Below are 144,179 nucleotides of genomic sequence, written 5' to 3' on the forward strand. Positions count from 1 at the left end.
CTCGTCTGATTTGCACCAAGAAGACTATGAAGAATTGGGAGCAAATCTATGTTCCCAAGCTCAGTATCCTCTTGATATGATTAATTAATGATCCCTTTCAAATGGTTTCATGTTCTCAGCAATGTTTTTACCCTAGATCAAATGTTCAGAGTATGTTAACCTGGGTCATAATATTGAAATCACGCACCTACAGCTTTCCTGATGTTCCTCAAATTGTGGGCAAGACAGTGTTTTTTTTTACTTCAGACATTGATATCTCCCTAAGGATCGGATTTTTTACCATTCAAACTGCAATTGAAAAGTCCATATCCCTTTGTTCTTTAAACTGCAAAGCTAGCCCTTACCCATCGCTAACAATTGTGGACAAAGGAATAACTCCTGAAGAATCAGGAGGGCTGCCTGTCAAGCAGTAATTCTGCAAGTAGTAGTCCTCTCTGGATCGCTCTTGGTGCAAAGCTTAATGATAAATAACTTCCCTTGCAAATGGGAGGATGAGGGATAGCCAGAACTCAGTGCCCTGAGATTTGCAACCCTACTGGATGGCCCGCACTATCATCCAGGCAGAGAGCCTTTGCTTAATAGGACATAGCTGTGGACAGCTGCAAAAGGGAGAACTGAGCCTCCCTTACAACCAAGCGTACAACTTGAAAACAGATTTGCATCTCCGTCAGATGACCTAGATAACCTCTCATCTGCACACAGCAAGGTAAGGGCTGAAAGTATTTCTGAAAGCAAAGGTCTACAGGGAAAGCTAGTGACTGTGCCTCAAACTCTTGTGCTTGATTTTGTTGTAAACAATGTAAAAAAACAGAAGCATAAAGAACACAAATATACTGCTTTCCCACGGATATGGTCTCATAAGACATGACGGACAGAATCCAACATATTCTGGCAACTGTGAAAAACATCGTAGTGCACACAGGGACCAAAGACATTGTGCAGCAACAATCAGAAGCACTGAAATAAGACATTACTGGTCTATTGAACACACCCATCTCCTTAAATACAGCTGTGTTTATCAGCTGCCTTCCACCACCAGTTACAATAGGAGTTGAAAGATTGAGCAGATTGTTGGCTTTGAGCACCTGTCTTTAAACTGGATGTGCCTTCCATTCAGTGAAATTCACTGACAATTTCAACCGCAGACATCTTTTTAAGGCCAGTGGACTTTGCCTTAACAAGTCGGGTCTAAAACTTTTCATATCTAATCCATTTTACATCCTGTGACACCCATTTGTTCCCACCGCAAAGTACAAGAGGCAAGGGTATTCTAAACAATTACAAGACATAACACAACATGCCAGAAACCTTAGAAACAGAGAGCGCCACCTCAGCAGACACACTGATATAATGGTAGCACCAGGTAACTATGGTCTGATGCAAGCACTGAGTAGGTGCATTAAATCAATCGGTGATTGGATGTGCCGACATTTTCTTCAATTAAACAAAGATAAAACTGAACTAACTGTTTTTGGGGCCCAGGAAAAGAGTTAAGTCAGAACTCAGCTTCAGTTACTAATGTTAAATGAGGCCAGAAATCTTGGTTATGGACAGAGACATAGGTTTCAACAGCCATATTAAGACAAGTTCTGTCATCTCATATCATGAATTAGAGGACTTATGACTCAGCAGAATTTAGAGCTCTCAAAAAAAGTCTATTAAAGAGGTACAGCTGATTGCAAACTAAGACCAGGGGAGTCTCTGACTGGTTCTAATATTGAGAGGTGTCACAGAAAGCAACTATCTTACTATCTGGCTTGATGGGAAACTCACATTGAAATATCACATTTTAATGCATGTCAGTAAATTACAACAGAAGCCTGGCTTTTTGTGCAGTTTCCCCCTGACATATAGAAATCGGATTCTTGAAGTAGATCTCATATCTCATGTCAGCATGCTGCTGCCTTGGCCACTAGATTACATCTATCATTCTGCCCTCAGGTTTAATACTGGAGATAATTACAACACTCATTGCTGCATGATATACACTAAAGATGGTTGACCTCCCCTGTCTGAGGGACATAACAACCATTAGTGCTGTTTTTTTTTATCTACAAAGTCCTCATTGGAAAATTGCCATCCTGAATCTCATATATGCTGCACTGGCACTGCAGCCCATACTTAAGACTCTCCAGTGGAAGCCCCATGCTAAAATGCTTGTATCTCTCTATAACTCCAGGAACATCTCATGAACCTTTCACTACTTGTTTGTGACTGCTTCCAATGAGCCTTAACATTGCATGTCGTCTGATTTCTGTTTTTAGATCTGTGTCTGCTTAACTTATAATAGGGTGTTGTAAAAGGCATGTAGCCAGTGTACACTGTATAAGTAAAGGTTAAATAAAGAACACATATGTATATAGCATATTTGTATAATTTCAACAGTAAAATGGGACATGACTTTGCTGTTGTCAGTGTTATTAAATGAGGCACCTGGGTTGTCAAATTGAGAAGAGAATGTACTGCTCTTTGGACTCTGATGCAAGAACACAATCATTGAAAACACACTGAGGATAGGTGCAGTTAGCAGGAATGATATGTTGAAGAATACCAAATGTTCCAGAGGAGAATTTCCTGCTCGTTATTAACTCCAGGTTTGTAGCTGGCATACTGCTTCTGTCTGTACACAAGAGTTTTAAGCACAATGAGTGCGATGCAGCCATGGTGAAGAAATAACATTTGTCGACATCCCCACAATAGCCAGCGCGTTCAGTGCTGGCAAACTAGATTTTGAGACAAAAAATCTTGCTGCTGAGTTGGAGTTCATTCGAGGGTATGAAAACCTGGCACAATATGAAACAGAGTAATGCCACAACCTGTTACAAGTTATTCCTCAAATTTAAGTTAGTCAGACAGGTGATAGCCATGGTTGGTTGGCAACCACACAACCTGAAAACTAAGTTTGAGCACAGAAAGACAGATGATATATTTGGGCTTTTATATTGCTCACTTTGACGCATTTCAAACTCTGCCAACATTTTAAACCTGAGGAAAAACTTTGATCACATTATTCTCTTCAACGCTTCTTTTGTTAGTCAATTTTACTGCAGAAGTGAAAGATTAAGGACCAAAGCTAAGTTTTACGTAACAACAGTAATATCACAAATTGATAGCAGAAAGATTAACACGCTACACACACAGAGACATGTGTACCAAACACATCCATACACTGAAGTGAAGCTCAAACCACATGTGCTGTTAATTCTCCAGTTTGGTTAAACACGATTAGAGAAGAAAACATAAAATTGCCTCTTTGAGGAAATAAATTCAGTCATAAAAACAAAGGAATTTGCTAATGGTAGAGGTTGATGTCGAAATGCTATCTTTGTGTCAGTGAGAGGTTGGAGTTTAGGTTGATGTGGCCTGAGAAATGTGCAGAGACTTGATGGTTTACATTCAGATGCCAAACTATCATCTCATCTAACCCTTGCACCTTGGCTTAATGGAGCTGACGACTTATCTTAACCCTTACGAAGACTCTGACGGAACAGTGTGCACTTAGCAAAGAGGTTCTGACTCACATGCAGCAAAAATGTCATCAAGCAGCATTTGTTTGGATTCAAATATGGCTTATCTGCTGACGAAGACTAAAAGAGAGTCAGGAATTAATGGAGCAAACTGAATTCTCTAAAGATCAGGATTGTTATTCAAAGAGTTAATATTTATGGTGATTTCAAAAGCTCCACGGGGTTCCTGGCCCCCAGTCTCTTTCAGCAATCTGGCACCTCGTCTTACGTGCTCCTGTTTTCCCCATTTTTCCCGCTAACTCCACGAGGGTCTTGTGTTGATTTATCTGAGTGTTAAGCACTCGAATGTTTATGCCTTGCACCCTGGATGACACCATCTGCTACTAATCTGTATTTCCGTCGTCGTCTGCACACAGCAGCCCAGAACAGCTCGGGACAGAGTCAAGTACAGAGACACTGATTTCCCTGTCTGGCTCTTCCTGTGTGGCTCCATCTGGATATTTCACTAATATTTACTAGTTGCTCTCACAGCCTACTATCCAAGTTCATCCTTTACAGTTACCTTGCATACTGTAGTCAGAAAGAGTCCCTGTAAGAGTTACTGGGACATGTGGTGCACCATTCAAGCCAAAAATATGACTCTGTGTAATTTGTTCACCACATAAGGAGAAACACAGGCCAGCTAACACTTGAGTCATGTCTTCAAGACATGAAAGCATTTACAAAGAAATGTATAGTAACATGAACATGTGTATGGTAAGAAAATGTTCCACATGCAGACCAGTGAGAAAGTGTTTTCATATTCAGTGGTTCTTTAATGTCACTGTTACTGATGTCGGCATACACTGATGTATATCACTGGTGTTTTGCACAGCTCTTTTTCATATTTTTCAAATATAGCACAGAAGGTGAGGGCGGGGACAAAAGTATAACATTTTTGTTAATATTTCCCTCTTTGCACGAGGATGCATTTATTTAGAGTAACCATATTTTAGCAGCATTTTGGATAAATGAGTCATACGCAATCAGGTTGATGATATGTGTAGCTACTTTTGCCCCTCTCTGCCAAGATGGAAGAAACACAGGCGCGAAACAGAAACTAAATCAATAAATCGAACACAAAACAAGTGAGCACTTTATATCTCTGGCATAAAAAGCTCATCAATGTTTTAGTTAGTCCACAAAGCAAATGGCCATGTTCCTCACAAATCAATTTATCATGTTTAATGTCATAATTGTATGATGGGTGGCAAGGAATTGCAGTGGTTAGGATTGTCGACTCACAGCAAGAGGGTTCCTGGTTAGAACCAGGGGTGGGGGAGCCCTCTGTGTGGAGAAGCATGATAAACATACATGTTCTCCCCGTGTCAGTGTGGCTTTACTCTGGGTACTCCGGTTAATTGGTGACTCTGAATTGGGAGTAGGTGTGAATGTGAGTGTGAATGGTTGTCTGTCTCTATGTGTCAGCCCTACGATAATCTGGCGACCTGTCTGGGTGTATCTCGCCTCTCGCCCAGTGTCAGCTGGGATAGGCTCTAGCCCCCCCGCGACCCCCAACAGGATGAGCGATTACAGAAAATTAATGAATGAATGGTCTATTCTGTCAAACTCATCTTAGTGTATAATCACTTGTGATTAGCACAAAAGATGAACAGATGAAATACATTCACAATCTTCAACAAATACACATTACCTTAAAAACGGAAAACACTTCTTTTGTTTTCTGTCTTTTTTTTTCTACTGTAACTGGCAAAACTGATGGGATCGAGCTGATATTCAGCTGCAGGCTCAATAGAGGGCTGTGCCTCCTGCAGACTTCCTGGCAAGTTCCTGACTTTTGTATCACAAGAGAAAAGGGCTGTGTTGCAAACATCCCCAATACTTCCATCCTGGTTCTCCCCTACAGCTCTCTCTTTATAGTTTCTGTTTCTAAAGTTTCTGCAGGTGGCATTGCCTTCTTTGTTTAGCTTTAGTGGCTATTACTGCCCAAACTACAGGTTTCCAGGCAAACTACTGGTGCTGCTGTTGAAACTACAAAATGTAAATGTATTTAAGTAATAGAAGGCTACAGACAGTATTAAATCAGCATGTCAGAGTTGTCAAAAGAAGAGGCAAAAAACAGTCCCTAGATTGTCTCTGGGACAGTTGGGATGCTGTGACGTGTCCTAGATGCTGTCTCTGTTGACTTCCACTATAACACATCACATATGGTAAAATGAGCAACTGTTGCACCCGTTGCTCATTTTAGTTGCAGATGCTCCACAACTTTAATGGCAAGGCTGATGTCATGTAGTCTGGTTCTGGCATTAGTTCACACCAGGTGTTAAAGGCAGCATGTGAAAGCTTTCATCAAGTAGGCCGCCTGTAAGCTGATTCACTGTTATGTCCTATCAGTCAGCAATAAAACCTCGTAAAACAAACACACTCATGTCAGTGATTATCTTTTTAATATCCATCAGTCTGGTTACTTCTTTCTTTTTCTCACAGAACATATGCTTTGTGTGACACGTGCACAAGCTTTTTGACGGCAGGTTTTGACATGTGCACAAATATTCCTCTCCCTTGACTATAAGTTGCACTGAGTTCATGAAAACAAAAGAGCAGAGATCCTCAGAAGTCTTCGGGGGATCATTAAAATGCATGTGCCTCGTGATGTACGTATATCTTGGTTTTCTTTATGTAAAGTGCTCATGAGGGAGATTGAAGCATTCAGTGCTCAGGCCACAGGCCAGAGAGCCAGTGAACCAACACTTTACAGGCCATGTTGCAGGCATGAACAGACTGTATTTGAGTTTTAGATGATGCTGAGATTCAGAATGAATGTCTGAGTTGTGCACTGTATCTTCTCCTAATGTGACACTCTGCTCTGTTCTGTGCTGTCCTCGTACTCTGCAAAGCTGGATGCAGACTAAGTTCTTCTCTTTGATAAAATGAATGATAAAGTATTGTGAGAGATCAAACTTTGGACCATTTTGTGTTAGGATGTACGGGTGTGGCTATACTTGAAATCCTTTTATTTGCAAGTATAAACACTTCATTCTTTACTGGTGAGATCAATGCAGGGAGTGCGCCTGAATCGACCTCACACAGACAAGGAATGCGCGCGAACACCGATATATCAATTTGGTTTGTGAACGTGTGCTCACTGAATCTCAGAGTAGCAGGTTAATTCATTCAAGAGGAGACACACACACACACATTCCAGCACATTAAAATGGAGAAAGAACATGGCTACATAAATTTACTCAAGACAATTTATTACGTTTTGTTCCAGTAAAAAGTCTCTTCTGCTTGCAGGAACACTAAAGCTCACCATGACAGGGCAGAATCAGCCCTGCCAGTACATACCTATCTTTTTAGCATAAAAAACATGCACTCACACATATATATGCATAATGTGGCGTAAGACCAAAGAATAGGTACCACCCCATAAATCTTATGCAGCCTCAGCTCTGTTTTCTTTAATGTTTAACATCAGTTTTTGTGATAGGAAACCTGGCAGCTGATATTGTGAAACTTCAAGGCTATATTTCATCTGACTGAGCTGAGGCTGGTGGTGCACAGAGAACAATCTTTACAGGCAGTCTGCCTCGGTATCAATTAAAGCACACAGTCCAAGAAGACCGAGTAAATTAAACGCAGAATATTGGACGGGGGACAAGGCTGGGATGCGTCTTCTGAAAACTCACCTCCGTCTGAGAGAGTTAAGACAAGGCAGCCTATCAGTGGATTTATCATTCTATCATCAGCGTCAGCGTCAGATAATGCGTCAAATACAATATCTTTTCCTAATGGATGGGGGGATGAGTGACGCTTGAAATTTCATTCCATTCTAGATAGGTAGAGTTTTCCGCCTGCCTTTCTTAAGACAGCTGTGGGGTGAAACTTGTCGGCAGTGATAATGGAAGCATAGAAGGAAATAGTAGAAGGTTTTTTCTGGGCATGAAAAAGTAGAAATGGTGTCTGGATCTCTAAACATTTAAGAAAATAAAGTGGTTGCCAGTGAAATGTCCTCAGGATATATACATTTGTTTTTAACTGGAGAATTATACTTTTGAGAAGGAAAAGCCTGAAAGCACACATGATGTACTCCAATAGTAACTATTGCATATAAACAGTCTGGTTGTTGACGTGATCCCAAAACAAACAAGTGTCAATTTATTGTATTCAATTATTCAAATGTATTATATTTAGGATAAACACCTCGAAATTTATTACCTTGTTTTTAAGAAGGGACCAAAACATGCTCTCATAAGAACATACACGTCAATACAAAACAACAGAGAAATGATTAAAGATGACATTGAGAACATTGAGAGGACGTAGACTGGTTAAAAAAAAAAAAAAAAAAAAAAAGGAACAAGCACAGTCCAATATCTCTAATAGTGAAGCAAGCCTGTCTGGAACGATACAGGACACGAACACCAATATTAACTTCTTTTTTTTTTTTTTTTTTTTTTTAAATATAATATGATCAATGTGTGTTTTAAAAGTAAGTCCAAGAGTCAATCCATAAACCCATATATCTAATTATTTAATTTATCAACTTTCTGGAGAGAGGTACCATCGTTACAAACTAAAACCAGAGACCTGGATATGAGGTGAAGTTCTGTCTCATACAAAAGAACACTGTGTAAGACTTACTTAAGAATTTATTTTGTTAGCTGACAACAAAGTTTGCAGAATATTAAAGTAACATTGCAACGTCTCCTAAATATGTGACGAATAAATAATAGTTTCAGTGTATACATCATAGTATATAATGGTATAAGAATAACTAATAACACTCAGGTAAAATGGAAGATCATAAATAAAAACAGAAGTGGTCCTAAAGTAGAACCTTGAGGAACACCTTTTCACTTCCAAAACAAAACAGCAGCACAGCCATATATTGTACAGAAAATAGACAAATATTTTACATTAAATAGTTTCCACAGGCATGTAACCATGACGGAAGTGTCTATCTTATAACTGACCTACATATTACAAATTCTATAGTTTATGTTAGCTGACATGTTGCAACTGTGGGAGAGAAGACTAAACGTACAGCTCAAACAATGTGGATGGGTGTGTCAGTCTGAACAGTAGTAGCATCTGTGTGTCTGGCAGCCAAAGAGGTTGCACCCAGTTGATGTCATAGCTCCATGTGATGATCTGTTAAGTAGCGATCACAGCCAGTGATATAGAAGTACATCTGTTCCACATACTGAACAAACAAAATCTGATGCTTGACCATCCAGAGTGTGGAAGGATGGATGGGAATAACTGCTGATAAAATTGTTTTTGGCAAAATTTAGTCGTAATTATCTGTAATTGAGCACACATTGCATCACAATAATGTGGTTAAATGAACATGTTGAAAGATATTCAATCAAACCCCTGATATCCCTTTGAATCACAGTCAAAAGAAAAGTGGTCTAATGATGTGCATATTGAAAGTTTGACTAATATGAGCTGAAATGTGTGGCTCTGTTTTAAGTTTGAAGCACAGAAGCAGAAGGACACTTTTAACAACGAAACAAAAACTTTAAACTTGTAGCTATTTTTGATCCTCATTTAACCAACAACTAAAAACAAAACCTTTACTTTCTCCTTTCCCAGTAAAATCCTAGCCAGGGGGTTGGAACTGCTTTAATGAAACCTGCATGGCCAACGCTGCAGCCTGCTGTAATTAAGCACTCATGTGGGGGATGCTGTACTCAGCACTGGTGTCATGAGACAGACGGACCCCACTGCTGGACTGAAACAGTCTCAGTTTCCCATCCAGGGTCCCAGTCAGCAGCTAGGAGAGAAAAAAAACATGACATCACGTTCAGCTTTTACACTTGTGGACGATATTACCAAGAACTGTGTCACACATCACTCTCCTTTTACAGCTCTCTGTTTAGAAGACCAAGTTGCATAACAGCACACCTGCTTCCCTAAAGACGACTAGCATCACAGAGGTCAAGATCCATATTGTGTTTGTCATAGAAATTCTTGATTTTCCATACCTGCCATGTTTCACAGAAAACATGAAGCCTCCTGGCCTGAACTTTGTTATATAACTTTGTTTAATCAGAAGTGGGGATTGCCAGAGCTAGTCATGGTGAGTCAACTGTTTACACGTTAATACAGCACCACATATCAATAAACTAACATCAACCCACACCCTGCACACCCATTTAAACAAACACACACACACACACACACACACACACACACACACACACACACAGAACTCTAACCAACATGTGGATGCAGTACACAGACAAGCACACATGTACACAATCACTTCTTCTTTATATTTCTCAGCAAGAAGGGAGGATTATCTCATCTTTTTCTATCAGCCAGTAGAGCAGATGAGGGTGAGGGAGCATTACCTCAACGCTGTGACAGCCAATCAGCAGCACTAGCAATAGGAAACCCTTCATTTGGGATTCCGAATAAGGCTCATGATACATATTCATATCTGCAGCTGCTCAAAGTAGAATGTATGATATGGTGGAACAATCGTAATTCAAGACAGTTGTTCACAAACGGCTCTATTTTCACTTTATTTACAAGGATGTGGTGTGTAGGTTCAGGGCGTGTGACAAACCATTTCAAATCTATTTCATATTACTTCAAGCCAAGGTTATTTGTGCTGCACTTAACCCCACTTTAAGGGCTTCACAAATCCTACATGATGAATAAATAAGGGAAAACAACCCAACAAGTTGCAAACTAAATGGGAATGCTTGGGTGGATGTCGAGACCTGCTGTGGAGCATCGATGTCATTTTATGGTGATTTCAGAGATTTTTAGGTGGTTGTAAAGACAGAGTATCTTTTCAAAGTATACGAACAGCGGGAATCTCAGAAAACAACCATTTGCCAAGTGGTGATAAAAACCACATTTGGTACAACAATAGTCCAACATTTTTTTCCCATGTACTAAAAGCTGTTTTATGCAGGAGAAATCATCTTTTACCAGCAAGCAGATGCCTGTGCTGGGAAAGGGAGTCACAATAGCTGAGGTCTGAGGATGACTCAAACAGACAATGACTAAACTGGGGTGGATTTAATCTTTTTTTTGACGGGTGATCGTTGCAGCCCTTTAGATACACAGAGGATTTGCAGGTGTGTGTGTGTGGAGCCTAAAGACAAATGGGTTTCTGTGAAAAGGCAGCCAAGTAAGCAAGCACAAACACATAACAGCGACAAAAGCATGTGCTGCACTGGTGTTTTTTTAGCATATAAAAATGTTTGAGATCCTGCCACAAAACCGTTTGACAGCTCATTTCACTAGCTCCTCTATTTTCAAGAAGTCTCCTTTCTCCATGACCTCCTCCTCAATGACCTTAATCAACAATAGCCAAGCTGTCTGGGTCCTGCCCCTGGGCTGCTAAAATAGCTACTTAAAACTTAAGAGGGTCAGAGAGCAGCTCCATTAGTAACCACAGCTCTCTTCATCAACTGCCATCCAAAACCATTAGACTGTGTACTCTCCCAGGCATTACACTCCTCATGTAAGCATGCAGAGTAGAGTTGAAGCTAAATCACACATTTTTCAAAAAGGTGATAACATTTTTGACTTTATACGCTTGCAGCAAACATCTGTAATCCAACACATTCCATCTCTGCAACCTTCAACCTTTGTCAGTGAGGCTCAAGCAAACTAAACTGATGTGGACTGAGGGGTTTGGACTACCCTCAGGGTCAGAAATCAGATGTTCTTGCAAGCTGATTCGCTGTAGACATATAGCACTGGGTCATACCGGGCCTTCACAAGTGAGTTATTTATCTTTCCTCAAAGTCTCTTCAAGGAAACAGTTTTCATAGGTTTCTCTATTTAAAGATTTATTTGCAATGTCAGATGTCCTTATGCAATCCTGTCACCACTGATAAATAGGTACTGAAGTCATTTACAAGCATATGGTTTTCACATTTTATGAAAAGAATAAAAACATTTGACCTTTAATAGTTTCAAAGACAGGTCACGCATGGTAAACAGTGCTGAAAATGTGGGCTGCATCATCTTTTATGGCGTTTTTGTTTATTTGTTGTTCCTCTTTACTATATTAAAATCTCATTCAAAACATTTTAGGAACTCTGGGATCATAAATCAGACTGAGAATTTGCATGGCGTGTCACGCATCTTATGTAATATAAGTTATTGTCAGGCGGGCTGGCTCAATACCACGGAAAAAAAGACCACAAATTAATAGTTCAAAGCAGGAATAAAAGATCGTGATCAAAAAGGCAATGTGGGTTGGATTTTCAGTGGTGAGCACTGTGTGTCAAATATAGGCATTCTGGACGATAGACAGTATCCGTCTACAGAAAGTGGTATGAACAATAGCTGAGGCTTTGAAGATATGAGGAGCGATGTGTTTTCTTTCCCAGAGGATATCATTCATCAGTTGTAGAGTGCAGACTTCACAAATGCCAACACACCAGGATGTTCTGTACTGTACATACTGAGAGGGGAATGAATGTCCACAGGAGACGTGGGAAAAGGAGTACCCAGTCACCAGGGCCGCCTGTTTGTTGAGCTTACAACCACATGAACTCTTGGTGAAAGAAATGTGTCATTTGTTGCTAGTGGTGATGCTATTGCAAGTGAATTATGTATATGATCACATGGAGATCTTATGCATTCATAGTATTAATATAGAAAGTATTCAAGTTTTATTTTTGTTGAAGCTAAGTCTCACTCCCGATTGTTTATTCTAAATATCTCCTATTTCTCTATTAACAACTAGGGAAGTTGGCATCAGTATAACCTTAGCTCTTCCGATCCGTATACTGATGGCAATTAAAATGATCCCAAATAATGGAAGCAACAGTAAATGTATATCTATCAAGCTCAGACTCCCTGCCTGTTCATCCATCTGCCTCTGACAGTGTAGGTAGATCTGATTTATAAGGCCCTGGACGGGCGCATCTGGGTGCATGTTACAGTGGGCAGAGAAACACAGATACAATCAGACTCACAGCGTTCCATGTATGTGCTTCAGAAGCTGCATGTGGAAATTCTGTCTTGAAGGAAAAATGCAGGGAACACCCGAAAATAAAAGGAATAAAGGAATGGGGAATGTTTATTAAGGCTGACACAATCACAGAACACATTATTATTTCAATGTGACACTGTTGGAGCCCTAGTTCTGTAAATATCTCAGCTATTTGAAAAGCAAGTTTAGTGCTGGTTGCATAATAAGTGTGAAATACTGCACATCAAAACTGACTTAGTAATCTCTTGAACACAGGTTTTCCCCTCGAAACTTTCCTCTTGTAGCTTCAAGTGACAAAAAACGGTGTTCTCTGTATTTCTGTATCCTGTATTAGTGTATTTATTTATTTCATCATGAATATGTTGCTTATCTAAAAAAAAAGTTTCACATTTTGGGCAATATGCTTCTTTGCTTTCTTGACATCTTGACTTTTTCTTTAAACTGTTCATTAAATAGTAGTTTTGCTACCACAAGAGTTAAATGAAAAGATTAATAACACTGTTATGATAGCTATGTAGTTACAGCAGGTTAATTAGGTGTATTAGTGTGAAAAAATGGGGTCATTCCCTGTTCCTGCCCACCTCCTTGCCTTCACTTCAGGACCAAAATGGAATTGAAAGGAAAAAGATTGTGATACCCTGATGAATTTTAGTTCTGTATGCCCACTTGTGTACTGTATTTTAATTTATAAAAAAGAATCAATCAATCAATCATTTGTCAAGCAGCCAGTTTCTGGATCAAGGGGGGAACAGCTAGCCTGGTACTGTCCAAAGGTAACAAAAGGTTATGAACATGTTACATCCCAGCTGTTTAATCCTAAATCATACCTTTTTTCACCAAGACAAGCGCTCTAGCATTTTGGGAAATACTATCTGCAAGAATCTGTAGGCAACGGTACGGTAGTTCGGTATTAGTAGCGTGCTGGTTTCCGTTTGTAGTTCAAGTAGTATAAACCGGTCACATTTAAGCTGTAGGTAAACAGTCTGTGTGGAGAGGAAAAGAGGACGAATGCACTGCCTAAAATGCCATCTCGGAACCTGAGGCTATTGTCTGATGACGATGTAGCTTTATATTTTAAGTTTTTGCATTCATATGCAGATAGCTTTTTATAGAGTTTAGCTGAAACGACCAGCACACGAAAGAGGAAATCTTTGGCCTAACTACTGCTGGCTGCACCAGACCTCCCAAAATATTGTTGCCCCAAGAGGCTTTTTGTCATCAAACCGATGGCCGAATGGGGAAACACAGTATGCTTGTTTACTGTCTTACACAAAGTTTGATGAGAAACCAGACTCAGATGAGGAGTCTGTAGTGCACCAAAACTGTCGTCAAAACTTAGTCATGTTGTTTATTAGCATGTTGGCTAACTGGCAATGGCTGAAACAGGGTTAATGGTTGAGAAACATACTATAATATCTGCTACGATGGGCTTTTTGGTTGATAGCGAATGGAAAATCCAGTGTCCGGTTTACATTTAAAACTGCACGTTTGCTGTGAAAACTTTAACAATGCTAATGCTAACTCTGCTCTGCTGTACTGCTAAGTTTGCTCTGCGCTGGAGGTTTCAGATATCTTTGCCTGTGTTGTGTAAAAGTCTGTTCCTCTGTCAATATGTGTTTCCAAAATAAGACAGCAATTGGCTTTCATATTCGTGACGTACCTATCTAGCTTGCTCGGTGCATGTTTGACTCTCAGATTTTAGGGAGGTGAACGGACATAACATCCTTCAGTAGAGAAATTTAAAAACACTTCTCTAATGACAAACTTTGCACAGATACAAGTTAGTACAGTCAAGGTCAGACATTTTAAGGACCTAAACATAAGAAAATACAAATGTGAGTGGTGGGGGACTTTGAAAAAGCCTCTTCCAACTTTGAAACTGGACCCAAACTATTTATTTCCTCACTTCCTATTTAGACACTCCATTTCACTCCACTCCACTCCACTCCATTATGACTTTTATTCTCAAGAGTTTTTGTCTGGTTACAGAAAGGTTAAATAAAAAAACTTCTTGTGAATGAACTTCCTGCTCATTGCCTTCCAGCTGTGTTGAACACAGGCCAGTTGGTTTCAGAAAGGCTGTCTCAGCTCAGTCTGTGTCTCACTATAATGTGACATTCTGGAGCAGACAGCAGAGTCCACTTCTGTATTTGCTGTCTGGCCACTACAGTAAGAGGAGATTTTTTTGCTCTCTTTGGTCAGACGAAGAGGAAACGAAGAGATAAAATATTGAAACAAAGACTACAGAGCGTGGATAGCTTTTTTATATGCCAAATGGCCACAAATGAAAAGATACAGTAAAAAAGGTCTAGTGGGACGCCAGCTGCATTTTTTGCCCGCCTGTAAAAAGCAAAGATGATACATGCTGACATATGGAGACAAGAGTAGCACTGAGCTTGAAAGCCAGTGAGATGATTCACTCATTGTTCATCTTCCTAGTTGGGACGATAGAACATGTTAACTTTTGGAGACAGCTGCTTGTGTCAGTAAGCGGTCACAATCCTCTGCTAACTCCAAGACATGAAGTGCAAATGAGGTCTAAAGTATTCGAGGGAACGAGTTCAGAAACTTTTCAGTTAATCAAAAGACTGAAACTGAAAACATTGTTTAATAGATCTTATTTCATTCTGATCCTATTGTTGAAATAAAAATACTGGAGCGTACTGGATGTTGTTTCTTTTCATGTCTCCATCCAACAAACGCACATGTATTCATTTAAAAATTGACCAGATATGTTAGGGTGCAGCGTTGTCTCTGGGACGGGGGGAGGGGTTTACAGTCTCGCTCAAGGATACTTTCACAGAAACAAACACACTTGTTAAACAACAGGAAACCTTGCTCACTATAATTTAAGTTTGGATGTTTTCAACCACAAACACACTGTTTAATTGGATATTTTTTATGTCCAAAACTTCTTCTTGTTTAATAGTTCTTGAACCTCTCTTAAGTCTCTTTAAAACAAACAAAAAAGAACATTCTTTGTTGTTGAATTTGATCTTTTTGTCATTTTAGCCAGCATCTGGTCAGCAGGAATTACAATAAAGATAATGACACATGGCAAAGTCTTGACCATTAGCTGGTTCAGCAAACACTGGAGCTCAAGTATGTTTAAAACTCTGCCTGAAACAAGCACACCTGGTTTAGGATTACCCAGAGTGAAACCCCCATTTTTATTTCATGGCTCTGGCTTGTAAATGTCTCTTATTGCACCATTCTGTTCACATCGAGCCAGTCCCCCATTGCTGAAAGTAAAAAATTTGTATAGTGTGAGTCACATCTGATAAAGGCTGATGCAACATACAGACTTTTACACCAATGTAAGGATCTTTCTCTTGATTTTTTTCCCTAATTTTTCATTACAAAAAGTGTATATTTATCCTCCTGTGTCGTTTTTACTGATATTTGTGTGTTTAAAGTCCAGCTTGTAGATGTCTATTCCTTGTGGCCTCCTAGATTTAAAATCTTAGTCTATGAGTCTTATGCCGTGGTTCACACTACACAACATTTTTGCCTTTTCTGACAGTCACTATGTCAGATTAGGTGAATGTGGAGTCATAAAATTGTGCTGTTGCTTGGGTCCATGTCATTGGTCCGACAGTCCATTGGTCCGACATCCCATTAGTCCGACGGTCCGCGGTGCTGAACAGCTCCTGGCGGGCATATTTCTACCTTGATGGTGTGCCGCGACCGGCTCTGGGTCAGCTGGGAAAGGCTTGAGGCGAAGCAGGCTCACAGCTTATGTGTTTGTCACTTTCTTTTTCATTTTAACCCACACCATAATCTTTTCCTGACCCTAACCAAGTGGTTTTTGTGCCTAAACCTAACCAGACCTTAACCACAGGACATCATAATGATTTCGGAACGGACTTCGGAACAATGGGTTTAATATGGTCGGAACAATGGGATGTCGGAACAATGGGCTGTCGGACCAATGGGCAGTTTGTACGGTGTTACTGTAGTTGCGTAACAATAGTCTCACCACCAGACAATCAGAGATCTCCGTCTTCTGATAGTCTGGGGACACTCCTTTCCAAAGTGTGTTTAACACACCGGCGAAAACGGCCAGCAACAAAGCAAGGCCTCTTGCATTTTTGAAAGGACATGCCCTCCCGGAAATGTGCGCTCCCCCTTTTCTCGTCCGCGAGGCAACAAACACACAGAGAGCTTGAAAATGGATGCCGAGCGATTCAACTCCGTTTTATCAAACGTGTGCTCAGTCCACAAGACTATGGAAATGAAAGACTTACAGCAACTTGAGCCATTTTGTACCGCTGCACGTGTTTCTAGTCGGACTATGTTTACGAGCACAAGAGTTCAGCGAGCCACCGAAGGACCGCCCTGCGGATTTACTATTGGTTCTGCAATGAAGAAAGTTTTTTTTAAACTCTGAAATTGTATCCGCCCATCTAAACATAAAATCAGGGGGAAAGTCATCAGTCTTTAGTTAAGCAAAGCGTCTAAAGACTGACTTGTGAGTCTACGTAACAAGCACTACCAGATGGCAGTAGCTACATTTGAAGTACCACATGCAAACTAAGCAAGTCACTGAATCCTCCACAAGTGCCTGCAAATTCACAATAAAAGCCTATTTAGGAAATGAAGGGATTCTCTCAACCGAAATTATAAGGGGCTTTTAATTCGAAACAGATACAGGAAGTGTTGAGTTTGAAATGACAGCACTACGCAGTAACTTTATCAAGGCAAACGGGAGTGGATAACAAGTAAAAATATAAAAATACAGAGGGAATAATAAATAATGTCCCGTTTATAATGTAGTTTTTAAAATTTTAATACTTTATATCCTCCAATATGAATAAATAACATTCTTTTCTAGCCTTATGCTAATGGCAACACTCACTGGGTTGCTAAAGTGTCTCTGCTGTTTCACACCATAATTTTTACTTTTTTACTGTGTCATGGCAATATCCATTAAGGAAATATCAAAAAGGTTGGGGTGTTCTTGGTGTACAGTTGTCCACCGCAGCAAATCACTCTGTGTTCCTATTGGTCAAAGTGACGGCTGTGACGAGAGCAGTCATGAATGACAAAAGAAAATCAAACCTAAACCAAAAATATGTCAGACTAGTTTTGTCAGCATTCCAAACAGTCCACTGAAAATAAACTAAGGAATAAGAGAGGACACTCACTGCCCCTTAAAAGAAACCCACTTCACTAATAAGCTTACCTATGGGAAATACTATAAAGATGTTTCCACTGCTGATGTGGAACAATGTAATTGGAGCTATCTGCAACCTGGGATGATACAGTACAGACATCTGAGTAACCCAAATAGAGCACAGCCCCATGAAGTCTGTTTCTCTAGTCTGACCCAGTAACCTGTTTCTCTGAAGTTACTGTTGATTCACCTCTGGCTACAGCATTTTTCTTTGCCTTTACTTATGATCCTAAAGCTTTTGAATCACTGGAGGATGTAGCTTCAGATACAGGAGGACCACTGCCTTGTTTTTAGGTGCGACTCAAAGAGGACAAAGCTTAGTTTAGCCCCCACAAGTCTAATGTGAAAATAAATAAAAAAGAGGACACCTTCATGTGTTGAACCAGCAGAGACAAAATCACTCCTGTTACAACAGTGAAAAGACTTGGCAAGTAAAATTTGTAGGTCTGCTTTTATGATAGCACATGTAGGTCCAACACAGGGGAGCTTACAAAACTTTACAGAGGTATGCCATGTGAAATCCCACAAGATTTTACAAGACAACAAAGTGAAGTGACAGTAAAAGTTGGGATCTTTCATAACAGACTAAAGTAGGGGAATAAACCTGAGGGAATGAACCCTGGAGGTAGATCTGCCTGCATGATGGTCTTTTAAGTATTAGGGTGGAAAACATGAGTGAAAAATGAGTGGAAAATATGCATTGCATTATCTGTCTGTGCCTTGCATTGGAGGTTTCTTAAAGCAGTAAATATGGAGAACATCTGGCCCTCAACTGCGGCTAAAAAGAAAGGTGAGCACAGGTTGGGGACACTTTTTCTGGAATTTTTTTTATGTCTTGGTGAGGAGAAAGCGCAGGCTAAGGAAATGCAGCGATGTCACTATTATGATGTCTCTTGGCTGGGGTCTCACTTCACCGTAAGAATAACCAGCCATTTCCCAGGGCTTCTTGAACTTCAGATCATTTTTTATTTACACGTCTCTTTTTGGCCAGAAACTGAACAAAAAAAGATTGATATGCATCCATTCCAGTTAGACATTAGATCAACCGGATCAAGTGTAACTAGAAACAGCCTCACAAAGCCGAGCCAGGCACTCAGTATATCAGCAGATGATCAACTGTCTGAGGAATACGATAGAAACACTTTTCAGCTAATGTGAAGAAGAGCTTTCTGCAACTCTTCATCTATCAATGAGCCATCAGTGTGCTTCATCTGAGAGCTGTATAACGCTGGGTTCACACTAGATGCTGAAGCGTCGCGAAGCACACCAATTCTTCGTGCTGCCCTTTTGCTTTTGGTGCCCATGTTAACCGATTGGGCTGTTTACACTGGGGGTGTGATTAGACAGAGCGCCGAGCGGCCTGGCCGGCTCACGATCTGTAGCAATAGTTTCGGCGTCTGGTATATTTTTTCCGCAACGTACAAGCAAATCTGGCAAGAAAACACACTGCTAATCTATTTTAAACAATATAATATTAGATATGATATAAATGATCTGACTTTGATAAATGATAGAATATGCATATGCTTCCACATATTTGTCATTTGTGTCTAAACACAGAGCAGGGGATGAGCAGCACCACACACTCACTCTCCCTCTCACACACACAAGCAGACAGAGACAGAGCTCTACATGTGATTTAAAAGAGCAGAGAGCAGAATTGCTTGCTGACTGGTGCAGAGAAATGCGTGTCAGGTTTGAACGGCGAGGCGACTGCTGACAGGCAGCTGCGTGACAATTCACCAATCAGGGCGCTTCTGCATCAAAAATGCAAAATCCTCTTTTAAATTTCATGCAGTTTTATCTCAATGTGCTGAGATTTTCAGAGGTCTTCCTCCTTCTAAGAGGTCCTGAGAAAAATAGGCCACAGTGAATGTGAGTGTTTTCAGTCACTGATCGAGAACAGCCTTTTCCCTTCGGGGGGACAGACAAAAAAGTAGCTATGCAGTGGTGGCGGCACATGACTGTGCAGCTGTGTGCTAACTGCATTCAGAAAATTGCCTAACACTGGAGCAGACAGTTAATTCAGTAAATGACAGCATTGCTGGTTACTGATTGGTGTGACTAGGCAAGTTATTTTCATGTGCAACTATTTTTCCTAAGAAGGACAACGAAAGGAACAAATCAAACACGAATCCTGAATAAATACTAAAAGTAAATTGAAAGCATAAGGTCCAAAAGTTTAATCCAATGGCTCTCACTCAGTCATTATATGTCAACACAACATAAATCCTTTCTTAGGAACATGTAACTTTTAGCATGCTTTGATTTTCAGGAAGACTTCTCACAGCTCTTTCTTTAGCTGCAGACCCTCTGGAGCCCTCCAGTTTTTTCATACGTTTGTGAATTTTACGACTTCAATCTGGTCAGATCTCGGCAGGTTCACATAGTATGAGATGCTATTTTAAACAGAACAGAAACAGACAGTCGATGGGGGGATGACCACGTGAAAAAGATCTCACTGACACATGATATTCTGAAGAGAAAAGCTACTGCACTAAAGGGAAAAGGTTTTGAAATCTGAGCATTTTTTTAAATAAATATGAATAGATTTCCATGTGGAAATAATTTGTCATGGTATTATACTGGAACTATAATAGGTGTTCCCATTTGTGTCCTAATTTATCATATAAATCTCAGTTTGATGGAGCACTATCTTCAGCTATCACCTGGTACCTGTGGTGGACAAACAATAAACGGTCAGTCAGTAGTGCCAACCTTTCTGCTTTGACTGCATGTCCTATCAAACAAAACATAATGTGCAAAAGTACTGATGGGGAGCGAGCATGCTCTGACTGATGAAGTGTGTCTTCAAACTCTGCAGATTACTGTGATTCAGCCAGTGAATGGCCGTGGATCAAACTTTCCACTTTCAAACCTGGAAATCTGAATGTATCATTGTGCTGCAAAGTTTAACTGAATGGAGTTACACAGATGGACGCGCAGATTTAAAACATGTGCCTCAAATCCAAAAGACAGTCAGCGAGAAGTCTCATGAGACGTCCAGCAGAGGTTGTGATATTATATTTTAAAAGGCTTAGTTTGCAAATCCACTTGCTTTGAACAGTTCCAAAGGAAAATCATTAAGTGGACAATAAAACATTTCCAATGGGAATGTTGCACTGCAAGAAATGCTCTGGAGATTGTGAGAGGATGCTGGTATAAAGTAGAGCTGTAAACTTTGATTTCTTATTTTCCTGTAATGGCAATTCAAGATAGACGAATGTCTTTCTTTTGAATTAAGCTTTACTTTATGGATTCTTTGGCGAGACTCCTACAGTCCCTGAATTTCTATGAATATCTAACAGTTTACAACTTGGACAAACTTTCACATCCAAAACATACACAAGGACATAAACGTCCGTGGACAGCTGCGGTCACGTGAATGTAGACATGCACGTGCACTTGGTTCCATACATAGTCAGGGTGTGCTTTAGCTGCCAGTAGCACACGGGAGGGCTGGCGGGTAAACTTACCGCCCTCCTACTCACAACATCAGGTGAGTGTACGGTCCAGGCGATTCAAAAAATGGGCTGAACGTGGACATCCATGAAGGGGTCCATGCGGACATAAGTGGACGATGACACTTGTGTCACGTGAACCAAAGCGGACCCCCACAGATATGCAGATGCAGAAACTATGAAATGTCCCTTAGACTGACAGTAGGTAATGCAAAGAAAACAGCTTTAGATACAACTGGATACAACCTGAAATAAAGAGATCAGAAACTGAAGCGTTAAAATATTTCCACATTTGGTGCTCACACAGTACCATCACTAAAATGTTGTCCCTTTCAATAAAGTGCAACAAAAATAGCATACCAATAAACTACAATGGATCCAGTTAGAACCTGTGTAATCAGTCAACAGGACTGGAAAGCAGTTCCTGGAGTGAACCCACACAGCCTTGTATACATCTTTTGTTGACTGTTAAACTGTGCAGCCAATCAGAGGCTGGAACAACCCTGCAGGCTGCCGGTCAAAGACATGGATCAGCACAGTGCACAAAGCGAGTCACTAGATCCCACAGGGTTATGGCACGATAGAGCGGTAGTCATTATCTGATTGGACTATAAACTGGCCACCACTGGTTAAACCCACAGAGCGATTTGGGGGATATTTGTTTAAATGAAAATGGTACTGGTCCAGGAGGCTAACATTTAGAAAAAACGTTTGTTGTCTCAGTGGTGTTTGTAGATGCCAGCAGCATTTTTAGTTCGGGTTTATATACACTGACATCTCAGGGTGTTTTGTGAGCAATTTTAGTATTCTGTGCAGCACTTATAGTCAAAGAAACAAGGGTAACACACCCTGAAAAACGCACACATAATTACATACAAATCACCTTCCCATATCACAGCTACAAAAAGTTAAGCTTCTCATTATTTCAAGCTCAGTCATTATATTGAATTCTTTTCTGGCTACTCGTTACTGACGTACAAATTCACCCTCCCTGAACTTTGGGATGGGCTCAGTAAGCCCTGCTATGTGACCTCAGCCTGAGGATACCATTCCTTCATTACGAACACTTGGAGTGCAGAGCAAATAGAGATGGTGCAGACCTGTGCAACGAACTGACTCTATGAAATATTAGTCAAAATTATCTATGTATGACGTTCAAACCATGCAATGCCATTTTAATCACATCACACATAACAATACATCAGTATTCTACTTGTTATCACAAAGTGCTTTCAGTATTTGCTGTATCCTAAATACCTATATTCATTTTGTAAATGGGTATTTTACAACATTTCCAAATATAGCTTACATAAAATACACATCTTCGCAAAAACTCCTAGAATAAGACTTGAGAAATGGAGCAAGTCTTGGACAGGAGTTGACGTGACCTCTGGCTGACAATGCTTTTCACTCTGACCTCTTATCTTTGCTTTTAGACAGTTGTCTTTCACCCCAGTTCAAGATGCTCAAGATAAAAATTGAACTGATGTGCATACACAGTGAGGAGAGGAGTGTAGGGTAAACACACATTAACACTGTTGCCTGTATGCGTGTTCCCTTGGGTGTTTATGCAGAGTTAACATAGGTCAACATCTCAAAAGTAAAAACAGCCTTTGGTTTTCCTTCAGCTGTCTGATACCTGATGTCACTAAGTGCAAGTGAAAGTGAAAGTAAGAGATTTACTGAATTTGTACAAAATATTTACTCTGGTCAACAGCTTACTGGATTGTAGAGAAATATGACTTTACCTAAGATGATGGGGTCTTTTAGTTTTAGGAGTTGGGGCATTGAATGCATGGTAGACGAGTAACAAGAGAAGGGAAATAATAGAAGTACAATGACAAAATGTTAAAATAGGTTCTTACCTCTGGTGTGGCAGGGTTGAAAGTCACACTCAGTACAGTGTCCGAGTGTTTTTGAAGTTTGTGGAGGTACTTGCTGCTACGGATATCATACACATAGGCCTGAAATGAATGAGATGGACTACATGAACATAAGCCAGCATGAACTGTAACCATGTAGTGATGCACTGATGTAGAACTTACATAAAATTAGTTTGGTTGATCCAACTAGTGATGCTGACAAGTATGATAAATAAAATATGTGTAACAGAAAATTAATAACTGTGAAGTATTGGAAGTTGACATCAAATATTCTTTCTAAACTGATTGATTGAGATATTTTGATAAAAGAATACTTCAACCCCCAAATTACCATTTGTATATGAAGCACTCACCCCATGTTATGTTAAATATGTGAAGAGAACTTTGATTTTCTTGCATCTTGCATGTGTGACTTTGGTGAATCTTAACAAACCCTTTAAAACACCAAAGTCACACAATAACACAAACAAACTAATTGAAGCAGTGGTAAACCAGCAGCTCCCTTGTTCAGTAACGTTAAATTACTGTTTTTGTCAATAGAGTCTGGCCTTAATGAGGGCGTAGAGCACTTTCCGTGCAGTTCCCTGTCCGAAAGGGCTGTCTGTTTGGGAAGTACTGAGCATACGACTAGACAAAAGAGACTTGGATTATATTGCATGAGTTGTGTGAGAGTTTGTAAACAATGCTTTGATATAATTTTGCTGCTGTTTAACATGGTCGCTTATCACTTCATTTCATCAAGAATTTTCTCCATTTTTGGGGCGCTCAGTAGCTCAGTGGAGAGAGCAGGTGCCCCATGTACAAAGGCAGTGTCCTTGCTGCAGGAGCCGTGGGTTTGATTTCAGCCCGTGGCCCTTTGCTGCATGTTGTCTAAAGTCTCAGGTTGTATCCAGCACCTAGAATCACTGATTGGTGCAGTCAGAAGTCTGCTCTGTTGCACCTGTAACCATGCCACAATGCAATGATACACTCTGAAGGACACTTCATCCCTCCATCTGGGCCAGAAGTTAAACTGGACAGCAAAACGTTACAGCTCATATCAAGTTGCTCGTTAAATGGAAAAAAAATGCTAAAAACTATTAAACAGATTGTACAAGTTAAAAACTAAGACATCAAACACACTCAGTAACTCAAATACTAAGCACTACAAGATTAAGTTGCCATTGAGACAGATTAACAATCCAAATGACGACTTGGGGATTTAATAGTTATTTTCTGCTTTGAGGTAATAAAAGCATCACTTATCATGCCTTAACTTGTGGGTGTGGATTTCACACTCGGTCTTGGGTGCACAAAACGACATTTGCATACTGGTAATCGAAAGATCTTTAAATCAACACTTAAAACAAAACTCTTTCACTAGATACTTAATGTGTTAGCTTGTTAGCACAGTCTTTTTTTTTTTAAGTACAATCAGTGAGTTTTAAGGCTCATTCGTTTGCTTCAGTGCCATGAGCACAGATAAAACAGATGTGGAGATGTTTGTTACCAGACGACGACTCATCAGATTCCTGCAGCTGTTCTGAATTATGTTTCCCTGAAAAACGCTTCAAATAAGCTCTGTCAAACGGTCCAGGGGTAGAGTGTCTCCTGTCTAAGGCACATGACGTGTGTGGTGCCTAACAGGGCATTAGATACTTGGAAGAAAGAGGTTTTTTCAGGAATGGTTAAATATCACGCAGATCTGCAGATGTATCAGTTTATATCAACTGTAACTGAAGCGGAGAGCAGGAGCAAAAACGTCTGGGGTTTGAAAACTGACTCTAAATGCTGAGCATACATCTTGATTAACAATTTAAAAACGAGCACTGTTATCCTCTGAATAATCAATCTCATGTCAGATGATAAGAGGGAAAGTCAAAACGTGTAAAAATAACACATATTTCAACTGAACATACAACAGGTTAATATTGACCACACTGAAATCATATTCCACAGATTGTTTTTGGCCTCCTGTTTTTTTGGAAAATGTGTAATATGATCTAGGGAGTCTTTTTAAAGTATTCAGGCTCTTTTTTTCCATGATTGCTTTTTGATATATTAAGACAAGTACAAATGTGTCTGGCTTATGGAAGTCTCAGGGCAGCTACAAATAAATACGCTGCAGCTCACTACCATACACTCTCCCAATTTCCAAGAAGCGTTGGAAATGTCCGATCTCGACAGAGATGCTCTCAAATGTCCGTGCCGTGCTGAGTCCCCATAATTAATAATAACCAGCGGCATGCATATATTATTCCACTGCTTTCAACAAGCACATACACCAGGAGAAAAGAGAGATGGATAAGGAAAAGGGGGGCAGTCTTCTGAAAACGTTTTTGAAAGCAAGTATAAGGCGCAGTCTGGAAAAGCAATTAAACAGTGATGCCTCTACATGAATGTTGAATTTGACTTCTATGGAAAAAGGCCTGAGTCCAAATAAGAATCTCTGAGTCAAGCACAAACACTCCTAACCTTAAATGGAGGTGAAACTGATAAAGATATGCTGCTTATTTCCTGGTGCTCTTCCCCTTTACAACGAAAAGTTAGATATAAATGATATGCAGCATATATAAATAACTTATTGTTGTAAGTCAGAATACTTTAACGTTAATACCTGCATTACTGCTCTGAAATCAACAAAACCAAAGCGTTTTTAGGTGGCTTTGATGGGCAGACCCCTTAACTGCTTTATCACCCCATTAAGTTTTACAGAAATGAAAAAATTACCTATTATTATAGTAATCCTGTCGAATTATGCTCAAAATATTATCAAAGATTAAAGAGATAGTGATAGAGATAGAAAAAAGAGATACAGTATATATAGTACATAGAGAGTATTGTAGCTTACACAGTTATCCTCAGAGCCTGAGGCAATGAAGCGTCCGCAGGGTGAGATGGCTGAAGAGCACGGATGGCAGCGATTTATGTGGTTCTCATAACGCCGTACACACCTGAGGAGGAGATGCACACAGTGGTGAGAAATAAATGAGGTTCAAAGGCTGTGTTGACATTAAAGGGCTTAATGCTCAATTTGGATTATTTCCCCCCAGATCTGATCTTTCTGCCTAGACTGTTTACATTCATGTTTGAAGTGACTTATATCAGACATCAGTGTGATCAAATCTCTGCCCTTAAAGCCTCAGATGCAACCAGTGCTGTCACAAACAGGAACTTTGGAACAACAATTAAAATGTCAAATTTGTGACACAGGAACTTGGAGAAAAAAGGAATTATATAACAGTGCAAGCTTCATCTTCTGAATGACTGCCATAGCAGGAAGGTCCGATGATGTCATTCTGTGTCATAATTAGCCACGGGCTTCTGTCTTTGAGAGTGTGTAGCACATTGTTGGAGAAATGGCCCTTTGGAAAAATGGGCATTTGTTTTTAGAGATAATGGGCTGTCATACAAATGAGCTTTCAGTCCACTAGCTCAATTACAAGCTAGCTCAATTATTAATGGTTCTCACAGTGGTCTCATAGCCAATGATCAGATATGTATTGGTTTTGGGACCACATGAAAGTGGCTGAGGTTTGATTGGAAAATAACTGGATTTCTGTGACCACACTATTCTGACAAAATCAGATCTTTGTCACATGAGCGATTTGAGCCACATTTGCTTGTAATGTGAACAAAGCCATAAACTAACTCAAATTAACCTGATGTAAAGACTGAGTATTTGTCTGGTGATGTTACAATACAATCAAATTTTTTGCGGGATTAAATCAATATGCAGAATTTCTATCTTATCTCATTGCAACAGTCATATTAAAAGCACATAATTTGTTTACTTCGTATAAAATAACATCATTTAATCCACTTTGTCAAGAAAAACTGTGAGATAGAACTGGCATTGTTAATAAAAACAGTATTATAATCTAAAAACAATGCTTGACAAGTGAAATATGGATATGAACAGCATTCCACATGAGTGCAGACATTTCTTTTTTCAATTTGTTGTGATGTTATGTTGCAAATGCAAAGTCTATTAGTTTACTGAACTCTGGCAGGAATAACTAAGGAGCAGAATGCCACCCTACAGACAAACATATCAACTAGCCGAGCACGAGGAATTGAGCATGACTCAAGCAAAACACAGGCAAGAGAAGGTAGCAGATGACGAATGGCCCCCTCGTGCAACTCCTGTGCTGTTTCTTATGGTTTGCAACAGCATGTAATGTCTTTACAATGCCACTAACAGCTAACTGAGCCAGGGTCTCTATATGGGCTGGCATGTTGGCAGGCCTCTGACAGGATATGGTGAGAGCATGTCTTTGACATTCACATGCTAATGTCATTAAGCTGGACTAAAAGTAGGTCATATTCACTGGTGATCATAAAGACACTGGATATACCCAGTACAGTGAGCAAGTTCAATAAAAGCAGGCAATAAAAACAAACTTTATGAAGCGTCTAATGTTGATTTTTGTTAAGACTGTGTCAAAGAGGTGCTGATTCAACTCAGTGGCAAATGTGATGTTGTATTCACTGTATTTTGTAAGGTGTTCCTCTCATTTTTTCCAGTATATTGCCACTGTCAGCTGACTACACTATCTGCCCATACAGCCCACAGAAGACTAAGTCACAAAGTCTTGCTTGGCTGCAACTAAACACCTCATGAGACTGAGTTGTTTCAGCCAAAATCCTAGAGTAACTTGACAATGCTGCAAAAAGGGCCACCCGGGTCTGGATGCATGACAAACCATAGCCTTGGCTGTGGAGATGACTGACTAGTGTTAAAGGGACAGTTCACCACAAAATCAAAACTTGATATTTTTCCTCTTACCTTTAGCGCCATTAAGCAATCTAGATTGTTTTGGTGTGCGTTGCAGAGTGTTGGAGATATCGGTTGAAGAATACCTGCTGAGTGCCGTCTAATCACATCATTTTGGAGAGAAGGCAGACATCTTCTACGGCCGATATTTTCAACACTCGGCCACTCACATCAAAACAGTCAAGATTTATAAATAGCACTACAGGTAAGAGGAAAACTATATATTTTCAATTTTAGAGTGAACTGTCCCTTTAAGCCCTTTGCAAAAAGATACTAAAAACTGAAAAGAAAAAGGGTTTTAATGTTTGAAACAATTCAAACTTGTAAATACTTTTAAATCTGTCCAGCTTAGTTTGAACTGAAGAATAAAAATATACCTAATAGTGTTACGTTACCTCCTGTGTGAGAGCTACTCAGGATAAAAACAGTAAAAATCTCTGGTTATTTCATTGTAGAGTAAAATGGATGAGAAGTATCTAGTTTCTAGATCCCCATCAGTACATGTGGACTTCCAGGTCCTCAGCAGAGCTGACAAAATCACACTGATAAGAAGCAGATTAACAAGTTAAAAAAAACCTCATCTGGTTTTCTAGGTCAGAATGTGGATTTAATGTTTTGACTGAAGGAGCGGAGATGCTTGGCTGAACCCCCCCCCCCCCCCCCAAACACACACACACACATTTTCTGTGTTGTGTGAGTGATGACTATCCGGCATTTGCCTGATGACTAACACAGACTGCACTGGAGGGTCCGATCTTCTTAAGTGGGAGCCTATACGGTTACTGAATCCACCTGGGTATTCAGTGTCAGTCATCAAGGTAATCAGCAGGATAATCATAGCACTGTATTTGCAGCCAACATATTTTACCCAGTTTCAGTGTGTCAGTGCAAATCAGGCGAAAGCTTTTTCTTGTACTATTTGATATTTTTAATATAAATGGATTATTGATCCATTTAGTCACAGCATTAATTCATCAGATGATTCCAGCAGATTTAAGGAGAATACATCACTGGACTAAAAAGACACATCTGTTCTTTCTATCTTTAGAATCGCTATCTGAGTGGGGCTGATTTTAAACTATGTTAAATACTGCAGTGTAGACCCCTCAAATGGAGTTTTGCACCCTTAAACACATCATTTGGAAACACAAGGGGTGAGTGCAGGCTTTAAAAAAAACTAATCAATCCAGTGGCTTATATTGATTTTAAAACTCTTAAAGTCTTGCAAACTTTCAGAAATCATTACCCTTATTCAGTCTTTAATGGATACACATGGGTATCGTGCATGTTTGTGCTTCTGTCTGAAAAGGAAGGAAGGAGCAAGAAGTGCTGGGGATTCTCATGTGACAGAGCAAAATAAAATGAAGATTAAGTTTCAGAAGTTTCCACTGAGTGAAACGTACGTTTCCCATTGTGGTTTTTCTGGAAGTTCTCTAGTTTGATTGAAGACGGACAACAGTATTAACCCCAATTTATTCCCTACTTGCAGTTTCTGTCAATAGAGTTGTGTCTAATAGAACGCAGTTCAATAAAACTGGCCATGGCCATACACAGTTTAGTCATCACGAGTAAAAAACAAACAGACCTTAAGCTTTAAACCAGACAGTCATTCATCAACAGTGTTTATAGACAGGTATGATAAAGTCATAAAATAACTTTGTTAATGACTGCAAAACAATTTGTTTCATTTCTCTTGATAAAATGGCAATGACCCGACTAATTTGGGGTCGTCAAATTAAACATGATTGTTTGTTTAATCTTTAAGGTTTTGTGAGGGAATGTCTGGTCTCATTTGATGTTACTCTCTGCCTGCCAGCAACATTGCTATTTACTTTAACTGATGAAAAGGAATTAGGTTACATTTCAATTAACTTTGCTCTTGGTTGGATTACATTCAATACAAAAGCTCACGGATAAACAATGTTATCTTTATATATCTAAGTATTTCCTGGAAGTTCATTAGGGAGATCTAAGGATATCTCGCTATTCAGATAGTTTTGGTCTCACATGCTGACGTTTAGAGATATTATCTCCTGAAACTTCTGCCACCAGTCGCATAAAATCAGGAAAGTGAAATTTTCTTTGTGATATTCAAAGCATCAAAAACTGACATCTAAAAAAATATATAATGGCAACATTTGTTTCTATGGTAACTCCTCTGCTAGTTGAGAGATTTTGCTGTTAACAGATTTCCACGAAGCCCCTCTGAGGTTACATGGTGGACAAAAAACCTTGAGGTGTGAATCTGTGTGAACGGATTTGTGAACTGTGCCCTTGGATTCATAATCCACATGCATGGTTTCTTAAACCGTGCCCTTGAATTCGCAATTTGTGCATCATTGCCGACATTTGTCCATGAAAAACACCACTACACTTAAAATAATAGGCACTGACATCTAAACCAGTTTTAGCTAGTGATTTAGGGATCTCTAGAAATGTCAAATAAGCATGCTTAGGTATAGTCAGAAAGATAAACTTCTTATCTTTCATTTGAATCCATTTCTGTTTGATGAACACCAAAGTCGCTGGATCTCTTGAAATGAAACCTTTCCCCTTCCCTCACCTCATCTCTTCTTTGTTTACTGTTAGCTCTATGAATAATACAGACTAACATTTCCGCCTGGGATGTTCCATTCAAAAGAAAAAGTTATACCAAATAAAATAATCTATTTATCATGAGGAGCAGTCACATGAGCACCTTCTGTTAGCCTTATTCATGAGACAAATTGTTCCAAGAATTTTTATTTGCCTTGATATATCATGAAGAGATTCTGATGAACATAAAACCTTGAAGTGACTTTTCTATTTCCATTAGCTATAAGCCTCACATAAAAGTAATTTAAAGTAACTAATTATTTTTAGGAGAGCTGTAATTTTTCTTGTGGTTAAGGCTAGCTACAGAAACAGACGCATACAGTTTATCAAAGACGGAAATCAAATTAAAAAGGGCCCACAAATTGATAAAATGCCTCTCCGTTATTGTTTTCATACATGTGTATGTTTCACCTCAAATGAACTGCTTCTGCTGAGAGATGCCTGACGACAGCTCCAAGAACCAGAAGTTGACCTGGAAACCAGGCACAAATATTTATCAGATAACAATAAGGATTTGATTGAGCCTGGGATGAGGAGTTAAACATGGGAGCAGTCTCAGACATGAAAGAATGAAATATTCAAAAATGCCTTGCACCGGGCCAGAAAGAACATGTTGATATCCAAGAGCCTATTTGAATTATCCACCTTATATGGATCTGCTACTGAGGGCCAAAGAAAAATATTCTCAGCTACGTACTTTGGATATTGAACAATTGCAGATTCAATCATCTACTGAGGAATCTTAGTGTTAAAAAAAAAATTGATGTAATTGGAATTTAAGGTAATTTTGCACTCCGGGGAAAAGAAGACAGAAGGAAAGCAATATTGGTTTTCTTGAATGTGCTTGAACATTTATTGCTCTGGGGTTATTTCAACAGATTTGATGAAGCAATCCTTCAGCCAGTGTGACTCCAAAATAGAGCTTCAGATTTCAAAGCACAAAAAAGAGAAAGGGGTACTCATTATGTAACCGTTTCATTAAGGCTACAGTTGTTATCTTCAATGAAAACAACTTTTTGTCACACTGGCCGTAACTGTCACTACATCCAACAAAAGCACCTGAGAGAGTGATCTGTCAATCACTGCTCCTGAACTGTGGTCAAACTGTCAAACTAGGCAGTACTGATCAAATATGACTCAAGACTCTGTTAAAGCATTGCGTATTTCTTGTCTGTAAAATGAAACTTTTGTGACCTGGACACTATGTTGAAGACAGAGGGAGCAAACTTTCTCATTTTACAGCTAAACAGTGTACTAAAATATGCTTCTGAAAGTGATAAGTAGGAAAAACAGCTATAGAATCTTAATTCATTTTAATCAGCGCTTTGTTGTTTGACCACAGTTGACAGGAAGTGATTGACATGACTGACAGCAGCATTAGAGACTCCACAGCTCTGATTGGTTGTTTTCGTTCCTGTAGATTCTTGCAAATGCCATTAGAGGCACTAAAGCCCCTTTCCAACTGGAAAAAAACCCACTAACACCCACTAACAGCTGGCTTTTGTATTTAAAAAGGTTACAATCCACATTCACTCCTGGCACAATTGACTCTGCAGTAGTCGCGGGTATTTATCAGATCCAGCTCCAATCGGCTCTGATCAGCAGTGATCAAAACATGACATCTGGATGGACCCGCTAATTTTAGCACCTTTTCTGGTGCCATACAATGACACACCACCACAACATACCATCCATCTCAATCCAAACAGTGCCTGAACATAATTCAAAATTAGTCAGCACAGAGTTTGAATAAGTAACAGATAGTATCTACCATAACCTCCATACTGCTTTCTACTCATTACTAACCTGTTGTCCATCACATCCATGACATCAAATGTGACACACCAGAAAAAAAACAAAAAAAAAACAGAGAGGCATACCTTTCTGTTGCAGAGAACCCTACATGGCTCTGGTCTACTGGCAGCGGAAAAGCAGTCTATGGCCTACTTTTAAGAGGTTTTCCCTTTCAAAAAAAAAAAAAAAAAAAACCCTGTGTACAAGCACTATTGGTTGTCTCGGGTACTGCTCTGTGGATATAGTTACAATTCAGCAGTTCAGAGTTATTTTTATAAAAGTTAAAGTTGAAGCTATGGCTTCAAATTTAGACATCACAGTAAATGTAATAGGTTCGTGTCTCTGTCAGAAACAGAAAAGAATACAGATATTACACAAACACGTTGATGCTAACCCGTTACAGAGGTTGCATTCATGGCAAAACACTATTATGCCAGTCGTTTCGGATAGCACTATTAACCAAGTGTCCCAGTGTCTTGAAAAGAGAAAATATATTAGGTATCAATTTTTATTTTGATTAAGTTGCCATAAACTACTGTAATGAACATAATTTTCCTTCTAAAAAGTCAGAAGAAACTGAAGCAGTAGAGGAGTATTTTGTAAAAATGAAAACACAGACACAGCTATTTAATTGCTCTTTTCTTGCCTGATTTTCACATTAACAGTGAACTCATTACAAATCCAACAAACTAGACTACATCAAAACCAACCTCAGTGTACGAAGATCCCAAATCTTCACACCATCCGTGACTGCACTGGTGAGGAAGAGGTTGTATGAGTCTGGTGTTTGTGTGCTGAACATGGAGCCCTGTGAATTATACACAAAAAACCCCAAAAATGACTAGTCAGCACATGCTTGACTGAAACAGGTTGTAAATCAGCTTCTCTTATTGTCCAGTCCTGGAAAAGTTTGTTGCTGCAAATCCTCTATTGTCAAACAGCCAACTTTTCATATTATTATTCCTGGTAACATTTTCACTGCCTAAAAGTACAAAGTGACATTAAAGACAATCACATTGGGGTTGGAAAGAAAAGTAGTATGGAAGCAAATTATTGTAAATCTGTCTTGGTGTGTCACTTTCCATCTTAAATACACCATGCTGAGATATGATTCAGCTATAAATATATAGTTTCCATTGCTCGTCTATACATACGTTCCATATATGACTTTCACACTAAGTTATAAGATGATACATAGTGGAGCGTGTGTGTGTGTGTGTGTGTGTGTGTGTGTGTGTGAAAGGGAAAGCGAGAGCAGCGGTGGGGGTGTTTTTTGTTTAGATTTCCATTAAGAGTGTGAGAACAGGAGTCTGAGAGGGCATTTCCAGTTCCATTTTCCGAGAACTCCTCTGCTCTGATGAGTTCCAGGTGAATTTTGCAGAAGAGGCGATGGAAATTTGAAGTGGGAAAAGCTGCTTCACATGCTGCAGTTCCTGATGTTTGGTCCGCCTCGGGACGAGAAAGCAAGAGGGGAGAGAAGAGCGATGTTATGTGTGCAGTCTCTAGGCAGGGGCAATCCCTCTGATCCGCAGGTATTAACCCCACAGCATCCAAAGGCCCTCGGGCACCCAGACGGAGGACCCCACATTGACGCAATAGCCAAGCTGAAACAACACACTGTGGGCTTTCCACAGTGTATAGCACACAATAGCTGGCGTGACAAAGACCAGGCACCTCTGGGTCGAAGGAGTATAGTCAGCTGTGTCTAAGAGTGTGTTGCAGTCGAACGGGTTGATGCATTTAATCCATGCCACTAGCTGCAGTGTGTCCAGCTAATCCAGGCTGGCCTGAGTGTCAACTTTGCACAGGTCAACACACAGAAAGTCAATACGCCAGGGTCACTGGGTACGAAGCCCTCTCCCCTACACAAATACAAACTCCTCTGTATTCCAAAAAACTTATATAAGCATCTGTATGATTTCTGTATTTTTTATGATCAAAATTAATGGCTTTGTTGCCATTATGAAGCTGGCAAATATATGACTATATATGGAGTGAAACCAGGACTTTTAGTCAACTGTGAAATGTAATGGGATAGCTGCACAGAAATGTAAATAATATGCAGAAAAACCCAGACGTGAATGCATGAATTTATTACTGATATTTAGAGTTTCATTTGAGTGATGCAGTATTACATTCTTCATAGCACTATAATGGATGTGGATACAGGCCCAAGCTGTCTACTTGTTAGACACCAGCAAATTGGGCCCACATTGGTCCAAGACAGTGATGTGGGAGTAAGGCCACATAAACCCAAACTGCATCATGGAACAGCTTTACTCCAAGGCCGCCATCCAGCATGGAATCTCCTCCTGCCATCTCCTATGGCAGTCTTAATCCTGATGCACCAAGGATTTACATTCAAGCACTCAGCAAGATGAATGATACCGATGATGGCATGTCCTGTCTGCCTGTCATGGAAACTTTTGGGTAACCATGACAATTTTTTTTAACCATGACCTTCTTCTTTCACACCACAAACTAACACTTTTATTCCCTCAAAGAAGATCTGTGCCTTACGTAACTCGCGCAACTCACATAGATGTCTTATGTAAGATGATAACATCGGCCAAATAGTAGACCCTTCAAAAGTAAGATGGAAGATCTACCAAGTGATGCCAAGCCAAGCAAATTCTTTGCTGTGTGGATCGGGTCTGAATGTCACTCAGTCTGCCTGTGGAGTGATGAGACGTCTTTGCCTTCATCCATTCACAAAGGTTAGAGGTTATCATCATTTTAGTCAAGTTGTAAGTAGTAGAAGTCTGTAAAGCAGATTTGACAAAAACTGTCTGTCTTTCAGTCTTTAAAATCATTTTGAAGAAAAGGGCTGTTTTCAGGCTACCAGTGTCACCAGTTTAAGGCAGATTATCTAAGATTAGAACGAGGAACAGGGGAATACATGTTGTAATGAATCACACTCACTGAAATCGCTTATGTAAGGTGCAAACTGTTCAAATAACACTGATATTTTGACTTTTAACAGGTTATTTTTTCACAGTGGTCACAGTAGGAGTAAAACTTCCTCTATGGTTTCCAATTTACAGTGTACGTAACAATTTCTTATTTCTGAAGAATCTACACAGAGACCCCATTTTCGACACGTTCGACACACCTTCATACATCGCTTCTTTATTAATTAAATATTTAACTGGTCTCATAGTCATTTTTCAACCTGTTCGATTAGCTAATGCTTGAAGTCCCGTGTGCAAGCAGTGAATTTGAGAAATCTGCTTTTAGTTTTTGTGCTGCACACACACTTCTAACAATTTACAAAACACAATAAAACCTTACACTATAGATCAATTTAAAACCATAATTACAAACTACTCTGCTCTTGAATGTAAATGTTTCTAACTGTGCTCTATTGTTGTTTGTTTGTTTTTTCTTTACTTACTTTCTATAATTCAATAAAAATTTATTTATTCTGAAGGAAATTATTGTGCCAGGGAATGCTTCAAATTACAGTAACACTAACTACAGTAACCACAATTTTAACGATTCACAACCAGTGCCAACCAGACAACCAGGGGGTTCCCCTGGTCAGGGTCAATCACTGGGCCCAGTTTTAGTACAATAGAGTATCAAATATTTGGCAAAGTAAATATACAAGATGGAAGTGGGTTTTTTTGTTTGTTTGTTTGGTTTTTTTTAAGATTATTTTTTGGGCTTTTTGCCTTTAATGAACAGGACAGAGTGAAGTGGGGTGAGAGAGAGAGAGCGGGGGTTGACATGCAGCAAAGGGTTGCAAGCTGGAGTCGAGCCTGCTACCACTGCAGTAAGGCTTTGCCTCTATACATGGGGCACTGGCACTATCCACTACGCTACCAACGCCCCAAGATAGAAGGGTTTTCAAGGAGCAGAAGCAAAAACCAGTGCCTGACAGAGTAACATTAGGAGTAAGATAAGCACAAGAGTAACTAAAAATGAACTAAAATGGAGGGATAAAACAGACTGCTCTTGATAATCAATAGCAACTCTAGCAGGCTGCTACCCGACACGGCGCCGGAAATGGAAGTTAAACTGTACTCTCATTGTAAATGAGGGCATGCCCTCAATAAATCCTTGAGATTTAAATAAAGGGTGAACAAATTATTGATTTTACATCCTTTTACAAATATAATGAAGATAAAATAATAAATAAAAGTTGGAACTTTTAAATACCCATCTGGACAGTCAGAACATATAAATGGCCTCACCTTGTTCTGTATAATGCAGTGGACGGCTCTGCTGTGGGCATCAGGCAGCACTGAGGCAACTGTACCTTTGTTCATGTCAAATACTTGAATGGACCGATCCGAGCCACACGCCAGAACAATGTCTGAGATCACTTTTAAGAAAAGTTATGACATTTATTTTTCACCTGCTGTGGATGAGCTGTGAGTTATCTAAGTATTTATGATGTTAAGTGTTCAAAATCAGTTTTCTATGACAATTATCAATGGGGTCAGCATTCCAAGGTAAGACATAAACATATACCTGCGTAAAGAATGCCAACTTTCCGTTATTCTTCATGGACCAGCACTAAGAGTTAGTGCTGAGCTTGGTACATAGCAAAATACATCAGACTGCTTTCTTGCAGACAGCTTCTATCACTCATGCTGTGATGCAAAAAGTATGTCGCTTTTAAATGTCAGTGGTTGTCTGGCAAATTTGCAAACTGTTGTATTTAGCCTTCTAAATACTCCTTAATGCTAAGGTTTAACACAGTATCTGACTCCACATGGAGAACAGATATTTCAAATGATAAAGAAATACAGTAATTTCTGTTTATTCAGTTTAATGCAGTAGATTTTATTATATTTATAAACACATGAGAGTGTCTCCTTTGCATGGTGTCCATTTACAATCTTTGCTTACTTCTCTATAAAAAAAAATCGCAGTGGGGTTTTTAACGATACACCCTTAATTTAAACAGAAATCCAGACTCAAAGCATAAAAACTTTTACTGTAATCACTTTATATCTATTTTCCACTGTCAAGTATAGTGGTGTAAAATAACTCCTGACAGGATCTCACTTATCCCGACGCAGCTCACTGCAGTGGATTTATTGGAAAGTAAATGTGTTGTAAACCCTAACAAGGGGCTGGAATGCAGACATTCCTGAAAAATTAAAGACACTAAAATGATTTACAGGTAAAGTCTGCAGTGGAAGCCCTGAGGTAACACGTTGTTCAGTTTGCCTTCCACAGCATCGGTGTAGTCTCACTTCCCTGTTGCAAGAGCAATAATAATAAAAAGGATACGAGAGAAGAAGTCATTAATTGCAGACAAGGCAGTGATGTCTGTTGCTGGTGTTGTCGTAAAGCATCTGGCTAATTTGACAACACTCCGTTGCTGATATCTGAAAAGAAATGGAAGAAACTGCATCATTTTCTAAACCAATAAATGTAAAAATTTAACATAATCACATTGCACACCTGTCACCTCATTTCTGTCAGAGCTACATATACAGCTGTAGGTGAGGATTCACGACCCTTTATGAGCCCAAATCACAGGAATAGCAACATGCACTGCTAAAAGAGGATATGGAGGCCCTTTATTGTCATTTCCCTGGCCTCCAGAAAAAGCCCTGACAGCTTACAGTACACAGTCAAGCAGTTTGGGTGGTAATGAATGTCAGCAGTGTGCAGTGTGTGGTAGCAGCTAAATAAAGCCAGACCCTCATCAAATCAGTAACTGAGCTAGCTGAAACAAAAAAATCCCACTTTCTACATAGATGACACGAGTCTTAAAGGTGCAGTGTGTGGGTTTCAGGGGATTATATTGACAGAGATGGAATATTATATTCATAACTATGTTTTCATTAGTAAATATTCTACTGAAACGAAGAATCATTGTGTTTTTGTTACCTTGGAAGGAGCCGTCATATCTGTACATAGAGCCTCATAGTCCTCTTTTACTGAGTCCACCATGTTCTTTCTACAGTAGCCCAGAATGGACAAAGCAGCCATTGTACTTTTGTGGGGTTTTTTGTTGTTTATTTGTTTGCTTTTTTTGTGTCGGCCCCTGTAGTTCTCCTACCACGGGTGCCCAGGCTTTTTGGAATGGGTGCCAGATTAGATAATGTGAAAATACCTGGGGCCAGCTGCTTTTTTCATCATACAGGTTATTAAAAAAAGAATCGCATACAAATTTAACCATTTCATCTTTCAGTGAAAAAGTATTCAACTTTCCACTGCTCCTGAAAGTGGGGGCCTTGCTGTTAGGGTGACCAGGTCCCAATAAACCAAATGTGGGACAAGGAGTAGGTTTGTGAGGGACAATCTGGGACACCCGCCCCCCAGCGCTAAGTTTAATCATCACAGACTAAATACATTCATCATAAACTACACGTAGTCTACTGTATATCGACACTGGACTGTTTTAATTACTGAAGTATTTAGCAACACAGAGACTTGTGGTCAGTGGGATTTGAGGATTCTTAAAATAACATCTGTAGGCTACAGATGTGAAGCCCTGACTGTATCTGACTGATCTTTAATGAAAGCTGTTGTCTTGTATTTTTTTTCCTCTGAAAATATTAACCTTATAGTCAAACACTGTTTATTTAGCCTGTGTAGTTGAGGGGACAGGTCAAACTGATATGATGCTGATTTACAGGAGAATTCATGTAAAATGGAGGTTAAACCATGAACATAAACTACAGATCACCTGTAAAGCATTTTAATAAATGAATCTATCATAAATAAAATAATTGGAGACTGAGAACAAACTGATATATAGGTCTGATCACTTTTTTAATGAACTGACATCATTCCAGACAGGACGTGAGTGTGTCTGTGACTTCCTGTACGGACTGAATGCTGCTGGAAACTGTCGGGAAAGTGTCTGACATCACCGCAGCTTTTTGTCACCGCCCCCTGCTGCGGCCGCCTGCTCTCGTCTACTTTGCAGGCGAGGCGCAGTTCATCTCCAACGAGCCTATTGACACTCTTGACACTTAGGAGGTTGAAATTGTTGCTATATGGGGCGGGCCCTAGTGCTTAAACTCTACTTCACCCTACTTGCTGTTGAATTTACACTTGTTTGCTGTGGCCTTGTCTGCTGCCTAGCAGAAAATGTCTGCTGTTACTGTGTGTTTGTTTATGTAAAGTTCCTATTTGGTGTAGGGCTACAAACTGTTTAATAGTCCTGCCATCGTATGGTAAATGGTAATAAAGCAAAGTGATCTTGCGTGACTAACCAATATCTGTGTCAGGCCACATAAAGTATATTTTGAACAACAAGCTGCTTATAATCAGTTCGCAGGCCATGATAAGCACCCAGACAGGACTTTGGACATGCCTATCCTACATGTCTGGCACATAGAAATGTTCAGTTGGTTGCAATCTAATCTCTCAAGACAGATTCTGCAATTTACATTGCAGAATCTGTCGGCAGCCCTGTGTAAAAGACGCTTTGAGGCTTTGAGGCTTTGAGTTTGAACGACGCTGCGCTTTAGCCAATCACAATGAACACAGTGTACAGGGAAGCAGTTAGAGCTACAGGCTACAATGAGGCTAAAAACAGAGTTCAAGTGACGTTTTTCAAACAACTTTTTATGTCGGGGCTTCAAGACACTTGGATCACTATGGACGAGCAGTATGGAGATATTTTGTGGTTTCAATTATGTTTTTGGACGTTTGAATCTGGGGCGCCGCAAGATAGATAATGGCTAAATTTTCATTTTTGGGTGCACTCTCACTTTAACTCTCAATGCCTCAGTGTTCCTATTTAGAGGCCATCAAGAGTGTGGTCCTACTGTGCAGCTTTGAGGTTTACATGTATGCCATTGTGATTATGGTGCTTCTCTGTATTAACTCCTGAAGGAAATAACTGTGTTTTCAGCAGCTAAATGCTCCACTATGTTCACAAGCAAGTTGTTCATTTTGTCTGTCTGCTGTTTGGTAATGAGCAAGTAGTGTACAGTGGGATTTTAGAGGTGTTTCACTAAAAATAGCAGCCTGCTATAGCATAATAAGGTTAATGAATAAGTTTGCCAGTAAAGATTATTGATTCCTCATTGCTGCACTGTCTTAAACACTAAATAAACTTGCATTTCTGCTGTAAAGTGCATTAGAGCAGCAATTTCATATAACTACCCAGCTGTGACCAGGGTGTTCAGTTGATATTAAGCTTGGGCACCAAAAGAGAAAGAGAAATCTTTGCCTTTCTTTGCATTAAATAGTGTAGTACATTTTGGAATAATAAATGACATGCATAAGTAAAACCATTTTAAAACCCTTAATTCACACATAACAATCAAGTTCACATGCTGAACTGCTGCGTATAAAAGTCCCTTGTAATTACCTTTTGATGTCATCATGTGTGACGTCCACATTGTACAGGTACAAGTATAGAGATGGCCCCGATGCCAGAAGCAGAAATTTGTCCAGGTAATAAAACTGAGCACTTCTTATGGGTTTGGAGAACATACTGTCACCCTGAAGGAAAAAAAGAGAGACAAAAATAAAGACGATCTCTTGAAATTATTGAGACATTTGTGATGCAAGAAAATATATTAATAATACAGTTAATTCAATAATAAGAATAACTATTTAAAACTTTTTTCTTATTGAAAACATCACTGTACCTCATGTTGCCTGAAGTGATTCAAAGCAAAGTCACAGCTGAATTCTCAAAGCAATAAAAAGCTGTACTGTAATTCTAAGTGCTGTGCATCTCTATAGCTTTTTAATTGCTGAAAATGATACATGCAACACCCTCAATTTTGGAGAGATAATCTGAACATACTGTCTGTCATTAAAATGGCATTAAAAGGTAAACCATTGAAAGGTTGACCATGTATGCCTTGAATGTTTGCTGTAACAACAACCAACATCTCCACATTTTTGTCTCTTTATAGGTCATACTGAAATTCTTCTACACCATGTGGAAAAAGAGACTCAAGAAAATCTGTGCCACAAAAGGAGGGAGTGAACTCACAAAAAAGCATCCTATAGCGCAGTATCATCGTTGCCCTTAACCCTTAAACTGCAAAGTTAGACTGCATCAAGGCAAAAGACACTAAGAGATGGGCTGTCCTGACTTTCTTCTCTGCCGAGGTTCTGGATGTACTTATCTGCCAACAATCTGATCTCTTCAGACTTCCAATGAGAATACATTTTAAGAATACTATGTGGTCATTTTTCTTTCTTTCTTGAGTTTTCAAGTATAGCCATGCAAAGCTATTTGTAATTCTGGCTCACCCCGACAAAACTCTTGTCCCTGAAAAGACTTGCATTTGTTGCCAGGCTGTTTCACAAGAACACCAAGCAGTCAAAGCTGCAGACCCGGCCAAGCCCAAAACAATCTCACTGAGTGGAGCAAAGCAGGGATGGTTAGCATCAAGTATGGGGAGACCCCAGATTTTGTTTGCACTTGGCATGGAAAAGCAGACACACTTTTGACTGTCCCGTTAAATGTGATACCCAGTGAAGTAAGGAGGGTCTGCATATGATCAGAGTTTTGGATGCTCTGAGTCCAGCAGATGCTTTGAATGACAAAGTCCCCATCTTTGAGCCAAGAAACACAACGTTTCATCATCCCAATTAATTTTGCTTTCTCTTTTTTAATTCCATGAGGATATAACTATTAGGAAAGGAAAAAGTGAATTAAGCAAGTTTTATATCAATATGTCAAAGATAAACTTTGAACATTACACATCCCCTGCAGAAGCTCCGTTACAAAGGTACATTAGTTTCTAATGCATTACAAACAAAACAAATCAGAGAATTTTCATCACAGCATATCTTACCTGCATTACACCACTATGTAATATAGGGCCCCCTTTCCATCAGCCTTCATACACCATACATCAATACTGTAACTTAGTCACAGAATCCAAACTTGAGGCATTATACTTTGAAAGCAGGTTCTTAAGAACATATTGCGTATACAGTAGCCACTGTTTCACCTCCATTCAAGTGTGGCATTGTTGCCTCATTTCCAACACTGCTATTAGGTGCAAAATCCTTCCAGAGGTCATAGCTGTCTGTGAAGACAGGAGTGGGAGTGAAAAATGTGTACTGCATGTGTCTGTAGTTATTTTGTTATACCTCTAAACCAATTTGAGTTTTAGACCTTCAGAGTGAAGACATTTTTGCAATATGAGGTCACTCTGGCTGGGCCTCATTTCACCATTTTTTTATGGTGAGGACTTAAAATAATGAGTGAGTAAAGGTTTGGTTGGACTTAGTGGTTCAGATTGGGGTGATAGAGACTGAATGAAATCCACAGAGAAAAAGGAAATAGCTACAAGTGTGTGTTAGTGAATGCATGGGACATTTACCATGATAATGGCAGGCTCTGGGCTGCCATGGGTCCAGATTCGTAGTGACTGGTCCTCTGACGCACTCAGCCACCACTGTCTGTTGAGACTCCAGCTCACACTGCTCACTGGCTTGTCATGCCCTGCTTATAAAAAGAGAGGTTTGAAATGAGCCTGGAATCAGCGTGTGGCTGAAACATTTACTTTTATGGTACTGTTCAGAGAGTCAGACAGAGTTAAGAGAAGAGGCACACGGTGACCCACTGGTCACCTCAATTTCTGTCCTCTTATCTCTGCCGCCCCCTTGTGGAGACTGTGTTTTCGCTGACACAGAAGCTTGACGTGGATGGATATCTTTTCTTTGCCTGTCAGGGGCGCTGGGTTGCGGGCAGAATTGACTGCTCCTAGTAATACTTAAGTTTTCAATACTGTGTAAAATAGTGAGAAATTATATTTGTTCAAACCTACTTGGTCTAAAAACACAATGTGCCCTTTTCATCTTTCTTTTTCTGTCATCACCTAGGTTTTACTGTCTGACAAAAACAAGACAGCATGTACCAAATTCTTCGTTGGAATATAGTCAAACCACCCTTTTTCTGGTAGAAGAGAACTCTTAATCAACAGTTTTGACAGTGATAGCTGAGTAAGTGAATACTTGGATTTCCCTGAAGTCTTTCATCTCAAGCCATGGATCCATTTCAAAGTATGTTAATCAGATAATAATCCCAGATAAGGCTGAACTAAATCCGATATGAGAACGAACTTCTTAGTATTATCATCCCTTTGTCTCTTAAAAACATCGGGGGTAAGAACTTCATCTTGGATGGCTCCAAAATGTGAGGAGTCAATTAATAAAGCCCTATTATTAAAAATATCATGAATAATGCTTACAATGAGTCATTCCTTTCATACAAGAACACAAACATTCAAATGCACTGCAGACAAAAACACTGAGGAGGAAAATACCACAAGGTTTTTAAGTTATGGATATTCATGAATACTTCATGCACCTGTGTAGACAGCTGGATTGCCATTAAGGGAGGACTTGTACAATAACACCGAGCTGTCGCCAAGACCACACAGGATTTTTTTTCCGTCACCTGGGAGAGACAAGGACACACAGAATCGTTTTATCAGGATTTTTCTCATCCACAGCCATTTTATTATTACACAAATAGGGGTGACAGAAGGGGGGTGTTTTGTCTGAAGCAGAAACGTATGCTAATGCATCCTAAAACATAATTCTCTAACAACAACAATTAACTGATATTAATTCATTGCAAACCATACATCCCTAAAAAGTTTTCTCCCCAGGATTGACAAAACTGGATGCAGCCAATACCTAACTCTTTTCTGTTTGCTATGCAATGCTTCAAACTCTGTTATTGCTGATGAAATATTCAAATTCAGGCTCTAACAGGACATTGAAATCCAGATGAATATAAAATGCCTTCATTCAATGCCCTCGAGTTCTATAGTAGTATCATGGAGGACCATCCTATGATCCTGACACATGATATGACCACGGGGCGCTCCGAATTTCAAGTAAGTCTTTATGCAGACGTTAGCAGGGGGTAGGACTTGTTTTGATATGTTAATGTGTTGTGTTTTAAATATTATGGTCAATATTGCAGTGGCAAAATTGTCTCACCTGAATACTGAAGGCAGTGCACTGGTTTGTTGACAATGTTGAGATGAATATGTGGAATCGTAGGTGCTGCACTGTCTGCTGGATAATCTCTGAGGAGTGAACCTCTGAATGACAAAGAAAAATACAGTTTTTATATCAACAATAACATTTTAAAACCTTCTCAGCATTTTATTATAAATGATGGGACTGCTTACGTATTTTTGTTGGACTTCTTGGAGGAAGGATTCTTCTGGATATTTGTTTTAGGCAAAAACATAGTTCTTCTGAAAAGCAAAAACCAAACATTAAACCTCATTTCATCACCTTTTGTTTTTGGATCAGGTTCATTAAACTTTATCTTTCTTGGAAAAAAAAGAAAAATATAAGGAAGATGAAGTCACATTTCTACTCTTACTTTTCCATCGAAGTTGTTGCTCTTTACCCTGATCCAATATTTGGACAATGTAATACACTGTAAATAGATTTTTACTCTGTGAACTTACCTCGGGGCACTGCTATATCCAGATGACTTCACTTTCGAGTGGAAAACCAGCGGCTGCTCCTTTATTCCTCCTTTATAAAACAGATAAGGTCCATTAGACACAGACTGACAAACACAAGTACTTGCAATAAATCATCTACATCTACAAGAAAATAAAATATACCATAAAGAAAGAGTCCTATTTACAAATGATTAGATGTTACGATATGAGTCAAAGGTCGAAACAGGAAAAGACTCCAGTTCATTTTTTTTTTGCATATTTAGGACACAGCTACTCATTATATTGTGGTGGCTTTTCATGGATTATACTGGGAATGGAAGATAAAATATTATTGGGTGACCACTTTGTCCTGTGAGCATTAAGTGCAAAAGCCACAAACTGTGGGATGGTTCACTCTGCTCCCTGTTCGCTGTCAGTGCCTTTACTATATTACAATGAGCTCACTTTTTCCACAACCATTAAAATGTGTGAGGCTTTCCAAAAGCTGTTCTCCTGTCAAATGCAGGCAAAGCAAAAAAAAAATAAAAGAAGTCACATGACATCTGAGCAGCAATTTAGGACTTAAATTGCATCAGAAAAAAAATATACTGATTTGGTTTACAGGAGCTGACTCCAACTCGATCACCTTAGCAGAAATGTCCCTAGGACTTTTCTCCCATTAACTCATCAATAAATCTAATTGACCAAAAAAAACTACAAGTAATGTGGACGAGTCAACTGTGTCTTTGAGCTCTTAAGATACAGCTCCTAAATTTCTTTTCGTTGTTACTGAACATGAACTTGAAAAACACAAATTGATTGGTAATGTAGTGAAATCCGGTCACACAGAGCCAGTAGCTTATGTCAAAACGACAGATGGCATTTAAACTACTCTGCATAGCTTTTTGAAACGAAACCCCTGATGGGAGAATCTCTGATGACAGTCCATAACCACAAGCAAACCTACAGTTAATAACTTTATTTCGAGTTAGACATTTCACATGTCGGTAGTTTAATTTGCTAATACATCATTAAAATTAAAAACCCCGAACAGCTAAACAAGCTCACCTCAGTGTCGACATGTTTTCCCAACACAACAATGAATTTAGTACACGTGAAACCAACCGGTCAAAATAAAATAAAAAAAGCACATCTGGATCTCTTTTCAATCGTCTCTTATCTGGAAATGCTTTTCATCTTTGATCAGCAGTGCCAGTATTCCCTCCAGTTTTGGCCTGAAGGGTATTTTCCTGTTAAGTACATTTGACAACCTCTGAACGATTAATCTTTTCCCTTTTTGTGGAGTTTGAAGCAAAACGTGAGTTTGTCTAGATACATGTTGTTTCCTTATCTGTTCAGAAGGATAATGCTGTTGATACTGTTAATGCTGTGCTGCTGTGACGGCAAGTCTTGTGTCTTTCCTTAGTTCAATTTAAGATTTTTTCCAAGAAGAGGCCTTCATTGATAGATTAAGCCTCTCCTGGTGCTTCCTGATGTGTTTATTATGAATATATCATGTTCTGTTCTTTCTTTTATCTGTATTTATACTTCGTTACTGTTTCTGTTGTTCTTTTTCATCATCATTACTGATGATTCTTTTATGTACTGACTGTCTAATCTGGTTTTGCGAAGTGTTCCTGTCCAGGCAATGGTAAAAGCTTTCATAGATCTGGTTCAACTGGCATTGTATGACATCAATCAGCAAGACAGTATAAAAAAGTACATAATAAATGTACTTTTGCTTTTTCATCTTGAGACTAAAAGGTCTTGTGACACTGGTCACTCACATGTAGCAGTGTGCTGTCACTGTGTTGTGTATGAGGTGGTCTACTGGAGGTAGATTTGATCCACAACAGATTACATGCAGGAAACTAAGCGTTTTAGGCCAGAAATCTAATTACCTGGCAACACAATCACTTGGCATTGCTCAAAAGCCCTATTAGCCCCCTGCTGATATATATTGGTCATTTAGTTTTATGGGGCAGTAAAAATCTCATAATTTAAGCTGACTTTACACTAGATGCTATTTGAAGCAAAGTGAGAGTTTCAGACAAATTTCCAAGTGGAGTCATTTCTGCATAAAATCACAGAGGTTCCTTTTACAGCTCTCATTATGTAAGCCTTAGCCTAAACTGTAACCATTACAGGAAAAACGTTTCATAATATTGAAATTTATCAGTCTAGCTCAAAACATTAGGATGTTTACTTTCTGATGAAATGACTAAAGACGCAATAAATGATTTGTATTCAGGCCTGTACCTGTAGGACTAAAAACTATAAGTGGCTGTTTAGATGTTAGGGATTAACATGCAAAGACAACTTCAAATATCACATCACATTTTTGGTTTCTCTTATTTTTAAGAAGTGACAGTGCTTAGTTAGACAGTTTGAGTTGAATGCATTAAAAGGGACAAGGCTCAAGCCAGGCCCGGTGTTTATTCTAAAATTAACCATCAACTCTTCTTCGCAGTTCTCAGAGAAGAGAAGATGGGAATAGTCAGACCTCCCTCTGAGTTAGCTATTGAATGCGGCCCAAGAAAAAGAAATAATCCAAGCTTCTAAAAATGTGTAAACCATAGCAGGTATATATGTCTTTAAGATATTATTTTGACTGTAACCAGAGTCTCTGGTATGAGTTATTGCCTTACTGACCTGTGAAAAGTGGGTCACACAGTAGGAGAAAGGAGCGAGAGTAGAAATAAAAAGGTATTGGAGGCACGGTAACTGAAGACTGACAGAATTTACGGATATGGAGCCAAACTAAGGGTCTGACAGCAATAGAAATCATGTAGCACCTGAAGAATATGCTGGCCATGTGGAACATGTGCGTAACATACAGGGTGGAAATGTAGCTATGTGAATAAAATACTAACCACAATATAAAGCTTTAATAGGGAGCTAGATCCCCTCAAAAAAAGGTACTCTGTACAGTAGTTGCTGTAAAGCAGTAACTGATAGAATAATTGTTAGAAGCATGAAAAACTTTCCTCTTTCATTCAAATGAAGCTCTAGCCAAAGTTCAGTCAAGACCAAAATTTTCAAATGCTTAGGCCTGTAATTTATTTCCCATACCATCTGGCATTCACTCCTCACACACATGCTCACTCACAATGTCTTGCTGTCAGTGTCTGGGGCTGTCAATTGAGATATCTGCCGTTTTATCAGGTGATCACATTTAACCAATAGCACAGCGACACACAATCATTGTTAGCCTATCATCATATAGCTGTCTTTTTAAATATGACTCTCTATCTGCCTTTAGTGCGTTTATGTTGCAGTTCTTTGCACCCTCCAACTCTCCATCATTGCCTCATCAGCCTATTAGTCTCATCAGCCACCACCACCATCTCCAGTGTCTAGACTTTTGCTGCTGCACAGGGCAAACGCCACTTGATTACAAAAATCTCCCTGTGGAGTCTAAATGCCTGAGTCTGCCTGTCAAATCTTAATCATCAAATACTGTCCATTAATCTGTACACCTATTTTCTCTATTAAACAATTAACTTTACTAAATTTACCTATCAGCCTATCATAACAGGCTGCAGACCAGCGTTCAAGACCAACAAGATATCACTACCTTTTAGGATAGTGCCACGAAAGTGATTGTTCTTTGGAAATCAAATTGGAAAATTGGATTGGTCAAGGCCTCACAGTCCCCAGTGTCTCACAGAAACTAGCAAAGGAGCTCTAAAAAATAAGACTGACATTAATGCTTAATATGCTATGAAATGTCGAAATGGGTTGATGTCTTGCAGCAGTCATGAAGATGATACTGTAGATGAGCAGCAAGTATTTTTACATAAATCAAAACCTGTCTCTCCTTTTGAAATTTTAGACATTAGCGACATCTTCGGACAAATGTAGGTACCCCTTGTCTATGGTTACAGAAAAACTTGCAGAAAATGTTAGTGTGTTAGTTCCATCTGTATTTTTATGCTCCTTATATTACTGATTTATTTAAATAAAGATAAATAAATAAAAATAATAAAACTGACTTGAACTCACATACAAAGCAAGTTTTGAACATGCAATTGAGGCCATTCATTGCCAATTGCTACTTTAGAAGTCCCCTGGTATCCTCACTATAAAACAACTTAATTCGGGCAACAGCACTTCAGACAAGTGACATCATGCATAAAGTAATGGCAGCTGATTATCATCATCTCAAGAAGCCAAGAGTCCAGGTTGACTTCATGATTATGTAACATGGCAATGTGACGTGACAACAGATATCTAATCTACCCTCACAGTTCTTTTTAAAAGAGCTGCATCTGACTCGTGCCAGACTCACAATGGAAGAACATTCACCTTTCCAGAAATCGCAGAGGTTTATGGTGTAATTTGTATATAATTCTACAGATATCCTTAAGAATATAGAGATGCATGGGGGCAGCATAGCGGGTTGCCCTAGTATGTAAATGTTTGTGGTTTTTGGTCTGACACTGCAGTCACGCAGCACCTCTGGACTCCCCTGAAGCCCCCCTACATAGTCTGGCACTGGCAGCTCCCTTCACTCCAGCTGTGAGAGCCTATCTAATGCCAGCTTTCTCAGCAGTAGCTCTCTGCAAGAGCAACATGTAAACCACAGTATACTGTACTGTAGTCTCCAGCAGAATAGTTTCTTGCTGCCAGGTCCTAATGATACACCAAAGAACCACAAATAGGCTCACTTTACCAAGGAATCCACGACTGCAAGAAGAAACCGTGCAACACACTGAGCTAATCAATGACAATTTATCAGTCTAAATGTGTTATACTCTGACTGCTGCATAATTTGAGGTACCTGTCTAAGTTGCAAATGAGATGTGAAGGGAATTTCATTATAAATGTCACATCCATGGATGGATTATAAGACAGTGGGCCCCTGGGCACAGATATACAAAATGCCCTACCACCTCTTCTATAGGAACAAGACGCACAGACTTTGTAGTTATTGTTTTGTGTCTTTGTAGTTATTGTGTGTCTCTTTGTGGTTGTGTTGCCTCTCTTTGTAGTTATTTTGTGTCTCTTCCTGGTTGGTACATGGTAATTTGAGTAACATTTTGCAGATGGAGGCCAAGGCATTCCCTGACACTTTGGAACCCTGGCCTTATGCCCGACAGGCCCGTTCAGTAATCAATCCATGGCCACATCAACAACCCCCGCAATGCAAAGCATGGAATCTTTTCCATCCTCAACATTTACAGATAATGAGCAGGTTCTGCTGTTACTTCTTGTGTTAGCCAAATAGACTTTCTATAAACCTACATTAAGCACAACTTAAGAGAATCATCTTTGTCCAAGCAAAACAGACATCGAGCCAGACATGGAGTGAACTATAAAATGGGTCATACTTTTAAAACCAAACAGCAGTAGCTCCCTTTATATTTTATGTGCATGAGCGTAAGTGAGAGGGGAGTGTGTGTTCAGTTGCTGACCTTTCTTTTTAGGATGCTCGGGCTCCTTCTTCTTTAACTGAGCATTCAGGGGAGATTCAAGCAGCGGCGGAGAACTGAAAAGAAGGGAGGGGTGAAATGGGGGAAAAGAGTTACTGGAAATGAAGGAGCAAAGCATTTTCCAGTGTAGTGGATTGTTAGTTCTTCTAATTCTCAGTACTATGATACAGTTGACTCGTGAAAAGCCAGATGGCAAGAATGGTTATAATAAGTTAATGTGGAAATGTCAGAGTCAGAGGGAGTTACAGGCAGGAGGACAACTGGAGAACAGACCACACTTACTGTATATGTGCTATTGCTGGTGAGGTCAGGTGACCAGTGTCTAAGAGAAAGCAACTTAAGTCTACAGCTGCACTGTTTTTGCACATTTTAACAAGCTGACATGATTGTGCCTCGGCTCATAAATCGCACATTTGTTAAAGTAGAAAAACACATAACGTTGATGAAATTATCAGTATTTATTGGTGCTGCTGGATTTTGCTAAATAATCGTTTATGGAGGTACAGGTAATACCTGAATGAATTTCATTCCTTCCCAGAGGACAATTTTAAAATGCTGGCATTTGTAAAGCGATGTTATTGTGAGTGTAATAAGTATGATTCTCTGGATTAGGGAGTACATCCAGTTCGGACAGCTTTATTAAACTAATGTGGATTTAAAAGCTTAGACGTATAAAAAACGTTCACAGAATTTAGTCATTCACTGAGCAGAGCAGTTCCTGGCTGGAACCAATGATTACGTGAGCTACAGAAAAGCAGTTGTTTTTCTCTTGTGTCTTTTGTGGACTTTTTCCTGATATGGAATGAGCTACTGCCACTGAATAAACAAACAGAATAACTGAATATAATTTACAATACAAGTGGCTGAGAATATACCAATGTTGCATCCCAGAATATTTGCCTTTAACTCCTGGTTTACCTCGGGAACACTGAAAAACCTTCACCGCATGCCCGGGCCCTCTCGAGGTCACACAGACGTAACTCCAACAGGACCACACATGGAGTGAGCAAGGAGCTCACTAAAAACACCATCTGTGTGACAGGGAATTTGACAGTTAATTATTATTTAAACTATTTTGATCCATAACTGTTTCAAAACAGAAATTAAAAATATATGTTCATGAATAATGTTGAGGAAAATAGAGACAGTGGTAAGTCAGGGTGTTTACGCTGTGCTAAACCACATAATTGCTCCTTTGTTGGAACAGAAAAACATAATTTTCCTTCAGGAGGCACACAACATTCAAATCTAGTAAAAACATAAATCCCACAGAGTGGATGGTGAAAAAATAAAATAGTAATTGCAGCACTATAAAAATACCAAAGGTTAAGTAGAGGAGCACCTTCAGACATTCACAATTAGTATAGGAAACAAAATGAAAATTACACAGGTATTGGGTTATGCACTGTAACATGAATTGAGTTCAGTGGTTCTTATTAATGTAAAAATGACTATTTTTTAAATAAATTCAGTAAACTTTTCTTGTAACTGTAAACTGGCAAGTTTTACCACAAATGGCAAAAGCAGCCAGGCCTAGACAATCGTCAGCAAGTGGTCTGACTCAAAGGAACACGCCAACATGAAACAAATCTAATTAGGGATCGATCACAAGCATCCTTAGTCCACACAACAACTATATCACAGGCCAATTCAATGATAGAGGTCAAGCTGAAAGGACAATTCAGTGCATTGTCTTCTTGTGACTTATCAAAATATAATTGGAGTTACTCACAGAGTTATCCCACCCTGGAGAAATTGACCATGACCCAGCCATTGCGATACTCAAGCCGGGGTAATCTAGAAGAATGAACATCAGGCATGAGTTTGGTGTCAGTAAATTCCCATAAGACATCAGTGTTTCTTATAGAATTTCTGCTAAAACGGAGTACTGGTGCACATAAATGCTTAAACATACTACAGCAGTACAGTAGCAACCGGAGAAGTCACACTACCAGCAGCCTACCTTTTAAATATAGTGCTGTTAGGAGCTCTGAGGAAGCCAGATCCACCACATACAGGCCATCTGAGCTTCCAATACATAACCAGCTGTTGTCCCTGCAGAAGCCCGCACAGAAAAGTATGGAAAAACAGTGTTACAGGATTTCCCTTAAAAGCAGATTTTTCAGATCATTTGGGGAAAGACAATGTAATCACATACTAAAGAAAAACATACTGATGTGATGGAGTGGCGAGGCACGCAGTCACCATAGGACTATAGGTTTTTATTCAAGTTTCCTCTGACTTCATGTAGTCTAAACTATGAACACACAGCAAGATGGAAACTACTGCCAGGCAGAGCAGAAAGCTGAGTCTGAAGGATCCTTTTCATCCACTTCCTGCACTGAGCTGCATGCTGGGGCTATAATATTGTTACACAAATTTTACTCTTTAGTGCATCATTATTTTCATGCTGAGCGTGTGTTTCTGTACAGGATGGAGACAATTACAGCCATTGTGTGTGGAAATTTATGTGATTATTGCATTGTTCAAATTGTTGGTTGTGCTTATGCATTCACTGCCGTAAGCCACAATGTCTTTCTTCATTTTACAACTAGGGGGCGCCAAAGTAGGAACATTAACATAAGCAATGAAGGTGTTAGTATTTTGAATAAATGTACTGGAAATTTCAGATGACAAAGACCCACACAAAAGTAGATGGCATGTTGCATACTCAGGTGAAAAAGTAATGTTATTTGATGGTGAAGTGTAGTTTTAGTCTACAAAGAAATTATTGTTTTAAAAACAATTTGAAGTATCAGGAGGACCATTTTTTGTCCTTGGGCATATCATACACTGATAATCTTTTGTACTTTATTTTAATAGTAAACAGACTTTTGTGAGGTGTGTACCCAACTCTTCCAGCTGCATATTTATTACGTTAATGTACCTGAGGAAAATTGTTTAAATTGTTAAAGCCAATAAAATAGAATCTAGGAAAATGTATTTGATAAATTAGACTGGATAACATGTTTGTTTGGGTCAAAGTAAAGATGTAGATGATGTAAAAACTGCTCTGAGATCATATGCTTTCCTTAGAACAAGAAGGAATCAACGTCCATTTCATTCCAGTGGTTCACAAAACACACAGACAGTTATGTCTGTGCTTTTTAAGTGCCTGCTTCCTGTCATAACATCAAATGTTTTAACAGCCTGAAACAGTTTATCCTACAAGCCTGCAAAGTTTCCTGTGATGTGTGAAGTTTCCTCTGACGTTTTCTGTCACTGTGTGGACACGTGCAGCAAGTAGCCCATAAAAGATGTGGCGTTTAGTTCACGAATGATTTCCAGACTTGTGTGACAGTATGACATGTAGTTTTAATGGCAGAAATGTGCAGCTATGTATTGCTTTTTCATGACAACTGTGTTTTGAATTGCTTTTGTAATACTTTCCTGGATCACGTACAATTTTTTACCTTGTGGAAATAGGAACAAAATTGAGCCCCTGAGAATGGCCAGAGTGTTGACAGTATCATGTCTTGCTTCAACATTAAGATTCCTTGTCACAAATGAGGTAAAACAGTTCTTCCTCGTGGTTAAGTCACATGATAGGGTCCATTAATCATATTTGAACACTTGAGAGTGAGGTCTCTATGCTGATACTTTAAAGTCCACCTTGGAGCATGTGACTTTTCCCTATGCATTCATCCATCCATCCATCCATCCATCCGTCCATCCATCGTGTAACTGCTTTTTTTTAGGCTTGCCAATTCAAAGGAAATGTTCCTGGACGTCAGACAACATTAACAAATAGCATCAGGTTATCAGTTCTGTAATTACTACAGCTAAACACAATCTATGTAGTATTGCCCATCGCTGGGTGAGGAGTATCCTGTGGTAACCAGGCCCAGAAAACAAAAACAAGTTTCTCAGTATTTATGAATTCTACAAAGATTATTCACTTACTTTTCACGATCACTCCTGGTGCCAGTGAATGAGCAACAAAGAGCCATTCTGAGGACAGGTTTTGAAGGCTCTACGTTATCTACAGCTGATCGTTCTGCCAACTCTGGAAGAAAATATCAAAACAGAAGTGTAAAAATAATTAATTCTAACTGATATTTTCCTTCAGTCGTGTTGCTGAAAAGAGATAAAGGATTTATGAAATCGAATTTGACCAAAATCATTTACAAAGCCTATAGTAGATATACTCTCTCTGCATTCCCAATGGCATACTTTTTCTTTACAACTTCATCCTAACACTGACCCTCCAAACTTTGACCCTCTTGCTTAACATTATTACTTAACATTACCTTGGAGATACAAAAGTGTTCAAGTTGAGTTTAACTTTTAAGTTATAACGGCAAACCTTGTAAATTCTAGCATGCAGTATTATATTCACACACAAAAAAAACCCCATCATATATAAACAATTCCTATGCCTAATATTACTGTCTATTCAACTGGTCATTAGTCACTTGAATGTGCTGTCATCTGTCATTGTAGCTACTGTCAGCTGTCAATAAGCTGTGATCTATTTTCAGCTCAGTCGATGTTACGTTTCTTCCACGGCACAAAGGATTGTGGGTCAGAATAGCCAAAAGAGCATGCTGGCTTGCACACTGCAAAATGCAACAGGATGCAGTAAGACATTGTGTATTTTTGGCATACTGCATTTGACATACTATGTTTTGGAACATACTGAATTCTTTTCTGTCATATTCAATAGTAGGACAGTGTAGTAAACAGTGTGGCAGTATGGAAAACTGGAACGCACAGAGCCTCACTGTTTGTTTAACAGACCAGTGACGTCACCTGCTTGATGGCTCACAGTCCCTTTGTGCATTTGATGTCTTTTTTCCATCTTCTGGAGGTCCATTTTGGTCACCAGGTCACACTTGTGGTCATCAGGGAGAGAAAAGCACCACAGCTAAACCAAACAGGTAGAGTTGTGTTACACAACGTGTGGAATTTCTTCTCTGATAGTGATTACGAGCTATTGGTCTGTGTGCCTCAGTGACTAACCTGTCCATCAACTGAGCCAGTGATAAGGTGCTTGTTCTGCTCCAAAAACAACACACTGAGCAGTGGAAAGGCTAAAGAATTGACGAGAGAGAGAATAGGATATTTTCAATCATTTTGCAAGGCAGCAGCCACCATATAAAACATGACACTAATTATTTTATTTATTACTCCTACAGTTTGAACAGATTGTAGTCAGACCGCACCATTACTTAAAGATATAAATATGTATGCTTGTAGTTATATCACACACTAACGGATCCCAATTTCATAGAGATCACACTAATTCTGCTATCTCTGCTATACAAAGTCAATGAACTCATGCCTTTATGTGCATGAATGTCAAATGAATGATTAATGTTGTATACAGGGAAATTAATTTCCTCCAGCAAGATTTGTAACAGTGATATCATACCGGAAAGCACAAAAGACTGGTAGCAAACAGCTTCGGTTTTTAAATCCCACACCTGAAAAGAGACATTGACAAATACTTTCTAGTTATTTAAACTCAGTTACAGGGTGTGCAGTATTTGGCATTTGGTATAAATCATAAGTGTGAATATTTTTGAGTGTATCATTTGGGAATTATAATTCAGTACCTTAAAAGTGCGGTCCTCTGATGTGGTAACAAGAATGTCTTTATTCCAGGGACAGAACTCTGCGGATGTTAAAGGTCCAAGATGGCTGGTCAAAGCAGAGATCACATCATGCTCCTATTGTGGAAAACAACAATAAAACTTGGATAAGGTGGAGTGGCCTGTAATCGCTATAAAACCATTATGATCACACAATATCACATATCTTTTAATAAGGATCCATTCTGACACATTTCCAATAACTCATAGGAAAATGCAACAAAGTACGTTATTTAGGTACAGTATTTGCAATCCATGAAAGTAATCGATAGTCACATACTGAGCCAACATATGAGCCCAAATGTATTCTGTGAATGTTTATGTGCACCAAGGAAAACTGTAAAAATGTGCAATATCTTGTACCTTTGAGCTGAGAATATATACAGTTGTTCCTGAGCATGCTGCCACTCGTTGATCAGAGAAGCAGAATGAAAGGTGGACGACTTCACCCAGTAAAGTCCCGATAACTCTTCCCGCTGCAACTTTACCTGCAAACAAATCAATTAGTCTGTTTATATTCAAAGCAGATGAAGTTCATGACCACAGTAAACATAAGTGACCTATCTGGTAATATTTCACTAGGTGGCAGGCTTGTTAAGATTTTCACTCAGGCAAATGATCATGCTTGGTGCAGCATACATGATATGACATGTGCCACAGGGTTGCTCCATAATTAAGCAGAGAAGACAACTGACCACATTTGGACTCTTTATTTCAATGCAATGCAGACATACAGAATTATTTCCTCACCTGCCTGTGTTTTCTTCTGGCACAGTTCAATATCCCAGACAATGATATAGTCAGCAGAGGCAGAGCAGAGGAGAACAGGTCCACTTCGTTTCCCAAAGGTCATGGCAGTGATGTCACCATGGTGGCCAGTTAGCAGCAGAGGCTGGGGAAAAACACTCATTAACAATACATTATGATGAGCTCATTGTATCTGTGGCTCCTAGATGATTGATGTTTGAAGTCATTAAGAAGGTCATTTTCTCCATCTTAAAAAAAAAAAAAAAAAGAAATATAAATTTAATCACCAGACCTACACTGATAAACACTTTATTGTTTTCCCAGATTGTGGCCTAGTTTGTAAATATTAAGTATTACTTTTGTCAGAATTTTAAAATAATGCGTCATATGACATATAACATTCAGCCTATATTTACAAAACAAATAGGCTGTAGCTAATGTTAAAAATAATGTAAAAAGGCATGTTCAGATACACAATACACATGAGGACTAATACTAACCTAGTTATCCCTCACTACAAGTGCAGTGTAGCTAGCATAGCTAGCTAACGTTAGCTAATGACATTCCTAATAAAAAATAAAACTTAGAGAGTGTTTTATGCAAACAAGTAACAAAAACAAACCTGCTGCTCTACGTCCATGATACTGTAAATCAATATTTCCTTGCCATGCATTGGTATAGCACAATAAGAGTGACAACATGCTAGCTGACAGCGTGACAGGAGTCTATCACAAGTTAAACTGAGCTTCTCAATCACCATCTTTTCTCCTGTCAGAAAAAACGTCGGTGTAGTGCGTTGCCGCCAACGAATATAGCGTTAATTAACTTCGAAAACGCGGAATAATCTTTAACCACATGCTGTATTTCATTTACTTCTGTTTTATAAGAGATACGTAGGGCTAAAGTTACAAGGAGAGGTAGTTTCTTCTTCGCCCAAGTTTCAGGTGGACATGGACAGACGCCGGTTGCTAGGACACCGACGTCTACATCAATTTCCGTTACAACAGATCGTCTATAACAAAGCGACATTTCACACACAAGTTAAAAAACTAACCTTGTAAAGGTAAATGTGCGCTACCTCTCAGCTTGTTTCTTTGATAAGATAAGCATCATCAGCACTTCAGTTATTTTGAATGTTTTCAGTATTACACTTTACTAGGCCTGGGAGTACACTTATTTGTTTTGAGTAGCGGTGAATTATTTGACCTCACTGGTAATTGGAAGTACGGTCAGAGTGAGACTCTGTATCAGATTAATGTCTTCTTGCTTCTTGTATCTCTGCATTTGACCACAAGATGGCGCCCACTGCTCACCTGTAGTACCTGTAAAGTGGCATTTTATCTTCTATACCATACAGTAGCCTAATGAGAATGTATTTTCTGTTTATTTTCCATTAGAGTTCCATCATCAGACTGTAATTTGTGCCGTTTGTACTTTGTTATCAGTGTTATTAAGTTCAAAATTCGTTACCGAAAGGTTTATTAAAAGACTACAGTAACTAAATTAAAATCATAATATATATGGAACAAAAAAAGAAAGTACTGCAAAATATGTCTTTCTCTCTGAGGAGTGGGGGAGTGTGTTAATTGTATTATTATCATCTTTATAAGTAATGACAATACAGCAATACTCTGCAATTATTCTTTTTATGATCAATTTTTTATTGGCCATGTTTTCCTTTTCCTTTTTTTTTTTAAACAAAAAACCACAAGAAAACGAACATTAATACAAGACACAAAAACAATAAGGATACACCAATGACAAAAAAACACAAGAACCACAAAAACTTATATAAGCATACACAGACATGCATGCACCATGCATACGGGCCACTGACATCTCCATACTAGCCAAGTGCACTACTGAGGATACCCATTTTTGAAAAGACAAGATGTGAGGAGCTTTCCATTTTGTTTTTTGTCCTTGTCTTGTCTCTGCAATTATTCAACTGTCCTATATTCTTCCCACTCATGACTGTTTAACCACCCCTGAATGTATATGTAACATTTATTGCACACATTGTATAATGTATATATTCTTATTCCTACTAATGGATATATTGAGTTGTATTTTGTAGCGTTGTACAGATAATTTATATTTCTAACTCTACATACTAGTTTTATACAGTGTATTGTAGCATAAGGCACATATTTTTCTTTATATAAATATATTTCACATTCTTTACATAATCAGCACATTGTACATATTTTATATTTTATCTATTTTACATACCAGTGTTGATATTGCAGTACATTGCATATATCTTATTTTATATTTTTTACATACCTCTTGCTTATACTTCTTATTTCTACTTCTCAAATTCTCTAAGCTTTACATGAAAGTTATGCCCCCCAGGGTCAATAAAGTATGTCTGATTCTGATTAAATTACATTACATGCTTGTGTGCATGTATGTGTTTTGTGATTAACTTATTGTTTGCAGTCACAGTTCATAGTAACAGTTAGTCAAGAATAACTAACTCCAGTAAAATGCCCGGTGAAATATTTTTTTCCTAAATAATTAATACTTCCTGAGCAGCTATTCCAGCCGAAACAAACAGCAAATGAACGTTACAGTAGTATAAAGGGCTTCAGAGGACACGGGGTCCTGGGCCTTAAGTGGATTTCAAGTTATCCTGTTTAAAGGATAAACAGTTATAAAAAGCATGAATGGAGAGGGGGATGCTGGGAAATGCAGTTCTCCCTGCAGCTAGCGGATATGACGGCGGTGTTGTGTAGCTTGTAGCTGGGTGTCGTCTGCCGTCTGCTTTGCCGTAGTTGGATGAATCAGTCGACGTTGACAGTCCTTGGGATATGACTGTGCTTTTGTAGTAGAGAGCTAACTTTAGCTAGACCTTTAGCTGGTCGTCAGGTTTGTAGGATTACGTTAGCCGAAAGAGAGGAATTCGAGTGCCAACGCGTTCTCGGGACAAACTCGTGTTTTTCGTTAGCCTTAATATTTTTAAAAGATGGCACCGGTAACGTTAATGTTTTCTGGTAAAGGAAGCTAACTTAACTTAAGCTAGATGGCTAGCTAGCGTGTCATCAACTTGTGAATCCCATAACTTAGTCACTGTGTGGGCCATAACAACCTTAACGATTCATCGGAGCGGGTAGCTAGCTGGGGAATAGCTAGCCGATATATTAGCCAAGTAGCGAAACAGCGTGAAACAGAAAGAAGTTAAACAAAGTAACGTTTAAATTTGCTAGCATAGTGAGGCTAGCCGGTTGGATTTTATAATATGAAAAAGGCGCAGTCTGACAAATTGGGGTTTGTTCCTCAAAAAGACATCGTATACAACAAACTTCTGCCGTACGCAGATAGGCTAGATGATGAGTCCAATGATATTTTGAGCAAAATAAAGGGAAACTTGTGCCGAGCTGTTCAGCTCAGAGAAATATGGCCCGGCGTGCTCTTTTGGACAAGGAAACTTTCCACGTAAGTAACTAGCTTATCTTTGGGACCCTCACGTAAAATTGATGTTAACAGTTGTTGATAACCTCGTGACGTTTTCAGTCCCTAGTCTCTTCAAGTAACCAAACTTTTGCGTAACATATCTTCTTGTGCAACATTTCTCTGTGTACTTTATGTATTTGTCTGAAGGGTATCATTGACGATGTGATGTTTGCAAGTCTAAGTAGTCACAACTGTAATATTTTACACTCTAGTCAATGGCAGACTCGGAAACTCCTCTAAAAGCCTGTATTGTTTTATTACCTAACGTCGGTTTGTTATGTTTTATGGGTGAAGTGTTACCTAAGTGTTCGCTGTTTATTCTTTGAAACTACAAACTACCCAGTGTTTCTGATTAGAGACGGGCTGGGTTTCATAATCGGGGCAATAGAAGTCAAATACACAACCTGACCCAGGCAGTCCAGCACAATAATAGGCCATTACATATGCAATTGAAAATGTCAAAGCTGGCCACAACACCACTTGATGTTTTCTCTTTGAATAAGCCAGTCAGGTGACAACAACAAATATCTCAAAATGGCAATAACAAATTCTGATTTAATGGACTCATGAGTTTCCTGTGAAGCTGATAACACCCAGCTGATATGCAGTGTCATTTCTGTTGAGAGTAGTATCATGGGTCATCTGTTGAATGTTTCCTGCTTATCAAAGAAGTCCAGGCAAACTTGTTTATAATAACTTTACTGGAGACAGTAAATCACACAATCATATGTTACCCCCCTCTTTGCATTTATCTTTTATCTACTTGGTTACGTGTCACATTGTGCCAGGGAAAATATTGTCAACATAACAGCGGCTTACTGAGAGTGCTGTTTCATTTTGTTGTACTTGGTTGCTGGGCTGTCTTTAATCCGTTTCAGTCCCCAATGTTGGCGCACTGCTCTGTCCAAGAGTGAGTCACTGCCGGCTCAGAGAGATGGAAAGTTTAGCCTGCTGTGGGGTTGACCCAGATTCTGTTCACTGGTATTTTGGCATTTTAACAATGATGCAAACATTTTGCAATGGTCAATTTTAAAGGTCTCAACAATGCTTATTCAGCTTTAGTCGTGTTATTTTAAAAAATGAACCTGCGTTTGCTTTAACATTTGGATATCTGAGTTTATAACAATGTTCCCTTTTTTTTCCCCATGAGTGAACATTAGCAGCTTATATTTGTGCTGCTCAATGCGGCGCTGACCACTTGTTATGCAGGTTGAAACTGGAGCAGTTATCCCTAAATCTGTACTTCCTATCTAGGTACATGAGACTGTACGGCCGGAAGTTCAGTAAAGAAGACCATGTGCTGTTCATCAAGTTGCTCTATGAGCTAGTGACGATCCCCAAACTGGAGATCAGCATGATGCAGGGCCTTGCACGGCTTCTTATCAACCTCCTCAAGTAAGAGTGGCCCTATTTGTTCTACTCAACAACTTGTACACATGTTCAGCATGCAGTTATGTGACACTTAAAACTGTACACATTGTTTTTTGTTTTCTCCAGGAGTTAAATTAGAGGCTAAACAAATGCTGCAACTTCACCATTGTTAATAACTTCTGATCTTATAGATTTTTTTCATAGGGTAAAGCTGTGCGATGAGCTAATTTCTGTATGTTTATTCTCATCTATCTGCATGTCTGATTTATCTTACAGGAAAAGAGAACTACTGTCGAGGGAGGACCTTGAGTTGAGGTGGAGACCACTGTATGAGCTGCATGACAGGATTCTTTTCTCCAAGACGGAGCATCTGGGCCTCAACTGGTTTCCCAAGTATGCCTCTGTTCTTTACGGCTTGAGTTGATATTAATAGTTTTTTAGAAGCTTGCTTCATCATAGAATTGTGGAAATGCTATTGACATATCCAGTGAGGAAGGCACGTTCACTCCATTCATATTTTGCACATTCGATGGTTGTGTAGTACATCAGATAATGTTTATAAGCCACACTTGAAAATGAAGTATTTTCATTTTTATTTTCTTCACCTCCATGTGAGTAGTCAGCAGTCATTGAGCTTCAGCAGAACCTCTGCAGTGCTTTTTTTGTCCTGCAAATTAAAATACTCGGATTTTGATGATAGCAAAGTAGTAATAACCGAACAATCCTTTTGGCATGTCTATACCTTCCTATGTGGAAAACAGAACATATCACGGGACTGACTTCCTGTGGACTAGAAAAGCTAATGTTGATATAAGCAAGAAGGAAATCCCTTGAATTGAAATGTCTTAGTTGGTAAGTTTTATTTAAGGGAACAGTGTGTAAGATTTAAGGGGATTTTTTTTTTTTTTTTTTTTTTACCAGAAGCCAAATTATCAACAGAGGTCTCTTCCTCTCAAAAACAAAGCGACCCTGTGATTTAACCCGGTGAACACACGGAATAAAGTAGTTTCATGTTTTTAAAAAAAGGGTCTTTCCGACACTCCTGTGATGGAGGGGCTGACGCAAAAATGTGAATGGTCCTACCTAGAACCAGTGTTTGGTATGTCCGTTCTGGGTTACTGTAGAAACATGGCTGTGTAACATGGCGATCTACATGGACAAGGACCTGTTCCCTATGTAGATATAAATGGCTTATTCTAAGGTAACAAAAACAGAAGGGTTCTTATTTTGAAGGCGATTAGGTGATAATACACCAAAGAAAACATATTCATTATATTCCATTTCTGCCAATATATCCCCCTAAGTCCCACACGCTGGACCTTTAGTATTGGCACAGACCATAAACAGGAAGTTACTTCCTTGTAGGGGTCAGCATTATTAAACAATACATTGCTTACCATTTCCTAATTGTCCAGATTGCTATTAGAGTATTACACAAAGGCACATCAGTTTACTTGGGTTTGCTGCCTTTTTAATTCAAATGATGAAGTTTTCCAATAATGTATCCACCACCAATGATACAATATCGAAATGAATAGCTGCTATAACATTTTGAGACTCTAGGTTATGTAATAACAAGGTAGTACATCGTTTGTTGTGTTAATTCTGTCCTTTGACAACTCAGCTGTAATGAAATGTACACACAGAATTCTCCAGTCACTCTAGATACATACTATAGATATATTTGTAAGTTAAGGGGAAGTAGTACCTTGAGCCAACTTTTGTTACTATTATTCGTCTCAGTAGTTTGAATAACATCGTACAGCGTTTGTGTAAATGGACCAGTTGTTTGAGGAACAAGAGGAGCATTTTTTGTGCCACATAACTTTCATAACTGTACTTTTTTTTTTTTTAAAAGAAGGAGCAATGTCCACTATGACGTTTGTACACAGTTTTGGAGGGAACTTTATTTGGTGGTTTACCCTTGTGCAACACCCTTAGAAATTCCCTATGAAGTAGCAAGCAGTGCGAGGTGCTCTTTTATGGTGCTATGGGAACATTGTGTAGTAATCACTGAAATGCCTTTCAAGCGCATCACTTTGACATGACAGCTGATGACAGCAAGCTGCTTTGGCTGATTGCCTGCTCACCTCTTTCTAAACTACACTAATGCACACAAAACATGATACTCTTACTTGATAAATTGTGTAAGGTAATGCATAGTATTTTCATACTTTTGAGTGATTGGCACTTTGTCTTGTGCTGAATGTGTTCTTTATGCCTTTGTCTCCTTTCACATTCAGTTCTCCACGGCCTCGTTCATCCTCTAAACTCGTAATGCTAAAATTGGTTCAGAGGTGGTAAGGACAATACTTCTCTTTGTGTTTTACTTTGAATTCATCCTTTGAGGCACTTACTTGTTTTTGTTTTATGATTTTTTTTTTTATACATTGCATGTTAAAACAAAAACTGGACACCCCATATACAGCTGGTGACAGAGGGGAAAATAAAGTCTTGAGCAATGTTAACATTTCACTCATATTGGAGACTGTCGCACTGCAGCTAACAAGATCCCCCTATCCCCCATATCACCTATAAGAGAGTGTTAAAGACTGTGTAGTTTCTTTCTATTTATAGAGGATTATGTGGCAGTAATATACAGTAGAGGCAAAATGATGGTTACCATATTAAGAGGTAATACAGTTTATGATTTATATGATATATAACATTTATTACTCCATAAGCTCAGCAGTGGCATTAGTATTAGTATATATGATCTCTCAATAAATATCGTTAGGAGGTTTTTGCTGTTACTCATCACTCCTCTGTGCTGTGAAGTTAGCCATATCTGCGCTACTACACAGCATTTTCAGGAGTCATGGAGGAGTGCGAGCTCTTGTCACGTTTCCACCCTTCCTGGAATGCAATGGTGTGAACGTGAGGGTTCAAATACAAAGGTCATAGTGTAGTTTGGGGTTCCTCCTGCCTGAATGTCTGACCACTTTGCAACCGGACACTCAGTTTGACTAGTTTTTGTCGCTGGTGGATTTGCAGTGCATGAGTTTGACCCTGGTTTGTGGCCTGTGTGTTGTGAGCTTACAGTGCTACACATTGGGCTAGGCCCATACATTTAGATAGTTGCAATTTGGCTTGAAGAGTGCTTGTCAGCCATGATTCAGCTGTTTTTTATGGGTATAAATGTGGAGAATGATGGCTACAAAGAGACTTGAATGATGTGGAGATAAGCGACCAGTTGTTGAGTGGGATTGGCAGGGCATTTCCAACAAGGCATGGCTTGAGCTTGCATGCAAGCAGATTGGTGGGATTGCAGGCGGGGAGCTCCAAAGCTGTGGTTATATCGGTCCCAAGCTTTCAACACCGTTATGTGACCACTCAGTCCTGCCTTTGCAGTCTATATGTGAAGGTAGTCATGCCAGGAATTTGTGATGTTTAAGACATTTTATTATTAGCTGTAAATCCTAAACAAGCTTTAACAACGTGTTAAAGTAGTGATGGAAAGTGACATGTTAAGCATGAATAGTTAGTGAAAAAATTGACATACAAATGTGTATATTAGCATGAGGCCAGCCAGGAAGGTCAACCACTGTCAGCAGCAATTAGTGTATTTATTTTTAGTGAAGTGGTTACAGCCTGTTAATGATGCAGTATTGCAATTATTACACACACCAGATCCTAAGACTTTGTCATTCACTGTACACTGATCAGGCCGGCGTGTAAACAAGTTTCTGTGTGCATGCAATCAAAGTCAAGTTGCATTGGTGTGAAGATTGTTTAACATCAGTCTGTCAGTGGTTGATTTGACATGCCATGACGATCCTCTTTAATTTTGTTTATTACAGCTCCGTGGAAAGTGTGCTGAAAACACTTGTGAAAAGCTGCAGACCGTAAGTACATCTCAATAATTTGTCATGTATGTGTTTATTAGTGTTTCTTCTTTTTAAATTTAGGCTCTGAAGAGTGTTAGTAACATACTGGGAATCACCTTTTATCATCATTCATTCATAGTCATTAGTCTTGAATTTGAATTTGAGAAGTCTTAATTGCCACAGATATTTTATCTGATATAATTTATTCATCTTTAATAACATTTTGTAAAAATGAGTCAAGCTCTTCTGTGTGAAAGTCCAAATTTCTGATGTTACAAATCTTTAAACCTACTACTTAACTTAATACTGTCTTTTTACTTTACACTTGCATTTACCTGTTGGCAAAATGTGAATTAACATAACTTATTCTAATAACCAAATTCCTATATAAAACAGGTCTCTACATGGGACCACATATACTACTTACCTTCACACTTACTTGTAGTGCTTGAATAGAGCAAAACAATAGAATAAAACAATTATTTGTCCTAAAATCAGTCTTAAATTTGGTTAAAAATAATTTAAAAAAGGATCTTAAAAAGCATTTTGTTTAAGTGTCTGATATCTGTAGACACCCTGTATTGATTTTAATAAGTTGACAATATGCTTAATAACAACAACAAGATATACAAAACTACAATTATGTAAAGCTGAGCTGATAGGAGAGAAACCCCCTAAATGTTGGTTATATTTTGGATACTGTTGTGGATAAAGAATCTGAATGTTGTATGTTAGACTTTTCTGAATTGCTTCATCATTCCAAAGCTTTGCTGTCACCAGCAGTTCTTGATTGTTTGCACCCTACTCAAGCATATGTCTTTGGTGAACCCTAGGACTCGTCCCTCAGTTTGCACTTAGGCAGATAATCCTATTATCTCATCTAATTCTGTCTTGTGTGAGGGTTTCCTGCCACTGTGACAAGGGAGAGTGACTTGTGGTTAGCTGCTGAGACGCTGTGGATCAGCGGTCAGGCAGAGGAAGTGGGTGGGTTGGAAGTGACAATTTTTTTTCAAGGTCTTTGGTGGATGTGGAATCGCCAAGGAGGTTATGTGACCTGAAATAACCTGCCGGGTTTACACAAGCACGTTATGAACCGTGAAAATCCCCCTGTGGGTCAATGATCCCAGCGGAACCACTGGATTTACCCTAACAGCTAAAAATGTGCCAGATGTATGACTTGTAATCTCCCATTTGTGGAACAGTAAAATTTCAGTAGCTGCTGGTTCATGTGTATTTCAGTCTTCTGTCTCTTAATGTGAGCGTAAAAGTTGTATGATATTGCTTTGAAGCTACATAAGGTCTTAGTCTTACTACTTTATATGAATGTAGCCCAGGTTTTTCTAATGTGTTGCTACTTGTAACGATGCATCTCGACTGAATGTCATCTAAAGTTCGTATTTGGCCAAAATATATCTTTGCCTTTCATCAGTGTTTGAGTCCCAACTTCCAAGTCCAACATAGCATCAGCAAACCAAGCTCAGTAACACAGCACCACAACTAGAACTTCATCGCTTCATTACAAACGCTAAAAAAACTTGCGACCAGTTCAGCATTTGTCTTGTAGTGCGTCGCGCCAGGCAGCAGCTACAAATGTCAGGCATCAGTTTGTAGCTTCCTGTCACCGGCCTCTATTGAACATGACTTGTAGCCTGTTGCTGTGTCGCTCATAGTGTGAACACAGGATTAAAGTCTGACAGTAAAGTCTGGTTGTCAGTCTCTAGCATCTGATGTGTGTGTTGAGGTGTGTGAGGATGTGATTTGTAAGGAACCTAAGAGTCTTGTGCCACATTGTAGCACTCTAAGCTGCTCTGCTGGTTGGTATACTCCAAGTGTCCATATATACCTGTTCATAAGCTGGTGAATGATATTAGTAACATTCCCATCATCACCCATCCTTTGCGTCATTTTACAAAAAAAGGCTCATTGATATTCTCTTTTTGTTCATAGATACTTTTCAGAGTCTGCTACTCAGGAGATGCTGGATGAGTGGAGGCCACTCCTCTGTCCCTTCGATGTCACCATGCAAAGAGCAATCAGCTACTTTGAGCTCTTCCTACCTACGACTCTGCCTCCTGAGCTGCACCACAAGGGGTTCAAGTAAGAAACTTCTCATCCTCTCCTACGTATGATTGAGAGCCAACATATCCCTCCAGTCTGAACGCAGTTCAGCTAGTTAGCCTTGAGATCCGGTAAAGAATAGCTTGGCTTCTGAGATAAATGAATGACAAGCAACGTGTCAGCCATATATAAAGGCAGAGGGTCACGACTCAGACGTCATGACTGAAAGCTGTTCATGGCTGGCATAATGAAATAAGTGCCTCTGTGAATATGTGAGGGGGAGTAACGCATAGTGAGACATTCAATTCAGTGCTATAAAAGAGAATCAAGATCCAGTTCCAGGTTCCAATGTGAGAGTATAAAACCCACATTGATTCCTATTGCTGAATCTCAGTATTTAAAAATGAATAAAACACATTTTTGCATTCATTACCATATTGTCTGGTTTTCCATTCCTCCCACATCATCACACCACAGCGCAGAGATGTGGTGAGTGATTTCTTAGGTCTCGTAACACAGGCGGAGCATCCTTTAAATGCTGCTGCCTACCTAATGCCTTAACAATGTTGCAGAGTGCTGACCAGATGCATCCTTTCATGGTCACTGACGATCCTAAAACATTCACTCCCACCAGGGGAACAAAGCACTTGAGTCTTCCAGGATCATGACAGTGACTTGGGTGTACTTTTCACATCTCAGCCCAATAGATCATACTTTGGGATGAGCAGCAGTTGTAAGCAGTAATGCTGAGCCAAAACTGTGAGCTGTTGCATGTACATAAATTCCTAAAAATGAAGGTGTTTCTGGAAGCAAAGAGAGTGCTAACTGTGGTTACTTTTTATTTCACAAGTCAATAATTTGTTTATCAGTTTCCTGTAAAGAGCTAAGTGGTTTCATAATAATCAAAAAGGTAATGGGGATTTCCTTGAAAGAACTGCTGGATTTCAAACTTAAGTAAATATTCACTAATCATCATTTATTTGTTTCAGGAAACTTTTCCTGCATTTAATTGTATGCTAGCCCATAGATGCATCTCACAAGTTAGCATTTTCACTTGGCCTGTATAGTGCACTGACTAAAAACTAAAAAAATTATTGGTCCTAATTGATTGTAAGCTTACCAATTGAATACTATAATGTATATTCCTGATAATTAAAATCAACTTATTCAGAATTATGGTGTCATAACATACATATCAAGCATTTTTTATGCAGTCACACCTACAGTATTACCTGGTTTCTTTTTGGCTCACGGTGTGCATCTCATGGCCATAGCTTCTTGCCAGAGGAATAAACTATTAAGTTTCCTTGTTGCTTTTGCTCTTGGTCACTGATGCGAGGTGACGTGTATGATGTGTTTCAGCTTGAGTGAATGTTGTGATCTGTGCTGTTTGACATATTGTTGATAACTTTACTGATAAGTATAGACATACACTCCTGACCTGTTAAACCCAACTCAATGCCATGGGTGTTATATAAAAGATATGGACCCATAAATAAAGTACTACCCCAACTTGTTAGGGTCCGGGCAACTAAGCTGCCAGGACACTATTGTAATCCTAGATCATCTTCTTCTTCTTCTTCTTCTTCTTCTTCTTCTTCTTCTTCTTCTTCCGAGGAAATCATTCTTCCCATGGGTGAAAACTCGCCAAACTTTGCACAAAGGTCCAGTCTTATGCCAGATATCCTCAGCTGTAAACTCAAGCCAGTTGTCCTGATGGTGGCGCTACAGCAAGTGTCTAAAGTTCAAAACTTTGAAAATTCATAACAAATCAACCATATGTGTTACAACTTCACAACTTTCATCAAACTGTAGCCCCAATACTGAAGAAACCTTTTGTACACTTAAACCTATTAAAAATTATGAAGCTCGTCAATCTGTTTTTTCTTTTTTTTTTTTCAAAAACTGTAAAACTTCTTAAACCACTGTTGAGTTGCTACTTGCCAATTAGCTCAGAGCGATAGATGACCGTCTTAGGTTCCAGAGGTTGTGGGTTCGAGCCTGAACTGGTGCAGAATCCACATTGTAATGTAAACATCTTCTTTTGCTCAAGCTTATTGCTTAAAATTGCCTGAGCATCATCACTGTGCAGCATCTTCAAGTCTTTTTTCTGCTAGAAAATCTGCCTTCTCATGCTTTAAAATAAACCAAACTTTGCGCAAAGATCCAGTGTCAATACTTAAGTGTGAAACCATCTGAGGCTTCTCACTTTGCACATAGCTCAACTAGTTAAACATCAGTTTTTCACTTATGAAGCAAATCAGTCATTGTTAAAATAAATAACCAACATCTCCATGCTGTCTAGATGCAATATGTGTATTTTCAGATTTTTGTTTCGATAACTGAATTTTTTTACAGTGGTTTGAAATCTGCTTTTCCATGCATGGATGGCTACTAAACCTGCACATCTGGCTTAGTCAATTTGTGAAGCTACACATGAATTGTCACTGACTAATTAGCTTAGTGAGATAGAAACTGATTTTTAGTCTCAAAGGTTGTGAGTTTAAGCCTCAGCTGATGTAAACGGCAGATTGTGTTGCTAAATTCCTAAATGTCTTCCAATTCTTCTGCTTGTTGCTCAGAATTGCCTAAAAATGCCCGGATCCGACCCATCGCTGCGCAGCAGCTATAATTTTTCCTATTATAGTAGCCAGTTTGGAGCGTAAATAAGAAGGAAGGACTCTTAAAGGAAATGACACTAAGTCTTTGTCAACCCTTACCCTACTTTCAGTGAAGCTTCCCTTTGATGTCTTTCTGTCAAACTGTCACATGTTTGTACTTTGTGATGTCTTCTGTTTTTTAACCCTTTGTTTGTTTGACAGGTTGTGGTTCGACGAGTTGATCACCTTATGGTTGTCTGTGCAGAATCTTCCAAGTTGGGAAGTGGTGAGTAGATTGTTTTGTTTAAAAGATGTCTGAATGTACAGTAATGAGTATAGCTGTCTACCCAGTGTAACATGTTTTCCCACATCTTTGCAGCATCTGGTTAATCTCTTCTCTCGCTTGGCCAATGACAACATCGGCTACATTGACTGGGACCCTTACATCCCCAAGGTTTGTGTCTTTTTCTTCCACCGTCACTACATAGTTTACTATTTGCTTGTTTTGAGTTTTGTGGCAGATGCCCCCATGTGTGTCCTGACCTTTATGATTTGGGCTCATGGTGTGTATTTCATGGCCAATGCTGCTTGTCCGAGAAACAAACTATCAAGTTTCCTTGTTGCTCCTGCTCTTGGGTAACTGAGGGGAAGTGTCTTGCATCATGCTTGTGTATCAGCTGAGTGAATGTTTTGATCCATTCAGTATGTGTTACACATAAACATATACTCCTGATCTATTAATCCCAATTAAATATCATGGAATTTTGCAACGATTAAGTCCACCTTAAGATATTCTAATGTGGAATATTTGACCCTCATGGTGTTGTTTTTCACATTTTAGATTTTCACAAGAATTTTGAGGAGTTTGAATCTACCTGTGGGGACCAGTCAGATGATAGTACCACGATATGTCACCAATGCCTATGACATCAGCCATGTGGTGCTTTGGGTCTCATCCCTCCTGGTTAGTACACTATTCATAAATGATGTGCTAAGTAAATAATTTCAGCCACAGTTAGTGGGAAGATTGATGTCTTAATGATTCCTATTGTGTCCATTTCAGGGAGGACCCAGCAAGCAAGCTCAAGCACAGCTCAGTGGCCTTTTCAACAGTATTACATCCTTCTTCCACCCATCAAACCATGGCCGCTGGTTGGTGAGTGATTTCCTACGTCTTCTGGATGACTGTAGAATAGAAGGAACCACAAAGAATAGGGACGGCTTCATCAGACAGTCCATTAGAAATTCTGTGCTCTGGAGCAGCAGTCCAATATAATTGATTTTTTTTAGTGATTTCGTAAGGTCAGCGGGTAAGACACCCACTTTTATTTAGTGTATAGACTAGAGGTTGATTGATTTATCAGGTGGGCTGATAAAACTATTATTTGTGGTAGACCTTTGTTAGTGTCCAATGGCTGCCCAGCCTCTACCAGTGACACAGGGACGTGACTTAAATCACTGAAAGGAGGTGAGGAGGGGGGTGATGTGTTAAATGGAGCACTAGGTACAGCTCCAGATAAAGCATGTCCCTTCTGCTGAGTGACTGTGTTTCAGTGTATTGTTCTTTGTTTTGTATTTACATGAAGTTTTTGCCTGGACAGCAACAACGGTCCAGTCTGTGGGTCCCTTACTGAGTGAATGCTGTCACTTCCTGTTACAAATTAAAAGCCCTAGATGTCGGCTGATTAATCAGCTACTGGCTTTTTTCTGTTCCAAAATATATATATATATATATATATATATATATATATATATATATATATATATATATATATATATATATATAGCCCCTAAAACTACAACTGTGTAGGTGACAGTGATGGCAACATGAACAAACAACCCCACAACTGTCATCACAGTTTGATTTAAATGTAGCTAAACTCTGATTGGTGCATGGAAATAGATGACATCATCTTTCCAACTGAGGCCCTCCCCCTTGAAACTAATAAGTAGGGCACAAAGAAAAAAAACTACAGAATGAAAATTATCATAAACAACTGAAATCTGTTGGAAACATGAGTCATGACGGTCTGAATGCTCGCAGTTAGTTTAGATACATCACTCATCCTGCTTGTTCCAGCTATAATTCCACCATCGTGTTAACACAGCATGCCATGGCACTCAGCAACAGCACTTCACAATGACAAAGTACAGAGTCGCTCGTCATCATTTTTCTAGGAAGCTTCCTAAATGTTTGTATCAACTTCAGAGGCATCAAGAGGACATGTGAGTGAGATGGCTGCAATGCTATTAAAGGTCACTGGGAGTGCAGCCAAATGCCGTTCTGTTTTGAGGATCCCCCTCGACTAGATTTGAAGCACCACGGGCAGCAACGTGTCCTCACACATAAACCTTTATTTTTGGCAGGGGCATGAGTTTGTGTGTATTCTAGTCTGTTCCTTGGATACATGTCAGAGGGTCAGCCACTTAGCGGTGGCTTTATTACATGTAAACAGTGTTTTGCAATCAACTAAGAGTAAAGTACTACTGAGGTCAGTTCATGATATGTCGGTCATGTTTTCAGAGGCTCAGCTTAACCACCCACAGGAGGAAAGGTGGAAATTAAAACTCATGTCCCAGTGTAACAAAATCAGTATTCTGTGCCTGATGAGATGTTGTTAATTTCATTTAACTTGAGTGATTTAACTTTACTAATAATTTGCACTTGTACAAGACAAATAGAAAAGCTGTGTTTACAGTCTATTGGTTTGTGTTTATATGTCCGTTATGTCTACTTCTCCATTTGTCCAGACTATGCAGAGGCACACTGTCCACCCATGTGTCACCTCTTTGTCATGTATCTGTCTTTCTGTCCCTCTGTCCTCATGTCCAGATGAAACTCATGAAGCTGCTCCAGCGCCTCCCAGCCAGTGTGGTACGGCGGCTGCACCGAGAGCGCTACAGGAAGCCAACGTGGCTAACGCCAATACCGGACAGTCACAAGCTCACCGAGGAGGATATCACAGACTTTGTGGAGAGTATGATGCAGCCGGTTCTGCTGGCCATGTTCAGCAAGACGGGCAGTCTGGATGCAGCCCAGGCCCTGCAAAACCTTGCTCTAATGAGGCCTGAGTTGGTCATTCCCCCCGTGCTGGAGAAGTAAGTCTGTATTGAACGAGAGACTCTCAATTGTGAAACTTTGACCCAAGTTCTGCTTTGAAAAAATCTGGAGCACTGTTGCTAGTTTTCCGCTTTAGATATGAAACAAGGCCACATTTTGAAGCGAACACAAAGGGCTGATTGTTCTCTGTGTCTACCATAGAACATACCCTGCTCTGGAGACTCTAATAGAGCCCCACCAGCTGACAGCCACTCTGAGCTGCATGATTGGTGTGGCACGGAGCCTGGTGTCAGGTGGGCAGCGCTTTCCTGAGGGGCCCACTCACATGCTGCCCCTGCTCATGAGGGCTTTGCCAGGAGTTGACCCAAATGACTTCAGCAAGTGCATGGTGTGCCCCACTGTTTTTCATGTCTACTTCCCACAGTATACTGTATTTTTTTAACCTCTTAAATGTGATATAAACATCATCCCTTTCCCCCACAGATCACGTTCCAGTTCATTGCTACATTTGTGACTCTTGTGCCTTTGGTGGACTGTTCGTCTGCCCTACATGAAAGAACTGACTTGACAGAGGTAAATCACTATTATTCCTTCTCACCTTGTCAATACAAAAATGCTTGGTATTAAATGATCCTTGAGTTTAACTTTTTCATATTTTTGGTATGACTTTCAGGTGGAAAGAGAGATGTGCTCAGCCTCAGCTGAGTTTGAAGACTTTGTGCTTCAGTTCATGGACAGGTACGTGGAGTTTTGATAAGAGAAAACATGTTCTGCATTAAGTAGCAAGTCAGCAGCAGCTTCTTTCAGTCATGCAGTTATGATAGGAGAGATTCTTCAGGTCAACTTCTTTACATCTATCCACAGTAAAATACTGTTCAAAAAGGTATTTGCTCGAACAAGATTTCCAGTTAACTGAACATGACAAACTAGAGGAAGCTTAATGCTTAAAACTCAGCCCGCGACAGCCTCTGAAAGACCGTAATGTCAAGCGAGGACGCTGAACTGGAAAAGGGTTAAAGAATGAAATAACAAAAGCACTTCTCTGTAAAATTTATTTGAACACCATTGAATATAACTTGTTCCTAGCTCAAGGAGAAACCAAATCATAAAGTTATTTTTTTAAGAGGAGTCTCATCTATCACAGGAACAAATCAAATTAGGAATACATTTAAAATTTGAATGGTTGATTGACATAAAGTACAAGATTTTACATATTGATTTCACAGCATTCTTGAAATATACAAGTAGGTCAAGCTGCATAACCAACAGTATTTTCTCTGTTCATAATCTGAACATTTTAATTTATGTTTTTTTGTTATCTGCACAGATGCTTTGCCCTAATAGACAGCAGCACCCTGGAACAAACTCGTGAGGAGACAGAAACAGAGAAAATGACTCATTTAGAGAGTCTGGTAGAACTTGGCCTGTCTTCCACCTTTAGCACTATTCTCACACAGTGCTCCTTGGACATCTTCAAGGTAAAGACGTATTTACACACTTGTCTTATTCCACATTTTTAATATGTATGAACACACACAAACACATTTGTGACATTGTTTTAACAGGTGGCTCTGGAAAAGGTGTTCAACTTTGCAACCACCAACATCTTTGAGACACGTGTCTCTGGGAGAATGGTGGCTGACATGTGCAGGGCTACTTCCAAGGTGAGTGTTGTCCCCTGAGACTCCTCGCACGGGTATCAACTTCTCGTAGCTTATTAGTTTCCTATCTTCATCCTCCATGTGCTTCTGTTTACAGTGTCACCCTGCAGAGTCACTCAAGCTGTTTGTGCCACACTGCTGCAATGCCATAAACCAAATCGCTGTCCGTAAGTGCTCACCACATAGGAATAAGCATTTCTAAAAGAAGAGGTTTTCAAAGGCATGACTTTTCCTCCATGAGTCTTTGTCATATGCCTGATACAATATATTTTTTTTTTTTAAACAGATGAGGAAGTGTTGAATGATGAGGAGCTTGACAAGGAGTTGCTGTGGAATCTTCAGCTACTGTCTGAGGTGATTTAGACTGCTCATGATTGACTAACCCACCCCCTAAGTTCCTGTATTTACCAACACCTTCTATATATAATCTGCACTTCACTATATTTTCCCCTCTGTCGTGTGCACCTCAGGTGACCCGGGTGGACGGTGACAAGGTCCTGCCATACCGTTCTAACCTGGTCCAGATTTTGCAGTTGACGCTCCACCTCAAGTGTAAGCAGGGCTACACTCTAGCCTGCAACCTGCTGCACCACATCCTTCGCTCCTCAGCCCTCATCTACCCCACAGAGTACTGCAGTGTGCCAGGTGGCTTTCACCAACCAATCAGTGACTACTTACCCATCAAGGTAGGAAGATTGATTGTTTACACAAGCTTGATTAAATCAGTATTACATTTTCTTTAACTCGCAACCAACAATGGCCTTGCTTTATTTATTGTGGTTGTCCCACATATCTGCCAGTGAAATCACACATACTCCACTTATCATCCCTCTAGATTAGTGAGAGATTGTGTTTCAGAAACAAAGAAACACTTGCAGTGACAGACGTTTGTACTTTAACCAGATAAGCCGCACAACTCTTTGTAGCACTCGCCATGACCTGGTTTGATTAATTGTCCGATCCTTTCTTTAGATTGTTAGTCAGCGAAGGCCACCCGTACTTTGATCTTATTAAGTCGCTTCCTTGGTGGAGGCATGGATAGTAGATCACTTTTTTGGATTACTGTCTCCGGCACAACAAGAGAGACAGGATGTCTGGAGGGCTTGGCAATATATCGATACTATATCAATATCGTGATATGAGACTAGATATCGCCTTAGATTTTGAATGTTGCAGGTGTTATCTGTTCTTAGGCTGCATCACAGTAAAGTGATGTGACTGTTTAAACTTCACAGACTGTACTCACTTAGTCATTATATTCACATTACTGATGATCATTTATCAAAAATAATTTTTGAAAGCACCAGTAGTTAGTGTGATAGTATAGTCTTAAGTATCAATATTGAGGTATTTGCTCCAAATTATCCTGATATTTTGTTTTCTCAGTATCACCCAGGCGCCCTCACTTGTGGTTACCACAGCAGTGGCAGTAGTGCAGGCCTGAGGGAATGTGTTATGTGTTGCATCTGTCTTTACGTGGTCTTTGATTAGTGCCATTTACATATATGCAGTGATAAATTGTATGCCTAATCACAAGTTAAGACTCATAGCTTTACCTTTAGCCTCTAATCACAAATAATAGTGTCAATACTGATGCATTTTTTTATGTCGTGATTTAATTCAGTAGATAGCCATGTCCATCTCTTAGTGGCGAGTCTGTGTGATTGCACTGGCAGAAATCCAGCTCCAAAATACCAAGTTCCATGTGCTGTATTCCTGATTACGTATCTATTGTTGATATCTGAGGGGTGCCACAAAAATGTTTACTTTTATGTATTAATGTAGCCTGACATTTTTTACCTCACTAGTTATTGTATTAAAAAGTATAAGCTTTGCTCTTTGTCTCTGTTCCATGCAGGACTGGGGTCGGCCTGGAGACCTGTGGAATCTGGATATCCAGTGGCATGTGCCCAGTGTTGAGGAGATGTCCTTTGCGTTTTATTTACTGGATCTGATCCTCCAGCCTGAACTTCAGCGCCTTCAGAGATTTGCACAGGGAGAGCAAGACATGAACAGGTATGAAGGAACAAGTCTTAGTGTCCATGTGTACTTCCTAAAGAGATTACATTCTGATGTCTACTGAAGTCAGTAGCTGTAGACCAGATGCAGTCCATTTTTGTGCATTTGCTTTGACTCTATAATGTACAGTGTGTATATAGATGATAGTTGTTGATTTTGTGTTTTTGTTTTTTGTTTTTTTTTAAGGGATGACGTCCTACAGAGCCTGACCATTGTTCAGCACTGCCTCCTTGGAGCTGGGAGTCTGATGCCTCCACTGAAAGGAGAGCCGATCCCTGAACTGTGAGCAGTTTTATTCACACACAATGTTGATGCTCTTGAGTATCACGATATTTTGTTATGTGATACTGTATTGATTGTCAAAAACACTATTGATATTTAATGAATAGTTTACATGCAAGGATTCAAGGCAGTGGTTCATTTTGTTTGTGTTTAAACCCAACATGACACTAGCGTAAACACAAAGAACAGGGGCCTATGAAACAGGCAACAAGCACTGATTCTTGCTTACAGTATTGCAGTATATCATGATACTTTGAATCGTAACCCTTGTACTGTGATACATATTGTGTCGCCAGATTCTTGCCAATACACAGCCCTAACTGAATGACTGAGTTACTTATATATTTACAGCTGTGTAACTGTAGTATGGTTGCTAAGGGCTTTATGATGGAATTAATATAGGACAGATGTTTTAGGGCACTTTTTTATTTAAAAAACTTATTCCATTTATATTTTAAGTAGCTAACTCGGCTTCCAATCTGCCTTCCCCCCAGGGTCCATAGTATGGTGAATCTAGATGAGACCAGCCTCTACACAGGAGTGGAGTATGGTACGTGAGTCACTTTTTAAGAACTGTTGGATGATAAAGGTTTCACTCACAATACATGTAAATCATCAGGTTTGTTGGAGTATAATCTGAGACTGTCATATTATCTCTACCTGCAGATGAATCCAGAGAGAACTACAGAGATGCTATCTGTAAAGTGATGAGACAGCTGCTACGTAAGTGTTCACTCAGTTATACTCTCTGCAGCCTTATCCCTAATCAAGTCTTAGTCACATTCAGCTGAACAGGCAAGCTCTCAATATAGAGTTTCTGAGTTCCTTTACCTTGTCCTGCAGATTACATCCTGGAGCACTCTGAGGATGACACCAAGTCTCTTTTCTCCATCATCAAGGTAGGCAGCTAGCAACATAATAGTCTTTACTCTTTTATTTCTTTGTGTTGAAGAATATGCCAATATCAGGGTTCAGGCTGTTGTACTCTGTCATCCCCTACCAGCATTTACTACACACTTGCACACACTTTAATGCTACCTTTTGGAAAGCCACAGTGGAGCTGTGTGCGTAACTTATTAAATGCTGCATGGGCGATTGTGTAGGCGTAGGTCATCACTGAATTTATTTGAATCACGTTTGCAGTCTTGAATCGCCCAAAGGCTACATAGGCTATTGGCAGAAGCTGATGCATTGATCCCAGTGCCCAAAACTAATCAATATTTTGTCTGCAATACCTTTCAGATCATCAGCGACCTGTTGAACTTCAAAGGTTCTCACAAACATGAGTTTGACTCCCGCTGGAAGAGCTTCAACCTTGTGAAGAAATCAATGGAAAACAGAGTGAGAAATCGAACAATATATTGTCCTTTTGTACAGTTGTCATCCCCAAAGCTTACATTAAATGCATTAGTGATAATGATATTACATCCTATGCACTCTGAAGTGTATAATGCCTTGCTGTTATATTTGCAGCTTCATGGGAGAAAGCAGCACATCAGAGCTCTGCTAATAGACAGAGTCATGCTCCAGCATGAGGTAAGTCCTTCATAGAGAAGTTACCTTATTGGATATCATTTTATCTTTGCCATTTATAACTTTAAAATTTTGTGTTTAATCAGCTGCGGAAGCTGACAGTGGAAGGATGCCAGTACAGGAGCATTCACCAGGAGCTGATGAGAGATCTGTTGAGGCTTTCCACAAGCACCTACAGTCAAGTGAGTTCCACAGGACACTCCACAGCAATGCATTATTTACATTAGCTTCCGTTTTGTTTTTTACCACAGATTAGCCATTACACATTATGTACCTAAAATGCATTTAAACAGTCTAGTAAATGATATAGTAACTGAGATTTTTCATGACCTTGCAGGTACGCAGCAGAGCTCAAAATGTGTTGTACACTGCACTGGGAACCTACAATTTCTGCTGCAGAGATCTGATCCCTCATGTCCTTGAGTTTCTCGACCCGGACAACAGCAATGTCACACAGCAGCAGTTCAAAGTAAGACAGTCCCCTCTTGCACATCTGTGTCATAAAGGAACTCACAAAGTTTTATATTTTCAAGAATTCAAATGTTATATTTTCTAATTAATGTTTTGTTCATGTCTACAGGGTGCCTTGTACTGTCTTCTTGGGAACCACAGTGGAGTGTGCCTGGCCAATTTGCATGACTGGGAGTGCATTGCACTGACATGGCCCGCCATCGTACGCTCTGGCCTCAGCTCAGCCATGTCTTTGGAGAAGCCCTCCGTTGTGCGGCTCTTCGATGACCTCGCGGACAAGATCCATCGCCAGTATGAGACCATCGGCATTGACTTCTCTGTAAGAAAAACACTTTTGCAAGTGGCTTATAGAATTAAAGGGAACTGTGATATAGTAGAAGCTCAATAACTCAAATACACATACCTTGAAATTACAGATCGGCTTTGAGTGACTGTTGAGTCTATATCTATCTATATCTAAGATCAGTATCAGATGATTTCCATTTTTTAAATTGAAAATACATGATAAAACTGTATTGATTCCAAAATATTAAGCCATGAAAACAGTAAAAATATAATTTAGTGTCAGTACAGAGGCCCAATTTAAATTTAAAAAAAACAATTAAAAACGTCAAATTCTAATGTGTGTTGTCCGATGCAAGGCAACACAGATAGAGTTAACCCGACACAAAATTCAAATTTTATTATCAAATTATCAGTATTTTTCTCTCTGCTGTTGTCTTTGTCCATTAATTCACTCAGGCGAAGCTTACTGAAGCTACCACAATTCTCTTTTTAGTATTGCGGAAAAGTTTTAACCAACATTGACCCTACAAACCACACACGCTGTTCCTGATAAAAGTGGTCCTTAAAAACTTGTAACACCATCTGGCCAGTCTCTATTGTCTCAAATGACTGTATTTATTAAACTGCTGGTGCAAAGAAACACACTCCACACATCAGAGGCTGCATAGAGTCAGTTTATTAATTCCCATCCCTAACAGACTAGTTATAGCAAAGCTGCAGCAAAAACAAAGGTTATGAAGATATATACTTATCTCAGCCATTTTGTCTCCCGCTCTAAACAAATCTTGCCAAAGCCAGTTTCCAACAAGCATATCTAAAGAAAGTGAGACAACTCACAGCCTTATCATCTTTACAACTGGACAGTCGGAATCTTCTCTCATGTCAAAGGTTGCACAGCTCCTTTTGAGTTATTCAACAGATTATTTAGGTGTGATTCAGCAATTTTGTATTTAAATAGGAGTACATTTCTACCACAAAACTAGTCACAAAATAGTTAAATGGAACTTTTTCTTATTACTCTCTGGTCTCCTGTACTCCAACAAAGCTATGCAAGGGAAACACAGTATTTTATCAGTCTCCCCCATATCAACTCTCTGCCTGAGTTTAACAAATCACTCCCTCCTATTGGGGCTAGCTTTATGTTTAACTCCCTCCCACATGTTTGGAAGAATTATGTCACATACTATATGTTTTCCATCTCTTTAGATCCCTGCTGAGTGCTGTGATGTGGCCAGACAACTTATGATCGCAGGAAATCCTGTTCCCAAGGAGCCTGTTCTTCAAGATGAAGAAGTAGGAGAGGGTTTGAAGAGACAGGAGCTCAAGAACGCCGAGTCTGTGGAGTGAGTTCACATCAGGAGCAAGACAAAAAAATCATCACCACACCAGAGATCTTAAGTTAAATTCGGCTCATCGAACACTTAGATATAAAATGGTTTTACTTTGAGTCTCCAGTTCATATCATGGTCTTTTGCTCCCACATAATAAAACACTTAAAAACTTCAAAGTACTGACACATAACCCATCTGTTAGGATGATGCACTTACTGTGTAACCTAAATGTGAACATTTGGTTACATAACAGATGCAAATACTGATACTGTTCTACATTTTTTGTAGGAAATACGAACAACTCATTGGTGATCTGCTGGACTGCATCAGCAACAGGAACATGTAGGTCATTTTAATATTCATCAAATCCTGTTTATATTTATTTATTTATTAGTCTGTAACACCTGCTCTGTTTAACATTTCAGGCCATGGAAGTTCGAACACATTGCAATTGGCTTCCTGTCATTGCTGCTGAGGGATGATCACCAACTCCCACCACCTGCTGTTACATTCTTTGTGAAAAGCCTCAACCATGACTCCCTCTATGTCCGCAAGGTGTGCCTCACACAAATTATGAGACATGTAGTAGCAATGCTGTGATTCTGCAGCGTATGGATGCATCCCAGCCTTTCCTGTGGACATTTTGTTTGAAATGTCCCATTTTCTCCATTAGGTGGCGATATCAGCCGTGGCAGGGATAATGAAACAAATAAAGAGGCAACATAAGAAAGTCCCCGTCAACCCCTCTGAGCTCTGTAAGCATCATATGGTTTTGTTTGTTTGTCTTGTGCATGGACATTGCAGTTTTTGTATCTTATTTTCATTCCAATTTGTAATTATAGCTTCTAAAACTCATCTCACAACAATTCATATTTGGTAGGTGGAGTAAAGCAGGCAAGTGGTATTGTGGCAGGGGACCGTCTAGACAACCAGTGGCTCCAGTATAACAGCAGCAGCCTGCCACGCACACAGCAAGACTGGGATGGCTGCGTGTTTGTGGAGAAGACCCACTGGGGATACTACTGCTGGCCAAGGTTTGTATTTTATGTCTTATATTCTTTACTTGACTGTCTTTTGCTATCTTGATATATTTATCTGTAATGCTCTCAATCAGACAACATCTTTCACCTTGTTTTTATTTACCACCACCTCATTATTCTTCTCCAGAAAACTTATGATGTATGCACCACTGGAGGAGCAACCCAAACAGAACTTGGCCAGAGAGGAAATGACAGAGGTTTGTGCACAATCATACACACATCAATAATATGAATGCATGTTAACGGTTACTTAAAGTAATTGTAATGCCCTTCTTTACAGCGGGAACAGATCATCTTTGACCACTTCTCAGACCCAGTATTCATTAACCAGTTCATCGAGTTCCTCTCTCTTGAGGACCGTAAGGGCAAAGACAAGTTCAGCCCTCGCAGGTTCTGTTTGTTTAAGGTGAGATTTCCTGAGAGTCGTGTTAAATACAGAAAGCAACTTGAGTCAGCCAATAGAGAATTTAATTTGTTTCCTTCTTCTGCTCTCCTTCCAGGGATTGTTCCGCAATTTCAGCGATGCCTTTCTCCCCCTGCTGCAGCCACACATGGAACGCCTAGTGGCTGACACCCACGAGAGCAAGCAGCGTTGTGTTGCGGAGATCATTTCTGGACTGATCAGAGGCTGCAAACACTGGAGCTACTTAAAGGTATGGGATTGAAACTCACCATGAAGAGTCACCTGATTTTTATATTGCAGTTTCATCATGTTCTTGGCTTTATGGTGCTTATTAAAATTTTCTGAGTCTCCTTCCAGCCACTGCACGAACTCACCTGTACATACACTTGTGCTCTTTTTCAGGTTGAGAGCCTTTGGGAGGTTTTGTGTCCACTGCTCCGTACTGCCCTGTCCAACATCACAATAGAAACGTACGCAGACTGGGGCACCTGCATCGCCACAGCCTGTGTAAGCTTTTGCTTGTTCATCTCCAACATGTCTTCATCTTTCCTCTTGTGTCAGACATCCTTCCTTCCATATGACTCTGTTGTTTCTGTCTCGTACAGGAGAGTAGAGACCCACGCAAGCTCTACTGGCTGTTTGAGATGCTTATGGAGTCTCCAGTCAATGGAGAGGGGGGCTCCTTTGTCGATGCCTGGTGAGTAGAAAGGTTGCTGCCTGAAGCAGATGTTCATGTGACTGACAAACTCTGATGATTGCGCTTCTTTTTCCTTTTCCAGTCGTCTCTACGTGCTGCAGGGAGGCTTAGCTCAGCAGGAGTGGCGTGTTCCAGAGCTCCTCCACAGGTTGCTGCAATACCTGGAGCCCAAGCTCACACAGGTCTACAAGAATGTACGGGAACGCATTGGCAGGTGAGGTCCTGTTTACATCCCTAGATAATATGAATGCGCTATTTGTCATTATTCGCTTTTTAAAAACTCTGTTTTATGTGTCTTATCTTATCCTCTCTGGATTGGTGTCTCTCCAGTGTGCTCACATACATCTTCATGATTGATGTCAACTTGCCATACACTCAGCCAACCACCTCCCCACGCATTTCGGACTTCACAGAGCGAATTCTGTTGCAGCTGAAGCCTCTAAACGAGGGTGATGAGGAGATCCAGAACCATGTGACTGAGGAGAATGAGGTGGGAGAGCAGGATGAGAGGACGCAAGCCATCAAGCTACTTAAAACAGGTGGGTCAAGAATCTGTCACCGGTCATCTGAACGCTATCACAATACTGCTTATTGTAGGAATGGTTGAAACAGTAAGGAGTTCAGTTTAGTGGAAAATGAATTCATTTTTGTCAAACATCCACAATTAAAGCAGATGATCATTCTTTAAACATAAAAATTTCTGTCTTCAAATGTCTGCAGTGCTGAAGTGGCTGATTGCGAGTGCTGGTCGCTCCTTCTCCACTGCTGTCCCAGAGCAACTACGGTTGCTTCCACTGCTCTTCAAGGTGACACACTCACTCATTAATTCAAAGCTTTGATCTGATAGCTTTGTCACTCCCGGCTTAAAAATTTTGACGCTTAATGTATGCACCATGCAGGGACTTAAAATGATGCTGGCGTTCCTATTAACCTATCTCTGTCCTCTGCTCCAGATTGCTCCAGTTGAGAACGATGACAGTTACGATGAGCTGAAGAGGGATGCAAAGACATGTCTGTCTCTGATGTCTCAGGGACTCCTTTACACAGAACAGATCCCCATGGTCCTCAGTGCCCTGCAGGAGGTGAGTCATCTGGCAGCTGTGGCTGCTATTCCACTTTTCACCTGCATCACACATGACTGGGCTTTTTTACACACCCTCACATCTTATAACATATAAGGCTACTAAGGAAAAAGATGAAAGCTTCAAAGGGAATGACAACTGAATGAGATTTTGAATCTGTTACATAATATAACGTGTCAGTACGGTAGTCTGCAGCTTCCTGGAGAATAAATGAGAGCTGAAAAAAGGTAACTGTGACAGTATTCTGCAGAATTCATCTGTGATTTTCGGATGCGCAACCAGCAACATGTGCAACATGAAAATAAAGAGAAATAGCAACATAATATGCAAAGCTGATAAATTAATTACTTGACCCTGAACAGTCCCAATCTATGAAATGATGTGAACCACATGCAGAGATCGATTTGTTCAAGCTCACAAATTTTAATTTCACTGTTTGAACCCATTTTATATAATCTGTGTTTTTAAAATGAGAGGCATTCCCCAAAAGAGGAGCTCCATTACAAAATCCAGGGCATGATCTGTTCCTCTTGTGAAACAAAATGCTCAGTGTGTTATTGATGTGGGATGGGTTTATTATTGTGTGTTGCAGATTGCTGGCAGCAGCTCCTGGCACGCTCGCTACACGGTGCTCACATACCTCCAGATTATGGTTTTCTACAACCTGTTCACCTTCATGAGTGATCAGAAGGCAGTGAATGACGTTCGGGCACTGGTGATACGACTGCTGGAGGATGAGCAGCTGGAGGTAAAAACAACCTCTCATTGACAACTGTGAAACATTAAAACCATTAAAAATGTAAAGCTGAAACATGTAGTCAGTCTGGCATGACCGTCACTGGAAGATGTTTGGAAGATGAACAGGCTGATTAAATAATAATCGCCAAGCTATCGGCCAATACATGCTTGTTTATGCTAGCAGGCAGTCTCGCTGTCTTTCAGCTTCACTGTAGTGATTCAGCACTCTCCTCCTGGCTCTCCACTCTCTTCCCCCCTCCAGTCCTCTAGCTGTTGCTATGGAAACCACAGGCTGCAGTAATCTGTTGCTATGGAGATAACGTTCAGATTGAAGGAGGATGAGAGGGAGAGGGATGAAGTAGAGACAAAGGAGAAGTGGGGGATGGATGAAAGTAGCCATTTTTATTTGGCCTCTTAAACTAATCTAAGCCTGATTTTACAGGCCTTAGCTATATGACACTTTCATTGCTCTCAATTCTTCAGGATCACCTTCATGAGAGAAATACATATGTTGACAGAATTTGATTAGCTGACACTGGTGCCAAGACAGATTTTAGGCATGACCCTTGTCTTTCTTTATATTGCCAAGTAACCTTTGTTGCACAAAGCTCAAAGCTTAACCCATGAGGAATCTATCTTCTTTTTTAAGGGAAGTAAGTCAGTTACTTTATAGCAAAACTAAACCAGGAAAACTTTAACCTAAAAAGCCTTTCCTCTGGAGAACGCTACTCAAAGATATGCAAAACACCCATTTAAAAGTTTACCTTGCCTGCTGAGAATTTCCCAGAGAAACGAGACATAAAATGCGCAACAGACCATTTTAGCTCACATTATGGAGAAGCATCTCCACACACATATCCACCCCCAGTCCCCAGCTGGCTGCTATTTCCATCCAGCTGGCCAGTGTACACACTAGTGCAACACCCTGCCTAATAACATTGTTGCTATAGTATGGGCAGGTAAAGCACCAGACAGGAATGCTACGCTAGTTACATTATGCCATGATGGCCAGAATTTATTATTCAGTCAATCAATTTAATGGTCACTTGCAATCATAAAAGGTAGAATTCCAATGAAATCTAATCCCGTCGATCCCTTCAAGCACCGTCTATTGAATGTTCAGCCAAATGAGCCACTCTTTGCAGGGCTTTGCAATCCTGTCCAGTGCTGTGTACATATCAGGCAGTGATGTTTCATGTCAGGACACTCTTGGTGGTGCAGGACTAGAAATTCTTTTGCATTTGAGGGGAAACCTCAAATTTCCTAGAGTGTCTGAGGTGAAACAGTCTTTGCCTTGCCTTTGTCACAACTGAGTCAGTATGCAATGCCCAGGTCAGGCCACTGATGATGTTGACACCAAGGTACTTGAAGATGTCAACCCTCTCCACTGCGGACTTGTTAATATAAAGGGGGGCGTAGTTCCTTTCCTGTCCACTCTCAGCTCCTTAGCCTTCCTGACATTCAGGAGTGGGCTGTTGTCCTGAAACCAACGGGTCAAGTCCTCTACGTCTTTCAGGTAGGCCTTTTCACTGATATCTGTGGTCAGGCCCATCACAGCTATGTCATCAGCAAATTTGATGATGGTGTTTAAGTCTGAAATGGTTACACAGTTGTGTGTGTACGGGGAGTACAGTGAGGGACTCAGAACACAGCCCTGGGGTGCTCCATTGTTAAGAATGAGGTTGGAAGAGGCGTGTCCACACACTCTTACCACCTTAGGTTTGCCTGACAGGAAGTCAAGAATCCACATCCGCAGTGAGGTGTTTAATCCCAGCTCCTTGAGCTTTGTGGGAAATGCTGAACTGTAGTCAATGAACAGCAATCTTGCGTAGCTGCCGTTCTTGCCCAGAAGAGATAGGGTGGTGTCGAAGATGTGTGCTATGGCATCCTCTTTTGATCAGCAAACTGTTGGGTCCAGTGTGAAGAGCAGATGTTATCCTTAACCAGTTGTTCAAAGCACTTCATCACTACAGAGGTGAGTGCCACTGGGCAGAAGTAATTTAGGCAGGCTGGTGTTGAATTCTTGGGCACAGGAATAATGGTGGGGGTTTTTTGATCCCTCATATCCATTATTTTCAGTGTAGACACGTAGAAGGCGTGCTCAATAGCAATTGGGCGCACAAGTGTTCCTAAGTGCCCAATTTTCAGGGTGCAACAGCTGCACCCTGAGAGAAACTAAGTTCAATTTTGGGAATGCAGCAACGCAAACTTGACATCAGGTGACAAGGAACAAGCAATCACAGCTGGCGACTATCTTCCGTAAATATCAGTCTTTGGTAAATATGGAGTAGAAGTTGATGATTTTAGTGCAGGGCTACTCAGAGCTTTATGTCCATTATATATATATATATATATTATATATGATATATTTCAAGCTCAATACACACTTAAAAAAACAATGCCTTGGGGCGTCGGTGGCTTGGTGGTAGAGCGGGCGCCCCATGTGTAGGGCTGTTGCCGCGGCCCTTTCATACTTACCTGTCCTGTGCATTAAAGGCAAAAATGCCCCAAAAAATATCTTAAAAAAACAAAAAAAGCCTCGAAGAATACCAGCTCTGAACTTGGGATTTCTGTTTAGTAGGCCATACTACGCAGCCATATGATCTACACGAATCAACGTAGAGAAAGTAAGGCCACGGTACAGTGCTGGTTATGGTCGTTTAGCAACATAAGGCACAACCTGCCTACGCGCCCTTGAAAGTTGGCACAGAGTAGCACCCAGCACCCGACCTCACATTTTCCAGGCGATAAAAAAATGTGGCATATGGCCTGGCCCTTATAATTGTCCATGTTTTCAAACTGTAGCCCTAATTTGTAGGCTACAGAGCGTGTGTTTATGGCACCTTTGGTGGTTCTGGTAATCCATGGTTTTGGAACGTGTCTGTTGTTTTACAAATTAAATCCACCTCAGCATCAGTGAATCTATTGATGTCTGCTGTGACTTTGACTGTGGTGTGATGGAGCATGCTCCAGACTGGATTAACTTTTAGAACGCCTGTGACCATATGATTCACACTTAGGATCTAAGCCGCAACATCTTCGGTTGACTGGGTCTCTATTAGCGTATGTCAGCTTTAACACTAATTTGTTATGTGTCAGTAAGTGTCACTTTACATTCTAAAGTTTATGTAACAGCCATGTAGAATAAAATTATCTTTCAAGTATCCAATTAACAGATGAAGTAAGCAATGTCAATTACTTCCTTGTTCCTTTCAAGTCATTATAATGTCAATTACTGCCAGCAAGTTCCAGAGTAATCATCTATTAAATATATGTACTCAGTTGCACCATTATGTGTGTTGTAATAATACTGTTCTGTAGTAATGCATTACACTCTGAAATTCAACTTTCCCATCTCCTCTGTCTACCTTTGTTTTCTAGGTAAGAGAAATGGCCGCCACTACACTCAGTGGCTTCCTTCAGTGCAACTTCCTGTCCATGGACACCCCCATGCAGGCACATTTTGAGGCCCTCTGCAAGACTTGCTTGCCTAAGAAGAGGAAGAGGGAGCTCGGCTCTATAAAGGACACTATACCCTCTGCTGGTAAGGAACACGTCTTGAATATGTGACAATGGACTAAACATGCTGTTCTCTCTCATTTTAATGGAATCCCACCTGTCGTGTTTTTGTAGACCTGGTGCGGCGCCATGCAGGTGTTCTCGGGTTGAGCGCTTGTATTCTCTCCAGCCCATATGATGTGCCCACTTGGATGCCCCAGCTGTTGATGGACCTCAGCGCTCACCTCAATGACACACAACCCATTGAAGTATGTATAATCGCCTGTTTATCACTATGCTGTCGCGCTGGGATTATTTTTCAACCTCCTTTCCCCCCCAGTCGCCTAATGCTTGTTCTCAATGTAACCTGTGATATGTTCACTGATAAAGAAAAAAACAATAGCCCTAATTTCTGTTTGTCGCCTTCAGATGACTGTGAAGAAAACTCTGTCGAACTTCCGACGGACTCACCATGACAACTGGCAGCAGCATAAGCAGCAGTTCACAGATGACCAGCTGCTGGTCCTCACTGACTTACTGGTCTCCCCATGTTACTATGCCTAAAACCTGGTAAAGCATTTTAACTTCACACTCTTCTTGAAACATAAATATTACTAAATGTTTTCACAAGCGCATCCCAAATATTTGTAACTTGATTATTATTTTTTTACTGACTACAGTCAAACAAAGCTGATAAAGGGATAATTGTATAGGCATAAAAGAAAACTCCCTGAGCCACCTTTTTACAGTCATGCCTGTTTTTGTTTCAGTTTGGGATGAACCCAGACTGAACAGACACCAGCCTGCATTGGGGAGGAGGCTCCAGTTCCTGACTGCTGAAAGGCACAGCATCACCCTGGAAGAAGAGTGGCACACAAAGCAACTTAAGTTGTGGCACACACAGGATTGAAAAGTTGTTTATTCATGTATTTAGCTCATTACATTTCTACTATACTTAATATTTAAGGATCAATCATAGCAGGGATGAATGACCTGCAGTTTGTAACATTATTGTACAGTTTTATTTCTTCTTCTTTTTTTTTCCTTTTTCGGGGGGGTTTGTTTGTGTGCATGTGCACGAGTGTATGTGTGTGCGCGTTTATGGGATGCTTGAAGACATCCGCCAGTGTCCCACACATTTCTCAGGATTCTATCCCAAGTATCAACTCTGAGCCAACACCATGTCCAGTGTCGGACATACTCTTTACTATCTCCCAGTAGTAAAGTGTTTGTTACAAACCACAGAGCACTGACTATTGAACAATGGTCTCTTTAAGTTAGACTTAAACCTGCAACACACAGTGTTTGTGTGGCTGTTTGATCTATTATGATTATATGCATCATGCATGTATATATCATGGTATAGCAAATATGCACAAACATATTTATTTATTTATTTGACTTTTTGAAGTGCTATGGTTTTTTTTTTTTTCATATTAAGTATTTCTGAGATAAAGTAGACAAGCTTTTAGCAAAGGAGCCTATTGTCATCCACTCTGGCAAAGAAAGGGAGAGGGCAAGCTCCCCACTGCTGTGCTGTGTGATGCGTTTGCTGTGAGGACGTGAGAACAGTTTGATGACCATTTCATGTTTCGGTGCAAGAAAATAACCACACCGCCTGTCAATAATTGTGACCTCTTCCCACTTGTTCCTGTTATCATTTACCTTTTTTTTTTTCTAAAACCCACAGAGATGAAGTGAAATCACTTTTGTTTGCTTTCCTCTGATGACTTGAAATCAGTCCAAGCATTGAAGCATTTAGTACCTCACTTATGTATAGTGTAGTGCCAAAACTGCAGTGATTTTTTTTAGATGTACTGTTTGCTTATTGAAAGAGATGTCAATAAATTGTTTGTAACAAAAACTGCATTTGATGTCTGTTTTTTATGCCTCCATGCTAGCGATTGCTGTGGAACTGAGGCATTATGTTTTAGGGTTGTCTGTCCATCTGTCCCATTCTCAAAGCCAAGATATCTCAAGAAAGCCTTGAGTGAATTTCTTTTAATGTGGCACAAATGTCCACTTGGACACAATGATGAACTGAGCAGTTTTGGCAGTCAAAGGTCAAGGTCACTGTGACCTTGTCTGTCATGAACATGATATCTCAAGATCGTCTTGAGGGAATTTCTTAAAATTTGGCACAAACATCCACTTCAAGCCAATTATGAACCTTTTAGAATACAGTGGTCAAAGGTCAGGGTCACTGTGACTCAATGTTAGAGCCATTTCTGACAAGTCCTGTTTTTTTCTGAGTCACGTTAATGGGCCACCTGACCTGGCATCTTGGGAGCCTTTAATTAAAGGCACCTGTGCTGAAGTGACTGGAGCGTGGAGGACACTATGGGGTTACAGTCATTAACCACTGTTTATTTGGTTAGTCTTAGTTTTTATTGTTCGATGAAGTCGTTTAATACCCCATTGATCTGAACTTTGTTTTTGTAAAGGCCTATTTTTTTTTTTAATGCAACAGTCAAGACAATCAGTTCATAACCTCATCTTGCAAGTCTCCATACATCCTACAAATCAATCAACTCTCAAACCAATACCAAAGCACCCTGGGTCATCAAACAGTGAAAACCAAAGACAGTGAGTTCATCATATCTCCCGTTATGGCGTCTGTGTACAGCTATTTTTCAACTTATTTGGAAGCCACAATATTCATGAATGCAGTATCTCAAGGAACAACTGCAGGGAATTTCTTCAGATTTGACACAAGCATCTACTTGGACTCAAAGATGAACTCATTAGAATTTGGCGGTCAAAGGTCACAGTCACTGCGTCCGTCTTACCTTTGTGAATGTGATATCTCAAAAATGCTGTAAGGGAATTTCCTCAAATTTGGCACAAATGTCCACTTTGACTCATGGGCTGAACCTATTAGAATATGGTGATTGAAGGCCAAGGTCACACTGACCTCATAAAACATGTTTTTGGCCATAAATCAAGAGTTCATATGCTAGTTATGACAAAAATTCACACAAATGTGTCATAGGATGATGAAGTGATGACATTTTATATCCAAAGGTCAAATGTCAACCGTGACATCATGATGTTTACTAAAACACTTTCATGGCTATTAGTCAGTGTCATAACTCAGGTACAGAAGTGGAGACATTTGGTCAGATAGCCTATTGAACTGGTGACACTAATCTTGGGTGTCCATCTTGAAACTGCTCATTGTATAGGCTAGATCATTGCATCATTGCTGCTGAGGGGAAGATGTGTGTGAAACATCCATGTTTCCACAGACATGTAAACTGTAACTGCAACTTGACAGAGGCATACAACCGCAAGGCAGTGATTCTGGTTTACAAATCAAACGTGCTGAGAGTGTCTTGGCCCTCCATGGCACACGATGATTACTGTCCCTGCTTTAAATATTCACAGAGAATCATCACTGTGCGTGTCGCCTAGCAACCACGTTGTTGAGCTGCTGTTCCCAAGGACGGCGGTGAAAAGCGAAAAAAAAAAAAAGAATTAAAATTATTTAGAAAATGGTTTTATTTTTGCGAATTTGTCGTGCCAAACGTCTTCTAGCCGTTATAAAATCAGTGTAAGCTTTCTACGTATTTAACCCAGTCCATTTTAAATATTACGAGACCATTTTTTCGTAAAAGCTACAGTATGTTGCCATGGTGAAGAAAAAAAAAACGATTTGCCGCGGTGGTGATGTGTCGTGCGAGAAAATGGTGTAACGGTCTCTTTCACTAAATGTGAATTTGTATTAAAACTGAGGGAAAACGACAGTTGTCACCGATAAAAAAGTAAAAACAGGGAAAGATGATGTGAGTTGTTACAGAGGGACCACTTGAATGCAGTGGTTATGCTCATGCCCAGATACGTAGGCAGTGACTTCATACTCATTTTTCAGTGCACGTCCAGTGGCCGTCGCTTCTGTATAAGAATGGATATATCGCCAAGAAAACGAACATGCTTTCATCTAATTTCGCTGCATACGCGTTAACGAATAATACAGACATGTGAGGAGACGTGTTTAATGTCAGTGCTTGTCAGTGGGCTGCTCTGTTTTGGATTATTTGCTGTTGAAATACGTTTTTTCCAGAGCCGCGGTGCGTTCGCTGACTATCATACTGCTTAAAAATGAAGATGGGCTGTAACAGATGATGGTGATGGTGATGATGGAGGCACGATCGATTACAGATGGTAGGTAATGTTTTCTCATCGTATAGAGTATTAGATACAATAAAAACAGCAATACACATATTTCCTCTGGATTTAAGCAGACGCTCTGTGTGTGTGTGTGTGTGTGTGTGTGTGTGTGTGTGTCTGTGTCTGTGTGTAAGGTATAATTGGCCAAATGCAGTGGTGCATAGCTATATCCTACTGTACCTTGTGTCCAACATGTCACCGCTCCATATTAAAAATGTACCTATTTACACCTCAGGTTGACTTTGCCTCGCTCCCTTTCATCATCTATGAATTTAGGCCTGTTAAATGTGATCTACTGCACAACATTAAAGCTAATATATGACTTTGTATCCTCTGTAGCACTCTACCAAGGTGGCAGCATTGGCACAAGCAGCAGATGCTGTGATCATCATGTACTCCGTCCATACACGAGGAATAACGCTGAAATTGATGACTGTGGGATCCTTATAAATTGTTAATAATACAATGAACACCACTGTTACACCATCAGACCTGGTGGATGTGCCAAGACAGCAGACCTTCAATGGCACCCTGGGCACGACCCCATCAGGCTGGGCCGTGATTCACACCGCCACCTTGACCTTTTGCTCCCTCCTGCTCATCTTCATCTTCTGCCTGGGCTCCTACGGCAACCTGGTGGTGTTCCTCTCCTTTTTTGACCCCATGTTTCGCAAGTTCCGCACCAACTTTGACTTCATGATCCTCAACCTGTCCTTCTGTGACTTGTTCATCTGCTGTGTGACTGCTCCCATGTTTGCGCTGGTGCTCTTCTTGGATGCAGGTGGAGGGGACGGCGTGTCGAAGAGTTTCTGCTTCGCCTTCCACTTGACCAGCTCGGGCTTTATCATCATGTCCCTGGAGACGGTGGCTGTCATTGCTTTGCACAGGCTGCGCATGGTGTTGGGGCAGCAGCCAAACCGCACCGCCTCCTTCCCCTGCACGCTGGCGCTCACTGCGCTGCTGTGGACATCCAGCTTCACCATGGCGGCTCTCCTTACAATACGAGCATACCCACGCAGAGATGGACCCTGCTTGCCCCACTTTGGCCTGGGAGGTGGACAGGCCAGGGTTGTGTTGTATGTCTACCTAGCAGACTTTGCCTTTTGTGTCGCTGTGGTGTCTGTGTCCTATCTGATGATTGCTCAGACACTGAGGAAGAACGCACAAGTGAGGAAATGTCCCGTCATCACTGTAGATGCCACATGCCCTCCACCCCCACCACCTCTCATTGCAGCAGGCTTTGAGAGCATGCAGTGTGCTGTTCAAGGCCCCTCTCTGTACCGTAACCAGACTTACAACAAACTGCAGAACGTTCAGACACACTCTTACGTTAACAAGACCAGCCAGCCTCTGGTTCCAGGCGCTGCCCAAGGAGCCACCTGCTGTCAGCTGGTGTCTACAGTCAACTTGGCCACCGCCAAGGACTCCAAGGCAGTTGTCACCTGTGTAGTTATAGTGTTCTCTGTGCTGCTTTGCTGCTTGCCCATGGGAGTTTCACTGGCACAGGATGTTCTGTCACCAGAAAGTAGCTTTGCACATTACCAGTTTGAACTGTGTGGCTTTGTGCTCATTTTCCTTAAGTCGGGCATCAATCCCTTTGTGTACTCACGCAACAGCGCAGGCCTCCGACGCCGTGTGCTGTGCTGTGTTCAGTGGGCGGCACTGGGCTTTCTCTGTTGCAAGCAAAAGACTCGTCTGCATGCGATGGGGAAGGGCAGCCTGGAAGTCAATCGCAATAAATCCTCCCATCATGAGACCAACTCGGCCTATGTACTGTCACCCAAGCCACAGAGGAGGCTGGTAGACCAGGCCTGCGGGCCCAGTCACTCCAGGGATTGCGCTGGTAGTCCAAGGGCCACAGGTGCGCGCAAACCTCGCCCCCCAAGTACCTCGACACCTATCAACACCCGCATCGAGCCCTACTACAGTATATACAACAGCAGTCCCTCTGCAGGGCCCAGCTCCCCCACCAGCCTGCAACCTGTCAGCTCTCAGACATTTGCCTTCGCCAAATCTTATGTAGCCATGCACTACCACACTCACCAAGATGCACTACAAGACTTTGAAAGCACCTCAGTGCACCAGATTCCCATTCCCTCAGTCTAATCACAGAGCTGCTAAACAGAAAGGTTTGGACAATGTTGACATGGCTTTAAATCAAATATGAATCAAAAGACGAACATAAAAAAACAGCCCATTTTATGTATTTGGAATCTGTATTAACCTTTTGTTCTCTTCTACAGTGGAAATACATGTTATGTTTTCTTGAGTGGACATATTAAAGAACCAGTATTATGAGCCTTGCCATGAGACTAAAGACAAGCAATAGATTTGTAATGGAAGTGTCTGTTCTTTTACAGATATTGCATTTTCTCATAAATCTGCCCGTGTTGCACAAGCATGTGCCAATATAACCCAAGGCTCCATAGGTTTTCATTGCAGCCAAAGACTGCAGTTGCTAGATCACTGCTGTTTTCTCTCTGGCTGAAGTTGCTGAAGTTGCTGAGCGCTGATATAAGCTGCTGTAGTGTCGGGCTGCTCTGAAACCCTGCACTGGCCCACACATGGCTGTCGATGGCATGTGGTTGCACTTTGATGAACTTTTGCTTCTTGAGAGAAATGTGTTTGTGAACCTCATACACTTTTCAACACAATAAATGTTTGGCAAGTGCAATGGATCTGTGCTTCAATTTTTTTTATTTTTTTTTTTTACTTGAGCTATTGATTAGTTGATCAACAGAAAATTAATGAGAAGCTGAGTCAACGTTTCTTTCATTTTTTTAAGAACAAATGTCAAACTTTTGCTGGTTACAGATTTTCAGATGTTAGCATTTGATGCTTCTCTTAGTCATATGATAGTGAAATTTGTATCTTTGGGTTTTACTGTTCTCAGACAAAAAACATTTGAAGATGTCACCTTATAAAACATAATAACCATTGTCCACTATTTTCTGATATTTTTAAGACAAAACAAAATCAAGAAAAATGGCAGATTAATTGCTTATAAAAATAATCATTAGTTGCAGCCCTAGTTTTATTATTGCTAGCTGTGTCAGTAGCTAATGAAATGATTGTAATGCTGGTTGCTTGACAGTATTTCAGGCCTGCTGGGACTGAACACCTGATGTTAAATGAGAATACCACCTTAAGTAAGAATGCCAGTATGTTATTTACACGGCCTGGGTAAGTTCAGTCATTATATTTGTAATCATGAGCTACTGTCTTTTAAAGTCATAAAACACAGATTTAAGTCTCAAACTTGTGATGTCATTAAACATCAAGTCTGGAGCTGCTCCATAGACAATGAATGGAGCCTGATTTTGTGGATCCACAGAATGTGTTTTATAACTAGCCTAAATGAACTTTAGTCTGTTGTAGTGTTCTCAGCTCTGAAACAGAAAATGTACGCATATACTCACAACATTCCCCTGGGTGCTGTCATTATCGTCTCTAACATCTCTCCAAATTCATTGTCTGTGGAGCAGCTCCAGACTTAATACTTGATGACATCACAAATTTAAGTTTTAGCACTCTAATTTTTGGATTTTGAGGGATCGGTTCATGTTTACTAATATTTTTGGACTGTATTAGACCATAGGAATAACATGTATGAATTCTGAAAATGGGCAGTTCCCCTTTAAGAATGTGAAAACAACATACTTGTGTTATATTAAACCCAAAGTGATGATAACTCAGAGAAACAACACTGTTTGAATTGGCATTTTATGTCTCACAACCAACACTACATTATTTTATTTTTTGATATATTCATGTAAGTGATGGAATCTCAGATTATTTCCAATTATGTCCACATCCACACACAAATGTTGACATGGTATTCTTTACATTATACCCTGAGGTTACAGATGAAGCTTTGCAGTGTCTGATCTATTTTTTTAAAACTAAAAATCACTGTGATTAGAAATAGAAATAACTGCAGTGGTCGCTGTTCAGCACGTCAGTGTAAATTAGAGTGGTGTTAATTATTTTGCAGCTCCAGCTGTTTTCTTTAAGATAAAAATGAAAGGAAATAAAAAGGTTTTCACAATTGGAAAGGGTTATACTATACACACAGCATCAGTACCCTCTGGTGGCCTTCAGTGTAACTACATGTCCATCAATGAAGGCTCAACATACTTTATGCTATTTCCAGGAGGGAAATAACAGACTAATTATTTTATGTGCTTCTCATGGTAATAAATACCAAGGAAAACCTCTTGCTTTGAAAGATATACATACAGTCATTAAGAGGAGACATTTATTGCTGATTCACTGCTTTTCTGTTGCAAAGAGCAGCTTTGGTCCCGGTTTACTTCCTGTCACTACCGCATTAACAAACATTCCATGAGGAAATACACCATTTAAAATGTTTATTTTGGCAAGTTTTAAACAATCTATAGACCAACACAAACACTGTAAATGGGTCCCAGTGTATTTCCTGTTGAAATGTTTACTTATGCTGACAGGAAGTACACAGGTATTAAAGCTGTTGTCCTTGAAACAGAACAGCAATGAAAAGGTCTATATCGCAAATGTCTTTCCTGTGTAGTAATGCAACACCATATGTGAGGTTTCACGTTTCAGTTTTTATTCTTTGCTGCAAATGCATTGGTCTGTATCCCTGTGATACAGCAGTGATCAGGCTCCCAGTGCGCATCTTCATAAAACCACAGAATACCTCTTAAAGGAACCCACAGACATTCTGCACAGCCAACAAACTTAGAGGGAATTTTAATCAACCACTCACCTCTGTTGCTATTCCACAGCACCGTCTAATGCATAAGTTACACTCACTCATCCTGTAAATTAACACAATACTCACTCTCACAGCTGCTAAAACATTTTCACACTTGCTTTTTGCATATCTACAAGTACAAAGTGCCAGGGTCAAGCAGCTAATCATTTCATACCACACTCACACACACACTCAAACACAAAAATAAACTTTAAAGACAATAAAACCACCACGAACGATGTGATTCTCCTGATGATTATGAATCCCCTGATTCATCACTCCTTTGCTTGCAATCAATCAACACAAAGTGAAGCATAGATATGGGGTACAGGCAACAAATCCACTGCCTTGTGGAGCGAGGCATCCGTGTTTTCACAAAGTCTGAGCAAGTCTGCTGGATCAGGCTGTGATGTAGCACTACCCATTGCACAGATAAGGGCATGAGCTGAGGCCATGCTCCCTGGCTACGTCAAGTCCAGCCTCGGGACCAAGTTTCACCTCGATTTTGGCTTTTAGCGCAGTGTCATGGGCATCTCTCTTCCTCCATCAAACAGGCTTCTGTTTTATGATAACTGTCCTCTCTCTTCAAGTGCACCTTCCTCTGTATGTCCTCTCTTTGTCCTTCATGCGCCGTTGCTGTCCTATGATATTTGTCAGTTTAGCTGGAGACTGACAGAAGTCCATATTCATCAGCAGTGTCAAGAATCCTGCATATGACCGGAGACTCAACCTAGGGGGAAAAAACACCGATGTCAATCACCTTAAATGTGGTGACAATCATTATAGGCCTCCTGTCTGCACACAAGAATTGATTTGTTGTCAACTACTAAATTAATTGCCAACTAATTTGATAATTGGTTTGAGTATTTTTTACAACTTCTCTGATTCCAGCTTCCTTAATGAGATTTTTATTATTGTAAAGGGAGTATCTTTGGGTTGTGGACAAAACACAAGACATTTGAGGACAATGCTGGGAACACTTATCAACATTTCCCGCCATTTTCTGACATTGTTTAGACCAAACAACCAATCAACTGACCTTTCGCTAGGCCCCGCCCCTTTGTGATGTGGGCTGTGGGCTCCATGCTTAGTCTGACACTAAGCATGGAGCCCACAGTGTCACTAACTGCAAAAAATATTAGCATAATTTTGGGAAAAATGAAACAGTGATTCCAGAGAGAAGCAGACAGAGGGGTCTACAGTCTGTGTTTAAATGATATATCCAGGATGTCAAACTGACTCAGCACCAACAACAGGTTAAAAAGACAAAGACAGTTAGAAGCTAAAGCCAAACTATAGGCTACAGATCACAGTGTAAAAGTGAACCACCACATCACTGCTGATCGCCACAGAAGACAATGAATATAAAGGGAAACTTTGTTGATATTGAACCAGCTGGGTGGCATCGCAGTATGTGCAGATGAACAGTGTTTGGCTTTGCCAGAGGTCTTTGGCAGAGGCAGAGATCCTGGTGCTGCTGCCAGCACCCAGACCTCTGCCACCGGACGGGCAGGGATCTCCAAGGGAAGCCAAACACCCTCCATCTGCGCACAATGCGATGACACACAGCTGGTTGAATATCAGCAAATCCCTGCTCCCCTTCACTGGTTCCTGTACAACAGGGTCGGCCTTTTTTTTCACTATTATAATCATTAAAAAGCAAAAGCAGCATGTGTATACATTCAGTAGGCTATAGCTTCACTAGCTAGCTGGCTAACCCTACACTTTTCAGGGTTTGATTTTTGTTTTGGAACAGGGAAGAAACGTATATCTTTTTCCAACCTCTCCAGGTAACCAGTATCGTTAATACACGACGTGCCCCAGGCACAACATTTAGCTCCAAATCCACAATACCAGCCTGAAAATGAAGGAAATCTGAAACGACTGCATTAGAGTCACAGTTGTGTTGTGGACAAATAAAAACAAGTTAGCGTTGCCCAAACACCTACATATATTTGGACTTTCCATTTATTTAGCTCTCCAAACTGAAGTAGAGTTTAGCACTCGAGCTAAGGTTCAGTATTAACCTGATACAGCTTGTGTTTTTTTTTTCCAGTAACTGTGACTCATTGGTTACTAGAGAACTTACCCCGAGGATGTACTGACAAGTCTGAGGCTCCAGCATATAGACAGTGACAGCATGGGGAGACTCAGACTCCTTACATCTGACAGAGAGAGGGGGAAAAGAGACGAGTGAATCAACCAGGAAACATCGGGGGTATTGTTATACTCATGTGTTGACTCAGGGCAGTGACACTGAGCTGGCACTGTGGTTCCTCCCCCGCCCATGACTGTTCACTCACTTGAGCTTGACAATGACCTGTCTGGGCTTCCCTGTCAGATCACACACATCCCCGTGGCCATAGAAGTGGGAAACCAACCTGCCAAGGAGCGGAGAGGATGAACAGAGAGAAAAATCAACAACAATCTCAGTTTAATTTGCATCCAGATGAGCATTCAACAATATGAATGGCTTACTTGACTTTCTGCACGCCATCATCTTTGAGCTGGTAGGATCTGGCAACGTTCTTCTTGGCCCACTCCATGTGCTCCAGGGCGTTCCAGTTCCCGACCACCACAATGTTCTTTCCTTGCTCTTTATCCTGCGGCACAGAGGGCCATTTTCATCACTGTACAACTGCAATCTAATGTGCCGGACAATCCTATATATACACAATTAAAATAAACCAATTATGCAATTACACATTTTCTCTTAGCTAACGTTTATGTAGTTAAAGCAGAGCCAAAACACTTATGTGATAAATCAAGTGGCAGAAAATTAATTGCCATCTATTTTGGATACGTTCATTTTTGAGGCAAAGATGGCAAAAGTTCCTCATTTCCAGCTTCTTTATTGTAAGTATTTGCTACGTGTCTTTGCCTTATGTAATAACAAACTGCGTGTCTTTGGGTTTTGGACTGGTAGGGCCCGATATGACAGTGTGTTTTGCAGGATGAAAAATGCAAGGCGCACCACTCTGCCACTCTTTATTGAAGCCGTCCCCGATCAGACAAAGCACGTTTTGCAGCTAGCTGCATCTTTTTTGAATTGTTACTAGGCAACCACTGAGTCACCTGTCTTTAGCTTAACTTGTAATTAGCTATGAAGTAAACTCACACATCTGTATTGTAAAATCTGCATGAAGAAAAGACAGGTGGAAGGCTGTGATTCAGGGTGAGAGGCTGTTACCAAAAAGTACCTTGGTAACAGGGAAATGGAGATCTGTGTGTGTACATGAGACCCTCAGAAAGAGGAGAAATCACAGGGAGTACCATCAGCTGGTCCAGGAGCTTCACCTGGATGATGGTTGGTTCAAGTCTTATTTTTAAGCCAAGTTTAGCCCAATGATTCCAAGCGAGATGAAACTGTTTTAGAACATTGCAAAGAAAAGTTGCAGTGGTGTGGCCTCGGCATCTGAGTTTGACTCAACCTGGCTGATGGTGTCATCTGCAACTCAGCTGGTCAAATCACCAGCGCTGGTTCTAAAACGTAAGACACGTCACCTGTTTCTACAGCAAATCAGGTTGTACTGAAGTCTGCTGCTCAACTCAAAATGACCACAGAGGGCATGTTTGCTTGCTGCAGCAGGTGCTCTGTCCCCGCTGAGCCCTCTCTTTCAGTCGCTGCTGCTGCTCGCTGTATGTGCGTATTATGAATACAGTCCACCCGATGCTTGTTTTGTTTTTCATCACTACTACAAATGCAACTGTAGCCAGTATCTCACAATCACTATCCTCATTCATACTTTAAAAAGCTACAAATTACATTCATCCACAAAATAAGCCTGAAAAGCTGCAAACAGAGCAAAGGTACAGAGAGTTATTGCACAGAGATGATACACCATCTCATCTAGTTGCTTAAGTGTGAACCAGCAGGGTTTTAGAATGTTGCAGAACGGCGAATTGTAAGTAGCTGCTTCTTTAAACTCGCCTCGTCATGAATCTTTGGTCTGAACCAGGCTAAGATAAGCCGGGGATAGTTTGACAATTTGCTGTCGAGTTGACAGTTTGTTCAGATATGTCTTGCAGCTTTCCTAGTGCCACTTTGAAAGTGAGCCGATGTTAGTCTCATGCAAACCATGCATGCTGCTACTATTTGTTATTGCTACCACAGAAGGGCCACATCTCAATTCATGTGATTGGACAATAGGAAAAAAACAGCAATGATGTTAAGCGCTTCTTCCGCTTTGAGTTGAAGCTCTTTTTAGCTCGAAGGGTTCAGGGTGACCCTACAAAAATGCAAGCCGCATAGAGCGGTAGAATGTGAGGTGCTCAGCGTTGCAAAACAACAAGTAAAATGCTTCACTCTCACTGAAAACAATTACAAAAAATCACCCCAGGCTGCTATAAGGAACTGTGTCTGATTGGGGCCAGACAAAACAAGAAATCGGAAGACAGCCCTTTAGGCTTTAGGACACCTATTCTTTTCACGTTTTATAGGCAATACAATCAGTAAATAATTGGCAAATTGATTGATAATGGAAATAACTGTTAGTTACAGCCCTACAGTTGAGTTTACCAGCTTAAACTAATACTAAGAATACATTTTATTTTTTAGATACTCCACATAAATCACCCAGCTTCCACACTGACACACTCACACTAACAAGGAGGGACTCTTACCTCATGGTACTGATGGACATGCTTTCCATAACAGAATTCATATTTCCACCACCCGACCCCCTGAAACACACACATCAAGAGGATTATATGTCCCTGCGTGGTTTATGAAACACTGCTCAGGTGGTTTAGATGGAGTATGCCTCACCCCATGCAGACAGTACGAGCCACTGAGGAACTCCTTGATTAGTTGGTCATCCGTCAAGCGGGAGATGTGAGTGGTGCCGACAGTGACCTGAGACTGCCCTCCCACAGTCATGGGTTTGTGAGTGGAGGTGAAGGCCTCCTCTCTCACTGGTGACGTATCCTCCTGTAACACGTCAAAGATATAAATGAGCCAGGTAGTCCCCATTTGTCCCCTCTGTCATACTTCTGCGCGTGTCTCACCTCTCTGGTCTCGGTGGTGGCGCTGAAAGGCGGTTTAAGCTGCTCCTCTTGCTCCTTATCCAACTGGGCGAGCCGACGAGGCCGCAAAGGGGAGCCAGCCAGAGCCTGGCAGAAGATGGCGTTCACTGGGGAGGACTTGAACCTACAAGGAAACAGTTAGATTAAGAAAATGCACACAAGACGTACAAATACTTCTAGATGTATTTCCACCTACCTGTATTTTGGGTGTGCGCAGAGCAGCGGCGTCAACACCACCACCTCATATTCACAGGTAGTGACCTCAGCGACTGACAGGATCTCATGCTTGGCCTCCGGATGGCAGACGTACAGCACAGATGTGGAGCGAGCCTCGTTCTGTTTCAGCACACAAGGAGTCCCGTTACCCATCTCCAACGAGAAGTAGGGAGTCAGCTGGCCTTCTATATTCTTAGTGGGCACCTGGACACAAGCGGGAAGAGTGAAGGAGACAAAAAAAAAAATGACACGACAAATGTGAGAACTGACAGCTGGCCTGACAAATATGGTTGGTTACTGAAGTTTCATTTTCAAGTTTCATTATACTTACTTCAGTTTCAGCTGTTGATTTAACTTTTTCTGTCTCTTCAAGTTTATCTAAAAAATAAGAGATTATTTAGCTTTAGCACCATAAAGAAAAGATGAATACATTGAATAACATATTTCTAACAATATCATAAAGTTTCGTTCACAAATGAACTCACCTGTCTCTGTTGACTGGCTCTTCTGTGCCATATTACCCAGGAAGTACTCCTGAACGTTAATCTTCTGTGGAAACACACATGATAAGTGCTCACTTCTCACTCATGTCATCTGAAAATGATTTTACCCTCTAATAACACTGACCTGGCCAGTCTCCTTCTCTTCATGATACTGTCTTATATGCTTTCCATGACATACTTCATATGTCCAGTATGACTCAATCTGCAATGTTGGCAAGGCAAGAGTGAGTTTAGAGTCATGCATGACCGAACACCATTGTTCACCACAGCAGAAACTTAACATCAAGTTTTTAGTTATGCTCTGCTAATGTAGCGTGAAGTCCATCTGAACACAGTTTCAGTCTCTCTGAAAGTGGTAGGGAAATAAGAGGGAAATAAAAGTGAAACTCGTGAGGTCTCACCCTGTAGGAGCAGCTGCTTCGTTTGAATAGTGGATCCAGCAGTTCAGCTGGAGTGGGCCCACTGTAATCTTTATCGTCATCCTAAGTCGACAGAATACACCAAAGAAATACATTAAGGGTGACGGAGATAAGACAGCGTATAAGGAACAGGAGCAATAAAAAACAAATGAAACAAACCAAAACAAAAAAATAGCACAACACAGATTAGCATCACAGAATTCAGCTGAACAGAACAGACACTGCTATCCACAGGGACGCTCTCCCTCTGGGGTTTACAGGCCATATTTAGAAAATGTGGAATCTTACGCAGGTCATTCAGATCATTTTTTTGGACAGCTACATCTTTTTTAGTTGCAAAAAAGAAGTGTTCATCTCAGTTTCAGATTTGCTGCCTCTCTGAACTTATCAGAATCTGATTGTATGAGAGCTATTGTTGCGTGCTCCAGTGTTGTTTTTTTTTTATTTAGTTGTCAAACTGTAGCTGGTTCTGCATCCTCTTAAATCGGCAAAGAAATCCCAGATATGATGGCCAAAGATATAATATAAGTCACAAACTGCAGCTAAACTGGTTCGTCTTGTCCCTGTTAGAGGGTTTTTTTGGGGGGAAGTCGTGCGAGTCAAATTGTGATATGTAGTATTGGGCTTTGTCAATAAAACTGAAAATTGAATTATGCAATTGAGGATGCAGCACAGACTGGACATCTCTGCTACTTTAAGAAATTTTCATACGACTAAATGAATATTTATACACATCCTTTTCTTGTGGAAGCCTGAAACCAGACCATGAAAGTAATGAAATAAAGGAATAATAAGACAGCGTAACACTGCTGTTGCCTCTGCCTCCATCTCCACCACATACAACATCACAACTGGTTTGCACTATTTTTGCCCAGGTAATACATATATATAGTATACTCATTCATAATCATTTACATACATATGCACATACCCACATCCTCATTTTATTTTTACTGTGTAACAAGCCTGTGTAATTTCCTCACATGCAATACTGTAACCACTTACTGTGCAATCATATCCAGATATTTCTGTATTTTTTACAGTAATGACAGTTATAACACACCATGTGTGTATCTTCATCTTGTCTTATCAATCCAGTGACAAAATGCTTTATAGAATCTAACAGCTTTGCACTAACCCAGTGGGATCATATGTTAATAACTTGTGTCATAATATCTGTAATGAGTTTGTAACTATTATCTGTGGAAGCAATAGAAATGCTGATGGCTTACCTCATCTCCAGATGTCAGAGAAGGCAGGAGACATTTATACTTCTCCTTCTCTGCTGTTGTCATAATGACAAAGTCATCTTCCTTGTACAGTACACCTGACGTTGGCTGAAATCCACAGACAAAGGCTTGTTACTTACACTGTAACGTAACAGCAATGAAGACAGAGGAAACTATCTGTGAACATAGCTAACTATCTAACACCCCTCTACCTCACCTCTTACAGTAAATTTGCTCCCCTAAAAAACTGTTCCTAAAGAAGGAGACATACCAGCGTGACTTCAGCGCCTGGCCAGTTGATTTTAAAAGGGATTTCATCTGTAAAGGACGGGTACCCTCCTCTGTTTGCTGAGACGCCGCTGCAGACCTCCAGCAGCCCTCCGACCATCACCACCAGCAGCCCAGCCGTCATGTCTCCTGTCCGGCTGCCGAGCTCCTTCAGCCCGCTCCTGGTGTAAGATAACAGTCGGCTCACCTCACCCTAACTGCGGCCTGAATGATGAATTAAAAGCTACTACAAAGTCCGAGCAAATGTGGCTTTGACAGACGAAGGATATGTCTGTATGAGACGGATGTCAATACAACACAAATTACAGGAAGTGAACTGTTTACTTGCCACGTCGTGTTCCGCCTCTGCGATGGGCTGAAATAACAGCAGCGCCCTCTGGCGGCGACTCCAGGTACGGCAAGAGCGTTTGGCACCCTGGAAAGCAAAAACAAACCCATTAAACCAGTGTAACCTTAAAAGTTTGGGGAGCAAAACTAATAGGCTACCAACTTTTTTCTTTAGTAAACCACAGTTGTAAAATATGCCGCCTCAAGTCAATGTGGCAACAACTTTAAATACCTATGACCAAGTTTTGCCCTAGGAATCATATATTATATAAATTTTGCATTCACTCTGTAGCAATTGTGTGAATTACACTGTACAGCCTTATTTTGCATGCTATATTAAAAATGTTTGCAGCATCACTGATAATTTCCAGTCATTACAAACCATTAACCACAAAGTCATCACTCAGATTCACAGAACCTTATTTTCAGTTCTAGTTAAAATCCCAAAATGTCTTAAAATACCAACTATGCTCGGCTAAATGATGTGAGAATAAAGAATCTGATCCAGAATCCAATTATTTTTTTCCATCCATAAAGCTAGAGAGGGAGAACTGGAATTTAAGGTGTTTGTGAATGGTAAAATGTACAACAATATATTCATTCATAATTCATTATCCACCACCCATACTGCAGGATTGTGAGGAGGCTGTAGCCTATCCCAACTAAGCCATTCTAAAAAAATATATGTGAAGTCTGAGCAGCAGGTCATTCCACATTTTATGAGCCATGAAGGCAAAAATAAATACTTTTCTAGTAGTATTTTCCATAACGATGCTGTTAAAAGTGAACAGAGTTATTATCCATCTCAAAATGCATATTAATACACAAGGAAACTGGAAATAGATTGCCAAAATCAAAACAGTTTACTGCATCTGACTGTTTTGCTATAAACAAAGCACCATGTACGTCTCTAGCTGATCAACAGAAGGTCAGTAAAGTGAATATTTCAGTGATCTGAAATGTGAAATTTACTTCCCTCGTTTTCATCAGTGAAACACAATTTCCCCAATGTCTTGCTAAATCCAACCACATCCTCATATGCTGAGAATAGTACTCATAAAGAATCCATTGAACGCAGACCACAGCTCGCCTGAAGCATTTGGCTCCTTTTGAGTTGAGATGCTAGAGAGAGGTTTCCAGATCATGTAGGCACAAAACAAAGGCAGATTGCCTCATCTCTGCCTCGTAGTGGATGGATTTGGAAGTGTGTGTGCTATAATACATAGAGCTGATGTTTTAGGGTGTCTCACAATTAATATTTTTTATCGGGACTCCATGCAGAACCGAAGGTGAAAGGCAGTATGAAGATACGACGTGTGACAGATCCTGCTGAGAAGCCGATTTACTGAGCATTGCCTGGGTATTATGTTGGTTGACTTATATACAGGCCATGACGAGAGCAGCTTTGTGCCAAACGTGCAGTGTCCTTACTCTTTTCTCCTGTGACTGTTGATTCAGCAGTGTTGTGTGTTGAATGAAAATAAATAACCCCCCCCCTTCCATCCAACCTGAGCAGTTCACATAGAAACAGCTCTCAGTTAACAGGAAATTTAAAGCATGGACCTTGAAAATGTGTGGTGTTGCATTTCACTGTCCGGGGGGTGGGGGGGGTGCGGGGGGGGTGGGGGGGTGGTGGTGGTGGGGGGGGGGGGGGGGGTGGAGAGCCTTGGACTGATTGAGTGTAAACCTGAGATGGGCATTTTTTTCCCCACCTGTTGGTGGAGCTGTTGACATGAGAATGTGCAGCGCAGGAAGCAGGAGAGAGGAGAGAGATTTGAGCAGAGATTTTGAGACAAAGAGTGAGAGGATTAGGAGGAGAAAGGGATATGGAGGAACAGGGAAGGATACAAGCGAGAGAACATCCCACTAGATCATCCACCCTCTGCAACCACTCCCCGTGTACATACATACAGCTTCCACTGACACATCTGCTATGTAAACACAACATATGGATGTAAATATTTATGTGCACACCACCACCCTGTATATGTGCACAGAGTAGCTACATACTGTATATGATTATAACAGATAGATAGATAGATAGATAGATAGATATATAGATAAATAGATAGTCTTGTTTCTGGTTTATCTGATAAAAAAACGTAGATAGGTATGATCATATATCACTCAACTCATCTGTAGAAATGTTTCAGAAGAAGACTGATGAACTTTCATGTCTGTACAAAAAATATAAAGCTATACCCTGCAGCTGGTTAGCTTAGCTTAGTACAAAGAGTAGAAAAAGGGGGCAGCAGCTGGGGGAAATACTCCCCTCTACCCAGAATGTTTCTTAAGAGCCACAACAGGGCTCTTTTTCTTTTGCCGAGTAGTTTCCACACTTACTTTGGGCGTTTCAACAACCACCATTTCTGCTACTGGAGATAGTAACTGCAAAGGACTTACACGATTCTCTTTTGTGAGAACGAATAGATACTGATAGCTACTGGAAAAAAAAATAAGAGCGCTATCCTCTTCCTGTTTTGGTTGTGCAATGGTTAATGCACTTCCTTTGTGCTGTAAATAGAGCGCGGCAGGGATGATGGGGTTTTTTTGGAAGCCGACGTAATAAGTTTGCGTCGCCCTGGTTCCCTTGTCAAGAAGCCTATGGGATTTTTCCATTGGATTTTGGATAGTCACAGAAAATAACAGTTTATGATACCCACTGATTTCGAGACGTTTTGGTTGCGCAATGGTTGATGCACTACTTTTGTGCCGTAAATCAAGCCTTAATTTCCTCGGGTGATTGTACCTGGTGGCAGACAGAACTGCGCATAGAAGCGAGGCTTATAGGAAACCAGTCTAAAAGCTGATGTTGTCATTAGCCATTGTGTTACATTACATTGTGCAAGCAACCTTGTTTTCATAATGAGAGGTGAGCCTGAAGAAAAACACTTGTCTGTTTCCACCTAAAACAGCAAATTGTTGCTGTTACGCTTGTTTTTACAGTTTGCTGAACTGACTAAATGAGATATAACATTAATCAGTGAGCTCTATGGGTGCTGGTAAGCAGGTTTTGTTACCTTTGAATATAGCTAGGCTAGATTTTGCCCCTTATGCTAAGCTAACTTGCCACAGTCTCCAGCTATATGGTACAGACAAGAGTGTGGTATCGATCTTCTAATCAAACTCTTGACAAGATGACATATCACCACACCTCATAAAAATTAAGGTCTTATTAGTTACTTATTTTCCAAAGCAAACAGAGCAGTTGTCCGTTTTTATCATAGAATGTATAAAAATATGGACGTAGTCACCGTGACGTCACCCATTAGTTTCTGAGGAGTGGGTTTGAAGCTCAAAGTAGCCGGCTCTGGCCGTGGCCATCTTGGCAGTGCCTGACTCCGCCCAACTCCTGGACAATCAAAAATGGGCAAAGAGGGGGGCCAAATGAAGCCTGGTTGCTTAAACACACCAACCTTGCTCGAAGCTGCTAAGTTAACTAAGGCTAACAAGCTACTACTTTGGCTAGCCCTGTGGTGTTGGATGCTCCTGCTCCTGCCCCTGCTCATGCTCCCTCTTGGTGTCAGCTCCCTCATGAAACAAAATATCCAAAAGGCACAAACATGGCTGAGAGGTCAGGTTCAATGACTTGCGAATTAGCTAAGATGATGCCTAGCAGACAGCCAGTCAAAGATACTGTATTATAACAAGATGGCCCACCTACAATATACCCCCATTGCATGAAATGGTATACATTTCCGGTCTCCTAAGTAGGCGTTGTCCCCCGTAGCCCAATCAAAGACGATGGAGAATCGCCAATCAAAGACGAGTATCCCCAACCTCGCTTGGTTATCGTAGATTAGCTGGGCTAACCGTTAGCAGTGTCTGTAATAGGTAATAACTCATTAAACGGTCCGTGAAAAAAATATTTTTCCAGTGGATATCTTAGTTACAACATGATTGAGTGATGACATGATTGTAGTTTTGTGTTGCTATGTGTGGTATTTATTCAGTTTTGGGAAATCACGATGTCTAGAAAGCATCAGTGGCTGCAGCTGACAGGGACAGCTAACTCTAGCAGCTAAGCTAACATCAGGACGTCATCTGTTAAAGCCTCCCGGTGTCGGATACGACATGAAACTACTCCAGTTAGCTCAATCATGTTGTAACTAAGACATCTGCTGGAAGAAAAATATTTTTTTAATCCAGTATCTTTGGTGAAACTGCACTGATTTCAGCACCAGAGAGGAGCTATCTGTTGCCAGATCTCGCGAGAGTGTGCTGTTGAGACAGAGACAGGTCTTGAACAAAGTAAATTTTCTCCTGATTTGTCTGTGTGAAATTTGCCATTTTAGTGTCGGAATGTTCTGAAGATATGTGGCTTGCGATAAATGGGTCCAATATCTGCTTCCGTGACTATGGGGCGAAAGAATCGGCCATAATCTGTAATCACGTTCATTTCTCCCACTGAAGTCAATGGACTCAGTACCTGCTGTTAGTCTCCTAAAGGGGCGTGGTGGTCGCGAACCCCACGTGACACTGATACAGGAAACTGACTCGCAGTGGACTGTCTTGATTTATCCATCGTCTTTGAGCCAGTGGCTAATTAGCCACCCGTGATGGCGCCACCTGTCACTCAAAGTGACCACGCCCTTAATTATGCGCAACTTTAAGTTTTAAATTTAAACGGATGAGTTATTAAAAAAAAAATCACTCCCTGTACAGTTGTCATGAAAGGGGAAATTAGCTATAGAGACCAAAACCGTTTTTTGTGCCAGGCTGTAAACATGTTTATTTCTGCTGTAAAGTTGAGCATTTTAACACGGGGGTCTATGGGGATTGACTCGCTTTTGGAGCCTGCCTCAAGTGGCCATTCAATGAACTACAGTTTTTGGCACTTCGGCATTGGCTTCACTCATCTTCCCTGGAGGTTGCTGCTTGGTTTTTATATATCAAATGCCCTTCAAAATGGCAACGTGCTAATGAGTGTCCTGAGACCTAAAGAGAATTGAGATAGCCTACAACCCCCAGAATGAGTCAAAACTTCTTTAGCGTCTCTATCCTCCTTGTTGTTCACAGACTTTTTCGGAGCCTGACTGGAGCTCACTTGAACTCACCACTTTGAAATGAGCATTTTCATTTATTTCACTGCCATCCATGGGGTGAACTTGATTTGCATAGATGCCTTCCACACACCCTCACCTTATGCATAATTGATACAACTGTCATCTCCCCAACCATAATAACATCATTCCAAAGGGAGCAGGGAGAAATGAATCTTGGCATTTGAAGGTCTCGAGTGAGATTAAGATATCTCCTGAGCTGTCGTCCAAAAATACACATAGAGTGTCAGACATCAGATCAATATTGTCACTTGTGCTGGATTTTCTTAATGACATTCAATATTGATTTGGGTGAAGCATTTGAACATGTTTTATTTATTTATTTTTTGTAATTTATATGTTTTACCTTGCCTTGTCCCTTTAGACTTACTGCATGTTTAATTGATCAATTATGACTCATTGTGTTCCCATTTATGCTGCAGTCTTATCAAACTAATAAACATTACATCATGTCCTTTCTCTGCTGCCCACATCATACGGACTCATTTTGTCTTCTGACTTTGTTGGAGTGCTGAAAACACCAAAAGGCTCAAACTGATTTCTACTGTTTTGAATAATCATCAGCAAACCAGTGGGTGAGTTTACCAGCTTAAAGACTAAAGTGTCAGAACATGTGGTATGCTTCCCCATATTCACTTTACAGCACGCTTAAGCAAACTCTTCTAATCCTGTCTGCTCTGCATGTACACAGTTGTCACTCATGCACCTGTTTTGTTTTTGTCAAAATAAAAACACTGTGTTATTGGCTAAACGAATCTTGTAAGACCCTACTCCTTGAATAAATGCTGCAAAGAAGCAAAAACAACAAGTCAGTGAAACATGAAAGAAATGGATTTAAACCATGCCAGTGGATCAGAGTGTTGCTCTCCACATCCCCGCAGAGACGGTAATGAGAGAGTATTTTTGTTTGGATGGATCTGGATAGGCTCCAGATATTCACAGAGCTGGTCCTCACTGTATTTGCATGTGATTGTTGCTTATCTCTTACACAGGAATATCAGAGAGGGGTCAGTGGAGACACAACATCCCAGAGTCCATGAATGCATCGTAATGACACAGAGCCCTTGACTGAATTTAAACCAAAGCCAAAGTTTTTGATAAATCAAATGTTAAGGTTATGATACTTCTAGAATGTCTGTCTGGGTGTTGAGCCAAGCCTTATATAAATGCAGAGTTGGTCTTGGTTATTTGAATGTGATATTTTGTGTTTACAGCCAGGCTTCTCTTCCAGAAAGCTCTCAGCTTGGGGAAACCTCCAATTACAGCTTCATCACAACCAAGGCAACCCAACCCGACCATGACCATTCTCAAAGGTGACCATGGATGTTTATGTAAATGCTGTTTGTATTGTCTCAGACTTTAAGCTGTGTCACAGAGTCTTGAGACGCTACGCTCGGATACAAAAGTCACTGAAACCCCAGAAGTATGTTTTGTCTATAAGCAAGAACAGAAAGTGGGTTAACTACTTGAAAATGCATCCTAAGCAGTGTGCATAAGCTCTTCTAGCTTAGAGAAGCTAGGGAGACTTTGAGAGTGAAAGTCATTTAGTGGTTCTTCACAGTTTGAGAGTGAATGGCACAAATACTGCAAGGTAAGGAACAGAGGTCTCGAAGGCCCGGGCGGAGAAAGGAAACTGAGATTCTGTGGATATTTGATCAATATCAGCTATTCAGCAAGAAATGGCTGAATATTAGAAAGGAAGCCACATAACTATGCTACATCCTACTAATATTGATTGGAATCTTAAAAACAATCATGAGTATTCGGTTCAACTAGAATTCTATAATGCATGCTGATATTTGCTAAACAATTCATATGTGTTGGTTGCAAACACCTGTGAAATATTGGACGCAGGATATTGCATCTCTGTCTGTTTTCTCTAAATGATCATATCTATGAAAGATCATTTTAACTGTCAACAACCCACATAAGCTATTGACAGAGCAAATAAACATCCCTTTCTTAACAGTTCTTTATCCTGCCCATGAGAAATACAGTATGTACTCAGTTTGCTGAGTCATTTATATTCGACCGGCTGCTCTGGTGTTATCGATGCAAAGAAACCCTACACAATCCATCATCATTTGAATGCAGTCACAAGTTCGCTTTGGCACCAATTTGGGCTGCAGATGGGTTTAATTGGCTGAGATATGTGAGAGATGATGGCTTCTTCCATTTTCTGTATGAGTACACTGTCCACCACTTAGCTGATAGGTAACACATTCACAATATCAGACTAATGGAGGACAACTGAGAGTAAACACACAAAGGCAGTAGTATAGAATTTAAACTTCAGCGTATATATTTGCAGCCCAGTCATTAGAGGGAAATGTTGGCACTGTTTGTTTCCTGCAGACCACGGATACATTACATTGGTATGTTTCACATGCAGACGGCTAACAAGCTGTAGACCACTGCAGACAACAGTTCGAAATAAACAACAAAAGAAGTGCTTCATCCGCCAGTTCGCCATCAATATCCTTAACTCAACAAAGTGACTGATGAGTTTTAAACCACAGACAGACAATGAGCTGATTTAATGTGTTAAAGTATTTTGTAATGACTTTACATGCTTGTTTTATTGACTATGTGTCTCCATTTTATGTTGTCTTTTATTTTTGGTGAGCCAAAGACACATTTATAAACAAAGATATATTCTATTCTATTTCTATTCTATTCTAAAACTGGATGATTTTAGTGTGACATTGGTGGCACTTCCAGACATGATTGTTGCACCAAAACAGGGCACTTTAAGCCAAAACATGATCTTTTCATGACCCTAACCAAGCTGTTTTTGACTCTTAACATAACCACACATTCACCACACTGTTGTTGAAACATTAAAAAAATGTAAAGTTTCAGCATGTCCGCTGCATAATAACATACTAATGTTACACTTTTGTGGTTTGCAGAAAGGTGCAATGTCAACATTTATCCTGGTCACTGGGTTGCTATTTCATACTTCAAGATATGGAATTTTTAAAGCAACCCATGATATTGGACATAAATGAGTGAACAACCCTAAACTTATCTAATCTAACCTAACCCAATCTACGTACTTGAATAAATGCTGTAAAGAAGCAAAAACAACAAGTCGGTGAAACATCAAAGAAATGGATGCCATGCCAGTGGATCAGAGTGTTGCTCTACACATCCCCGCAGAGACAGTAATAAGAGAGTAATTTTGTTTGGATGGATCTGGATAGGCTCCAGATATTCACAGACCCTAACCCCCTAACCCTAACCCCTTCCCCTAACCGTGACCCGCTAACCCTAACCCAACCTAACCCCATCTAATCGAACCCTAACCTAACCAAACCTAACCCAATCTAACCCTAAACATATCTATCCTAACCTAAACTAACCTAACCTAACCCAACCCTAAACGTATCTATCCTAAACTAAATTAACCTAGCCTAACCTTACCCTAATCAAATGACTCCTGAACCTTATTGTCTGAACTAAGTCTGTGCTTCATATATAACATAACACCCAACATATACAAACGTCTAGGAAGAGAAGGCCTCGCTGTTACATTGAGGTGCTATAATGCATAAATAATGTATAAAATGTGTGGATAAGAGCATCCGTATCCATTACTGAGCACATGAGGCCACTGCAGGCACTACACTGAGGCTAAAGTAAAGTCTTGATGAAGTCCAGTCAAGTTAATCTCAGCACCTCATGTATATTATTTGCTCCTTCGGCTGGTTTCACATTTAATGAACTGTATGTATTTGTATGCACGTCACAAAATAATGTAGCCAATGATTGTGCTTAGTATGCAGAGCGTTCCCCTCTATTACACTTTGCTCTAATGTTCTTATATCTACTGCAAGTTAAGAGAGTGGCTCTAATTGATTCAAAATTGAGGCTCATATCATCACAAAAAAGAAAACACATTTCCATAATGCGCATCATTCTGTAGGTTATATGATTCATCCAGGTGTATTGGGCTTTGTAAAAGTAAAAAGACAAAATAATACAGTCTTGCATTGTGCCCATGTTTGTATGCAAGTTATTCAAGGTCTACTCTCCGAGGCCCACAACAGCTTCGTGAATATTCTTTCTGTCTCACCATATGCAGTGTTTACTTACTTTCTAACTTACTTACTTTCTGTACACTCGAACACAAAACACAGAAACGGCATATTTCAATTTCACTTAGTGTGCACAAGCGTTGCAGCTGCAAGGCTCTTTTCAATTCATTCTCATTCAACACTGCACTTCTTTCAGCCTCCAAAGTTTTCCTAACTTCATCCCTAACATCAGTTTGCCAGCAGTCATACAGCCACAGTAAACTATTTAGTAAACAATGTATGGTGTTAACACTCAGATGAAAAAGACATGCTGAAATTATATTGGCAGCTTGGTCTCACACTGCCTCTTTCCCAAATGGCACAAGGAGTCTGACCTTTTCCTGATCTCAGCGCTGTCAAAAGATGACCTTTGTGCACAGCATCACGTAGTCAATGTGTACGAGTTAGAGTCTTTAGACACAGCACAAACCTTGCCTTTTCAAAATCACATGTCAATAGTAACACTGTGAGCAAAATAACAAAAAAAAGCAGCAATTTTTATTTTGTATAGCTCGACCATATTCCAGAAGTTATTCCGAGTCTGGTCTGTCTGATAATATTTTAATGTCTCGAGGAGTTTTGCTAAGAATCACAGAAAAACCACAAATGAAAAAGAAGAGGAGACAAATTTACTCCAAAGTTCTTCAGCACTGAAAGAGGCAGCAACTGAATCTCCAGTGAATAAAAGAAAACTCAATTCAAACACCCACATAAAATCTGTTAATGTTTTTTCAAGACTTTCTCACACCTCTTTTTTGGGGGAGTTGAGAAACTTAGTAAATCAATAAACTTCTGTTACACTTCTCGGTTTGTGGGTGTGACCTGAGGGAATTGCAGGAGGAGGAGGTTGAGAATGGGCAGCTTGGCTTCCCTGGTGGGTCAAGGTGAGTCTGTTAGCCTGATGGCTTGTTCACTCTGCAGATGTCACCTGGTCATTATCCTGAGGCAGCCATCTGCCAGTTGGTCCTGCAGGGCCTGGCCACTCAGTCTTCTGGGCCCTGTGTGACTGGCAGGATCCATGCTGCTTTCTCTTCTATCCTGACCCGCTATCCACCTGCCTCCAGTGTCCAAAAGGCCAGGCTGGTCAGGACCAGAGGGAAGACAGAGGACACACGCAGAGAAACAAAAAAGCAAGCTTTGAACTCTCTGCCACAGCGTAAACTGGGATAAATTAATGATGCATCTGCAGTTTTTACCTGGGCTCCCCTCACAGCTGAGTGCTTGGCTTCTCACCCTCAGCGCTGCTGGGATGCAGAGGTACGCTGCCAAAATAAACTCCAGCCTCCCTGATCGGCTCACCGATTTCACTTGCCGCTGGTTTTACCTAGAAAGTGCTTGACATGATTATTCTATTTCGCAAAATTATCTGTTGAGAGAATCCTCTGATACTAAAGCTAATGAAGGGAGGCGTTACATCAGAAAGTTAATTGTCAGCCCTTAAATCTTCCAGAAAGTGTCTCACGGCAGGTAATTATCCTGGAAAATTAGAGCCTTACTTTTGGACACACTTAATCATGCCCTCCTTCAAGGTGTTAGATTTGGCTGTGACTTCTGCTTTTAAGATGTAATTTTGACTTGATAGGGTTTTTAGGTGAACCTCCTCGGCTCATTACAATGAGATTTAATTTCTGAAGTGAGGAGAGGAATCTTTTAGCACATCAATGAGAAATTAATGTGTACATTTTCCCTATATATTTGCCCATAGGTGTGGTTAAACAGATGAATGTGCTGTGTCTTAATATAGTCGAAGGTAGTTGAATAGTGATGTGACGGTTGAAGATGTATTTTCAAGATTGAGGTGATCTCTCTTATGTCTGTGTGTTAAATATGAAGCTATAGCCAGGGGGGATTAGCTTAGCTTAGCACAAAGACTATAGCAAGGAGAAACAGGTCTGTATAGAAACAGAAATGTAAAAACAATCTGTGATTTTAAAGGTTTTGCTTTAACTTACATGTTTTTTGTAACAGTTGCCCAACAATTAACACTGCAGACTGAGACTGGAAGTGCTAAAGAACTGTAGTTCCTCTAATGGCCACTTGAGGCTGTTTCCAGAACAGTCAGTCCCCATAGACTGCTGCAGGAATGAGTCCTAAAACCTGGAAATAAGTTAGCATTTTAGCACCCTGGTTCCCTCGTGTCAAAGTCACTGGCTTTTTTGAATGGGTGTTTGGTTAGACTGTGTCTAAAACACACCAACATAAAATACGTCTGTAAATACTTAACTTATACATTTCGAAGCCTTTTTTACCTTAAAAAAGATGGTTGCTAACAGGTGGCTAAATGACACCAAAGAACATTGTTAAACTGAACACAGCATTGCAGCCTTGTTGTGGTGGTTATGTTAAGTCATGTGACTGTAGTGTAGTTTTTTTAATCAATCAATCAATCAATCAATTTTATTTATAAAGCCCAATATCACAAATCACAATTTGCCTCACAGGGCTTTACAGCATACGACATCCCTCTGTCCTTAAGACCCTCACAGCGGATAAGGAAAAACTCCCCAAAAAAACCCCTTTAACGGGGGAAAAAAAACGGTAGAAACCTCAGGAAGAGCAACTGAGGAGGGATCCCTCTTCCAGGACGGACAGACGTGCAATAGATGTCGTACAGAACAGATCAACATGATAAATTAACAGTAATCCATATGACACAGGGAGAGAGAGAGAGAGAGAGAGAGAGAGAGAGAGAGAGAGAGAGAGAGATATGCAGGTAATGACAGTATCTTACAACAACATTAATGGAAGTAATAATATTATAGTTATAGTTCTGGTTACTGCGGTACAATATGTTGAAAGTATGTATTAATATCTGGCAGTATACATGTGTGACAATAATCATATGTGTATAATAACAGAAGAAGTATGACTAATGACTAATGATGGCGGCAGCAGGAGGCATCTGGCGGGACCACGGCAGCAGCACAACCACACACGTCACGCTGTCCAGGCACCGCTGTGATATGAGTTAATCTGAGAGACAGTGGAGCACAAAGGCTCCGGAGAAGAAGCCGAGTTAGTGACATCCAGACTGGCCGGGTTAGCTAGATGCAGTAATAGGATACGAGAGAGAGAGAGAGAGAGAGAGAGAGAGAGAGAGAGAAGGAGAGACGGGGCCCGGGGTATTATAGGGGGGTCCTCCGGCAGACTAGGCCTAAGTCAGCCTAACTAAGGGCTGGTACAGGACAAGCCTGAGCCAGCCCTAACTATAAGCTTTATCAAAGAGGAAAGTCTTAAGTCTAGTCTTAAATGTGGAGACGGTGTCTGCCTCCCGGACCGTAACAGGAAGATGATTCCACAGGAGAGGAGCCTGATAGCTAAAGGCTCTGGCTCCTGATCTACTTTTGGAGACTTTAGGGACCACGAGTAACCCTGCGTTCTCAGAGCGCAGTGTTCTGGTGGGATAATATGGCACTATGAGCTCTCTAAGATATGATGGAGCTTGACCATTTAGAGCTTTATAAGTTAACAGTAGGATTTTAAATTCAATTCTGGATTTTACAGGGAGCCAGTGCAGAGAAGCTAAAACAGGAGAGATATGATCGCGTTTCTTAGTTCCTGTTAGTACACGTCCTGCTGCATTCTGAATTAGCTGGAGAGTTTTTAAGGACTTACTAGAGCTACCTGATAATAGAGAGTTACAATAATCCAGCCTTGAGGTAACAAAAGCGTGGACCAATTTTTCTGCATCTTTTCGGGTCAGGATAGGCCTAATTTTCGCAATATTACGCAGATGAAAAAATGCAGTCTGTGAGGTTTGCTTTAAATGAGAATTAAAAGACAAATCTTGATCAAATGTTACTCCGAGGTTTCTTACGGTAGTGGCAGGGGCCAGAGCAATGCCATCTAGAGAAACTATGTCATCAGATAAAGCCTAACAGCCTTTTACAGCCTAACGTTAGTTTTTCCACTTCAGGTGATTGCATTTACGCTTAAAAAAATAATGAAAACAGTGTTCTTGCTAAACAAAATGGGTAAGTATTATAAATGTTTGTTTCCCACTTGCTTTTTGACGAAGGAACCAGGGCGATGCTAACTTCTGCACTGGCCCAATTAAAAAAGGGGTCCTATAGGGGTAGTAGTCACCAGAGGCAGCAAAATACAATATTATCACGATACTTAAGTCACGATAAAATATTATTTTGATGTTGCAATATGCTGAGTATTGCGATAAAATATATTGTGCCTATCACAACTATAAAAAGGAATGCTTTGTCAACATCTGTTTTATCTAATAAAATCAAGTTTTCAGTCTTTACATCTGACTTCAATCATTCTATTTGCAACAAAATGTATCTAGACTGAAAAAAAACCCAATTAACTTTAATATTCAAAGAGGCTACCTAACTTTAATTTGTATTTGTAATACTGATAATTTATATGATAAAAAAATCAATATTACTACTGTCACTGTAAAAATCGTGATACTATGCTGTATCAATTTCTTCCCCCAGTTTTGATATAATTCACCTGTTTTATTTTTATTAAGGCTTAAATTAATGCACAATTAAGGGCATGGCCAAATATAGTCACTTGTTTGGTTCCAAAAATCCAAAATGGTGACAGCTAAAATGCCAAACTCGAGGCTTCAAAACAGGAGTCCACAACCAATGGGTGACATCACAGTAGCTATGTCCATTACTTTTATAGAGTCTGTGACTGAGATGCAGATTGATAAACTTTTGTTTATTTACAAATTGCAAGCTGTGAGCTTGAGGTGCTGGTATTTGCATTTTGTAACTTAGGTGAGAGCCCTGCTAGTTGTATCCCCCTGCTTCAACTCTTTATGCTAAGCCAGCGGCTTCTTGCCTCCAGCTCTGTAGTAAATGCACAAACTCAAGTGGTATGGATCTTCTATTCATCCAGCTCTCAGAAAAGAGAGCAAATTTCCCAAATTTACTATTTCTTCATTCAATTTCAAGCCTCAGTAAAACATATAAAAGGAAAAGCAAATAACACAGTGACTCATATTCAGCTTGTAAATTCAAATTTGGAAATGTTTTTTTAGCAGTTCTTGACTAAACTGCACAGTCATGCTTGTGACGTCTAACTATGTAATGAATGAGACCCGAAGGATCTCACAATTAGCTTTTATTTGATTAACTACTATTTTATGTTTTAATTCATCGCTGCCAATAAGAGAAAAGGAATACCTGTTGGTTCTCACTGAAGAGGAGGAGGTTACAACTGTGCAAAACTTCACTTGGTGAAATAAATTTTGTTTGTCAGGTGTCAGCACAAGTTAAGTATTTTCATCTTATAAAACTTCTTTTCCTCTTTGACCTGTTTCTCTTTTTAACAGTGAACTTTGCTTGTCATGCACTCCTCTTTTTTCCCAGTCCTGCTGTGTCACACATGCTGATATCGGGGACTATTTGAGGACATATTCACACATAACCAATCAGGTAAAAACCCATAAACACATTCATCTTCTGCCTGCCAGTAATGTCCAGGAGGCTTTCAATTTTTTATCATCTCCACACTTTCATCATTTTCACTGACCACAAAATATGTCACCGGCTTATACACACGCACACACCTATACACACGCTCGCACACCTTTGATCTCGTAGCCTCGGTGATTCTGATATTTCATCCTTGACCCACTTTGAACTCGGGACCTGCAGTAATGTGCTGGACATGAATGGCTGCGTGGGCAATCTGCTCCTCCTTTCCTTCTGTTGTTTTTTTGGATCAATTATGCTGTTGTTCTGGAGGACGGCACACCACAACTCCAGGCTTGGCTGTGTTTCCAGCCCCTGATATAGAAAGGAGAACTATGATTGTGGGAGGCCCACCCTCTAACCTGCCTGTACCCCTGGCAGCCAGAACGGGCCAGCTGGTACTGTCAGCAACCCTGACAGATGACCTGCTGAGCGGATACTTTTAGCTCATGATTCACCCATCATTATACAAACATACTGTATAATGTACAATGTACTGAAACAAAGTCTGCTGTTGTTGTAGTTGCATCTGCAAAGTGCACGCAATTCTGGCTTGAAAACCTAAAATATGTCTTTTAGAGCATTATCACAAAGAGTTGAGGGCCATTTTTGGCTCTTTTTTTGTGGTTGGTATTTTTTTGCAGTCCTGAGCATAGGTTGCCATAGATTTTGTTTTGTAAGATACCGTCCTTCGACAATGGAGAAAATCAGCTATAAAGGGAAAATGTCATGTTTAAAAACCTGAGGAGAATAACAAGTGTCCATTTACAACACAATTTGCACCAATCTCCAGCAATTAAGCAAACAAAAATCCACCGTTGAAGAGGACAAGATACTAAACTCAGACAATAAACCAGAATATAATGCAGCCAGAAGTCATGTTGTGCTTCATTTCAGAGCACGAGCTCACTTACTGGAAACATTCTTGCTCTCTTGCTCTCTTACAGTATGTTTTCGCTATCTCTGTTACAATCGCCACCCACACAGATAACCTATGGCTCGATGCCATCGAGTTTGTGCCCATTCTCGAGGCTGTTAAAGGGCATTGTGGGAAAAGTACCAAGTACAATGCAGGTTGAGAGGTCCAAAAGAAGCAGTTAATTAAAACATGTCGTGCACACTGCAGATCGCAGATGGATCACATACAGCAGTAGTGTATATTTATGTATTTAAATGCTAAATTGTTTCCTTTACTCAAAGACAAAAAGTCCTCCTCTCTGATGGATTAGAGAATAAGATATTTTCTGATTTGTATTAGACTTTCACAAGACTCAAGTCAATTAAAACACTTAACAAATTTGTGTTCTCAAGTGTATTTCATACATACTGTATGTATCTTTGCTGGAGCTGTGTATTTAGATGAATCTCTGCTCTGCACAGCAGCCACAAAATCCCCTCCTGTATTAAACTGCTGCCTACTTAAATAATACGCTGTCTGTTTATATGATATGATGTGATTTGACACTTTATTCAGTCTGAACAGAGATCAGTCTGAGCACAGATTGAATTTGAACTGCATAAATATAAATTCATGAAGCTTGCACTGAGCAGCTGAATTGAAATTTCTTGAATGCAGCAATTTGAAATTGAAAGTAAATACTTGAAATTGAATGTGACAATTATTGAAATGAACCAACTTACCAACAATTACAGCCCATTTCACAATTCATATTCAAATTTCTTCAGTTCAGACTGAGCGCTGAGCGCCTGAACATCTGGAGGGAACTTTTGTTCCCCGAGTGACTGGAAGACAGCTGCCTCCTCTGAGGCTGCCGACAGTGGTCTGACACTCTTCACTTAGCCAACTGTAAGCCATGTGGCGCTGTGCCTTTCTCGTCTCCTCAGCCAATGAACAAGTTTGCTTCACACTCGGTAAAAGGGATGCAAATTACGTCTTATAGCTGCTAATACTGTGGTGAGCTGAGCACTCTTATGGGTTTGTTGCCTTCCATCTAAAACTGTCCTGCCTCCTTCCTTCCACAGATGTCTTTTGGGCAGTTTTGGATGGGATTGTGCAGAGAAGGGCTTCATGTGGACATCAATACAGACTAACAAGACAAACCACTACAGAAAAATACCATAATTTCTCTCACACAGTGCCAACTAAATAAACTGTCGGCTTCACAAATATCCTGTTTCACCAAAATTAGCATGTATATGCAGGATTTTTAAACACGGAAAAACCCATTTAGAATAGGTGATAGACTCCTTTCCCATTGCCAGTAGACCAGTTCTACATACACAACAACTGCAGCAGATCAGTCAGTGTTTGACGTCACAACTGGCCAGTGAACAGGTCAGTAAACAGTAGCAGCATAGAGGACTGTGTAAGCTGTATCGCGGTAACTTCTTTTACATATTCTTACTTGTTCAGTCTCTTTTTCTATCTCGGTGCAGACTAATTTGGCAAGATGTTTGAGCTCTGCTTGGACAGAGATGGATGGCATTTTGTGGTGGTGCGTCATTGCATCTCGCTAGTAAAGGAGCTAAAATTAGCACGTTCACCCAAGTGTTGTGTTTCCATCAATGCCAATCAGAGCCAGAGCAAATAAATACCCGTGACTACTGCAGAGTCATTTGACCTGGATGTGAATACAGATTGTAACCTTGTGTTAGTGGGTTTTTTATGCAGTGGGAAAGGGGCTATATTTACAGGGCAAATACACTAGACTAGCATTCATGCTATGTTTTGCTGGTTGCAACACAATCACCAGAATAGATGTCAACATTGTACATTTCTGCAAACCATACATATGTAGCGGATACATTTCTTTATCGTTCAACAATCCTGTGATTAATGTGTGATTTTTTTCAAGCACTGAACTCACTTGATGACGGTTAGGAAAGGATCAAATTTTGCATTAAGATACCCAGTTTTGTTGGCACAACCACCGCTAGATGCGGTGATGTCTTACTGAGAAAGGTCAGGTTTGGTGCCACAGTTCTGTTTGGAATTGCTCCGGCATCTCACTAAAAACCAACTGGTATTTTTGTTTGTTGGTCTCAAATGGCAGTGTGCAGTGGTCGTCATCCTCCATGTGTCATCCCCTCCACCTCCCCCTTATAAAATCAGCTCATTTACACGTAATCAGAACTACGTCATTGTAGAAATGTTGATATGCTGCCTAAGAAATGTATAAATGTTACTATCCATGGTTTACAGAACAAATAAAACCAACATTTTCTTTTGGCGACTGAGCTGTATGTTTTCACACAGCCTATGTTCCAAGCACCGCTATGGTGAAACCGCTGATACACTGTTCACAAAAATACAACAAAGAGACACTCATGGTTAAGTTTTTCACCAAGTGTTTGAGAACAGGACAATCGTTGGCCGAGAAGAAGAGTGAGGCACCACGCCACATGTCTGGAGGTTGGCTAAGTGGTGTTAGCTCACAGTTGGCAGCTTTAGAGGAAGGAGCTGCCTTCGAGTCCACTTCAATGGCTGCCATCAAAGCGAAGCCAAAAAGGTGATGAAGGGATCCCTCTTTGGCTGGAGCTGTCAGTCCAGGGGCTGGCTGCAGGGACCTAGGAATTCAATCTCTTTATAATAGTCTGCTCAGATGCAAGTAAAGTCAGAACACTTGACTAAAGGGGACATAATACAAAACCATCCGTTCTAAATGCAACATAAATGTAAACACAACAGACAGTTTAGGACAAGGAAATGTATTAGAGGCTAAGAGAGGTGACCTTGGGATGACTGCAGGTTGTCAGAGATGAATCGCTGCATACTGAATAATGTGAAGGTTCTTTAAAGTACTGATAAAGTCAGAATATTCTATTTAAACCTTTAAAGTAGGAATTTGTCACACATTCATATGAAGATATAAATAGTCTCCTATAATGTAACAACTAGAGAGATAACCACTACTGTACTATAATCACCCTTCTGTTAGGTGCTGCGCTGGCTGTAAATGTGAGATTCATTTACTGAAAGTTTTAAACCAGAATCCAGAGAGATCTGTGTATGATTTCAAGATATTTGCCAAGATAATCACATTATTATGACACAAAAGTAACCACAAGAGTGAAATAATTTTAGTTTTCTCAAATGTCCACTCTTAAATCCAGGGAATGATGTTATTTCTGTAAATTGTACTCTCTTAATGATGCCTTGTACCAAATAAAGAGCTGATTTACCTACTGTGGTTTTAATAAAAAAAAAAAGGTACTCAGACATCTGCATGTTGAAGCCTCACTGAAGCCTGGAATTAATAACAGAATTGTTAAATAAACTCAGGAACGGTTTGTTGAGCTTTCCAAGACCCTAAGGATAGTTTCTGATGTGCTAATTTGATCACAGTTGTACAAACCTGAAGCAAGTGTCAGTAACATGAAAGTGACTGTCGGGAAAATCCTGCACATGGAAGCTGCAGTTCGCAGCTTGGCAGTTCGCTTATTTGTTTCTCTGAGGAGATGAGCATGTAAGTGAGGATATCCACAACACCTGTAAGCACATCAATGTCAAATGTAGCACAGATGCGCTATGTATAGGGGCTGCATGTAGTGGTTCTCTTCTCTGATGTAGGAAATCTGTCTTAATGCTACATAGAGGTGCCCTTATTATGTGTTAGTAGTGATTTAAAGGTTCAGTGTGCAGGATTTAGGGGGAGTATAAATTCTTTAGTGTATTAACACCTGAAAATTAGAATAATTTTGCTTTGTTGTCTTAGAATGAGTTATTTACATCTACATAGGGAGCAGTTCTTTGTCCAAGGAGTTGAGCCATGTTGCACAGCCATGTTTCTACTGTAGCCCGGAATGGACAAACCAAATGCTGGCTCTATCTATACATAGGACTGTTGGCATTTTCTCATTTCGAAATTGCTTTATTCAGCATCTTTACCAGTTAGAATCCCCTGGTCCATTTGTTTTTAAGAGGGAGGAGACCTCTGTGGATAATTCAGCTCTCAGTAAAAACCTCCTGCACATCTGAAAGTTACCAGAGAAAAAAGGTGAGCACACATTAGGAGGTGCTGGGCTAGCTGCCTGTCTCTGATGTGCCAAACAGCATAGGAGAAACACTGATTTGTATCATGAAACTGTTTTAAACATTGTTTTTACCAGTTTTAATGTTTGGGAGAGGAAGAGACCTCTACGGATAATTCAGCTCCTGGTAAAAATGTCCTGAAAATGAACACTGAAAGAATGCTAAGGTAGTTTGTGCTTGGCACTAAGGAGAAAATCCAGCTGGTTGCAATCTGCAATCCTCACCACTAGATGGCATTAAATCCTTCACACTTCTTCTTTAAATGCAAACAAAAGGTGAAATTTGGGCATTAAATACATGTACATTTTATTGGCATAAAGGATATTACAGTACATAATTACTGTGTGGGTTTCTACTTTCACTGTGGTACTCAAGTGCTGTACAAAAGAAGAAAACATTGAATTAATGCATTGTTGTATAACACCAATGAGCCACCTCCTGTGGTCAGTGTGTGGATACTGCCATACTGCCTGCTGTATGAGTGCACACTGTGCAGGCTCTTTCAGGGCTGTGCATGGTAAAAAGAGCACACACTGTAATTCCCTTAAGCACTGCGCATTACAAAAGGCTTTATGCATGGTAACCCCCAAGCGACCCACCAGGATAAACAAAGCTCAGTTCTCAGTGAAGAGCTGCAACCACCTAACAACAAAGCAAAACAAGAGGGACTTAAATGAAGATATGCCAGTACAGTACAGTCACACTGGTCAGAAATGGGCTCTTTCTTTCTGTTTAACCGGGCTCTGGCATTAAAAGAAGAATAAATAATAAATCTCATTTGAACAGTAGAGTAAATTCCACCAGTATGGCACTGTTTGCCCCCATCACTTCCTCTCACTGGAAATCCCTTCTTCTGTTTGTCTGGCTGGGAGGAATTTTCTCTTCTTGTACCTTGTTATAGTCTGTTTTCAGCATTTTCAGTACTTACTGACCTCGTTACAACACCGTATACTGTGTGTGAAGTTGTGGTCCCTAAACAACAAGACAGAGCATTTATCAGCATGCCTTCCAAAACAACCCATGTGACTGCTCCAAAAATTGCTTATATAAGTGTTTTCTGATCTGCCATCACATATCACATTTGTAACTTCTCGAAGAAATTCTGTGCCAGGATGACTTCCCACTACTTCTGCCTTTTCTGCTTAAACTGGATTTACACTTGATTCATGGTTTTAACTCCAGTCCTGCTGTATATACCAACCACAGCGTAGGTTTTGATGTTTACAGTTTGCTAATGGATTCCTCCTCGACGCACATATAGTTCATGATCTTGTGCGTCAGTCATATTCCACAGTGCTTATGTTCTTTCATTTTCATTGTGATATAGAGGGATGATGGGTTGCACACGTAATTATAGAACTGAAGTTGCATCCAGGTAACTTGTATTTCACCTTAGTTGTCTCATTAGTGAACAGAAGACTACCGCCGTGCCATCACCGTGTTTAGGTTATTCATTTACCGTGACAGAGAGCAGTGATTGTTTACAGTTTAAATTGCTTTGCTATGTTTGTGTTACTGAAAGAGTAGACATACAATAAGATTTGAACTCGATGTTGATGTTTGAACTTGATGAACTTAATGTTGTGTTCTCTAACAGCAGTTTCCACTGACAAGAGGGACTTAAAGGAGAAAACACAAGCAGCCCAAGTGAACCAATAATGTGGTGTCTCTGTAGCTGTTGTAGCTTTATTGTGTAGTTTGACGAGGCGCACGTCAGCTATAGCCCATGACTGCTACGTATATAAGCTCCAGAGCCATACACTTCTGATGTAGAAGTAAAAACCCAGCTTTAAAGTAGACAGGAAAGTTATTATTCATGCCAAAAGCAAAAGGTCACTTGAAAAATGTGAATATGCCCTGTCAAACAAGATGAAAAAAGCGAAACCTCACTATTTAAAACTGAAAGTGAAACTTATTAATGCTCTCTTCAAAGTCAGACTCCAATAGAGGGTTTGTTTCAGTAAAAATGTGTGTGTTTGGGAAGTACTGAGCATATGACTGGATAAATAGCTCTTGGATTGAGTTTTTGAATGGATGTTTTAATATAGTTTTGCTGTTGTTAATTAATCGTGGTCCAGTCAATCAATACATCAATGTGTTTGTTGTTTTCTATGGAGGTCTGCAAGAAAAACAATGTTTTCTTTAAGAATTGAAGGTAACACAGTTTGACTAATTGATATACAAATTGTCACTTTTCCTTTAAATGTGGCACATGCACTTTATCGTCCTTGAAATTCTTCTTGTTCTTAAACATACCATTGCATTTTAACTCTGTAACATGAGACGGAAGATTTGTCTCGACTCAAGTCTCAGCACTACGAAGACAGTCAGCCCCCCGTATAATCAAGCTTGGAGAGGAACGATCATTGTGACAAATGTCTCCATCCGTGCGCAGAATTAAATACCGTACAAAATTCAAGACATAGGGATGTGTCTCACTTAACATGTTCCTTAGGGGGTGGAGCCCCTTTATATTAAATGAGGCAATCAGTTGTATTCTTTTCTCCTCCTAATGAAGATAAGGTAATCAGACTGAGCGGTGATTCAGCATCTCACCGAAATGTCCCCAAAAGCTACGTGTTTCTTGTAAATCAGTGGGGTGCTGAATCCTAAATTATAATTTCTTTTGATATTTGAACTCGCTGTCAAATTATACTTTTATCATGATGGGAGGGAAAGTTGACAGTAAGGACATTTTATGGGGACTGACAACAGATAGATACAGAATCTATCTGAGCAGCCAAACATTAGAAATATGAGAAAAGATCTTTAATGAAGATATACAAAAACAAATCATATGAGAGGTCACTGTGGAGAGATTAATTAGGTGGAAATGTGTTGCATTCTTCATGAGTCAACTTTAAATCTACAGGAACTTCAATAACATCAGCCATAAAGTGAGCACACTGCACAGTTATCTCTAGAGAGCAACAAAGTTCACTCAAATAATGAAGATAAGCTCAAAACTGATGCTGATGAAGAATTAGAGAATAAATAATATTAAATGTTCTCAGTGTGACTGTAAAAGCAAACAGATGGCGGCGGGTTGTGCTTTCCACTGTGATTAACTGGAATCTGAACTTGACATTCAAATAATAGTAATATCACTACAGCCTGAAACTGAGCTCATGATGTTTTTAACTGCAGTGCTACACTGAGACATCAGATACATCAACACCACTTTACCTCCATCTGCTGCACCTACTTCTCTCTCTCTCCACCTGTTGGGACGGTTCGTGTATATTTTGCGTGTCTCTGATGTGTTTTATTCTGTCACTGTATCTCCTTTTCAATCCCCGGGAAGCTCATTTTATGACTTCTATTGCATTAATAATATATGTCTGTGTGTGTATGTGTGTGTCTGCCCTCATTTGATGCGGCTCTATTCTTGTCTCAGACTTGGTTTCCAAGGTGCCCCGTCTGCAAACACGTCCAGTTTATGACTTTGTGGAAATCAGGCATGTTTGAGAACCATGGAAACAGAGACATGTGTCTAAACTAGAGGACCAGCCCAGACAGGCATGAGCCCCGACTTTATGGTTTTAAGGCCCAGACACACCAAAACTGACTGTGTTTTAGCCTAAATGTAGCACTTGAACACACCAAAAAGAATACAGCCAACTAGCATAAGAGGAAATAACTCACCATACCAGCAGGCAGTAGTCTGTATTTGTAATTAAAAAGGGAAAGAGAAAGACTGACAAGATGGATTCAAGATGCTAGTTAGCCTGTTAGCACATTAACAACACAATGCAAGATTGAAAGAAGAAAGGGTGTTTATCGAATATTAGCTAACCATAAAACCAACAATTACGAACCATTTCTGTGAAAGAGATCAATGGCTATAAAAAAAACTTTACTAAGATAACAAGTTTGTTTCGCTACCCCACCCTTTTGACTTCAGTCGTTTGTTTTCTATTTCTTTTCTCATGCACTGAGCTGAACTGCCAATCAGAGTGATTTTAATGATGCTGATTCATATGCTGAAAAAGCCAACAAGGATTGTAAAGGGCTGACGAGTTCCAACAGTGGAGAACACACCGCGAAAACTAGGGTAACGTACGCTCACCAACAGCCAACCATTAACTTGGTGGGTCAGGGCCCTCAGTCTTAGATCAAATTATTATGTCTCAGACTGAGAAATTGGGGCAAAAGTCAAAAATCTGCACAGCTGCCAATAAAAGTCAAAGCTCCCTTGCAAGATATGTCATAAAGGCCCCTGAGCCCATAGACGAACATGTGCGTATGTCAAACGTTCACATGTGCAACAAAAGTAATGACTGAAAACAGGTCCTTAAAAAGCTTTGTCATTTTCATCTCAGCTGTTTTAAAAAACAAGACAGTAATTTATTTCTCACAGAGGAGCCAACCACTTGGATGGGTGTTATGAGTTTGGTCAGCGTGCCTGCTTTACACAAAGAATATATGATGAAGCCAACTTTCTGAACAAGTTCATTTAAGGACTAAACCTCACTTTGAAAAAGTTCTGTCAAAAAGCAATTTTCACATGCAGCTACTTTTCATATCCTCGGAGGTAAGACTCGCCTTCAGAAAAACAGAGTAGGATTGGGGAGGAAAGGAAAATATGAACCAATGTGCCGGGAAAAGGGGGAAAAAAGCCTACAAGGTCTGTGAAGCTGCCTGGTGTGATTGGTCCTATTAAACAGACATTTCTGTCACACGTACAGTTCCATACATAATTCATCATTGTTTTGCTGTATTACAACCTTGTTTCTTCTTCTTCTCAGTATCACTGACACTTGTGTTTTACATTCAAATATACAGTACATGTTAACTCCATCTGTTTGAATTCAGCCTTTCATTTAAATACAACTGGACTGAAGCTGTGAATGTGTGTCCCCAAGACATGTAAATCCTGGTCCATTTTCTCATGAACTTTGCTCCTGTTTTTGATAACATGTCTATCCAGTTGATACAGAGTGAACTACGCAGGATGAGAGACTGACTTTTCCTGTCACACTGCATCATCCTTCCATTTAATCTCTACCAAAGAATGCAAAAAGCAGATCGCTGACCAAAATCAGGGGGAGCATCATAAGGGGCTGGTACAAAACAGGCTTATCACTAGATACAGGATATGGCTCTCAGTGCTATTACGATGTCATACTGAATGAGGGAGATATAAGTCAGATAGTAGGATTAACATTAAGGTCGACAGAATGCAGGGAGGGAAAAAAAAAATCCTTACAAAGAGCCACTGCTCCATTATTTATCTTTTCTAATGGAATGATTCACTGGTTGAGAAGAGCTGTGAGGTCACTGCTTTGAAAACTTTCCAAAGTTTCAGCGATGTGAGTGCTTAATTCATGTGACGATACAGTATGAGATAGAACATATATATATATATATACGTATATAATATGTAAATAAATAAATGATGAGCTATGTTTGCTGCCAATTTATAACGTTACATCAAAACACTGTAACCAGAAAGTTGTTTTTACTAAGAAAAATGGCACTATAGTGTTTTAAATGAATAAGTTTGCAGGACAGAGCTAATTAATTCACAGGCTGACAAAAGAAGTAAAAGTTAAATTCAAGCGCGATAAGTATAATAAATCAACGAGCTCACCTCCACTCATTACATATTTGGTGCTGAATCCTCCAAAACAGAAACCCAAGAACCATCCACTGGACAGAGCACTAATTAAATGATTTATTAATCCTCAGACAAACACCGCTCCTCTGTGTGCAACTCTCCCAAAATGTCTGTGCTGTAGCGTAAAATGAAATATCTGTCGTTTGTAAAATATGTCAGAAAATATGCTGTTCCTCCAAGAACGAGGCAGCGCATTTATGCTAACTGATTATGTAAGAATGAATGTAGTGCCCGTCTTTATTTGAAATTCAGTGTATCTGAGGCAGTCCTGGAAGGGCTCCTTATTTCTTAAAAGCTTAGCTTAGCATAAAGACTCCAAACAGCAGAACAACAAGCTTGGCTCTCCCCGAAGGTAATAAAATCTGCCCGCCAGGACCTCTTAAGCTTACTAATTAACAGATTATATTGATTTTCTTATCTCTGGACAAATCCAGGTGAGCTGGTTCCAGTCTTTATGCTAAGCTAAGCTAACGGGCTGCCGCCTTTGTATTTACTGAGCGTGTTATCACTCGTCCCTAACTGTTGAAAAGAAAGCAAACAAGCATATTTCACAGAATGTTGAACTATTTCTTTAAGGGTATGATGCAGTGATTGTAACCATGATCTGGGGACCCCCAGGGTTCTTTGAGGGTATTTAATTCACAAAAGAAGTGAACCCAATGTGAGTATATATTATACGAGGGATTGTTCTAATCATAGGTTCACACAGTTATCTCCTCACCTGTAGCTGACTTTTTTAGAATTCTGATCTTAATCCCATCTAATGACCAAAATCCTATCAAAAACTATCAAATGGGGGTTTGTGACCTAATGTGTATCAATTTAGGAGTCCTTGACATGAAAAAGATTGAGATCCACTGGAGTAGTGTCTATCGGCAGGAATGGTATAAAACATTCATAACTATGTTGTTTTCTTTTGTGTACAATCACCTGAAATGAAGAAGTGTTGTGTTTTCATTATCTTAGAATAAGCCCTTTATATTTACATATAGAGCCAGCCAGTTTCACTCTGAAGTCAGTGAAATCCTGCCCTTGAGCAGTGACTTGCAGCATCAGACGCTGACAAAAAATGCCGTCCTTTAGTGTTGGCATGATACAGTTTTAATAGTTTAATGGCACTCAGCAATGTCAGAGGGAAATGTGGCTGGACAAAAACAAAAGTTAAGGCGGCAAAAGTCCAAGTAGAGGAGTCAGGAGGGTGGTGGATGGTGTATGGGCCTAACAAACACAGACTTTCAGCAGTGTTCATGTCTCGTAAGATTGTAAAGCCAAACACTGTTCCTTTTTCCCAAACCTAACCATGTGCTTTTGTTGCCTAAACCCAACCGTGTGCGTGTGTGTGTGTGTGTGTGTGTGTGTGTGTGTGTGTGTGTGTGTTGTTGGAGGAAAAAAAAAGTCAATTCGCATTGTTGTACTGACGTAGTGTGTTTAGTTTGAAAGAGACTGTATATAAATGGTGAATCCTGTGAAAACGGAAGTGTATTTCGAAAGAGGACAATGCATGAACCATGCAGAACTTGACACAGCGTCCCAGAACGTCAACAACCAACACACCCAGGATACGTTGCTTGTCGTATCTGGATGTGGAAAGTCCATGACCAAACGTCGATATGTGATGAGGTCGAAGTGAGAATGTGTTGACGAAGCAGAGTCCGTCATGTTGTCTACTGTACTGTAGGCCAATACTCACTCTAGATAGTGCCGTTTGCATATTTTGTGTCTGCCAAAACTGTTCTTCTGCATGCTTGGCACACAAGAGATGTTTTAGTTTTGCAACCTCACTGCTAGATGCCACTAAATCCTACACAGTGGACCTTTAACAATTAGCGATAATGAAAAAAGAACAACCTTTTATCTATTTAAATCACATATGTGGAAACACAAATAAAGACTTCCAGAGCTGCAAACCACTGCACATTAAAAATAATGTCCCTACTTACTTAAGTAGTTGTGCTGCAGCATTTAAGGCTGAAACTATAGTGTGGTTACTTAATGTTAGGAAAGATCATTTATTATTTAAACAAAGAAAAGTGGTTCATTAATTGGCTTAGAGGATTGTAGAAATGAATTGAATGGTTAAAAAATAGCATTCACTCCCTCTTAGGCCACGAGCTGGGGAATAAAATGTATATCTATGTTACTGGCAGCGAGGAAGGATTTGAAATAAATGTTTACTTGTTGTTGCCGCAGGGCTGCCAATGTGCAAAAGATACAGAATGACAATTTAACTTTCCCAAGACAGGCTTCATCAGTCAATCTGCTCGGGCAGGTTGAGGAACGATATTGGAGGAAGTGTTACAATTTTCATACTTAACAGCATTAGTGGCAGAAAAAGCTGTCTGCTCCACCGAAAATGTGAAGACTCGCCGAGATGCAGCTACTTGGAAGAACACTCTGTTGTTGTGCTGAAAACCTGCCAGGATCAAAGCCCCAAACACTAACAGCCACCGTCACTCTCTGGCATCACTGTGTTGCTGAGGTAGAAAGTAGCATCCTCGCATGAAATGTTCACAAAGCCTCGACTCCGAAATCTGCTCTGACGTGCTCTCACCTGTACAGTAAAAAGTGCATAACCAGGCTAGTCTAAAGACGGATGATTCACGAATGCTTAAATCTAACAGCGTGGTCAAAAAATGGGAAAAAACTCTAATTAACAAGCATAAATTAAACATCCAGAAAAAGAAATAACAAGCAGTGAGTCAAAATTCTAGTACTCTGTGTTTGGTATCTATTGTGCAGAAAATAACATGCTGTGTATCAACTAGGGCTCTTACTTTGAAAAATTTATATAATATTTGAACATTAGATCAAATGGAATTTGACATTTACTCTGCAGTGATTTGTTTGAATTCAGAATTCACAGGTCGCAAGCACAACAGACACTGCCTTATACTCAAACAGAGGCCGTTACTGAAATACAATGTTGATCCATGCTCTGTTTCCCTATTAGTAATTAAACTGTTGTGGTTCCATCTTCCCTAATGCAAAATGGAGAAAAAAGGCGAGCCATGCAGAAAAGATAATCACACCATGCCATCTGAAAGGTAATTTGTGAGAGCATCATATATCCATATTAATGTATAGAAATGTGTTAAAAGGTAAGGCTGTTTGCTGACTTTTTAAAATGTGAGTGGCTTGCAGTAACATTAGCTTTTGAGTGAGGCAGCGGAAACATTAAGTCCAAACATGTGCTGATGTGTGGTGGTTTGGTAATTTACTCAGGGGCACTCTTTGACAAAAGAAGATTAACATGGATAAGGTGGAACAAAACCAGTGATCAATTTGAGGAGGTTTATGAATCCATATGTGAAAATTTGGAGGCCCCCGCGGTTCTTTTGTTCTCAGGAGAGCCTTGGCCTCGACATCAGAATTGGTGAACGGTCAGAGAAGAAGCAGGCTCTGTTCCACTGTGCTCCGAGAGCAGCAGACCCGATCGATGCGTCTTTGATCGCCTGCACTAGCTCTCTTTTCTCCTGCCTCAGCTCACCAGGGGGGAAAACTGGGTTCTTCATCTGAATCGTAACCGTCAGAACTGGCTCTGGTGAGGTGTTGGTAAGCTGCTGGTTTAGCCTCCAGCCTTACACATTTTTGGCACATAACCACTCTCTGCACTCCCCGACAGGAGGATCAGAATGACAGGGATCCCTCTAAATATACGTGCACCACAACATAGCTGTGGTCTGCCGCTGCCAGGGGAATGCATGTGCCATCTACAGTCGCTGCAATCCAGAACGACATTTCTTCCAAAAGATTGCCCCTGAGCTAACATGCCATGTTTGTTTACACATGAATAACCCATCACTCCTCATGCCTGCTCACTATGTCAGTGGCGACAGCCCCAACTGTTGAACCATATACAGGTTATACTGTATACTGAACGTTTATTTATACAGTATTATTATCTGTAGAGAGCAGACAAAGCAAAAGCATGAATGACAAGTTCCATTTATTCATTCAGATCATTTCTTAGCAGGTGAATACATGAAGCAATCGTATATCTTTTATCAAATGGCGTTTTACATCTAATTTATTGTTTATTAACTTCATATATTTCTTACACATTTGAAAAAGTAGGTGTTAAAATCTGTTGCATTACAGTGTATAATGCTTCCTATTGTTTTGGTCACTCACTGGCACTTAGTTATGAATCATCCACCGGCTGATATGCAAATTTCCTGGGCTGATGGGTTTTTTTTCTTAGTCTGGTGTCACCTCAGTCAGACCGTTGTTCTTTCACTGTTATTTGCAATCTGTTTTTCCTCGTCTGAAAAGTGGAGTGCTCTTAATTCCGAGAAGCTTGAGCACCATAAATACCACTGATGTGAAATTGAGCCCACCATTCAGCTCAACCTTGATCTCATTTGTTTACCATCAATTATAATCCACTCACTAACCCTGCCTACTTATTTACTCTTTTCATGAATATTTTGTTACTCATTCATGCATGCTTAAAGGACAAGGCTCGTGTAGGCTATATTTTTTGAGACTGTCAATAAGTATGTTGGCCTCAATACTTTCTGGCTTCCTTGCCCTGTCTGTGGCACTCAGACCCAAACCCATTTACTGCTTCTTAACACAGTGATTTTCACAAGTGTATAATTTAACCTTTAAATAAGGAAAAAATAATTTCCTTACACAGCTGGGCACTGTAGTTGTCAACACATCTTACTAAAACATCAGTAAATATGGCATTTGTTGGGGTAACACATTCTCAAGTGCAACACACACCGCCGCCAGCACGGCGCTGTGGCAGTCAAGGCCCCCAACACACACTGGCAGTGGCGTGCAGCGGCACCGTCAACATGTATTTCCCACCCCAGCCCTCTAGGTGGCTGTACCTACACTAGTTGGCAACGGTTGCCAACTGCTATTAACAGAAGAAGAAGAGCAAAAACTTTGAGGCAACAACAACTTGAATTTCACGGGTGAGTTTCTTATCAAAGTCGTCTTATTAAAAATTTGAAACAACCGGAGCTGATCCTACGAGACAAGACGTACATAAAAGGCTTTTCTCGCAGTGCCGCCATGAGTGCCGGCTGCGCTGGAAATAGAGCAGTGGGCTGAAGCAGAGCGGCCCGGCGCGTCGGCCGGTGCCAGTGTGGGTTGGTTCATAGAATATAATGGAGGCGGGCGTTTTGACGCGTGGCGTACAGCGGCAGTGTGTGTTGCACTTCACTCCGACCTTGTCACATATTGACGTTAAGTCATGGACTCTCCACAACGTGAAAAGTACCCTGGGTGCGTTGGTTGTTGACATTCTGGGATGCTGTGTCAAGTTCTGCCTGTTACATGCATTGTCCTCTTTCAAAATACACTAAAGTTTTCACAGGACATGTACCGTTTGCATACAGTCTCTTTCAAAATAAACACACTTTGTCAATACAACACCATGAATTGACTTTTTTTAAGACATGCATGTGGTTGGGTTTAGGAAAAAAGAACAGCGTTGGCTTTATAACCTTACAGGAAGTGAACACTGGCCTCCCAGGTGACAGTCAGTGGTTGTTATCTATCTATCCTATCCACCACTTACCTTACTTGGACTTTCACTGCCTTAACTTTAGTTGTTTTCCGTGAGTGAGGCCGGGTTGATTGGGGACTATTTTCAGCTGTGGATTAATACACACTTGGAGCATCAGTGAATATTTACAACAGCAAGGCAGTGTGTGTGTGACTCCAAATAAACTACATGGTAATTACAGAACTTGGCACACAGTAATGATAAATGACTGTAGAGATGGACGATGCACCTCCACTTCCTCCCAGTGCACAAAAATGAAGCCACCCCGGACAGGGCCGCTGCCATCTTGCGCTGGTGATGTCATCTGGAACCAGAGTCTGCGCAGTAGCAATCAGTATTGAGTTCCTACCCATATACCTGTCTGACCAATCGTGAGCAGCGTCATTGATCTCAAGCACACTGATTGGCATACACTGCTCACTGTCAGTCATGCCATCAACCTTCACTTTATAAAGCATCAAATAACTAGTTGTAACCAAACTTATGAACACTTGAACATACATCAGCGTGATATGAACTAACGTAAATGACAGCATCTTTTGGAAACATTTATTTGGTGTGTACTTTGAGTTTTTTGTCAGGACACTAACATGGAGGGGGCGGGGTTTATGATCTATACTGCAGCCAGCCACCAGGAGGCGACTGAGATGTTTTGGCTTCACATGTAGGGAGCTTTCATGTTTGTATTCATCCATCTTTATATTCAGTGTATGGTTTTGATGTGCAACATTAAAAGATAAAGTGCCAAATTAAAAAAAGAAAAGGAAATTAATAATCAGATATCAATGTTACATCATGTGTATCACACGGGCATTAATGGAAAAGACAAACCTGAATTACTTGATAAGCATTAAATGATGAAACAAATGTTAATGAAACGTAATTAATAACCTAATAATCTATTAGTGATCTTATTACAAAATATTACCTAGTAAATTTTGTGTGTCAGTGGGGGGTAAATTGGTGATGGCCTAATTATCACTAATGTACATGAATTGTGTATGTAAATTAGCGATGATGAGGTTATGTGCACAGAGTAATTACTTGCGGGAAAGTGTTGAAATCTACGTTGCATCCATTACTGTACTGTTACTAAGCACTGTTGGTGATGGCAAACATCAGCTCTTAAAGCTGTTAACAGAAACCATGCCAGTTTTATTTGGCAGTCGATTCTTGCAAACACACACATGCCGAGAAACACAACACGGCAGAGAGTAGGTATTAAAAAGGAGCGAACATGATCTGTACATTCCCTTTGATCTCAAATGAGGTAGAGTCTGTGAACTGAATACTGACTTGTCTTTGCCTCCAGGCAGCACGGTTCAGTTGAAAAAATAGCTGTCAGCAATTTAAATAACAATTCATATTGTTTGCAATCATGAAAATAGCTCATTTGTATCTGCAGCTTGTGATTTATGTGAGATCAAATATAGGGCCCTGCTCCTGCCTGTGGTTAGTATGTGCTTATAGCCAATGATGTGTCTCTCTACATTCATGTAAAGGAGGCTGGTGTGGTGGGCTAGTGTCTCAGGTGACTCTTCTGCTTTCGCAAATAGCCGTTGTTCTGGGTTCAGTGGAGTTGAAGGTCTATCAGATTTAATTGATGGAGACCCTCCAGAATCAATGAGGCTAGGAAAGCAGGACAGCCCCTCTCTTCAGCGAGCCAGGAGGCCATCAGTGGGGGAGGCAGGATGAGGGCTGTGTGTGATGTTCATGCGTGAACCCCGGGCTTCAGAGTAATGGTGTGTGTCTACCCCGGTGCCACGCCACATAAACTTAGGACCTCCCTGTCAGATCCAGACACAGGGCCTACGGCAACGCACAGGAGGAGTCTGCAAGAATAGACTCAGCATCCCAAATGCTTATTTGTTATCACATGGGTGTCACAATTAGGACACATGCTATGTCACGAAAACTTCACCAACATTTTTACTCTCTATGATTTAAGCACTTCTTATGCTTGCATGGAGGCTTGTATTTAAACTAACAGTATGGGAATGCTGTTTTTATACCTTTATTCATAGTGCAGACAACATAATGTAAGAAAGGGGTCCTGTAAACTTTAATGAGCCACACTTGACTGTTTGTAGTCACATTTATCTTGCAACAGTGGGTCTCTAAAAGTCCAAGAAGAGCAAATGGTGAGTGGAAGACCCTAAGACAGTCACTAAATTGAGCAAATTACAGAGCGCGCACAATCATCTGCTATGCTTAGGGGGCCAGCGTGCAGCACTGGCAGTATCCTCAGAGCACCTCACTGCAGCATCAGCAGTGTCAATGGACTGTGCCCAGTCTCAACATGGAGCATCTGGACAGCCAGTCACACAACATCAGAATGATCAACGAGCAGCCTCGACAAACCAGAAACCTGACCTGTTTCACAGACAGTGATCAATCAAGAACTGGAATCAAAAATGTATCTGTCTGTCTGAGACCCCGGACAACAGTAGCAGACAGAGTTGGTCAGATTTTCTCCTTTACTGTTCTAGTAGAGCTGCCATTCTGACTCTACAAAATAATTGAGCAAAAAACCAAGAGTGGCTGTAGTTTACAGTGATTTTAGAACAGCTAAGGGGCGTTGTTCCCCTCTTATTGTAGCTGTTCTAAAATCTCTATAAACCACCGCCTCTCTTGGTTTATTGCTTTTATTAAACGCTTGCTACATATACCTGGCAATGTTTGCAACAAATGCAACAAAAATGCAGTAATATATTGATAACAAACAATCATTCTTATGCCAAGCAATGGAGTTCCTCAGCAGCATTTAGCAGAATGGTTACCAAGAAACACACAGACGCAGTGGGAAGTGCTGGCTGCTTTACAAGTTTGCGGCAACATGGAGACAAAGAGGTCCTCGCCCCCCATGGGCTCTCGAATACCTTGTCACTTGCCAGCGATATCATTTTTTGAACAGAGTAGCCTGGTTACCTGCTGAGTAACCAAGCTAACATTATGCTGTAACAAAAATGATATCGCTGGCCATTGCCAGCAACTGACAACATAGATAGAGAAAAGTGAGCATGGTAGGCTACAGATCAAAACAAGATAGCGACGTTATGTTACAATATTAACTTACTATAGATTAGTGGTGTGGTTCTTCCTCTTTTGACGGAGATAAAAGGCTCCACCAAAAAGATCTGGTGGCAGCAACAACAGGTATTTTCTTCAGCGCACAGTAGGTTCCCTGTGTGCTCAAACATAAAGTTGCCCTCTTTAGCTCTGTGTCCCTGATAACAATTGGTGAAATAGTAATTCTAAAATAATAAAGCTGTCACAGTAGCGAGCTCATAGAATTTATGTCTTTGAACGTACCTCAGCCAATCCTAATCAAGGACTGCACTATCATTTTATAATTTACAATATAGTTGCATCGAGCAATCTGGTGATCCCTTGATTTGGTGTTGGTTCGTCTGCATAGAACCTTGTAAGGAGGAAACCCTGTTCAAAGTCAGACTGCTCACATTGTTACCACGTGTTTATAGCTGTTAAATTAATTAACAATGTTTGTTAGGCTCTGTTATCAAGTCCTATGTGATCAGTTTGACATACATTCACAGTTTTAGTGTGTGAATCAGTGTCAAGGGACACTGCTGCTATGATTGAAGTTTCTCCTGTAAACACTGCAGTCATCCATCACAAGGTTTTGCAGTAATGGTTTGAACACATCTGACATACAATTTCATTTAGTTAACCAGCAGGATTTTCCCATATGCTACCTCGGTTGCATTTGTAAGAGGGGCGCCTGTGCTTTCAATCTATGTTGACCAATAATGGTTTATTTTCTGATAAATACTGTAACTTGGATTCAGGTGGGTCTTGGCTGAAAAATCATTTTGAGATGACCCCGTCAGACCATCACAGTTAAAATCTGTGGTATCATTTGTTGCTTGCAGAGCAGAATGAGTAAACTATATGCATGACATCTGAATTACCATACCATTCGCCTGAGGCTGACACAGAGCGTGTATAATCACCTGTCTGCTGTGTAGCTGGTACAACAGCCACGAGGAAACACTGGAATATTTTAGGAAAGTCAGTAATGCAGCGCTGAAAAAGAAATCACAGGAACTGTAGTTGCTGAGGCCAGCTGACTGTTCTGACTGAACATATAGTTTCATTTAGTCCAGTCAAAGGTAATGCAAGAAATAAGGCTGAAAATCAGACGGCAATCAGGAATAAATCAACCTTATTTGTTATCCTCTCCATGAAGCCTGCCAAACTCCATACCTGATCAGCACCAATCACATACAAGCATCCAGTGGCACAGCAATCAGCAACAGAACAAACCCAGCTGTTTGGGAACATCTCTTACAAGCAGACTAAAGCCTTCCAATGAATTTACTTTTAATTTGTTCACGTCTACATAAGCAGATTTACGTGTTGTTCAAATAGCATCTGCTGTTATTTTTAGACAACTTCAAATGAATGTTTCTGCATGTCATGAATTACATTTACATAAAACTGAAATGTCTGAAAACCTTCCCCGACCTCGCCGTCGCCTCTCTGAGTGGGTAGACAAATATACCCAACCTCTGCATTGCCAGAGGTGCTCCTGAGGTTGAGCTTAATGTATAAAGATGGGGGGTGTGGAGAGCATGTAGGATGAGACGTTCCTGAGTTGCACTGGGCACATAAATAAGGGAGCAGCACAAAGCTATCCCCCAGGACTGCTGTCAGTTGGCATCTTAACACGCTGGATACTAATGAGAAACAATGCTGCATCACGCACCTTATGCAACATGCAACACCCAGATGGATTGGGTCTTTTTTTTTTACAGGCTTACAGTAAGATGGAGGTCTGCAGCATCTTGCATATAATCAATTACCCTTACAATATGATTCCAGTTCCTATTCATAAAAGCTAGATTGCAACATCACAGGGAGTATTATCTACAGAGAGTCAACACACAATCGCACACTCAAATACAGAAAAAACACCACGCTATAACTTCCATCAAAACACACTTTAAATTCCACATAAGTTGTATTTCTATTCGAGTGCTACAGAGAAAGTTTTTAATTTAGTCGTTAACTGTCCGAAAGGGTAAATGTGACTGCTCTATGAAAACTGTATGAGATGAAATTCAAAATTAAGTAATATAAATGAAAAGTTATGTTATCAATGCAGGAGTGGTTAAAGTCCAATTACTGCTAGTGTGGTGTGTTTTAGTTTTTTCTTTCTCATTTCAGGAAAGTTGTCACAAGTCATTATACTCCTGGGCAGTCAAGTCCTCTGTGACAGATAATTTTACTTTAGAGGAAACTTTACATCCAATTAAATCCACAATTTAAAGACACCAGCTTTTGCAGTTGGAAAATGTTGAAGGGATATTAAATATAGATAAGCAATCAAAAGACTCTGTTCGTGATTCACAAACTAAGTTGAAATAAGTTGTATGCCGTGTAATAAAAATAGACCCTGTAGAGACATTTACAGACAGTATATGATGCCAGTATTGGTTAAAGTGGACATTTTCACTTTGCAACTGCTTGAGAAAAAGCCCAAAAAATGCTTCATCGTCATAACATTTCTAGGCTAAACTTACTACAACACTATTGACTTATGAGATATCTTCAAATCTAAAAATTCTTTAAAATATTTATACCAGTTGCAAATATATAATTTATATGGGTTCTAACTTTCAGCATTGGAATCAAAACTCTCTGCTTACCCTGGCTCTGTCCACAGGCAAAAGTAAAATTCCACTACCAGGTCCTCTACAGCTGACAACACGTCGTATGTTGTCGGCAGGCTAGTTATTTTCCAGTTTTTTGCGAAGCTACGTTAGCCAACTAAGGGGCTCTCCATTGTTCCAACAGCTCATAATTGGGACGCCCAACAAAATGTCCAATTGTCAGACGACCCCATATCCCAAGAGTAAAAGTGCATTGCTCCAAAGTCCCGTTTCTCCAAAAATAGGCTACACACTCGCCCAAACAGACGCACATCTTACTATATCTTACTATAATGACGAAAACTCTGTCTGTGGGTGTGTGTGTGTCTGTTCCACGTTTTTCTCCTCACTGACTTGGTCAATCCATGTGACATTTGGCACAGTGGTAGAGGGTCATGGGAGGATGTGAATGAAGCAACATTACATCAATTGGCCAAAGGGGGGCGCTATAGCAACCGATTGAAATTGCAAACTTTGAATGGGCATATCTCATGCCCCATATGTCGGAAAGACGTGAAACACAGAGATGTCTCTCCTCATGAGGAACAAATCTGCCTCAAGAACCCATAACTTCCGGTTATATAGATTTTCCGCCATTTTGATTTTTTTGAAAAACACTTCAAATCGATCTCTTCCTAGGAAGTTTGACCGATCCGCATGAAACTCGGTGAACATAATCTAGGGACCAATATCTAAAGTTCCCTCTTGGCAAAACTTGGAAAACTTAATAAAACTGAGCTTCTATAAGGCAATGAATATTGTGGAGGGCGTGGCTCATCACATAAAGGTGTATAACATCTCAAGGGTTTCACCGATCACCACGCAACTTTGTAGGTATATGACCACACATAATCTGAAGGGACCCCTCCATTATTGACCCCATCAAACAAAATGGGGGCGCTAGAGTGCTGATTTCTTATCTAGGCCTAACTGCCATATCGATTTTTACTAAACTTGGTAGATATGTCGAACAGGATGCCTCAAGGTGACTGGAGAAATTTAACTGTAATTGGCAACTGGGCGGCGCTATAACAACAGAAAAATGCTTAAAAATGGCTAAAATGCGACCGATCGCTGTGGCTCCCCCTGTGGCCGAATATTTTTGTTTTTTTCTTCTAATTTTTGGTATGACTAAGTCATGGTATGGTATGCTGTACATAATCAGGGAAACTCTCAGTGTGTCATTCTGTCAGTGTGTCATTCTGTCTGTCCCATGTTTTTCTACTCACTGATGTGGTCAGTCTATGTGAAACTGCACATAGGCATTGAGGATTGGCATAGGTAGAAGGGGACAAAGCTACCAATGGGTATGGACTACTGGCTTATTATTTGCAGAATGACGTCATCAGACCCTCTTGACCTGCCCTTCTTTATTCTGATTGGCTACATTTTGCCTTCGTTGGCTGGGTTGGTTAAGTGTAAATGTGATGAGTGAGATAAGTTAGGGTTAGTTAAGGAATATCAGGGTAAGCCAATCAGAGGAAGAGGAGGTTGGGTCGTGCCTTTGGTGGAAGCTAGGCTGTTTCTCACAGTTAGATATTTCAACCAACAATCCATCAAATTATGTTCAAGGCAGCTGTGATATTGCAGTACTAATGAGGACTTAATCCTCTAAGATGAACAAGCTACTCACATTTCTTCATGGATGCACATGGGTGATTGTTTGTCCGATTCAAGGCCAGGTGTTTGAAGCAGCCGTGTGGTGTAGTTGTAAGCTACCAGACATCAGTAACAGCAGTCATATCTATATACAGCAATGCTCCCAATCAACCTGGGAAAAGACAGTGTGAAACATTAGGAGGCAGGGCCGACTGATTGCAGGCCATGAATCTTTCAAACTGCAGGGAATGTGTATTTTAAGAGAAATGGGCCTTCGGAGCGATGCGTGTTTGTTTTCATGATACTGGGCTGTCCGACAAGTGGGCTTTTGGTCCAATGGGACATTTTTCAAACAACTGGGGTTTCAGAATTATGAGCCATCGAAACAATGGCACCACCATCTGCTGAGGGAAGCTCAGTATTAAGTCTACAAACATTATGGCAATATCAATATTCTCATCTCTTCAAGAAAGCACAGAGTATTTCCAAAACTGTCAAACTCTCTACTCTCTAAATAGCCTAACTGTTTAAGATTTGTTTTTTGAAAGACATAAAGTCCCAAAATGCTTTAACACTTTGTCTTGACAACATTATGAGGTGAAAGTTACCACGAACTGATATTTTTTACAATAAACTGTACCAAATGATGATCTGAAAATAATGCAAGCGTGAAAGGGGTTTCTCACAGTGATGAAACTCCAGGGATGATCTTTTGAATGTGCAGCTCCTATTGGCTTTACAGAGCTTTGAAGTGAGTTTCAGCACACTGTTTAGTTATGTGGTCCGTAACTTCGCTGTTTGGGTTCATTGTCACTGCTCTCATAACATCATTTTTTAGCATAATGATGCATTAAGCAGCAAAAGAGCCAAAAAAATTCCCTCAAAATTTTGTTGGAGACCAGAAACTGAGCTGTAAGAGAGCACATGTTGGACTCGTGTACTCCAAATTAATGCTAGTGTTGCTAGTTCTGCAAAATTACTATTTGCTAAAAAGCTTGTCATATCATCTTCAGAGGTGATAATATGTCAAAGCTGTGTTCAAAATGTGTTTCCGCTGCCCCCAAGTGGCCAAATAATCAGCATATTAATTTCTAGAAGATGCCTATATGACATTTATATGGATTCTAACTTTCCTCTTGAGTCAAACCCCTCTGCATTATTAAATATAGATCTTAGCTGTGCATGTTTCCGATAGTCATAGTGTTCAGGTGGAGGAAATGGGCTTCAACAGGAATGAGAGAAATGCTGTCCACAGGCTCTGACTGCATTTGTCCAATGCAACCACTTTAGCATGGCACATCTGTTTGGATCAAGGTTTCAGGAGCAGACAGGGGTGGCAGAAGACTCCCAGTTAACAGGAGGCCAGCGTGCTAGTCCCCTGCAGTCAGCCATGCAACGCTGACAAAGGAAATTCAACAGCAAATACTGAGAAAGATAGCGAGGCTGAAATGTATAGCCAAAGAAAAAGAACATATTCAGCCACACCACAGAGGTATAGCTGACATGAAAATCCATATCCATGAATTTCTTATAAACAAAATAAACCTCTATAAATGTGTTGCGGGGAAACACAGATACACATTAACATTCATTCTTGTTCTCTTCATGTGCAAATT

General features: G+C 40.2%; 4 protein-coding genes and 1 long non-coding RNA gene across 6 annotated transcripts; 2 read left to right on the top strand and 3 right to left on the bottom strand.

Annotated features, from left to right (window-relative positions):
• Positions 1-7,541: 7,541 nt before the first annotated feature.
• Positions 7,542-57,210, bottom strand: wdr27 (WD repeat domain 27). The gene is made up of 24 exons (XM_049600445.1): positions 56,867-57,210; positions 56,248-56,389; positions 55,861-55,985; positions 55,462-55,575; positions 55,278-55,329; positions 54,866-54,936; positions 54,656-54,770; positions 53,807-53,909; positions 51,867-51,958; positions 51,636-51,700; positions 50,822-50,934; positions 49,886-49,959; positions 44,490-44,559; positions 44,202-44,270; positions 44,008-44,111; positions 43,367-43,456; positions 42,378-42,499; positions 40,397-40,530; positions 37,351-37,448; positions 36,303-36,424; positions 32,817-32,914; positions 25,792-25,894; positions 22,944-23,042; positions 7,542-9,249 (listed from the first exon to the last, which is right to left on the bottom strand). Exons 1-24 carry the CDS (start codon positions 57,002-57,004, stop codon positions 9,139-9,141), a joined length of 2,424 nt encoding a protein of 807 aa, XP_049456402.1. The 5' UTR covers positions 57,005-57,210; the 3' UTR covers positions 7,542-9,138.
• A 1,800-nt stretch (positions 57,211-59,010) lies between these two features.
• On the top strand, positions 59,011-89,526 carry psme4a (proteasome activator subunit 4a). 2 transcript variants are annotated; one of them, XM_049601020.1, is made up of 48 exons: positions 59,011-59,682; positions 60,955-61,095; positions 61,348-61,464; positions 63,315-63,371; positions 64,872-64,916; positions 66,846-66,995; positions 69,779-69,842; positions 69,936-70,010; positions 70,398-70,520; positions 70,620-70,712; positions 72,390-72,655; positions 72,819-73,005; positions 73,101-73,190; positions 73,291-73,355; positions 73,945-74,095; positions 74,183-74,281; positions 74,376-74,445; positions 74,565-74,632; positions 74,749-74,964; positions 76,137-76,294; positions 76,484-76,579; positions 77,074-77,129; positions 77,246-77,302; positions 77,423-77,478; positions 77,822-77,920; positions 78,053-78,115; positions 78,199-78,294; positions 78,450-78,581; positions 78,693-78,902; positions 80,075-80,211; positions 80,488-80,541; positions 80,625-80,754; positions 80,873-80,954; positions 81,080-81,233; positions 81,367-81,436; positions 81,520-81,645; positions 81,740-81,892; positions 82,045-82,149; positions 82,248-82,339; positions 82,422-82,553; positions 82,670-82,878; positions 83,060-83,145; positions 83,293-83,421; positions 84,014-84,169; positions 87,541-87,703; positions 87,793-87,926; positions 88,087-88,227; positions 88,428-89,526. In XM_049601020.1, exons 1-47 carry the CDS (start codon positions 59,486-59,488, stop codon positions 88,219-88,221), a joined length of 5,544 nt encoding a protein of 1,847 aa, XP_049456977.1. In that variant the 5' UTR covers positions 59,011-59,485; the 3' UTR covers positions 88,222-88,227; positions 88,428-89,526. The 2 variants fall into 2 exon arrangements, with proteins under 2 accessions (XP_049456977.1, XP_049456978.1); XM_049601021.1 differs by lacking the exon at positions 63,315-63,371.
• Positions 89,527-91,313: 1,787 nt separating this feature from the next.
• gpr75 (G protein-coupled receptor 75) lies at positions 91,314-94,470 on the top strand. The gene is made up of 2 exons (XM_049601043.1): positions 91,314-91,821; positions 92,167-94,470. Exon 2 carries the CDS (start codon positions 92,293-92,295, stop codon positions 93,931-93,933), a length of 1,641 nt encoding a protein of 546 aa, XP_049457000.1. The 5' UTR covers positions 91,314-91,821; positions 92,167-92,292; the 3' UTR covers positions 93,934-94,470.
• Positions 94,471-96,393: 1,923 nt separating this feature from the next.
• On the bottom strand, positions 96,394-104,573 carry erlec1 (endoplasmic reticulum lectin 1). Its single transcript, XM_049601044.1, has 14 exons — positions 104,226-104,573; positions 103,958-104,062; positions 102,708-102,788; positions 102,431-102,508; positions 102,289-102,352; positions 102,135-102,181; positions 101,784-102,007; positions 101,570-101,711; positions 101,331-101,492; positions 101,186-101,245; positions 99,041-99,165; positions 98,866-98,943; positions 98,652-98,727; positions 96,394-97,292 (listed from the first exon to the last, which is right to left on the bottom strand). The coding sequence occupies exons 1-14, from the start codon at positions 104,364-104,366 to the stop codon at positions 97,221-97,223; spliced, it is 1,455 nt and encodes a 484-aa protein (XP_049457001.1). The 5' UTR covers positions 104,367-104,573; the 3' UTR covers positions 96,394-97,220.
• Positions 104,574-113,722: 9,149 nt separating this feature from the next.
• Positions 113,723-119,430, bottom strand: LOC125903862 (uncharacterized). The gene is made up of 3 exons (XR_007451340.1): positions 119,271-119,430; positions 114,908-115,035; positions 113,723-114,791 (listed from the first exon to the last, which is right to left on the bottom strand). It is a non-coding gene; the product is annotated as an uncharacterized LOC125903862 (long non-coding RNA).
• Positions 119,431-144,179: the final 24,749 nt, after the last annotated feature.

This window comes from Epinephelus fuscoguttatus, linkage group LG16 (genome assembly GCF_011397635.1).
Source record: "Epinephelus fuscoguttatus linkage group LG16, E.fuscoguttatus.final_Chr_v1".
Taxonomy (NCBI): Eukaryota; Metazoa; Chordata; class Actinopteri; order Perciformes; family Serranidae; genus Epinephelus; species Epinephelus fuscoguttatus.

What these genes read in the sequence shown, in the direction of transcription:
- erlec1 (XM_049601044.1), bottom strand. Translation starts at nt 104,366, where the DNA reads ATGACGGCTGGGCTGCTGGTGGTGATGGTCGGAGGGCTGCTGGAGGTC. An exon ending in GAGCCAGTCAACAGAGACAG is followed by an intron (nt 102,182 to 102,288) that starts GTGAGTTCATTT and finishes CTTATTTTTTAG; the next exon opens with ATAAACTTGAAGAGACAGAA. An exon ending in CTTGTCAGTACATCCTCGGG is followed by an intron (nt 97,293 to 98,651) that starts GTAAGTTCTCTA and finishes TTTTCCCCCTAG; the next exon opens with GTTGAGTCTCCGGTCATATG.
- psme4a (XM_049601020.1), top strand. Translation starts at nt 59,486, where the DNA reads ATGAAAAAGGCGCAGTCTGACAAATTGGGGTTTGTTCCTCAAAAAGAC. An exon ending in ATCTTCCAAGTTGGGAAGTG is followed by an intron (nt 69,843 to 69,935) that starts GTGAGTAGATTG and finishes ACATCTTTGCAG; the next exon opens with CATCTGGTTAATCTCTTCTC. An exon ending in GTACGGGAACGCATTGGCAG is followed by an intron (nt 82,554 to 82,669) that starts GTGAGGTCCTGT and finishes GTGTCTCTCCAG; the next exon opens with TGTGCTCACATACATCTTCA.
- wdr27 (XM_049600445.1), bottom strand. Translation starts at nt 57,004, where the DNA reads ATGGTGATTGAGAAGCTCAGTTTAACTTGTGATAGACTCCTGTCACGC. An exon ending in CCAGAAGAAAACACAGGCAG is followed by an intron (nt 55,986 to 56,247) that starts GTGAGGAAATAA and finishes ATTTGTTTGCAG; the next exon opens with GTAAAGTTGCAGCGGGAAGA. An exon ending in TGGGATCTTCGTACACTGAG is followed by an intron (nt 25,895 to 32,816) that starts GTTGGTTTTGAT and finishes TCTCCTCCTCAG; the next exon opens with GTGTGTACGGCGTTATGAGA.
- gpr75 (XM_049601043.1), top strand. Translation starts at nt 92,293, where the DNA reads ATGAACACCACTGTTACACCATCAGACCTGGTGGATGTGCCAAGACAG.